General features: G+C 45.6%; 1 protein-coding gene and 1 long non-coding RNA gene across 8 annotated transcripts; one reads left to right on the forward strand and one right to left on the reverse strand.

Moving 5' to 3' along the window:
• Window positions 1-10,444: 10,444 nt before the first annotated feature.
• LOC142830413 (uncharacterized) lies at window positions 10,445-14,645 on the reverse strand. Its single transcript, XR_012905631.1, has 3 exons — window positions 14,488-14,645; window positions 13,515-13,611; window positions 10,445-11,082 (listed from the first exon to the last, which is right to left on the reverse strand). It is a non-coding gene; the product is annotated as an uncharacterized LOC142830413 (long non-coding RNA).
• Window positions 14,646-14,783: 138 nt separating this feature from the next.
• TNKS2 (tankyrase 2) lies at window positions 14,784-99,195 on the forward strand. Of its 7 annotated transcripts, none has more exons than XM_075935131.1 (27): window positions 14,785-15,151; window positions 21,840-22,064; window positions 24,033-24,128; window positions 24,758-24,794; window positions 39,310-39,385; window positions 40,786-40,880; window positions 43,076-43,142; window positions 45,654-45,840; window positions 46,462-46,583; window positions 54,043-54,134; window positions 54,213-54,291; window positions 58,421-58,592; window positions 61,114-61,193; window positions 61,669-61,814; window positions 66,918-67,083; window positions 67,331-67,550; window positions 70,647-70,756; window positions 71,474-71,662; window positions 72,480-72,732; window positions 73,323-73,399; window positions 74,427-74,547; window positions 76,336-76,433; window positions 84,527-84,601; window positions 93,408-93,513; window positions 94,182-94,368; window positions 95,992-96,148; window positions 97,010-99,195. In XM_075935131.1, the coding sequence occupies exons 1-27, from the start codon at window positions 14,953-14,955 to the stop codon at window positions 97,070-97,072; spliced, it is 3,495 nt and encodes a 1,164-aa protein (XP_075791246.1). In that variant the 5' UTR covers window positions 14,785-14,952; the 3' UTR covers window positions 97,073-99,195. The 7 variants fall into 7 exon arrangements, with proteins under 7 accessions (XP_075791249.1, XP_075791246.1, XP_075791248.1 ...); XM_075935130.1 differs by having other exon boundaries at window positions 14,786-15,151; window positions 73,317-73,399; XM_075935133.1 differs by lacking the exon at window positions 95,992-96,148 and having other exon boundaries at window positions 73,317-73,399.
• The last annotated feature ends 5,352 nt before the right edge of the window (window positions 99,196-104,547 follow it).

Genomic DNA, 104,547 nt, shown 5'->3' on the forward strand with positions numbered 1-104,547 from the left:
CCGCAGCAGCTGGTCCACCAGGCGCTGGAAGGTGGCCGGCGCCCCTTTGAGGCCAAAGGGTAGGACCAGGAACTCATAGAGCCCCAGTGGCGTGATGAAAGTCGATTTCAGTCTGGCCTCCTGGTCTAGCGGCACCTGCCAGTAGCCCTTGGTGAGGTCCAGGGTGGTGAGATAGCGAGCTCCCCCCAGCTTGTCCAGGAGCTCGTCGGGCCTTGGCATCGGGTAGGCGTCGGACACCGTGATGGCGTTGAGCTTCCGGTAGTCCACGCAGAACCGGATCGACCCGTCCTTCTTGGGAACCAGCACCACGGGAGAGGCCCAGGGGCTGGAGGACGGCTGGATCACCCCCAGGGCCAACATGTCCTGGACCTCTCTCTCCAGGTCCTGGGCTGTTTTCCCTGTGACTCTGAATGGGGAGCAGCGCACCGGGGGGTGAGTGCCCGTCTGCACCCAGTGGACAGCCAGGTTGGTAAGACCCGGCTTGTTGGAGAACAGCTGCTGGTGGGAGCGCAGCACCTCCCGGATCTCGGCCTGCTGGGCCGGGGTGAGCTGGTCCGAGAGGGAAATTGACTCCAGCGAAGAGTCCTCTCCGGTCCCAGGGAACAGGCCCACCAGGGGATCCTCCCCCTGCTCCTCCCAGGGCTTACACACGGCCAGCACCAAGTTCTCCCTGTCCCAGTACGGCTTCATCATGTTAACATGATATACCCGCTGGCCGCGCGTCCGGCCCGTCAGCTCCACCACGTAGTTCACCTCGTTCAGCTGCTTAACCACCTTGAAGGGGCCGTCCCAGGCGGCTTGCAGCTTGTTCTTCCGCACGGGGATCAGGACCATCACCTGGTCCCTGGTAGCGTAGGCGCGGGCCCGTGCATTGCGGTCGTACCAGACCTTCTGCTTCCTCTGGGCCCTGCTCAGGTTCTCTCTGGCCAGGCCCATGAGCTCGGCAAGTCTTTCCCGGAATGTCAGGACGTATTCCACGACCGGCTCACCCTCCGGGGAGACCTTCCCCTCCCACTCGTCTTTCAATAAGTCCAGGGGGCCCCTCACTCGCCTCCCATATAACAGCTCGAACGGCGAGAACCCCGTGGACTCCTGGGGCACTTCCCTGTACGCAAACAGCAGGTGGGGTAGGTACTTGTCCCAGTCCTGCGGGTGTTTGTGCATAAAGGTCCGTAGCATCTGCTTCAGAGTCCCATTGAACCTCTCCACCAACCCGTTGGTCTGGGGGTGATACGCCGAGGCCCAGGTGTGTTGCACCCCACTCTTCTCCCACAAGCACCGGAGCAGGGCCGACATGAAGTTGGATCCCTGGTCCGTGAGAACCTCCTGGGGAAACCCCACCCTGCTGAAAATGGTCAGCAGTGCGTCTGCCACCGTGTCTGCCTCGATGGAGGGCAGGGCCACGGCCTCGGGGTAGCGGGTGGCGAAGTCCACCACCACCAGGATGTATTTCTTCCCTGTCCGGGTCGCTCTGTTGAAGGGCCCCACAATATCCATCGCCACCTTCTGGAAAGGCTCCTCTATGATGGGCAGGGGTCTCAATGCAGCTTTCTTCCTGTCTTGGGCCTTCCCCACCCGCTGGCAGGAGTCGCAGGACCGGCAGTACCGCTGGACAGCTGCAAACATCCCCGGCCAATAGAAGTTTTGGAGCAGCCTCAGCCGCGTGCGCCGGATCCCCTGGTGTCCCGAGAACGGGATGTCATGGGCCAGGTGTAGCAGCTTGCGGCGATACCTTTGGGGAACCACCAGCTGCCGCTGGAGCCCCCACTTGCCTACCGTCCCGGGGGAAAGCCATTCCCGGTACAGAAATCCCCTCTCCCACCGGAACTTCTCCTGGCAATCTCCTCCTAGGGGTTGAGCGGCACCCAGGTCAGCCCGGTCCCTCAGGGCCTGCAGGGAGGGATCCGCTCGCACCTCCGCCTGGAATTCAGCGGCTGGGGCTGGGACAGGGCCGTGGTTCCCCCCACTGCCTAGGTCCAACTCTAGGTCCGCTGGGACGGGGCCCTGGGCCCCCTGTTGGGGAACCTCCTCGAGTTCCGGGCCGCAAGCCCCTCGCTTGCTCTGGCTACGGGTGGTGACCAGCGTCCTGTGGGGTCCGTCTGGCCACTCCTCTAGGTCACTCCCCATTAGCACGTCGGTGGGCAAGTGCGGGTGCACCCCCACTTCCTTGGGGCCCTCCTTGGCCTCCCATTTCAGATGCACCCTGGCTACAGGTACCTCAAAGGGGGTGCCGCCTATGCCCCTCAGTGTCAGCTGAGTGTCGGGTAGCATACGGTCTGGGGCCACTATGTCGGGCCGGGCCAGCGTCACCTCCGCCCCCGTGTCCCAGAAACCCGTCACCTTCCTGCCATCCACCTCCAGGGGTACGAGGCAGTCCCTCCGTAGGGGCCGCCCCGCCCCCACCCGGTGCACGGATAAATCTGTCTCCCGAGGGTCAGACCTCCCAGGGGAGGTGCACTGAGCATCCTTCCCCTCTCTCTGAGCTGAGGTTTGCCTGCCAGCCCCTGCCTCTGGGGCAGCCTGCCCTTCCTCCCGCCCCAGCCAGTTAACCCTGGAACGTCCCAGGTCATGGGACCTGTTCTTGCGCCTGGTGCATTGAGCCCTCTTGTGGCCTCGTTGCCCACAGCGATGGCAAGTTAGGTTCTGTGGGCCCATTCGGGTCGGCTCTGCCCGGGCCCTGGCTGGTTTTCTGGGGTATCGACGACTGGTCCTGGTCCCTGGGGCTCGCCTCGGAGGTGTCTCTCTCCGTTGCTCCGCCGAGAACCGGTCTCTGCGCGATTCTCTTTCTCTCCGGGACTCCCGTTCACCCCCGGACCGGCTCTCCGTGAACTCATCCGCCAGTCTCCCGGCCTCCTGGGGGTTCTCTGGTCTCCGGTCCTTGAGCCACAGCCTCAGTTTGGGTGGGCACGCTTCATAGAACTGCTCCATCATGACCAGCTTGAGCAGCTTCTCTGCGGTCTGGGCTCCGACTCCCGAGACCCACTTGCGGCAGTATTGCGCCAGGCGGGAGGCCAGGTCCACATAGGTCTCCCGTGGCCCTTTCTGTACCCCCCGGAACTTCTTCCTGTACATCTCGGGGGTCAGCCCGAACTTGTGCAGCAGGGCCTCCTTGACTCGGTTGTAATCCCCTGGCTGTAGGTCCTCCAGCTGACTGAGCACTCCGGCCGCCTCCTGGTTCAGTGCGGGGACGAGCTCCTGCAGCCAGTCAGCTGGGGGGACCTGTTGCAGCCCACAGGCCCTCTCAAAGGAGCTGAGGAACCCGTCTATGTCGCCCACGTCCTTCAATTGGGCCACTGTGAGCCTCTCCAAGCGCCTGGCATCCCCGGGACTCTGGGGCCCATCCACTCTTGGCGCAGCCGGGGCCCCGCAGGTTCTCCGCTCTGCCATGGCCAGCTCATGCTGTCGCTGCCTCTCTCGGTCCTGGCGCTCCCTCTCTCGGTCCTGGCGGTCCTTCTCTCGGTCCTGGCGTTCCTTCTCTCTGTCCTGTACTTCCAATTCCTTCATCCGCAGCTGGATCTCCAGCCGCCGCAGCTCCGCTGGGCTGGCCCCTGCCCTAGATGGGCTACGGCTTGCAGGCCTCCCGGGAGACGCTGTCTCATCTCTCCGGTGGGTTCCAGCGCTCCTCCCCCTCTCTGAGCCTGACACACTCTCAGGGGGGGTCTGGCTGCTTCCCCTGGGGACAAGATCCTGGCCCCGTGGCTGGTCATTCTCTTCCAGCTGGGTAATCAGCTGGGCCTTGGTTGCTTTCCGCACCGGCAAGCCCCTCTCTCTGCACAGCCCCACCAGCTCTGCCTTCAAGAGTCGGGCGTAGGCCATCTGCCCGCTGGGCCCCTCGGTGCAGACTCACCAGTCTAGTGCTGCAGCGCCCCACGATTCCCAGGAACCGCTTCGCTCTGTCTCCAGCACGCCTGGCTCCAGGGCTCTTGCTTCTACAGCGCCTTGTCGCTCACCGCTGGAAGCTTCATCCACGGGGTGCAGTGCATCCCACTTCTGACACCAGTGTGACGGCGTGTTGGGGGTTCCCCGTCTCCTGCACCCCGAGATGGCACAAACAGACTGCACCAGCCAGTGGAATAGAGGAAGTTTATTGCCTCTCCAGGATACAGCATAGCACAGATGTAGTCTGGTCACAGAACTGGGCTAGGATGCCTCAGGCCCCCTTGAGTTGGGGGGAGACTGGGCCCCTAAACTCCAGCTCCTCTCCCTAGGCTGTCTCCTCCCTGCTCTCCCACAGTAACAACTAAATTCCCTTGCAGCCCTGCCCCCCAGTCCAGGGCAGCATTCACCTTCCTTTGTTCCTCTCCATGGGGGGTGTCTGGCCACTGGTTCGACAAGTTTGGCCTTATCTCTGCCTAGCGAGATTTTCCCTGCTGGGTCTTGCTCCAGACAGCAGGGGTCACCACAGCCCAGCAAGTACCCCCACTACGTCACAGCGATATTCCACGCTTAGCCTTATTTGCATACTTCTGACTCAAAAAGCTGCGAGTGTAGACATATCCTTAGTTTCAGGTCAAACAAAACATTTAGTTCAACCCAAACCAATTTTTATATATTTCAGACTGCCAGCAAACTGAAAAATTTATTTGCACAGCTCTACTTATGTGTGCTTAAATATAGCTTGCTACATGTTGAGTTCACGGATTTGAGCAAGTACTTGCTTTTGATTTTTAGGTTTTTTTTTTTAAAGTTAGTATCCTTTATTCTTTTTTCAATCTTTATCAAGCTTCTGCTTTCTAAAGTTTAGAGTCCAGTGCTAATTTTGGATCTGGTCCTTCCCCCAAGGATGTTGAACTTCGTTATATTGTGTTACTATTACTTCGTAGCAACATTATACATAATTATTTCTTTAATAACTCTTGTGTGTTTCTTAGCAGTAAATCAAGAACAATCTCCCTCTTTGCGTGCTGTAGAACTAACTGTTTCAAGAAGCCATCATTTAAATTGTTGAGAAATTGCCTTTCTAAATTTTGTCCCAAATTGACACTTAGCCAGTTTATGTATGGGTTAATAAAGTTACATATTACTATTCTTTTTATTAGATAATAGTTGCCTCTTTGATCTTCCTTGACATTGAGTACCTAGTGCTCCTTTCCTGATCAGGAAGTTTAATAGTAAATTCTTCTACAATATTTGTATTCCTATAATTTGTGATATGAATCCATTCTAAGTCCTTATATAGCCCTTTCCTCTCAAGACTTTTTCTCCCATTGGATTCCATGGAATCCCTTAAGCAGAGCACTACTCTCAGATTTCTGTGATCTAGTCTTTATAGTTTATAATCCAAGTTCCCAACTGCTTTTTTTTCTTCATTCCAATGTGTTTCAGAAAAACCTCTTATGTCAAGATTCTCTTCTATAGTAGACAAAGTATTTTACCTGTTTTTGCTTCCAGTCGTCTTGTACTTGTTTACCAGTATCTACAATTTTGGGAATGAGGTTGTCTTTTTTACATTCTGTTTCCTTTGTGCTGCTGGAAGCACAAAAGTAATGAAATCGGACAGTTTTTCTGATACTCAGTGTAGAGCTTGCACTATTGGCATAAAACAGGCATAGCTCCAATGCCACCTTTCTTCCTTGTTCTGGGTTCAGTTTAGGGGGCCTGCCAGGACACAAAGGGGCAGTGAAAGAGCACTGCTGTGCTTTAGCTATTCTCAGATGTACAAACTGTTCTACACGGCAATGTGGCATGGGATAAGGCCAAGAAGAGAATCCAGGAGCTGTAAATGGCCCCCAGCTCCTCACGCTGTGCCAAGCAGTTCTTGGCCAAGATTCTGGCCCTTTATTTTTGGCTTTGGCCTATTTTTATTTAACTCCTTTTCCTTAACGCTGAACCTTGTTATTCTTCAGGAACGTTGGTCTTTGATCTCAGTCTGTCCCACCTCCCCATCCTGTTCAGTATTGAGTACAAAATTCTGCTATATCATTAACATTTCTAGCAGATATCTTTGTTTCATTTTAGTGATCCTCAGCAATTCTTGGTTTTCTGACAGAAAATAGTTTAGATAATTCTCTAAAATCCTGCCAATTTTCTGTATCAGTAGGCTATGTATTTCCACTGTGGCTAAAGTGAAATTCACTCCTTCAAAAAAAATCTCTCCCTTCTCCAAAAAGTCTTGCAGTGCCTTAAAAAAATTTTTTTTTCCTTATTCCTGTTATTTGAAACCCTAAAGCTTCCCTTTTCTGAACCTCTGTGTATGGACTGGAATAACTTCATAGAAAGCTATTGCAGAGGTCTGGAACCTAAAGGTTTTTTCCTCTGACATTGTATCATGGACACTGCACCAGCTCTTTACACCTCTGATTAGAAGTTTGTCATGATGTATCATGTGATCTCTCATCTGTATGCCTGAGAGGTAAGTCACTTAATGGGTTTCATAGTCACTGCATATTAAGGATTGAAAGGTTAACCAGTAAGCATTGGTCTTAACCAGTTAACAAATTAAATGGTATTTTACAACTCTACAGCATATATTGCTATCAATACTCTCATGACTGAATTACTTCATAATTGAATCCGCATCTTTTGGAATGTCCACCTTCATATACAATTGGCTCAAACTCCCTTGTGCTCCTTCTCAGTGTTTAACTCTGTCTTGTCTGACATTTATCTGAGTTCTAAAGATTCTATCTTCATTACTCTACAGCAGTGATCACCAACCAGTAGACTGGTCTACTGGTAGAGCTCGGAGCCTCTGACAGGTGATCCTGATTAGTTTGGCCAAGAGGCTATCAAGAACAGCACTTATGCAGCAGTGCGGGGAGGGGCAGCTGACCTCCTTTGCTTTGGAGCTGCCCCTCCCCGGAAGCCTACTGCTTGTAGTACAGAGCAGGGCAAGGGAGGGGGTGTTGATGTCAGGGTGCCCCCTTTCCCACCCTCTATTCTATCTTCATAGAAGGGAGGGAGGGAGGGGGCACAACAGGACTAGGGATGGAGGGAGTTTGCCAGCTACTTTTGGGAGTGATGCAGGGCCAAGGCAGGGGTGAGCCTGCCTTAGCCCCACTGTACCACCAATCAGGAGCCCCCTGAAGTAAGCAGTGTCCAGCTGGAGCCAGAGCTGAACCTCTGCCCCAGTTATGAACCCTCCCCACATACCCTCCAAGCTGCTGTCCCAGCCCTGAGCCCCCTGAACCTAAACTCCCTTAAAGAGCCTGTAGCTCCTCCTCCACTCCAAGCCCCTGCCCCAGGCTTAGTTCAGAGCCTCTCTCACACTCCAAATCCCTTAGCCCAAGACCAGAGCCTATGCCTCAATTCTCTGCCCCTGCCTGGTGAAAGGGAGGTAGAATGAAGGAGGGAAGATGGAGTGAACAGGGGCAGGGCCTCAGAGATAGGGCACAAAGGAGACGGGGGAAGAGTATTTGATTTTGAGAGAGATCCTGGATTGCAATTAAACTAAAAAAAGTGATCTTGTGCTTAAAAGGATTTGAGACGACTGCTCTGCAGCCTCTTGTTCTAATGTTCTGCAGCTACATCACCATCTGCTGGTCACACAAACATAGCAAATAAAAAACAAATGCCAACTAGATAAAATAGTGATAGAAATGAAGCCGTGTTAGTCTGGTGTAGCTGAAACAAAAAACAGGACTATGTAGCACTTTAAAGACTAACAAGCTGGTTTATTAGGTGATGAGCTTTTGTGGTCCAGACCCACTTCCTCAGATCAAGTAGTGGAAGAAAAAAGGAAACAATTTGTTTTCTCTCTTATCAATCAGGCTTGCACATGTGGCTTTCATCTTGTATTTTTCTGCCCTCTAGTGACCAACCAAACATATTTTTAGAAAAAAAAATCTAAACATTGATGTCACTGTATTTTCTGAGGCCATCTTAAGCCACTAGCATAATCATATGCTGTACTCTGTATTAGTTGCTTTTTATAGTTTGTGATATAAATAACAAATGACTCCATTTTTTTCTTTATTTGAGCCGTCATACAATATATTGGAGAAAATTACTAACCTTTAAATGTGATATTCATATAAAATATATTAATACCTAAACCGGAAGTAGTTTGATGTGGTGTAATGCCCCCCAAGAGCAAGCTTGAGGGAGATGTTAAGGGACTTATCCACCTCTAACTCTCAGTGATCTCAGAGAGAGCTGAGGATGTTCGGCACCTTGCAGGAATATTTAGCACTTTGAAGAATCACATTCCTAGCATGAAAGAATGTTAACCTTATTTCCCCCACTTCAGTTTGGCCCTGAGGTCCACAGAGCCCTGTGAGCTATAGATCAGTTCCATGTTCTATATGGTACAGAGCCATCCTGAAACCTGGAGCCAAACTAAGTATTTTTTGTTTAGTGTAATGATGTGGGCTTGTTGAAATGGTCTTTCTTTAGATCCTCAAAGACATAATGTATTTTAAATCCATGTCAATTTTCTAATTTATTTCTATTTTTTTCATTATTTCAGAATCCCTTCCAGTAATAAAAGAAACATAGTAGATTATAAATTGTATGGTACTGAGATCTCTCTTTGGTTTTAAGTGCCATCTTATGACTTTGTGGGATAAGATATATATCCTGTTGAAGAAGCAAAATGCAGGACAATGTAGCACTTCAAAGACTAACAAGATGGTTTATTAGATGATGAGCTTTCGTGGGCCAGACCCACTTCCTCAGATCAAATAGTGGAAGAAAATAGTCACAACCATATACAGGCAGTCCCCGAGTTACGCGGATCCGACTTATGTCGGATCCGCAGTTACGAACGGGGATTTCTCGCCCCGGAGAACTGGAGCAGCGGGACGCCTGGTCCCACCGCCCGCCTTCTCCGGGGCAAGAAAAGCTGCTCCCCGTCTCCCTGGTCTGCTGGCAGAGCCAGCAGACCAGGGAGATGGGAGCAAAGCGGGGGAGCACTGGGGGCCGGACCCGCGGCCGCTTCCAGATCAGCTGGAAGCGCCACGGGTCCAGCCGGGTGCTCCGCCGCTTTGCTCAGCGTCTCCCTGGTCTGCAGACCAGGGAGACGCTGACCAAAGCGGCGGAGCACCCGGGGCTGGACCCGCGGCGCTTCCAGCTGATCTGGAAGCGCCGCGGGTCCGGGCCGGGTGCTCCGCCACTCTGCTCAGCGTCTCCCTGGTCTGCAGACCAGGGAGACGCTGAGCAAAGCCGCGGAGGACCCGGGCCGGACCGCGGCACTGATCTGGAAGAGCCACGGTTCGGCCCGGGTCCTCCGCCGCTTTGCTCCACGTCACCCTGGTCTGCTGGGGGGGGGCAGCTAGTGCCCCCCCAGCAGACCAGGGAGACATGGAGCAAAGCTGGGGGCCTGTGGTAGAGCAGGTGGGGCACTGCCGATTGGGTCCGCAGCACCGCTCCTTGGCGCTACTGGACCAAGCCAGCAGCACCCCAGCTGCTCTGCCCCAGGCGTCCCAAAGTCAGCCGCTGCTGAAACTGACCAGCGGCTGACTACAGGAAGCCCGAGGCAGAGTTGCTCTGCCCTGGGCTTCCTGGAATCAGCTGCTGATCAGTTTCAGCAGCAGCTGACTTGGGGACGCCTGGGGTTCTTACCTTGAATCTGTATGTAAGTGGAACTGGTGTCCAGATTCAGCCGCTGTTGAAACTGATCAGTTTCAGCAGCGGCTGATGCCAGTTCCGACTTACATACAGATTCAACTTAAGAACAAACCTACAGTCCCTATCTTGTACGTAACCCGGGGACTGCCTGTATACCAAAGGATACAATTAAAAAAAATGAACACATATGAAAAGGACAAATCACATTTCAGAATTGGAGGGGGATGTGGGGGGAGGGGGGAGGAAGGAAGGTAAGTGTCTGTGAATTGATATTAGAGGTGGGGAGAGTGGGATGTTCGTGAGTTAATGGTATTAGAGGTGATAATTGGGGAAGCTATCTTGGTAATGGGTAAGATAGTTTGAGTGTTTGTTCATTCCTTTTTGGAGGGTGTCGAATTTTAACATGAATGACAGTTCAGAGGATTCCCTTTCAAGTGCAGATGTAAAAGGTCTTTGTAGCAGAATGCAGGTGGTTAAGTCATCGAGAGAGTGTCCTTTCTGGTTAAAATGGCAAGAAACTGTTTTTTCTTTGTGATCTTGTCTGATATCTGTTTTGTGGGCATTAATCCTTTGGCGAAGTGTCTGAGACGTTTCTCCAATGTACATAGCAGACGGACACTTTCGGCACATGATAGCATAGATTATATTTCTGGATGCGCAGGAATGTGTGTTCTTGATCTTATAACTCACTTGGTTAGGTCTAATAATGGTATCAACAGAATGAATATGTGGACAAAGCTGGCAACGGGGTTTGTTACAAGAGAAGGTACCAGGGTTGGTATTAGTGTGGTATGTCCTGTGGTTGTTGGTAAGAATCATCTTGAGGTTAGGTGGTTGTCTATAGGAGACTATGGGTCTGTCTCCCAGAGCTTCTTGGAGTATGGTATCCTGTTCCAGTATAGTATCCTGTTCCAGTATAGGCTGTAGTTTATTGATAATGTGTTGGACAGGTTTAAGTTGGGGGTTGTAGGTGATGACAAGTGGTGTTCTATTGTTGGTTTTCTTGGGTCTGTCTTGAAGTAGATGGTTTCTAGGTATTCGTCTGGTTCTTTCAATTTGCTTTTTTATTTCTCTGGGTGGGTAGTTGAGGTTTATAAATGCTTGGTAGAGATCCTGAAGCTTCTAGTCTCTATCAGTGGGATTAGAGCAGATGCGGTTGTATCGAAGGCCTTGGTTATAGACGATGGATCGTGTGGTGTGTTCTGGATGGGAGCTGGAAGCATGTAGGTAACTGTATGAGTCGGTGGGTTTTCTGTAGAGAGTGGTGTCTAATTTTCCATTGTTGATTTGTACTGTGGTGTCCAGGAAGTGGATCTCTCATGTAGAATGGTCCAGGCTGAGGTTGATGGTGGGGTGTAGGTTGTTGAAATCTCTGTGGAATATCTCCAGTGTTTCTTGGCTATGCGTCCAGATCATAAAGACATCGTCGATGTACCATAGGTAGAGAAGGGGTGAAAGGGGACGGGAGTTGAGGAAACGTTGTTCTAGGTCAGCCATAAAGATGTTAGCATACTGTGGGGCCATGCGTGTACCCATGGCTGTGCCGCTGATCTGGAGGTATAAGTTGTTCTCAAACTGGAAATAATTGTGGGTGAGAACAAAGTTACATAGGTCTGCTATCAGGTTGGCAGTAGTGTCCTCTGGGATAGTGTTTCTAATTGCTTGTAATCGCAATGGCCCCACAGTATGCTAACACTCAGAACACTCAAACAATCTTACCCATTATCAAGATAGCTTCCCCAATTATCACCTCTAATACCATTAACTCACAAACATCCCACTCTCCCCACCTCTAGTATCATCAATTCACAGACACTTACCTTCCTTCCTCTCCCCCCCCTCCTCCCCCAGCATTCCCCTCCTGTTCTGAAATGTGATTTGTCCTTTTCATGTGTCTGTCTGTGTCTGTGTCTACATTGCACCTGAAGCTTGAAATAAGCCACGCAATTTGAGCTTTGCAAATTGCATCGCTTATTTCAAGTCAATTTTGAAATCACTTATTTTGAAATTTGGCAGTTTACACAGTACTTTTCAAAATAAATCACTATTCCAAAATGTCTCTTACTCCTCATGGAATGAGGTTTACAGGGATGTTGGAATAGCGAGCCTGTTAGATTTCAAAATAACGGGTTCACTCAAAAGCCGCAGAATACCTCCGGTATCCTGAAATAGCACTGCAGTGTAGACATAGCGTCTTTCACTTTCTCTAGACTTCAGTGGGAGCTGCTGGAAGCTTGGCACTTTTAAAAATCAAGTGACCTGGATGCCTAAATTACAGGGGGCTCATAAGTGTCCTATAGTTAAAACACCTGCAAACTTTCTATTTAAGAATACAGATGTAAGAATGTAGCTGTGTAAATGTGTAACAATAAGCATGAGCTTATTAGTTACCCAAATGGCTACACCCAGTTCCTGGTCTGGTTCTCAGGATACAGAGGCAGCAGCATGGGACAGCAGGTGGAAGCCAGTACATGTGGGGAGCCAACTTAAAAGCTGGGTCTCGGCACATGCCAGTTCCTAGGGAGCTGGCTGCCCTCCCCTCCATGTAACTGCTGAAATCAGCAGTTACTTGGTTAATCAGTTACACACATTTTAACATCCCTATTTTAAGAGTCACCTTTACAAAACGCTGTGCAATCCACACACCTATGAAGATTGCAATGGAAACTGGTAGACTACTTAAAGGATATGCATAGAATATCTGATGGGAAAATCAGAACAATCTGACAAGTGTCCTAAAGATATAAGTTCTCCAAAACCAGATCTGATTATTAAAATTACTCTGATTCTTTTTACCCTAAAATGTCAAGAGAATGGGAGACTGCAGAGTGTGCATGTAGAAAATCTGGCCTGAATTTCCCGCTTAAATTTCAACAAAGGTGAGAGTTTGGTTTAATAAAACTTATTCTTCAAGAAAGCAAAGTCTCATTCCTGAAAGAGAGAACATGTCGACACTATGAACTTTGGGCTTGAATAAATATACTAGTTAATGCACTACAAAGGCAATTTCCCCCACCTTTTGATATTCTCATTCCCACATCAAATGCTATGAATCGGATAAATAGAGCCTTATTTATTTGGCTTAATTAACACTAGTTCTATAATTGACAAGTAACTGTTTTTGCTGGATTCTGTAATTTCCATTCCAACTCATCTAATGAAGTGCATTTTACCCACAAAATCCTATGACCTAATATAATTGTTAGGCTCTAGGGACAGGTCTACACTAGGAAATTATTTTGAAATAACTATATTTGAAATAAATCCCAAATTAACAAAATCGAAATAGCATGGCCTGAGTTTGGGGAAGCTGCAAAATTAGTCTGAGGCAGGCTCCTTTATTGTGAATGCGCTACCTCAACTTAAGAGTCCCAGGAAGCACTGGGGAGTAATTACTTTGAATTACTTGGGGGAGTGGTCATTTCAAAATAGCAGTGAAGTGTTCACACTAACACTATTTTGAAATAACTATTTCAAAATAAGTGTTATTCCCTGAGGAAAGCAGGAGTTATTTTGAAATAACCAGCCCATTACTTTGAAATAATGGGCTTGGTAGTGTGGATGCTCTGCTTGTTATTTTGAAATAAGGGGAGTTAGGCCAGGACTAAGATGTCACAGGACTGCTTGTTATTTTTAAAAAGTTACAGAATACCATGGCTACCCCCCTGAAACTTTTTAGCTCACAATTGTTTAGGAGGAGCTCAAAGACAGACTGATGAACTGACCTGTCCATAGAGGGCTTGTCACTTGACACTAATGTCCCAGGTAAACAGTGAAGGCACTAGTTTGCCACAGAAATTCTCCAAGGATACTCCCAAGTACAGGCATAAGAATGACCTTAGCAATGAAGGCAAGTCTAGATCAGCTACTGCCTTAGAGCCACAAGCCCTTGAGTTTGGCTCTTCTTCTTACCTGTCTCCTCACCATCCATTTTGCCAACTGACTTAGTCACTTTGCATTGCAAAGTAGTGTGATTACTTTTATCCATATGGCCTCTTTGGACTTACCAGAAAACTATGGGCAGCATTCACATACAAATTATAAACCTGGCATACTTCTGACCATACATGCCTTGGTGCTTTGTGAACAGACTCACAAGGGACTCTGTGGGATTTAAGAGCAAAGATGATGCAGGGATTTAGCCAGGAAAAATGTAACTAGAACCCTGACTTCCACTTCACTCATCACAGCTGATACCCAGCCACATCTGTAGGGCAGGGTACAAATTAGGGAGGTTAAAAATGCAGTTAATTGGGATCAGCGGGGGACTCAGAGCCCCGCTCCCCCTGATCCTGGGCTCCATGCTATGATGCATGCTTCTAGGAGCCCAGGGCCAGCTGGACACTCCCAGCTGGTCCCGGGGCTCTCCTCTGCATTTCTTGGGGCACCCACACCATCCCACCAACTGAGCTAAGTTACACTGAGCTCAATGCAATGGTAGGGTTGCCAGGTTTTGAACCAGACAGTCTGGTATTTGAGCTTTCAGCACAGGAAACAAATTGAGAAAATACTGGACATATAAATGTCTGGTATTTTCTAATTAAGTAAGTTTTATTATTAAAATAAAAATATCAGTATGTAGTTGCATACTGCCTGGACGGTAGACACGCTCAGGCTGTGTAAGCATGTCTACCAGCCAGGCAGTACACAACTACACAGTCGAGAAGAGGAGGGTGGGGGTGGGATAGAATCCCAGACCGGACTTGACAGTGCGCCCTGCCGGACCGTGCACTGGATGGGCAGCACCCCAGGATCTGAGAGCACCTGGGCCAGCCCCACTCCCCACTGGCCAGTCCCCCCACCCCTCACAGCCAGCCCAGCTCCCCACCGGCAGTCCCCCCAGCCTCGCTCCTGGCCAGTCCCACCCCCCATCTGAGATCAACGGTGTCTGGTATTTTTTTGAAATCATCTGGTAACTCTACGTAATGGCGCAGCTGTATCCGCCGCCGCCCCCCCCAACACACAACCGCTGACTCTCGCCTGGGGAAGCTCCAGGCTGCGTGGAGGCAGCGGGCAGATCTCCTGAGCCGCGAGCCCAGCACAGCAGGAGGCGCTGCATCGCCCTGTCTTCAGGAGCGAGATCCCCCCCCCACCACCACTGGGCTCTCTCACGCAAGTTCAACCAGCCCAGCCTATCGCCACTCCCACTACGCACGCGCGGAGGGGGGGGGGGAGAGAAATTATCGCCTCGCGCAGGCGCACAGAGCAACACGCGTTCTCTGTGCATGGTCCAATGGCGGCGCTTGTCCTTACTGCGCATGCTCTGCATGCCGCACAATCAGGCGCTCCCCGGCGGCGGCCGTACGGCGCGCCGTGCCTAGCAGCTGGGGGTGGGGGAGAGTGGCCGCTGCTTCCGTCTCTAGCCGAGCGTGTTGGGAGCCGGGGCCATGGCGGGGGGCCGCCTGTGATCCCCGAAGCGCTGCAGCGGCTGGGGAGGGGAGCGCTATGGCCGGGCGGCGCGGCATGGGCGCGGCCGGCCCCTTGGAGGCGCCGGGCTGCGGGCCCGCGGCGGAGCCGGCCCGGGAGCTGTTCGAGGCCTGCAGGAACGGGGACGTGGAGCGAGTCAAGCGGCTGGTGCGGCCCGAGAACGTGAACAGCAGGGACACGGCGGGCAGGAAGTCCAGCCCCTTGCACTTCGCCGCAGGTACCGAGCTCACGGCTGCTCTGGTGGGCCCGGGCCTGCGTGGGAGCGAGCGCGCTCCGGCTGCCCCGAGGATCCCGCCCTTGGCCCCCTTCGTGTGGCGGGGCTTCGCTAGCTGCCAGTGGCCGGCCGTACGGGCTCCTGGTTCCGCACAGCCTGTCTCCACTGGAGGGGCCGTGTCTGCGCTCTAGTGACGGGCCTTGGGGGTTTCTGCCCTGTCCCCCTTCACTTGTGCCCTCGCCAGCCTGGCGATCCGCCCTGCTTGCCGGGCGCCGAACACCGTTTGGGGGTTGTGAGTTGAAGGGAGGATACGGCCGCTGATTAGGTGGAATAACCTCTGAATAAGGTGCTGGGCCAGGACTGGAGATTTGGGTTCAGGTCTAGGCTGTGTTTCCCAGACGTCCTGTGATCTTTGACAAGTCCTTTGAATCTCGAGTCGTGCTGGTTCCCTTCGTGTAAAACTGAAGTCACTGTTTACAAAAATGTGAGGAGAGACTTTATGTACTATATTGAGTAGGGTATGTAAGTGTCGAGACTGAGAGTTAAGGGAAGAATTACCTTATCTCATGTTGATTTTAAAGTAGTTACTGAAATTTGACAGTTGATCCTCTTGTATCTCTTCAGGAGCAGACCTGGCTATAGGTGAGCTGTCCATATACTTGTGTTGACTCTTTGCTTGCACATGACAACTCATTTTTAGAGATATATGCTCATTCTGGACATGGTACAAAATGTAATAGCCCATTGTTTGCTTAACGTAGGTCATTGTGGATATATAGCCTTGCTGTTCCACTTTTGGTTCAGGTTATCCATTGACAGGGCTTGACAAGTGGCAGCGAGCCCCGCTCGCAAGCTGCATGGTTAATAGATGCCTGCTGAAGGCATTTCTTCTCATATTCATAAGCCTTTGTGGGGTTAGCCATAGTTTTCTGAAATTCTCTTGCAGGATAGCTTGGTTCCAATGGACCTGTGAAACAGTTTATCTGTTAAAGTGAAGCTTATGAACGCATGAGACAACTTTAATAGGCTATGGAACTCCTGATGCTTTCAAAACCTAACGACCAAATTCACTACTTTCAGTGACTTTTTTCCTCAATAAGATCTTGCACCTACAATTGATTGACAAAGTCAAATTCCTTTGTTAGCCTGTCAAGTTGTTTCTACTACAAGCTTGAAAGAGACTTTTCTATTTTAATTATTGAAGGGACACTTGCAGTATAGTCCCTCTAAGTGCCTTCATAAGAATAACCTTTTTCAGTATTGCACAATAGAACTTTCAAGGTCTGAATAACCTTCAAAAAAAATCACACTACTTCTATAGGATTGAATTCCAAATAGAAACAGACATACAGGCAGTCCCCGACTTACGTGGATCCGACTTATGTCGGATCCGCACTTACGAACCGGGCTTTCTCGCCCCGGAGCTCGCCGGCAGCGATCCGCCACCTCGACCTCCGGGGCGAGAAAAGCTGCTCCCGGTGCCCCTGGTCTGCTGGAGACTGTCTCCAGCAGACCAGGGGCACCGGGAGAGAAGCCACAGCAGCGGCCCCAGGGTCCACAACAAAAGCCTGGTCTGCTGGGGGGGGGGGGCACACTAGCTGCGCCCCCCCCCCCAGCAGACCAGGGACATGGGGAGCAAAGCTGCAGCGGCAGCGGGGTGCCGCGCCTCTGAGGCTTTGCCCGAGCAAAGCCTCAGAGGCGCGGGACCCTGACGCTGCTGCGGCTTCGCTCTCGGTGTCTCTGGTCTGCTGGGGACCGTCTCCAGCAGACCAGGGACACCGGGAGCGAAGCCGCAGCCGCGACAGGGTCCCGCGCCTCTGAGGCTTTGCTCGGGCAAAGCCTCAGAGGCGCGGCACCCCGCTGCCGCTGCAGCTTTGCTCCCGGTGTCCCTGGTCTGCTGGGGGGGGGGGGGGGGGCGCAGCTAGTGTGCCCCCCCCCCCCCAGCAGACCAGGATTTTGTTGTGGACCCTGGGGCAGAGCAGCTGGAGCGCTGCCGATTGGTCCTGCAGCGCCGCTCTGGGCACTACTGGACCAACGCAGCAGCACCCCAGCTGCTCTGCCCCAGGCATCCTGATTCAGCCGCTGCTGAAACTGACCAGCACTGACTACAGGAAGCCCGAGGCAGAGTTGCTCTGCCCCAGGCTTCCTGTAGTCAGTGCTGGTCAGTTTCAGCAGCGGCTGACTTGGGGACGCTTGGGGTTCTTAAGTTGAATCTGTATGTAAGTCAGAACTGGCGGTCAGTTTCAGCAGTGGCTGAATCTGGATGCCAGTTCCGACTTACATACAGATTCAACTTAAGAACAAACCTACAGTCCCTATCTTGTACGTAACCCGGGGACTGCCTGTATTTGAGGTGGTGTGTGCGCAGTTACATAGCAAAGATATTGGCAGTAGTGGGTTCCATATTCCTCCCTTTGCTTTCTGAATACAGTTACTAATGTCTCCCTTCCTAAAACTTCAGGATCTTTCTGGCAGACACAAAGACTTGTTAGCCTCTCCTGAAAAGATATATATCTGCCTTCCCTTGGATGGAACTTTTCTATTATGAATGGAAAATGAAAAAAGAGTACAGTTGTAGCAAACTTTTTGTTGTTGTTCCATTATGTGAATAAGTGATACTTTGTCTTCTAACTCTGGAGGATTACCAGATTACTGATAATAGGAGACTACCAGGAAGTGGTAACAAAGAATTTGTGCTATAGTTTGCACAGCAGAACCACTGAGAGAGCCTAGGCATGCACACCTTTGTATTTATGTATGTACTGGGAAATCTTTTTTGTTCAGGTTAATTCAGTTCTGGAGAAATGTGCTTATCCTGTAGATTTTTGTTTTGTAAGAAGTGATGCCACAATAAGAGGGAACTTGTGGTCCTCAAATGTTTATCTCACCCATTACCAAGATAGTTTCCCCAATTATCACCTCTAATACCATTAACTCACAAACATCCCACTCTCCCTACCTCTAATAGCATCAATTCACAGACACTTACCTTCCTTCCTCCCCCCCCCTGCATCCCCCTCCTGTTCTGCAATGTGATTTGTCCTTTTCATATTTGTTCATTTTTTTAATTGTATCCTTTGGTATATATGGTTGTGACTACTTTCTTCCACTATTTGATCTGAGGAAGTGGGTCTGGCCCACGAAAGCTCATCATCTAATAAACCATCTTGTTAGTCTTTAAAGTGCTACATTGTCCTGCATTTTGCTTCAGCTACCCCAGACTAACACGGCTACATCTCTATCACTATTCTACATGATGGTTTTTACTACATTTAAAATGCAGAGTAGCAGACATCTTGGAGCTGGCGTGAGCCAGGACTGAACAGTACGGCTCATGCCGGCTCTGGGAGATAACCTCTCTGCAACTCGGTAGAACGCCTCCCCTTATTGACCAGTCATGGGGTCGATATCAACTACACGATTAGCCAAATACCCACTCCTTAACATCCTTAATTGTTACTCTGTCTTACGCTGCACATTTAATTCCCTCTCTCATTCCTTAAATAAAGAACTTCTGTTCTTCCTCCTGGTCTAACTTAGGACTCATCTAGACTACATGGAACGGTCAAAAGAATATATGCAAATTCTGTGGGAATTTGCATCTCTTCTTTCGATCGCACTTTCGAAAGCAGAGCTTTCAAAAGTGAAAGTAATTAAGATGCAGCTTTTTCGATGAATCCCCCACCCCTTGTCAAAAAGCAGCATAAACCTCCGCTTTCAAAAGTGCGATGAGAAGAAGATATGCACATTCCCACATATCTTCTTTTGACCCGTCCCTGTAGTCTAGATGAGCATTTAGAGTTGACTTTACTAACTGAAATGGGTTGAGCGGGAACTGGTTGTTTTCACACATGCTGCTATCTGGAAACAATCTGGGGATATTGGTGAAGATTAATGTTGAAGTTTATTAATGCTGTTGCACATATGAGATGAACCTGTGACCGTTTGTATTGAAACTTAAGTCAAGAGTCTCTCAGTGCTTGCACAATAAAGTAGGCGTGTGATCAAGTCCAACCCACAAAAGTTAGGGGTATGTGGCTATGTCTGTGTTACAGAAGCACAGCTATGGCCATAATTCATCACCGCTTGTTATGGTGATGGAAGTGTTTTTCTGTCACAGTAGTCTAATTCACTTATCTAATTCACTTATCTGACTTTTTCACTCCCCTAAACAATGTTCCAAGTCAACCAGAATTCTAGGTGTAGACCAGATCTAGGATGGTGTGTAGGCAAGCAACTCTTATTGCCATCAGTGTGGCAGAAAATGCCACAAAAATTCAAGGGGTTTGTAGTAGTCAGGAAGCCCTACTTAGGAGCTAAAATTTCTCTGCAAAACTTAACAAGAAAAATATGAGGAATAGATGTACTTTATTAACTCTTTGGAGAAGGGATTGCCTTTTTCTTCTGTGTTTGTACTAGGGATGTAATAGTGTCCATGGGTTCCCAAACTGGGGGGCATGTGAAGAAATTCCAGGGCGGGCGCAAGGTGAACCAGCCTCTTCCCCCCAGTCAAACCCCCCTCTAAGTTTTGCTGCTATTTTTGTTTTTCGGCCCCGGTCAGTTCCTTTTTTTTTTTTCCCCTCAAGAAGTTTTGCTGCTATGGGAAGGGGCATGAGGGTTTCTCAAAAATCAAAAAGGGGGCGTGATGCTGAAAAGTTTGGTAATCACGGAGGGTCGATTAACCGATAAGCAAAAGCTTATAGGCTAATGCTATGGACTACATGCATTCCCTCCTCCTCCCCCCACTTGCCAGTAAATTTTTTAGCAAGCTGGGCAGTAGCCTGGCTCAGTCCTGGCTCATGCTGGGTCCAGGACCTACCCCTACTGCAGCTCTGCATTTAAAGTGCATTATCAGCTGGCTGGGCAGGCAGCCAGGCTCAGTTCTAGCTGCACTGGTCTGGGAACTCAGACCACCCTGATCCATTGGCTACTGCCATCCCATACTGCTTCCTTTTTATCAGCAGCAACAGCATAGGGCGACAGTCAGCTGGTCTGAGAGGGGAGCTGGTTTTTAAACTGGCTCCTCTTGCATATCAGATCCCGCCTGGCATGCCATACTGCTCTGATACAGAGGCAGTAGTGCGGAGTGGTAGAGGGTTCCTCTGGAGTGAGGCCAGCGCACACTGGCTGCCAGCCCTGCCCCCCAGGGACTATAGAATAGTCAACTAAACTGATAAGAATTCACGAGGTTACTCAACTATTCAATTAACCGATATGTAACATCCCTAGTTTGTACAGCAGCCAGTATAGTGGTAGTCTGTTCATGACTATGCTCCTAGATCAGTGGTTCTCAAACTTTTTTTTTGTAGACCACTTGAAAATTGCTGAGGATCTTGGCAGACCACTTAATGATCTTTACAAATGTTTGTACCATTAGCTAACTATTGAAAAGAGTTTTGGATAAAAGCATTGCATAAAAAAGTTTTTTGTTCAAATAAAAACATACAACTCCTATTTTAACATTAGTATTCTTTTCTAATGCCTATTTTTGTGAGAAGTCAGGGAAGTCAGATGTAATGTTTGTCAGCTTTAGCCTTAGGTCAAGATCAGCATTCGTGCTCTTTTGTATTTGAATATGAGGGCAGTAATTGATGAAAATCCTGTCCCGCGCAGGTATGTCATAGCAAGTAGCAAAAGAGAAAACACTGCTTTGTCTGCAAGTTCTGGGTATTTTCCAGTTCTTTAAACCCAAAAATCAATCAGGGAATGTCTTTTAAATTCTGAGTATGTTTCATCACAAGAAAGCTCCAACAAACACTCTTGTGCCTTATTGGAGAAACCAGAGGACAGTTTGCTAATTGCAATCCTGAAAGGATTACATATCCCAGATGTTGGTTCAGTTTCTGCTGCAAAGTAATCATCAAATTATTGCTGAAGAGCAACAAGATGTTTTTCAATGTGTCTTTTTTATTTTGTCAAGAACCAGTTCATTTTCAGACAGAAAATATTCCAATGTTGGAATCTGAGGAATCTGTCAGCAAAGCACCTGAATGTTGTGGTCCACAGATCAGTCTGAGAACCTATGTCCTAGATGATACAAATAAAAACTAACCCAACTCCTAGAGAGGACACAGGAGTCTTTTTCAGTGACTATACATAATTATTGTTAGAACTGATGAGAGGCAAGGGAATTCTGATAGAAATCAGGTTCATATTTGGAGGAAAGTCCAGGAAGTAAGTCAAAAAGTCTGAATAAGACCTCATAAAAGTGGACCAGGGAAGATCCTCACTCAGCTGTTGTCATTAGCTGTATAATACAGTTGATGCATGCCCTACTGGGAGCAGAAAGATGTACTTAATCTGTCATAAAGGCTCTATTTAGTTGTAAATCAGCATGTTTTAATTGTTATATCAACCAATGAGAACAAATCTTTCTTTAGGCAATAACTGAAGTACAAATGGGAAAGTTAATTTAAATTGAGGTTTTCCACTTGGTGATTTAAATCCTCATTGAAATCAATATACCTTGCTCACTTGGGTTTTTGGTTTATCAAAAAACAACAAAACCCACAACGTACATAACTTCTTTAGAGTTAAAGGTGATTCTAAAATACTTTCAGGGCCTTCATAGACATCATCACTCGGGGAGAGGCTGTATTATGTTTCCCTCTTTAAAAGTCTATTAAATTTTAATTATGGCCTTTTTCTGATAATGCCTAGTGATTTATACAGTCTTTTTGTTTATTTTTAGGTTTTGGTCGGAAGGATGTAGTTGAATATCTGCTTCAGAGTGGTGCCAATGTACATGCACGAGATGATGGGGGTCTCATTCCTCTTCATAATGCTTGTTCTTTTGGTCATGTGGAGGTTGTCAATCTTCTTTTGCATCATGGTGCAGATCCTAATGCTCGGGATAACTGGAACTATACTCCTCTACATGAAGCTGCCATTAAGGGGAAGATTGACGTATGCATAGGTAATTTAATTAGATTTTCCCCCTCATCTGACTTGTTGACACATACTATAAGTTACAGAAATGCAAAAATCCCCGTTACCTTTCATGTTTTTTCCATCTTGTGTAGAGGAGGAGTGGAAAGGTAGTCATATTTTAGTGTAGTATTTTGACCAATTAATTAACATAAATAATTTGTTCTGGTCTGTTGTGTTTCTGCCCCACACTAAATTAGTCAGAGGCATAAGTTTTCACCAAGCACAATAGATTAAATTGAATTTGGTTTTAACTAGGGATGTTAACATGTACATGGTTAGCTGATGAGTCTGGGCCCGCCAGAGGCAGCTGAGAGGTGGAGGTGAGGGGAGGAGGCAGGAGCCAGTACACATGGGGAGCCAGCTTTTAAGCCGGTTCCACGTTTGTAGGGGCTCCCATGGAGTAGCCCCCACTGCTGCCTCTGATACAGACACTGCTGCCCCATGTGTAAATGTGTAACTACTGATTTTTTTTTCCAGTGGTTACACGTTTACCTAAATACACGCTGTGACGGGTGGTGTCACTGTCCTGGTGTCAGATCCCGTCATCAGTACGGACTTCACTGCCCGCCCTATTCCAGTCCCCACGTTCACTATGCGCCTACGCGCTACAAAGTCCCCAGAGTACCCCAGGTTGGGCTCCTCCCTGGAGCTAATTTCCCATCCTGTTTGCCCTTCAGACTGGCGTCTCCCTTGTGTTGTCCTGTTCCTTTACCCCTTGGGGGGAGGGGAAATAGGGGGACCCAGGCCCACCCTCTCCGCCGGATCCCAGCCCAGGGCCCTTAAGTGCAGGGGTCCAATCCCACTGCATGGCTGACAGGGTTGTTCCCTGAAACGCGTCAACCCACAGGCGCCAATACCACCCTGCCCTGGGCTGCATCCTAGCCTCCTCTCTGTCACTCGCCCCCACTTCCCCGGTTCGTGGTCCACCTGGGCACACGGCGGCTCCTTCTTTCTCTGCCTCTGAGGAGCTCTTGCCAGTCAGGCTGTGGTCCATGGTGTCTTTGTGACTCGGTGGCTCCGAGTCCCGATCACCTCTGTCCCTCTCCAGGTCTGCCCTTCTCTGCACTGGGTGGCCCTTTTAAATGGGCCTGCTGCTGCCAAGGACGTCCCAGTGCACGGCATCAGGGCCTTGGGGCATGCCGGCATGCCCTACTCCGTCCCCTACCCCTTCCTAAAGTGGCCGCATATTAGCGGCCTTGTTCCAGCTGTGTGTGTGCCACGTCTTTCTGCAGGTGGGCTCTCACGCTTTCTGGGAAGCCGGTTGGGGTGAGTACGGCCTGAGTGCGGGTCGCCCCAGACCCATCGCGCACACATTTTAACATTTGCAGTTTTAACTAGGCAGTTATTCGAGTCTTAAAGAGTATTAAACAGTTAGTAAAGTGGTCAAGAATTTAAATATGTGTTTGGGTCCTTATCTCCCAGTTGTCTTGTCCAGTTTGACAGAGGAGGTTCTGATAAGTTTACTTTCACATAAGAGCATGTCTGACTCTGACATTCAGGGATATTAGTTTTGACTATTAATAATTTACAGAGCTGAATTAGGTGGCCTTAACATATGCAAGGTTTGGGCAAGAGAATTGAAAGACTCCCTAACTGGGCATTTCTGTTAATGGGTTCTGTAGGTTTCTCAAAGTGGCAGTGGGCCTGCTTTGAGAGAGCCACTCGGGGGCCCACAATGCTTTGTTTACCTGAAGTAGCCACAGAGCCTCGCAGCACCCTTCGGGTCCAGTTCACTGTTTCCAGCTAATGGGAGCCACAGGAAACTCACCTTCTATAGGGTGATCTAGTTTCTATGGGAGTTGTTTCTAGGGTTGCCAGCCCTCCTTGTCCTGGAGTCTCCAGGAATTAAGATTAATCTTTAATGTAAGATTGTCATATGATGAAACATCCAGGATATTTTCAACCAAAGTTGTCAGCCCTAGTTGTTTCAATTAAAATGTTTTCTATTTTATAGTATTGTTGCAGCATGGTGCTGAACCGGCCATCCGTAACACAGATGGAAGGACTGCTTTGGATTTAGCAGACCCATCTGCAAAAGCAGTGCTGACTGGTAAGTGGTGGATTTTTTTTTAATCTGTAAGGGTGTATCTGCACCACAGGGCTTAACTCGAAATAAGCTATACAAATTGATCTATGTCAATTGCGTATCTTATTTCTAAATAGCTTATTTTGCAATAGAGAGCGTCTACACAACATTTATTTCAAAATAGAGCACTCTTCCTCCAGCTTACCTTACTCCTCATGCAATGAAGCTTACAAGAGTGGGAGTAAAAAGTCCCCTGGCTTGACAGTATTTTGACACTATTTCAAAATAACTGCCTGCTGTGTCGACACAGACTAAGTTATTTAGAATAGCGCTAGTTATTTCCAAATAGTGTTGCAGTGTAGATGTACCCTAACTGATAGATTTTTTTTTTAACTACCATTTCTTCTGTTTCAAAAGTAGTATGGTTTTCTTGAGTTTTTAAATATTAATGTAATTTCTGTTTTTGTGGCCAGACCCCAACTATAACTGACAATTTCAAGAGCACAGAGCTAATTGTTTAAAAGGGGAAATAGACAGTCTATTTTTGGTCTCTAAATTCTGGAAGAATGATAGAAGAAGAAAACTTTAGATCATAAACTTTCATCCATGAATTACTGTTTTTGATAAAGAAATAATGTTCTCTTCACTTTCAGGTGAATACAAAAAGGATGAACTCTTAGAAAGTGCCAGGTATGTATTAATGTGGAAAACAATTTGCATTAACTTTGAGATTGTCCAAGACTCACTCAGAAAATAGTCTTTTTTTTTTTTTTGTGAAATTTAAGAAAATAATTGTCAAAATCCTTTAAATGTGTAATATATGGAATAGTTAATGTTGGCAAAAATAGACATAAATCCACTAGCGGATGTACCTGGCGTTTCTCAGGGCCTTAACTGTAGTGGTGGTTGGGGTTTGTTTTTGTAAATAAAAAGGAAAATATGCATGCTTTATTTACATGATTATAATGGGTAGGGGGCTCAGAGAGGGGGGTTCGAAGTGTGGGGGTGCAGGAGTGAAAGCAGGGAGTGGGAGCTGGAGGCAGAAATGATCAGAATTGCCTGGGGTGGTGAGGGTGGCACTGCTTGGTAGCAGCCCATCATGAGGATGCAAGGCTATGTGAGCCAGTCCTGTCCTACAGCCTCTTTTTCCCCCCCCCCCCCATTTCCTGCAGCCTGTCCTGGGGGAGGGAGAGGGTTTGAGGGCCAACCAGCAGGACGTCCATGGGGAGGCAGGCTCCAGGGGCCAATCCAGGCTTCCAGAGGCCCTCCATGGCCTGAAGGCTGTCAGAGGGTGAAAGTCCTGGGACTGGCTCCAGCCTCCAGTGCCTGTGTCCTGCGGCGGGGGAAACGGGGGCAGGGAGCAAGACTCCAAGGGGCTGCCTCTCAGCCTGCAGGCTCTCTGTGAGGGGGATGAATAGGTTCTGGGGACTGCCTGCGGCCTGCAGGCTCTGGAGGCCAATCCAGGGATCCAACAGCCCTCCCCTGGCCTGCAGCTTGTGGAGGGGGCGGACTGCAGCCAAGTGCTGAGAGTGGGTGAAAGGGGGACCTTTACCAGTGTGCTGGCAGGCAAGATGACAGATCCCAGCCCTGCTGGCCACTCCCTTGATGTTGTATGGCTGCCGCTAGTGGACTGTCTTTAGGATATCTCTTCCATTCAGGCACTCTGGCCCAGTGTATTCTCTCATTGCATCTCTCTGAACAGCCCTTCCATTTCCATATTATGGAAAAACAGTCCTTTTCCTGGGGCTTCCGGTTCTCCTGGCACAACCAAACCCTGATATTGCTTTTGTAGGAGAAGAGGAAGCAGTATACCAGATATGGCCCATTCAGGAGGATTTCCTGGGGGGAAAAATGGACTCGTAGACAGACACATAGACATATATGCTCTAAAATCATATATATCTGAGAATGATATAGAGCTTTTCAGGAAAAAATACAAAGTAAGGTTATGGTAAATTCACTATTCGTAGTCATATCTATTGTCAGTTGTAGTATTATGGCCTCCATAATGTCTGTTCTTCTTTGAGTGCTTACTCGTGTCATTTCCATTCTAGGTATACATGTACCTATGTGTGTGGTTGTTGGAAAAGTTTGTCTTTTGCAGCATCTGTAGGGTCAGGTATGGTGCCCTTGTGGATGCTTCACTCATGCATTGGTTTATCAGGTGCCACCAGACCTACAGCCTCTCAGTTGCTTCTTATTACCCATGGTGGTTAATTGGAGCTCCTTTCCTTGCATAGGAAGGGCTAGCAGTTTCGTCACTTCTGACTTCAAGCCATAGGCCCTTGTAAATAACTTGTAATCATGTTAAGTGAAGTTAAAGTTCAATCGTGGACTTTGCCCCAGGTGGGACATACCCGTCTCCGAAATTTAAACCCTGCATGGACTATAACAGTCCTATGCCTGTGAGTGACTACCCTAGCAGCTGCCTCACATGCTTGTGTGAAAGACAAGTATTGTATTTGTAAAAACTTTCGACTCAGGACTCAGAATGTGATATTGTTTGAGGTCTTTCCTCATTGACTGCCCTCCAACTGGCTTCTGAGCCATCCCAAAAGGTCCTCTGGGAGCCAGATCCGGCCCTCCAAGCGGGCTGATCCCTGTCACACCCCCACCCCCAGGCCAATCAGGGCTTGGGGGCGGGAGGGAAAGCACATGATGTTTCCTCCGCCCTGCCAGGAGCACGTGGCTCCTAGCAAGTCAGTAGGAGACTTCGTGTGCTCCCTCACCCCCAAGGCCTGATTGGCCTGGGAGCAGGAGGAGCATGCAAAGTTTCCTCTGCCCTGCCCCTACCCTACGAGGAGCATGTGGCACTTAGAAGCACCACGCGCTTCCTGCAGGGTAGGAGGCGGCTTCACGAGCTCCCCCGCCCCCAGGCCGATCAGGGCTTGGGGGCAGGAGAGCATGCATGCTCCTGGCAGGGCGGAGGAAACTTCATGCACTTCCCTCTGCTCCCGGACCCCAATTGGCCTGACAGGGCTGGAGGAGCCTTCGCTTGCTCCCAACACCTGATTGGCCTGGGGGGGGGGGGAGAAGGGGAAGTGCGTGAAGTCTCCTTCCACTGCCAGGGGCATGGGCACCTAGGGGGAACCTCTGTGGGGGACAAAGGTGCTTCCCCACCCCCAGACAAATCATGGTTTGTGGGTGGGGAAGCAGGGAAGTATCTTGCCCCGCCACATTTTTGAAGTGGCAAAAGATTATTGCCCACCCGTGCACTTGCTGATATTCTTCCTACTGCCCCCTGATCATCATATTGGTGCCCCCAGAACTAAGGATGTTAATGGTTAACCAATTAAATGGGATTTTACATTCTGATGTAGAATCGGTCCTCCCGAACTGATCAGTCACTGGTCCTCACACTTCAAGGCTATGTCTACACTGGCAGCTTCTTGCGCAAGAACATCTTGTGCAAGTGTTCTTGTGCAAGAAGTCTTGCACAAGAAAACGTCCACACTGCCATATGGGAGCTGTGCTTTTGCGCAAGAGCGCCCATGGCAGTGTGGATGCTCTCTTGCGCATGAAAGCTTTGATGGCCATTTTAGCCAAAGGGCTTTCTTGCGCAAGAAGTCCCTGCCAAGCGTCCACACTGCCCTCTTGCGCAAGAGCTCCTGCGCAAGAGGGCTTACACCTGTTAAAAAAGAGTGTAGCTCTTGTGCAAGGAGCCTTCTCTTACCGCGCCGTACTGTAAATTTACTTGCGCAAGAGCGGGCGGGCAGTGTGGATGCTGTGCAGATTCTTACGCAAGAATGGCCGTACTTGCGCAAGAAGCCGCGAGTGTAGACATAGCCCAAGCGTTGGTCTCCTGCAGTATTGGTCAGCAAGCAAACACAGGTGTTGATGGACCTACCATGATCACCATAAGGGGAGTCCTCCAAAAGGCAGTTCAACCCTTTACCCAGACTCTATCAGCATTATTGGGCCCCAGAAGCCACATTAACATCCACAGTGGCAGCATGGCCAGTGGCTAAGTGTAGTGGCCCCACTGGATTGTGTGGAGCATGCCAGTGATGCTGATGCTCCCTTTGCATCATTTATCTGCTGCCAGCTTGGCTTGGTGCATGAAATGTGCTTGGAGGTTGGAGTAGAGGAGACAATGCCCACCCCAAAACTCCCTACCTCCACAGGGGATGATGTCCCAATGAGTCCCTGCAGTGGTAGAATCATCGTCTTCATCCCTGGATAGATGGTTTGTTGGACCTTCAAGGGCCAGCCTTCCAGACAGCTTTAAGGATCGTCTGGCCCTGCTTGAGTGTCTGAGTATTTGGGCATAGAGGTGGAGGAGATGGCTGAGCAAGCAGATACTTTGTTCAGCATACTCTCAGTCTCTACCCAACCAGTGTTACGCTACCAGTGCATAATAGAGTTGTGAAAATTGCCAAAGCCATCTAGCAAACGTGGCTGGCTATCCATCACTCCCACCTCTAGAAGGGCTGAAAAGAAGCACTTCATACCAGCCACAGGGTTTGAGTACCAATATATATACACTCACCTCCTGGTTCAATACTTGTCTCAGCCATCAAGAAGGACAAGCAGAGTCACATCAGTTCAGCTCCCAAAAATAGAGGCCAGCTTTTTGGGGCGGAAAATTTATTCAACAGCCAGCCTGCAATTCCAGGTGACAAACCACCAGGCCCACTTGGGCAGGTGCAATTTTAACTTCTTTGAGAGATGTCCCTGTGGTTGGTGTGCCGCCACCAAGCCTTCAGTTGGAGTCTTCAGAGCATTGTCCCTGTGGCCGCACATGTGCGCACCTCCAGCTGCGTGCTCCTACTGTGCAAGCATTGCACATGCATAAATCCACCTTTCCCCTCTGTTCCTCCTTTACCTTGGAAGCATATAGCCCCTAAAGGAGGCCTTATACTATTAGGAGGGTTGACACCTGGTAAGGAGTAGCAAAGTCTTACACAATCTGAAATCCAGTGGCAGAGTCTCTGAGTTGAAATGGTTTGGCCTTTATTGTGGTTTGTTGGTGAGGTCTAGAAGAGGACCTAAATGGTCTTGTGTGTTGTAAATAGAAAGAAAGTGCTCTGTGTAAGTCAAGTGTGTGCAACTTAGATTCAAAGGAGTTAGCGTGAGATTTGGGGAAGAAAGTCAAGAGATGTATGGTCTGATTGAAGTGAAAGGATGACCATATCTTGGGTAAAAACTTGGGGTGGGTGCATAAGGTCATCTGGCCTTTTAAAAATTGGTGTAAGGGGAGTCCACAATGAGAGCTACAACTTCTCCCACCTGTCTATCCAACAAATTGGCTTTGAGAACGGAAGTTTTCATAGAAAGGTGCAAAAGAGCAAGTGGCCATTGGCTCAAATGGGGGCCGAGTGAGGGCATTTAAAACCAGGTGGAGGTTCCAACGTTGTACTGGTGGAACCACATCTGGATAAAATGCTTGCAGGCCTTTGAGGAACTTCTTAGTGAGAGCATGTGCAAATATTGGAGTATCATCTATTTTAAAGGCGGGATGCAGAGAGAAAATTTCTTCGTAGTTTAAAGGACTGCTTCTTGGAGCAGCTAACTCTGGAACCCACAAGGGGACAGGCAATTCTTGATTCAGTCCTAAGTGGAGTGCAGGATCTGGTCCAAGAGGTAAATATAACTGGATTGCTTGGAAATAGTGACCATAATGTAATAAAACTTAACATCCTTGTGGTGGGAAAAACACCTCAGGGGCCCAACACTGTGGCATTTAATTTCAGAAAGGGAAACTACACAAAAACGAAAAGGCACAGAGACAAAAGTAAAATCCCTGCAAGCTCAATGGAAACTTTTGGTGTGTTGTAAGCAAAACTCGTGAAGTCATTCTGCCGCTCTACTCTGCACTAGTTAGGCCTCAGCTGGAGTTCTGTCCAGTTCTGGGTGCCACATTTCAAGAAAGATGTGGAGAAATTGGAAAGGGTACACAGAAGAGCGACAAGAATGATTAAAGTTCTAGAGAACATGACCTATGAAGCCAGGCTTCGTGAACTGGGCTTGTTTAGTTTGGAAAAAAGAAGATTAAGGGGGGACATGATAGCGGTTTTCAAATATCTAAAAGGGTGTCACAAGGAGGAAGGAGAAAATTTGTTCCTCTTGGTTTCTGAGGACAGGACAAGGAGTAATGGGCTTAAAGTGCAGCAGGGGAGGTTTAGATTGGACATTAGGAAAAAATTCCTAACTGTCAGGGTGGTCAAATATTGGAATAAATTGCCAAGGGAGGTGGTGGAATCTCCCTCTCTGGAGATATTTAAGAACAGGTTAGATAGACATCTGTCAGGGATGGTGTAGATGGAGCTTGGTCCTGCCTTGAGGGTGGGGGGCTGGACTCGATGACCTCTTGAGGTCCCTTCCAGTCCTATGATTCTATGATTATAGAAGCCCAGCTTAAATGTATATCCCAAATTAAAAATATAGTAAGAGAACCAAAAAGTGCATGGCTTAACAACCAACTAAAAGAAGCAGTGAGAGATAGACAGCTTTTAAAAAGTGGAAGTAAAATCCTAGTGAGGAAAATAGGAGCATAAACCCTGTCAAATTAAGTGTAAAAATCATATATATAGTAGCTCAATGTCTGTGACTCTGTAACTCTGAAATGCTGGCTATTCCTTCTGGGGGGCGCTGTTGCCTCCCTGGCTGTTCCCTCTGGGCGGCGCTGTTGCCTGAGTCACGTCCTTCGCCTCCTGCCGTGGCGCTCGGCTGACTTCTGCGACGCTCAGCCGTGCCGCCGCGGGGGAGCAAGCAGCCTTTTGGTGCTGCATGGGGAGCGCGGGGCCCAAACGGCCGCTTGCTCCCCCACGGCGGCCCGGCTGAGCGGCGCAGAAGTCAGCTGAGCGCCATGGCGGGAAGCGAAGGGGGGCAGGGTGGTGATGTACACGGCTAGGGGCTGGGACCTGGCCATGTACGTCACCGCCCTGCCCTCTTCGCCTCCTGCTGTGGCGCTCGGCTGACTTCTGCGACGCTCAGCCGGGCCGCCGCGGGGGAGCAAGCGGCCTTTTGGTGCTGCATGGGGAGCCCGGGGCCCAAATGGCCGCTAGCTCCCCCGCAGCAGTCCAGCTGAGCGGTGCAGAAGTCAGCCGAGTGCCACGGCGGGAGACGAAGGGGGGCGGGGTGGTGATGTGAGGTGTGACAGCGGCTCCAGGCCCTGCCCCCTGGCCATGAATGTCACCACCCCACCCCCCTTCGCCTCCCGCTATGGCACTTGGGTGACTTCTGCGCCGCTCAGCCGGGCTGCTGCGTGGGAGCAAGTGGCGCAAGCGACCGTTTGGCTCCGCGCTCCCCATGCAGCACAGGGAGCGTGGAGCCCAAACGACTGTTTGGGCTCCACGGTCCCCCAAGTGAGAGGCAGGAGGGGGAGGAAAAGAGAAAAAGAGAGGCAGAAGAAAGCTGGGGGGGGGAGAGGAGGCAGGAGGAGGAGGAGAGGAAAGAGAGAGAGAGAGAGAGACACACGGACGGACGGAACAAGAGACTGGAGGCTCAGGAGAGAAGACCGACGTGGAGGAGAGACTTGAAAATCCCGTCTTATGACACACTAATTTGCTAGTGTAATAAGAAAAGCCAGAAAGGAGTTTGAAGAAGAGCTAGCTAAAAACTCAAAGTAATAGCAAAATGTTAAAGTACATCAGAAGCAGAAAGCTGGCTAAACAACCAGTGGAGACCTTGGATGATTGAGATACTGAAGGAGCACCCGAAGAAACTAAATGAATTCTTAGCTTCAGTCTTCACGGCTGAAGATGTTAAGGAGATTCCCAAAACTGAGCCATTCTTCTTAGGCGATAAATCTGAGGAATTGTTCCAAATTGAGGTGGTGTTAGAGGAGGTTTTGGAACAAATTGATAAACTTACCAGTAAGAAGTCATCAGGATCAGATGGCATTCACCCAAGAGTTCTGAAAGAACTCTAATGGGAAATTGTGGAACCATTAATGCTGTTCTGAAGACTCCGATTGAAGGGTCAGCGGCAGCATACTGACCTGATGTGGAACACCCACGAGGACACTCATCTCAAAGAACATCAGTTTCTGCACAGGTGAGTAACCTCCTTTTATGGGACTCCCTCTATAAGCTCAGGGAGCCTTTCCGTCAAGGGTAGGCACATGAATTTGGCACATTGGTAGAGGAGGGTACTGCAGCAGTGAAGTGCTTTCTCCAAATAGCATGGTACGTAAGCAGACTCAGAGGCTTAGGGTAGTTGCTTCAGCAGTGTTCATGAGACACAGAAGCGGGCTTAAGACTGCTGACCTGTCCCAAGAAACGTAAATCTTAATCTAGGAGCTCCCATTTGATGGGAATGGACTCTTTGTGGACCAAATGAATGCAAGGCTGCATGTGATAAAGGACACTCAAGCCACTTTACGCTCACTATGTATGCACATGCTGCTGTGCAAAGAAGCAGTTCCAATCACCCCCTACCTCCAACATCTGGCAGACGCATCAGGGATCTACAAGGAGAAGAGATAGAGGCATGAGCTTTGGTCATAGTTGTCCCCTCCCCTTCACCTTTACAGACCAGACCAGCAAACAGTCCTACAGGCTAGAAACACTCATTTTGTAGATAAACTCAAGTCAATTTCCCTTGCTTGTTTCTCCTCTATTGTTTGGCCTTGTCACAGGTCACCTCGGATTGCTGGGTGTTGGACATAGTATTGCAATTCTCAGCTGCTCTTCTCTCTTCCCTGTCCCTTCTCAGGGACTCTTTTCATGAGCAACTCCTCATTCAGCAGGTCAAGAGGAGGTTCTTCGGGATTTTAAAGGAAAAGCGTTTTATTCCTGCTGCTATTTAACAAAAGGGGGCCTCAGACCTATTCTGGACTAGGCATGGAAAGAGGTAACCTAGTTAGTTTCCTGGTAAACATCACCCTTATCGGGTAACCCTGATTGGTAAGCAGTTAACTGGCAGCCTGTGCACTGTGGATAAGGGGATGGGGAGTGGCCTTCAACCGGCCAGGCCCACAATGCAGCGTTGTGGGCCCAGTACATCCAGAGCAGCCCTGCAGCATGGTGCAGCAGAACAGCCCACGCCACGATGAGCCTGGCCAGGATGGAGCATCTGGAGCTGCCACATCGTGCTGCAGGTGGGAAGCTGCTCCAGCCCAGCAAGGTCCATTGTGCTGCAGGTTGGGGGTGGGGCTGCTTTGGCCCCTCGGGAAGCACTGTTTTGCATCTTTGGGGAGATGGTCTGCTCCACGGTTAACTAGTTAAACATAGTGTTTAAAAAGTTAACCATTAACTGGTTAAACAACAGTTTCCATCCGTAATCTGGACCTGCATCAACTAAAAAATGTTTCAGAAGATTAGTTTTGAATGGTCACCCTGGCTTTTATCACCCTTTCCCTGATCGGGGAGATTGGTACGCTGCCCTCAATTTAAAGGATTTCCATATTCTAAGATCACAGATGTTTCTTTGTGGATGGACCTTACTTTTTATTCGTGGTACTTCTCTTTGCTCTTCATTGGCTACAAGAGCTTTGACATATTGTAAGGCACCAGTGGCGGCTTACCTGAGACACCTTGGAGTCCATGGCTGGCTCATCAAGGGCAGTCCTGAGTACAAGTACAGAGGAGCCTTGGTCTGGTGCATTCCACCTGTTGCGATCTGTGCCTGTTAATAAAAGAGAACCTGCCCCTTAATGCCAGTACAGTAAATCTTTCATTGGGTTGTTCTTGACTCCACATGAGCCACAGCCTTCCTTGCAGTAGTGTTTTCAGGCCATGTCAGACCTGATCTCCCATATGAAGAACCACACACTGTCCACTGCTGTTTGCTGTTGTAGGGTCACATAATCAGTTATGCCAGGATTCATCTCCAGGCACTGCAAATGTGGCTGGTTTCAGTCTACATCCCCAAAAGGCACAACACAATGATTAGGGTGCCGGGTCACATCTAGCTGTCCTTGGCTAGATAGTAGAACCCATGGCTTGATGGTAGGGCCCCTGGCCAGTATTGGAGGGAGTTCCCTTTGCAGCCCCATTCCCATCTCTGACCCTGGTCTCCAGTGCTTTAGACCTAGCCTGGGGCACCCACCTGGGCAAGCTCAGTACCTACAGTCACTGATTGTGGGATGGTCTGCCCCTCTATATCAACACCAGGGAGCTCAGAGCCATTCACCTGGCCTGCAAGCACCTGAAAGGTAAGGTAGTGCAGGTCCTGATAGAAATAATGCTGTGATGTATTATCATAGAATCATAGGACTGGAAGGGACCTCGAGAGGTCATCGAGTCCAGCCCCCCGCCCTCAAGGTAGGACCAAGCTCTGTCTACACCATCCCTGACAGATGTCTATCTAACCTGTTGTTAAATATCTCCAGAGAGGGAGATTCCACCACCTCCCTTGGCAATTTATTCCAATATTTGACCCACCCTGACAATTAGGAATTTTTTCCTAATGTCCAATCTAAACCTCTCTTGCTGCACTTTAAGCCCATTACTCCTTGTCCTGTCCTCAGAAACCAAGAGGAACAAATTTTCTCCTTCCTCCTTGTGACACCCTTTTAGATATTTGAAAACCTCTATCATGTCCCCCCTTAATCTTCTTTTTTCCAAACTAAACAAGCCCAGTTCATGAAGCCTGGCTTCATAGGTCATGTTCTCTAAACCTTTAATCATTCTTGTCGCTCTTCTCTGTACCCTTTCCAATTTCTCCACATCTTTCTTGAAATGTGGCGCCCAGAACTGGACACAGTACTCCAGCTGAGGCCTAACTAGTGCAGAGTAGAGCGGCAGAATGACTTCACGAGTTTTGCTTACAACACACCTGTTGATACAACCTAGAATCATATTTGCTTTTTTTGCAACAGCATCACACTGACTCATATTCAACTTGTGGACCACTATGACCCCTAGATCCCTTTCCGCCATGCTCCTTCCTAGACAGTTGCTTCCCATCTTGTAGGTATGGAACTGATTGTTCCTTCCTAAGTGGAGCACTTTGCATTTCTCTTTATTAAACTTCATCCTGTTTACCTCTGACCATTTCTCTAACTTGCTAAGGTCATTTTGAATTATGTCCCTATCCTCCAAAGAAGTTGCAACCCCACCCAGTTTGGTATCGTCTGCAAACTTAATAAGCGTACTCTCTATCCCAATATCTACATCATTGATGAAGATATTGAACAGTACGGGTCCCAAAACAGACCCTTGCGGAACTCCACTTGTTATCCCTTTCCAGCAGGATTTAGCATCGTTAACAACAACTCTCTGACTACGGTTATCCAGCCAATTATGCACCCACCTTATCGTGGCCCTATCTAAGTTATATTTGCCTAGTTTATCAATAAGAATATCATGCGAGACCGTATCAAATGCCTTACTAAAGTCTAGGTATATGACATCCACCGTTTCTCCCTTATCCACAAGGCTCGTTATCCTATCAAAGAAAGCTATCAGATTTTGGCATGACTTGTTCTTCACAAACCCATGCTGGCTATTCCCTATCACTTTATTACCTTCCAAGTGTTTGCATATGATTTCCTTAATTACCTGCTCCATTATCTTCCCTGGAACAGACGTTAAACTGACCGGTCTGTAGTTTCCTGGGTTGTTCTTATTCCCCTTTTTATAGATGGGCACAATATTTGCCCTTTTCCAGTCTTCTGGAATCTCCCCTGTCTTCCATGATTTTTCAAAGATCAAATAGCTAAAGGCTCAGATACCTCCTCTATCAGCTCCTTGTGTATCCTGGGATGCATTTCATCAGGACCTGGTGACTTGCTGACATCTAACTTTCCTAAGTGATTTTTAACTTGTTCTTTGTGTATCCTATCTTCTAAACTTACCCTCTCTCTGCTTGTATTCACTACGTTAGGCACACCTTCAGACTTCTCGGTGAAGACCGAAACAAAGAAGTCATTGAGCATCTCCGCCATTTCCAAGTTTCCTGTTACTGCTTCTCCCTCCTCACTGAGCAGTGGGCCTACCCTGTCCTTGGTCTTCCTCTTGCTTTTAATGTATTTATAAAAGGTCTTCTTGTTTCCCTTTATGCCTGTAGCTAGTTTGATCTCATTTTGTGCCTTTGCCTTTCTAATCTTGCCCCTGCATTCCCGTGTTGCTTGCCTATATTCATCCTTTGTTGTTTGTCCTAGTTTCCATTTTTTTATATGACTCCTTTTTTATTTTGAGATCATGCAAGATCTCTGTTAAGCCAAGCTGGTCTTTTGCCATATTTTCTATCTTTCCTACACAGCGGAATTGTTTGCTTTTGGGCCCTTAACAACGTCCCTTTGAAATACTTCCAACTCTCCTCAGTTGTTTTTCCCCTTCAGTCTTGCTTCCCATGGGACCTTACCTACAAGTTCTCTGAGCTTATCAAAATCTGCCTTCCTGAAATCCATTACCTCAATTGTGCTGGTCTCCCTTCTACCTTTCCTTAAGATCATGAACTCTATTATTTCATGATCACTGTCTCCCATACTGTTTTCCACTTTCAAGTTCTCAACTAGTTCCTCCCTATTTGTTAAAATCAAATCCAGAACAGCTTCTCCTCTGGTAGCTTTTTCAACCTTCTGAAACAGAAAGTTGTCTCCAATGCAGTTCAGAAACTTATTGGATAGCCTGTGCCCCGCTGAGTTAGTTTCCCAACATATGTCTGGATAGTTGAAGTCCCCCATCACCACCAAATCTTGGGCTTTGGATAGTTTTGTTAATTGTTTAAAAAAGGCCTCATCCACCTCTTCCACCTGGCTAGGTGGCCTGTAGTAGTCTCCTAGCATGACATCACTCTCATTTTTTACCCCTTTTAGCTTAACCCAGAGACTCTCTACACAGCTATCTCCTACGTTCATCTCCACTTCAGTCCAAGTATGTACATTTTTAATATACAAGGCAACCCCTCCTCCCTTTTTTCCCTGTCTGTCCTTCCTGAGCAAGCCGTACCCTTCCATACCAACATTCCAATTGTGCGTCCCATCCCACCAGGTTTCTGTAATACCAATGATATCATAGTTGTATTTATTTGTTAGCAATTCCAGTTCTTCCTGCTTATTACCCATACTTCTCACATTTGTATATAGGCATCTAAGATACTGATCTGATCTTGCCTCCCTGTTGTGCCCTGACCCTCCTTTCTCCTTGCCATTATAGGCCGTTGTCCCCCCCCATTTCCAACCCATTATGTCAAGAGGTAAGGCAGAGGCAAGTCGTCAGCTCTTTGCCATGAAGCTCTCCACCTTTGGGACTTTTGGATGTGGCATGCCATTCATTTGGTGATCACGCATATGCCGTGGACCAGATAGGTATTAGCAGATGGCCTCAGCAAGCCCTTTTCATCTTGTCACAGGTGGTTGCTCTACCCAGAGGCAGTCATTGCAATATTCCAGAACTGGGAAACTTCCCAGGAAATGCTCCATATTCTGTTTGATCTGGGGAATGGACAGGGGTTCCCTGTCAGATGCATTTCTTCTCCTGTGGTGGGAAGGCTCTGATGTACAGTTCCCGCAAGTGCCATTGAGTCACAAAGTCCTAGTAAAATCAGACAGATCAGGGTGAAGGTTATCCTAATAGCCCTCGCATGGCCTCACCCAGCACTGGTTTGGCAGAACACTGGACTTTCAGCAGCCTCCCTGCTGCAGCTACTGCTCTGGCTAGATCTGCTGATCTAGAACCACAGTAACCTTCTGCTCCCAAACCTGGTGGCGCTGCACTTGACAACATTGTGGATAAATGTACACAAACAGCAATGCTCAGCCTGAGTTTAGCAGTCTTGTTGGGGAGCAGAAAACCCTCCACCAGAGTGACTAATCTATTGGAAAAGTTCTAACCAATTGGAAAAGGTTCACGTACTGGACCTCAGAACAGTGTATCCAGGCCTCACAGCAGGAAATTCTTGATTATCTGCTGCACGTTAGATTCCAAGGTTTGTCCTTGTCAGTCAGGGTCCATCTGGCCTCTCTTTCAGCTTTCTACCTGTTCTTCCAAGGCATGTCAATCTTCGCTTACAACATAATGGTTCCTCCCTGGGATCTGAATTTCATGCTGTCAGTGCTTAAGGGGCAGCTCGTCAAGCTTTTGACTTCCTGCTCTTCCCCTGGAAGGTTGTTATAACACCAACCCATATTTCCATATTCCAAGATCAGGTTTTTCATTGTGGGCAGACCCCATTTTCAATCTGAGATCAGAGCACTTACTTCAGAATTTCCCTATGGGGTTTTCTACAAGAATATGGTCTGGCTGTGACCGCATCTGGTGTTTCTCCCTAAGATAGATTCCCGGTTTCATATGGGACAGGACATGCACTTTCCCATCTTCTTTCCAAAGTCTTGTGCATCTGAGGAAGAATGCAGACTGTGCTCCCTGATTATCAGTAGGGTGCTGGCACATTATGTAGGTACAACAGAACTGTTTCATGCGTCAGTGCAGTTGTTTGTTTGTTTCAGTGGCACACAGAATAAAGTGTTGCCCAGTGTCTGGTCAAATGATTTCAACCTGGATCACAGCCTTCATCTGCTTCTGCCGGTCTTGACAGCATGCTCCACTAAGGTGCACAGTCAGCAGTGTTCCTAGCGCAGGTACCAATCCAAGAAATCTCTAGGGCTGCAACCTGGTCATCTGTCCACACATTCATGTCTCATTATGCGCTTTCACAGCAAGCTCAAGACAATGCTGGCTTTGACAAAGCAGTGCTGCAAGCTGCCATGACCTTGAACTCTGAGCCTACCTCCATGGATACTCCTTGTGAATCACCTAAAGTGGAATCGACATGAGCAAGTATTTGAAGAAGAAAAATTGATTGCCTACTTTTTCATAACTGTTATTCTATGACTCTTGGTTCTCAGAGCCAGCAGCACTTGATATACTGATACACAAGTGTGGCAATCAAGGGTGAGCCACAGCTGACCCTATGGATACTGCTAAGGTAAAAATCGGACTGCATGTGGGCATGCCCACACCTAGAATGAAGTGGACATGAGCAACAGTTATGGAGCAGTAGATAATTTATTTTAAAAATAGCACCTTTGACTCTACTCACAGTGAAGAATCATATGGTTCCTTGTTGATGAAAATGTTAGACAAAAGTTGATGCATAATAGTTACTGGCTTGTAATATTTCAATGTTAATACTGTGTAATTTGAAATTCTTGCAGAAGTTTTTAGTAGGCGTCAAACATTCCAAATAGCTGTTTTGTTGGGTTCTGCTATTTGAACATCATTGTAAATATTGAAAGCAACTAAAGTTGTAGTATTATACAATAGTGGTTAGCTACAATGTCCCACGTGTGTTTAAACTATTTTCTTTTTTCTAGGAGCGGTAATGAAGAAAAGATGATGGCTCTTCTTACACCATTAAATGTCAACTGTCATGCAAGTGATGGCAGAAAGGTATTTATTTTCAAAGCCACATTTAGAGACATTTTGTTTTGAAATGTTAACATTTAGATTTAATTCTTCATATTTAAAATCACCATTTGAGACAGATTTTTGGTATGTTATGTTCAATTTGTACTTAAAAATGGTGTTAGAAGACAGAATGCACTTGTGGCAACTGTCAGATATTTTTCTTCATTGCTTAAAAAGAGCCATATGCACTACTTTTTACATGTCATCTGGATCAATGAGGAGTGGTGGGACACCTTTTTTACGCAAACTGATCTTCTCTGCCGCTGTGCTGATGCCAGTTACAACAAATGTCTTCCCTCTTTGATCCTAATAGTTGCCAAGGAGTTTGACTTGTACCTATGTTCTTTTCACCACCTCTGTGCTATGTCCCCAAGACTTGTCAATGTCTTTGTTACCTCTTCTTAGAGTAGAGTTAATGCTGCACTTCCAGGGTCTGGACCTACTGCTGGCAGAGTAAAGGTATCTTGGCTTAAAAAGCGAAATTCTTTCAGTTTGAGCCCATGGCTTTCTTGAATATTCAGGTCACTATTTGTATCCCTGTCATGGTTCCCATTAGATATTTGCATAGTCTCATTCCTTTAACTCTGTAGGTTTTCCTGAAGCCAGTTTCTTGTGTTACACCTTCCTAATGGATATTTAAAGCTCTCTAAAGTTTTTAAGTGTCCAAGTATCATTAATAATACTTCCCCACCTTGAATCTGGTCCAACTGTACAAACACCTCAAGCTGAAAAGATAAAGTCTCTGTGCAAATCCTATTGCTTCAGGCCTATTATAGGGTACTCCTCACTAAACACTCTCATGCATCTTGAACAGATCATAGAGCAGTCGTCTGCCTTGTGAATTTAGGTGCAGGATAAGGTGAAGTTTTTCTGTTTGTTCTATATGTAATCACACTCGTCTCTTCAGCACTGTTAACTGTCACAGTGGCTTATTTCTAAACTTCATGTCACTCGGTAAAGAGAACTGTTCGTAAGCCAACAATAGATGCTGGTAACAGCCAAGTCACAAAGGACGCATCAGGGAAGGCTTTGGTTTATCTGTGGAAAGATGAAATTGAGAAGAAGTAGGAACTGACTGCAAAGCCCAAAAATCTGTCACAATGATTGTTGTTGGTCTTGAATGTGCAGTAGTGTTGAATAAAACCTTGCAATGTGTATTGATGGTAAGCAGATCACATGGAGGAAAAAAAAAAGTGAGCAGGTAAGGAGAATATGCCCTTTGCAGAAATACTATTTAATAATTATTCAAATGTTCACTCTCTACTGATGGTACAAATATTTTGAGGACTCGTAATTTTATTAGTAGTAATTCTTTCATATTTCACAATGCTTGATTGGTTAATAATTGAACTTATTATTCTAAATTCATTCTGTCTTTCCAGTCAACTCCATTACACTTAGCAGCTGGGTATAACCGGGTTAAGATTGTGCAGCTGTTACTACAGCATGGAGCAGATGTACATGCTAAGGATAAAGGGTGAGTTCACTTGTGTTCAGAACATTCCTATACAGGCAGTCCCCGGGTTATGTACAAGATAGGGACTATAGGTTTGTTCTTAAGTTGAGTTTGTATGTAAGTCGGAACTGGCTCCAGATTCAGCCGCTGCTGAAACTGATCAGCGGCTGACTACAGGAAGCCCTAGGCAGAGTTGCTCTGCCCCCGGCTTCCTGGAATCAGCCGCTGATCAGTTTCAACAGCAACTGAATCTGGACTCCTGGGACAGAACAGCTGGGGCACTGCCGGGTAGGTCCCCGCAGGACCAACCCGGCAGCACCCCAGCTGCTCTACCCCAGGCGTCCCGCAACAAAAGCCTGGTCTGCTGGTGGCGGGGGGACGCACTAGCTGCACCCCTTCCCCCCCAGCAGACCAGGGAGACCCGAGAAAAGCCGCAGAGGCGCAGAGGTCCTGCCGCCTCTGCGGCTTTGCTCCTGTCTCCCTGCTGTGCTGGGGGGAAGTCCGCCACCTGTACGGGGTCCGCCGCCTGTGCGGCTTTGCTCGGGTCTCCCTGCTGTGCTGGGGAGTCCCCCCCAGCACACCAGGGAGACCCGGAGCAGCTTTTCTAGCCCCGGAGGACGCGGTGGCGGGACCACTGCGCTCTGGGCGGTCCCGCCGCCCGCAAGCTCCGGGGCGAGAAAAGCCCCGTTCGTAAGTGCGGATCCGACGTAAGTCGGGGACTGCCTCTACATGCAAAAAAGACAGCTAAAATTTCAAAAAAAAAAAAAAAAAAAAAATGACCTGATCAAGTGCCAGAAAATTCAGAGTTGAGGCAGAGGTGCCATCTCTAACTTCATAATTGTGACCTTATTTTTGTCTCAACCTTATAAGTTAACCTGCAAAGCAGTAAAACTATTACTGAATCATTTGTAAAACATGATTCATTCTAAGAAATGAACTGGCACCTTGCTTATGTTTAAAACTCTTAAAACGGCACTTATTTTTTAAAAAAGTGCTTTCATACTATACTTACCTAATTTCAGTATACATCTGTGGTTGGTTCAGTTTTCATTTGCCTTTGAAGATTTCCCTTCACTCAAAAAAAATTCTTATTGGTTTTCCATGATTTCTCATTTTTAAAAGGTGTTTCCCAAACACTAAAGCTGAATAATATATTTCTAAGCAGTCACTTACTACAAAAGGGACTTTTGCTAACTATGGAAATAGGGATAGCTCAGTGGTTTGAGCATTGGCCTGCTAAACCCATGGTTGTGAGTTCAATCCTTGCGGAGGCTATTTAGGAATTTGGAGCAAAAATTTGTCAGGGATGGTACTTGGTCCTGCTGTGAAGGCAGGGGACTAGACTCAATGACCTTTCAAGGTCCCTTCCAGTTCTAGGAGTGGGCAATCTCCATTAATTTAAATTTAATTTAATTGAAAGATGTTACATTTATAGAAAATATTTAAGCTCTTGAAACCTTTTTTTAAAGATCTTTGCTAAATAGGCTGAAATTATAAAAAAATAGAATCATATTAAGTATTTAATAAATGTATTACTTCAGGGTGCATAGAAAAGCTACCTGGCAAAGGGGTTGCTTGGCCCTTGTAATTTGGAAACCTTTGTCAGTCCTCCTTTGCTACCCTTGCAATGAGATTTACAGTAAAGGAGACAGTTACACAAGGTGCCTCTTCAGCCTCCAGAACAACTTATGATCAGGAGGACCAGCACATTAAACCACCTTAGTTTTTCCTCCCGATGGAGGCAAGGTCTTTTCTGTGTTCTTAAATGTGCAGTATAAAATCTTGCACAGAGATATTAACACTAACCAATCAGACTTCTTTACAATTCTAAAGAAAATATGCCACAAAACTTTTTAGATAATTTTGCTTTATCCCTTCCTTCTGTTAATAAAATGTTTTCTTTTTTGTGTAATTACTGTTTAATTTCATAAAATCTCTGGAACTGAGTCACTTATAATCAAAATAATACAATTTCCACATGACTAGGTAATTCATTGCGCAATTTATTATGATTGGTTAAACAGACATTGATTCCAATAATCTTAAAGATTATTTTCCTCATGTCTCTTTTCTCCATTCATTTTCAGTGGTGAGAGCTGGGCTTTTTATTTTTTAGAATTGTAATAATGCTACATACTTTATTTGTAATTTACTGAGTTTACATACTTCTAATATAATCCATAATCACATTTTTTCTCTCCTCCCTGACTGCTTAGAGATTTGGTTCCACTTCACAATGCCTGTTCCTATGGTCATTATGAAGTAACAGACCTTCTAGTAAAGGTTGGTATTTAATTTCATTGTTCCTGGGTTTTGTGTCACTTATCTTCTTGTATTTTAAAATAATTTAAATAGGCAGTCATGGTTAATAGAACAAATTAATAAATGTACACTAACTACATTCTCCTGCTCAGGCTTAGTTAGAATGTGCTCTATAATAGGGTTATAGAAATGCACTGCTACTTTAAAGCTTGAACTGATCATATCAAGATGCCGTTGTAGTAGGAAGTCAGTAGATGAACACATTTCATGTTACAGAAGTATCATGATGGCTTGTAAAATTAAGATAGTGCTAGGATTATTAGGTTTTTAAAATATTGTAGAAATACCAGCCCAATAGTTCTAACACTCTAGATATAAACAAAGTTCTAGTGAATTTGTAGAGGAGATTTGTAAGTCTCGTTCCAGCTCTGTACCTAATAAGACACTAATCCTGCAACTGCTTGATTGCAGGCATAGCAGTGCATATTGGTGGAGTCCTATTTGAAACCAGTAGAGCTCTGATTGACACAGCAGTGTGCGTACACATCAGGCAAGAGCAGAGATCAATCAATAAATAAAAATAAAAAGTAAAATAAAAGCAAGTACAGTACTGTGTTAAATGTAAACTACTAAAAAAGGAAAAGCAGCCTTTTCCTTTGACGTCAGTGTTTAGTTGAAAACTTTTGAAAGAACAGCCATAATGTTTTGTTCAGCGTAATGAATGTTTGAGTCACAAGTAACCTTCATTCTCAAGGTATTTGTAACTCAGGTTTTACTGCACATGCATGTAAAAATCCAGAAAACTTAAAAATTCTTTATATTGCTTGCTTATTAAATCAAAGTGCATTTTTGTACTGTCCTTACAAAAAAGAAATGTGTCTAATGTAGGCACAGATAACACAGTTCTCTGCAATGTAAGGCACTGGCATGACATCTTAATCTGATGGACTAAAAATGTGTTTGCATGTATAAGATATTTAGGTTTAACCTTAACTTGGCACTTATAGGATTTTTAATACAATGTTTTAATACAATGTTTTTCCTCCTTATGTAATTGATAACTATTTAAAATCTTAATTTATTTTGGAATTTTACTGCAAGATTTTTTTGATAATTTAAAATTGCAGGTAAGTATAAAAGTAGATGCAGTATGACTTTTAATTTTTAGGAGAAAAATATGTAACTGTAGTAGATACCCATTATTCTGTCCTGGGTATTTTGTATATTTAATCAATATTATATTTCTTATCCCAATCTATTACATTTTGATGTGTGGATGAAGAATCTACAACTCATTTTGAAATTATGCATATTTTAAAACTAGCTTAAAGTTCTAACTGTTAAATAAGAATGTTCTTGCTGCATTAGCAGATTTATTTTTTCTGACAATTTGTAACAAAGGCAGAGCTTCGTAGCATTTGAGGGCAAATGACAGGGTGAGAATTAGAGTTGCAATACACTATTTTATGTAATATAAAGGTTAATTTTTAGAAATGGTGACCCTTAGCATAACTAGAAGTTGCCTTGAAGCAGCTGAGTTTCTAAACATTGTCTTGTGTTCAGACTAATATATCATTTTGTTACAAGGTGTCAACAAAATGGTCTTCTCCTTGGGAAATTGTAACTTTTACTAAGGTTAGGGAACCACTTAGTTATATAGAGAATGATGGAAGGATGCTAGTAAAGTGGTGGTCATAGTGAGAGGGAGGATGATACAGTGGCTAGAGCTAGCCTAGAGCTTGAGATGTAGGTTTAATTCCTTGCTCCAACACTGGCTTTCCTTGTGACCTTGAGCAAGTCACATAAGGCTTGTCTACACTTAAAATGCCACCGCAGCATGTTATGATGCTGCAGCACTTCAGTGTAGACGTTACTTGTGCTAAAAGGACAGGTTCTGTTAGCGTAGGTAATTCACCTCCACAAGAGCTGGAATTCTTTTGTTGACCTAGCACTGTCTCCCTGGAATTTACTTCATTTTAGCTGTGTCACTCGGGGTGTGGATTTTTCATACCTGTGAGGGATGTCTTTATGCCAATCTAATTTTCTGGTGTAAACTAGACCTTTATTCTCTTTGTGCCTCACTTCCCCGTCATTAAAATGGGGAGAGTAATACTGTCCTACCTTATAGATATGTTGTAAGGATAGTATCAAAAGGGGTAGCCGTGTTAGTCTGAATCTGCAAAAGCGACGAGGAGTCCTGTGGCACCTTATAGACTAACTGAAGTGTAGGAGCATAAGCTTTCGTGGGCAAAGACCCACTTCATCATCTGAAAGCTTATGCTCCTACACTTCAGTTAGTCTACAAGGTGCCACAGGACTCCTCATCGCTGTTGTAAGGATAAATTCACTCTTATATTATGTTAACCGTAGTTGTATACGTACTTATAACAGATATTTCTGGAAAAATCTTGGAAACGGTCTGCCTATATATAATTATTTGATCTTGCTGTCTGCTTTGTCAGAATTAATAATTGCTGTTTTAATAAATGCTGTTTTTCTTTAATAATCTGCTTGTTTTTGTAACTCTCCTAGCATGGAGCATGTGTGAATGCTATGGATCTCTGGCAGTTCACTCCTCTGCATGAAGCCGCTTCCAAGAACAGGGTGGAAGTATGTTCTCTCTTGCTAAGTTATGGTGCTGATCCAACACTGTTGAACTGTCACAATAAAAGCACCATTGATTTGGCTCCAACACCTCAATTAAAAGAACGATTGGCATGTGAGTATAAAGTGAATGTGAAACTCAGTAGGGATAGATAGCATTTCGTTGCTCATCTCCAGTTTATCAGGGTTTTTTGTAATACGGCCCTTAAATTTCATAAACCGTATTGTACTGATATCAAGTTTGGGATAACATGTTTATACTTTACAAACAGTTGTGTAATGCTTTCCTGAAGATTATATTATCTTAAAACATTTTCTTCCTGCTGCTTCCCCACTTCTCACTATGATCTCTCCAAAAACTTATTCATAGCAATATCATGGCAGGATTTCTCTTCAGCAAAGTTAATTTGAACAAAATAAAAGCAGCATAATTACCTAAAACTCTGAATACTTTTGTTCTGAAAATGAAATGCTATTGCTTTCTTTCAGCTTCTAAAGTGGAGAATTGAGACATGAGCTCTGTTTGGCAAAGCTAAGGAATGCTCAGCCTCTGCATGGACAAAGTAGTAATTTTTCTGGAGTACATAGAGTGCTGGCCTGCATCCATATAATGAGCCCATGTACAATAAATTAAAATCCGCTGCCATTTACTGAGAGAAGCATTTCCTCTACCAGAATCAAGCAATTCCCGTAATAATTCCCAGACCTATAAAGAATGTGATCTTTTTATTTCTAGATGAATTCAAAGGTCACTCCTTGCTACAGGCAGCACGAGAATCAGATGTAGCTCGCATCAAAAAACACCTTTCACTGGAAACTGTGAATTTCAAGAATCCTCAAACTCATGAAACAGCATTGGTAATATTTCAAATGTTTTAATGGTTTAAGACATGTGGTGGGCTAATTGAAACACATTGGGCAATGTTTTAAATAGACAAAGTCCAGTTTTTAAGATCTTGACTTAGTGAAGACTGGCAAGTCGACTCTAGTGTACAATAAGTTATCTGGGTAATGCATTTAGAGTATCCTTTGTAATTTAAATTGTCACATTTCCTTTTAAGACTTGCAGGATAGTTCACTAATATATCAATGAAAGGTTATACCCAATTTGTCTATCAGTTTGTCATCTTGTCTAAATCCACTGAATACTTGAATTTCTAAGTTTTCTTCTACATATTAGCTCACTTTTTTAGGTTGTTGCTGTCGTCTGCTGTTTCTAAACTCTTCAGATGGCTTTTGTAATTATATTTGTAGATGTTTGTTTCACTTTTCCGGGGGGCCAAGAGCTGCATGACCTCCCACCATCCTTGCGTCCCTAGACCGCCACCCCCACACACCCTCTTGACCGAGACCCTGCACCTCCAGCCTGCTCCTGCTCCCTCCCCCCTTGCCAGACACCTACCCCCAGAGAGAAGGGGGTTGGCGAGTGTAGCTGGCCTGCAAAGGGGGTCAGGGAGCCTCTAGGGGGGTGCAGTGTAGGGGGAGGCCACAGCAGTGAGCCTGAAATGACCTTCCCTGGAATGGAAAAATGCTCATCTGGGACCAGCCAGGTCTGGAGGGTGTCAAACCAGGGAGGTCTAACCTATAGTATAATTCCCTCGTCTTTTTCTTGACCAGGGATGCATTTACTCCAGAATGTCTATGAAAATATTAAGAGCCCCAAATGACATTTCCTAACATATTTATACAAGTAATAAAATAAATTTTGTTGCTAGCTAATCCTGAATAATTTTATAAGTTCAGTCACCAAACCTAAAACTGCTCTAACTGGACCGATTTGCAAGTCAAAGAAGTAAAATGGGCAAAATCCTGACTTGACTGAGGTCAATGGCAAAACTCTCATTGATATCAGTGGGGTGAGGATTTTATCCAGTCTGTACAAACTATTGATCCAGCTCTGTAATTAACATAGACATCAAGATTCTCAAAGTTCTAGGTACTGTTATACCAAACTTTGTCCACCTCAATTAAATGGGCTATACTGAGAATCTTCACCCATACATTAATAGAGGGTTTTTTTGTCTTGGTATCAACTTTGATAACCTATCAAGATATACCAAACAGACATATAAACATAGCTTTGTGATAGTTATAGACAGTACACCTCCACTGATTTGTGGTTGTAATTTTCTATTCTGGAACTGTTAGATGAAGACAGACCAGCTTGTGGTTAATTGCTGGGGTATAGGAGTATAGGTGCTGTAAAGATAAGATATAGGGTGAAAAGTCTAGAAATCTGTTCTGTAACCTCTGGTCCAGGTGCCCATGTGACATTAAACTCATCTCACAGGGCACGTCTACACAGAGAAAAAGCTGAAATAAACTGCACAACTTGAGCTACATCAATTGCATAGCTTACGTTGAAATAGCTTATTTCAGCTTGTGCCGCTGTCTACATAGCAGGAAGTCCAAGGGAGAGCATTCTTCTTCCGACTTCTCTTACTCCTTGTAAAATGAGGGTTACAGAAGTTGGAGTAAGAAGTCCTCCAGCTCAACGTTATGTTGACATTATGTCAAAATAACTGCTTGTAGTGTAGTCATGGACAGACCATGTTATTTCGGAATAATGTTAGTTATTTCGAAATAACACTGCTGTGCAGATGTACCCCCAAGTGCTTTAAAACAAGCAATTTAGACAGATTTTTAAGGTACTCAAGCGTTGCTGTGCTCAGAGTTGCAACACCTAGTGGATCTACGAGCCTAAGTCTCATCTTCAAAAGAGATTAGAAGCCAAAATCCCACTGATTCCAAAGAGATTCTGGCTCCTAAATGACTAAATCTCTTTTGAAAATGACACTTAGGTGTTGCAATGATCTGGGCAGCAATGTTTAAATATCTGGCCCTTACTTCCTTTACTATAGGTATTGAAACTATCTCCATTTTACAAATGAGGAAATAGGACAATATTGATCCAGTTCTGTAATTAACATAGATGTCAAGATTCTCAAAGTTCTCAATACTGTTATACCAAACTTTGTCCATCTCAATTAAATGGGCTATACTGAGAATCTTCACCCATACATTAATAGAGAGGGGTTTGTTTGTTTTTTTTGCCTTGGTATCAACTTTGAAATCTATCAAGATATACCAAACAGACATATAAACATAGCTTTGTGGTAGTTATAGACAATACACTTCCACCGGGTTCGTGGTTGTAATTTTCTATTCTGGAACAGTTAGATGAAGACAGCTTGTGATTAATTGCTGGGGTATAGGAGTATAGGTGTTCTAAAGGTAAGATGTAGGATGGGAAGTACCACTTATTCCAAAATAACATAGTCCGTTCATGACTATACTACAAGCAGTTATTTTGACATAATGTCAACATAACGTTGAGCTGGAGGACTTTACTCCAACTTCTGTAACCCTCATTTTACAAGGAGTAAGAGAAGTCGGAAGAAGAGTGCTCTCCCTTGGACTTCCTGCTGTGTAGACAGCGGCACAAGATGAAATAAGCAATTTCAATGTAATCTACGCAATTGATGTATCAAGTTGTGCAGCTTATTTTGGCTTAGCTCTGCTGTGCAGATGTGCCCTTTGAAATGAGTTTAATCAAAGTGCTCATATATACCTTTCATGTATTTATGTACCATTTCTAAGACCTTTGCCTCTAGTTATTTATATATTAATTACTAATCCACTAGAAGTAAGCTTAAAAGTATTAGTCTGCTCTGTGGTTGAAGTAATTAACAGGACTGTTCAAGTTCATTTAAGTGTAAAAGTCAGCCTGTGGAACTCCTTGCCAGAGGATATGGTGAAGACTGGGACTTTAACAGGGTTAAAAAAAGAACTAGATAGATTCATGGAGGTTAGGTCCATCAATGGCTGTTAGCCAGGATGAGTAGGAACGGTGTCCCCAGCCTCCATCTGTAAATGGGTGACAGGAGAGGGATCACGTGAGGATTTCCTGTTATGTTCCTTCCCTCTGGGGCACCTGGTATTGGCCACTGTCAGCAGACAAGATACTGGGCTAGATGGACGCTTGGTCTGACCCAGTATGGCCGGTCTTATGTTCTTATCACAGTGGTTTAATAGTTGTTTTATTACTGGAAAAACTCACAAGATACAGTGACATTCTGCACCAGCCATTTAGTAGAACAGAAATCATGATATTGTAATAGGTCATTGTTACAGGATAATGTCTCCCAGTTTAAAAGTATTCCTCACAAGCTCATGTATCAGCAGTAGATTTGCAATATTGCATGTTTTCAACTGGTGAGAGAGGACTTAAGATATTTTCTCTTCTCAAATAGATCTTCTTGTTCTTGTTTGAATGGAGTCCCTGTGGGTGCATCACTTTACGTGGTAGTGCATCCCAGTACTGTCAATCAGAGATTTAAGGTGATAGTGTCTGCGCAAGTCACACATATGCAAACTGCTCTTTTCAACTGCATACAACCCAACCCCTTAGCCATTTTTATAGACATTGCATATGTAATCCATTTTAAGCCAGAAATCCCTTTTCCCATTAAGTTCCTTCTCAACTGTCCTTGGCTGCAGAAAAAGCTCAGGGGCTGTGCTTCATCACATCTAAAACTATTAGAAAAAATCATAGTTTGATAGTTAAGAGTTGAGATATTTGCTTAGGTATTCGTATAGAATTTTTTTTTCCTTGTTAGTCCATTAGACACTCTCCCCTTACAGGATGGTTATTAGTGAAAATGACACAGTTCCCACATTTCAAACACTGCTAATCCTGCTGCAATGCAATGCCCATTTCAGATGGCCAATTCTGACATGTTTGCTGCCTCGGTGAGGGGCATATACCCCAGAAATGCCCTCAATGCAGCTACCTAAGGCTAGAGCCCAATGGGAAAAGGGATTTCTGGCTTAAAATGGATTACATATGCAATGCCTATAAGGATGGCTAAGCACGATGTACATTCCAATAACACACACAGCTTACACAAAAGACTCACTGTCCCAACGAATGTGTTGAATCCTCTCCAATGGTGGTCAAGGCCACAAATTGTGTAATAGAAGTATCTCTTTCCTACAGGAGCACCCAACAACTGCAATCACTGCAGATGCTTTCCTGAGGGTAGGGAGTGCACATGGGTCAAAGGGCAAATGATCTCCAGAAGAGACCCACCAACACATCAATCTGCTAGAACTGCACACCATATGCAACACCTGCAGGTGCTTCCTACCTCTCATACAGAACAAATTGACTCAGGTGACCAACAACATTGTCTTCATGTTTCACATAAATAGATAAGGAGGAGACTGCACTCTCTGTGCACAGAAGTCATGAAATGGTAGAATTGGTGCATACAGCACCAACAACTTCTCAGCATATTATCTGTCAGGCAACTACAATGTGACAGCGGATATACTCAGTGGATAGTTCTCTCAAGACCAAGAATGGCAGATGAATGGAGAGGTTCTCAGCTCAATGTTCTGCAGAAAGGGCACACCCACCATTGACCTGTTCATATTCCCAACAAACTGAAAATGCCCATTGTTCTGCTCAAAAGTGGGATAGGGGCAATAATTGCTGGGGGATGTTTTCCTGCTCAAATGGAAGGCCCCATTTCTGTATGCATTCTAACTAATACCAGTGATAGTGCATATGATTTATAAAATCCAAAGGACAAGACTAAAGAGATTTTTCATAGTCCCAAATTGGCCCGGAGAGGCATGATATCCTTACCTATTATGCACAGCGATACGTGCACTGAGAGATCTCATTTGCCAAACAGCTCTGCTCTCTCAGTACAACAGACAAACTCACTATCCAGACAAGGAGGAACTCCACCTATAAGTATGGCTCCTGGATGGTTCTATTGTAATGAAATAACCTGCTCTGAATAGCAGGAAAATTCATGCGTGAAAAATTTATGCCCAGAAATAGAAGTGATTCTTCACTTGATGCCAAGGAATCCAGTTGGCAAATGAGTCAGTACCAGAGCCAGTGATCTTGCAATACCTGTTCAAGCTCAAAAGTTCTGGCTTATCAGTGAGCTCAGTTTGAGGCCACCTGATGTCCATGTCAGCATTCCATCACAAGACAGATGGAACATCAATGTTTACTCTCCCAGTGATCAGAGTTCCTAAAGGGCCTTGGTACTGTGCATCAGACCACCTTTTAAACTGCTCACCACTGGTTCACTACTCCATTTATCAATTAAAGTGGCATTCCTAGTCGCCATTACTTCAGCCAGAAGGCTGAGCGAGAGAGTAGCACTCGTGATTGACCCCCTTTATACTACATTTTTCAAAGAAAATGTCACTTTTTCTACATAAGGTTCTTACCAAAAATAACCCCTGAATTCTACTTGAATCAATGGATTCACCTCCCAACAATTTACCCTAAGTCTCACAGTAACCCCATGAAGACTGCTTTACACACTCTAGATGTCAGAAGAGTGATAGTGTTTACCGTGATAGAACAAAACCATTCTGGAAATCCCCTAGACTCTTCATTTCAACTACAGAGCATTCCAAAGGGGAAGCTGTCTACTCATCGACTTTCAAAATGGATTTCCACATGCATTCACATAAGCTATCAGATCAGGAATGCTGAACCACCTGAACACATTAAAACACACTCCTTGAGATCCATTTCATCTTCCATAGTGTTCTTTAATAATGTACCTTAATAGAAATTTGCAAGGCAGCCACTTGGACCTCTACCCACACGTTCACAGAATTATATGCAATCACAGAAGACTACAGAAATGATGCAGAGGCCGATATCACAGTACTTACCTTGCTCACATGAATCCAAATCTCCCTCCCTCCCCAAGCATCAAAGGGACACTGCTGTATAGTGGAGCACTCACTGGGACTCCACTTGGAGAAGTTACTTACTGTAGTGGGCAGGGCTGGCCACTCACTGACCCAGAGAGGGAAGATCACTCTCTGAATCTGGGTGGGCCAAGTCTTGTCCTGCCCCTTTAACTCTCTGGAAGCCAAGGGGCAGAGCAAGTAGTATAAAAGCCCAGTCCAGGAGCTTAGTAAGGGCCCAATTTATTGGAGGAAGCAGAGGCCTGCCTTAAGCTCCTCAGCTGGGACGCCACTGAAGACCTTGCTGAGCCTGAGGACTGGACCAGACTGCCAGGCCACTACACCAAAGAGGAGACCTTTCTAACCCTGCCAGAGGGTTCAGACCCCGATGACCCTGAGAACCTGCCATGACAGTAGAGCCAGGTATACTCCGAGGAGGAGTTTGGAAGTGGCCCAGGAAAAGCCAACAATAGTCAAGCTGATCTCCTTATAGTCAAGTGAGTCAACATGTTGCAGCCAGGATCCCCGCTTACTCCAGTTGCAGTCAGTCCTGCCTCTGCCAGGACCCTGGGCTGGGATGCAGTAGAGTAGGGAGGGCCCACGTCCCCCCTGCCACCCCACACCCTGGGTGGAAGTCTCCCCCTCTTCTGCAAGTGAACTTCTGTTTACCTGCACCAGTGTCTAGGCCTACCTAAACTTTTGAACTTCAGCTTGTTTGCCTGCCCTGCCCTGCACCAGGGCCTGGGCTGCCTTAATGAACTACTGAACTGCTGTGAGTTTGACCGTCGCACCGTATACTCAGGGCCTGGGCTTAAAGAGGACTTTTGTGGGGTTGTTTACCAGCTTGAGAACAGGCCCAAGCCCCAGGATTAAGCCAGGTGGCTTACACTCACCTTTTGCAGTAACTGGAGTTCTTTGAGAAGTGAGTCCCTGTGGGTGCTCCACTACCTTCCCTCTTCCCCTCTACTTTAGAATTACCAATACAGATTTTACAGTAGAGAAGGAACTGGAGGCCTCAAGTCACGCACGCACTATTTGCAATGCTGTTGGTGTCTCAAGACTCCTACTGCGCGTGCATGACCCACATGGAGACTGCTACCTTAAATCTGGAATAGATTGCATCAGGTCACCACCACCACCACCTAAAGTGAAGCAACCACTAGGACTTGCATCTCAAAGAACTCCAATTAATGCACAAGGTGAGTAACCTCTTTTTACCCAGTTTGTCTAACTACAGTTCTGTTAAGCTAACAAAGGGAAACACAGAACATTATTTTTCAGTTTACTGGTTCTGTGTTTATTAATTTTCCCCATATTATTATGTTATACAGGTGTTCAGAGTAGACAGTCCTTCTGGCATTAGAATCTACGACTTAGTGTTAAAAATTTAGTTAAATGATGTGTTGGAAAATCGTAATGCAAATTTCTGAACCCATATGTATGGCCCATTGAAATCCATAGTACTCTGCATGGTCTGTTCTAGCAATTCCTGACGCAAGATCTTTCCGTAGTTTGCAGTTGATTAGTAAGTAATAAAATGTTGTATATAACAAGAACATTATTAATGCTGCAATTTTGAAATATTTAGCACTGTGCTGCTGCATCCCCATATCCCAAGAGAAAGCAAGTTTGTGAATTACTTCTGAGAAAAGGAGCCAACATCAATGAAAAGACAAAAGAGTGAGTGCTGTGGATGGGTGTGTTACTCGTTCAGGATGATTTCATGGCATGCAGGTTAATTGTAATTTTTTTTAACAGCTTTTTGACACCTCTCCACATGGCATCAGAAAAAGCTCATAATGATGTCGTTGAAGTGATTGTGAAGCATGAAGCTAAGGTATGAATTACTTCCTATATTTTTTTCTCCTAGAATTATCTGTAAGGTGTAATGTAGCACAAAGTAGATAGACAGCGGTTGTAAATTCAGCATTGTGCATAGAATTAGGTTTTGTAAGTATACATGTTTTATACGCAACACAGATGATATACATATAGGTTGAACCTCTTTAGTCCAGGACTATCTTGTGCAGCAATATTCTTGGTCTGACATGGTCAGGGACTCTGGGTTCTCCAGAGTTGGAGCACTCAGGAAAAACTGGCACAGCAGGACCAGGCCTCAGGGATGTTCCAGGACAAAACAGCCTGCCAGTGGCTGGGAAGAGAGCTGGGGAAGAGCAGGCGGGGGGGGGGAGGGAGGGGAGCTGTGGTAAGAGCTCAACTGTTGGGGCCAATGGTGGAAGCCTGGTGGAGGAAGCAGGTACTAGGAGCTGGGAGCCAGGCTGTGGGGCACCAGCATCCGGGGCTGGAGGCCAGGAGCAGAGCCTAGGGGCAAGGACTGGAGCCTGGTGGCCAGAGCTGAGCGCAGACAGGGCCTTGACCTTCCCTGGTCTGGCAAACTCCCTGGTTTGGAATCAGTTAGGTCTCAAGGGTGCTGGACCAGGGACATCCAACCAGTACAGGCAGTCCCCGAGTTACGCGGATCCGACTTATGTCGGATCCGCAGTTACGAACGGGGCCCTTCCTCTCCCTGGTCTCCAGCAGACCAGGGAGAGGAAGCAAAGCGGCGGAACACGCGGGCAGCGGACAGCCCAGACGCGTCTGGGCTATCAGCTGGCTGCATGCTCCGCGGCTTTGCTCTGCTCTGCTCCCCGTCCCCCTGGTCTGCAGACCAGGGGGACGGGGAGCAGAGCAGAGCAAAGCTGCGGAGCCCAAGGGCAGCAGGATAGCCACGGCGCGTCTGGGCTGTCCCGCTGCCCGCGTGTTCCGCTGCTTTGCTCCCCGTCCCCCTGGTCTGCAGACCAGGGGGACGGGGAGCAAAGCAGAGCAAAGCCACGGAGCCCGAGGGCAGCAGGATAGCCACGGCGCGTCTGGGCTGTCCAGCTGCCCCCATGCTCCGCGGCTTTGCTCCGGACGCCTGTGGTACAGCAGCTGGGGCGCTGCCGGTTGGTCCCGTAGCGCCGCTCTGGGCGCCACTGGACCAACCCAGCAGCACCCCAGCTGCTCTGCCCCAGGTGTCCCCAAGTCAGCAGCTGCTGAAAATGACCAGTGGCTGACTACAGGAAGCCCCTGCCCCGGGCTTCCTGGAATCAGCCGCTGATCAGTTTCAGCAGCGGCTGAATCTGGACGCCAGTTCCGACTTACATACAGATTCAACTTAAGAACAAACCTACAGTCCCTATCTTGTACATAACCCAGGGACTGCCTGTACTTGAATAAAATTATATCTATAGACTTGATGAATTTGTAACATTTTAACACACACAATCCTGAAGTTTTACTAATCACTAATTCAGTAAGCACAGAAAAAAAATGTATTTAGTGCTTAATTGAAAGCAATAAAATTGTGAAATTGTTTTACAAAAAACAAAGACAGAAGGTGGCAAATAAACTAGTTAGAAGAATAGTATGTAAGAGATCTGGGGCTTAAATTGGAAGATAAAAAGGAGACAAAATAAAATGGTGTCACTGGCAATAAAATTAAGGTCGAGGTCAAGATGTTGCATAGCTGTGATGACCCATTGCATTTTGGTCAAGTTTTCACTTAGAGAAAGTATGGAAATAGGATGTGCCACTTAATGTAATCACATGTACAAGACTGCTAAAATAGACTTACAATTCTGATTTTGGAATGTGAAGATAGGGCTGGGCAAAATATAGCCCATGGACCACATCTGGCCCGCCAAGCCACCAAATTTGGCCATCAACACAGTGGGGAGCCTCAGGCAGGCTCCCTGCTTCCTGCACACCACTCAGAAAAGTGGCTGTTGGGATCCTGTTTGTCTTTGAACATCTGCATGCCCAGGGGAGGGGAAGAGGCTTTGTGTGCTGCCCCTGCCCCCTAGCACAATCCCAATGACTGGAAACCGGCCAATGGAAGCTGCCTATTTGAAGAACGGGCAGCACACAAATCACCCCTCTCCTTCTCCTCTCAGGCTCTCAGCTATTCACAGACCCACATGGCCCTTGCCCAAGCTTCCTGCTGGGCTGCTGGCCGGGAGTCGCCCAGGTAAGTCTCCCGGCCAGAGCCTGCCTCTGGCATCACAGCCTGTCCCTCCTCCCTCACATAAACTAAACCCTCTGTCCCAGGTCACAACTCAAACCCTGCACCTCTCCTGCACTCCAGTCCCCTGCACTAAGTCACAACCATCTCCTTCACCCCAAACTCCCAGATCCCACACCTCCTGCTGCACCCCAGTCTCTTACCACGAACTTCCTTCTCCGTCTATCCTCCATATCAGACCCTGCACCTCCTCCATTAATATCATGGAAAACTGCAGCCCTTGACAGCTTTCCAAATTCTTGGAGTGGCCCCATATCAAAAGTTATTGCCCACTCCTGCTGTAGGACTTCTGACATGGCTGTTGAGAGAAGTCTAGAGAAGGATACAAAGCTAGTTTTATGGTTGAGTTTAGGGATGTTAAAATGCAGTTAATTGATTAGTCGAGTAGTCGATAGAATTTCCATCAACTACTCGACTAGTCGATAGGCATTTCTGCGTTCCTAAACTCAACCATAAAATTCAACCACTGGGGCTCTTGTATGTTTCAAAGGAGGAATGTGGAACTCCGTGTACAGCCTGAGGCCAGTGGGAAGTCCCGCTGACTTCGGGCTGTACATAGGTGCCTGCTTTGGAATGTACAAGCGTCCCCAGCAGGAGCACTTGTGCACTTCAAAGCCTTGGAGCGGGGGACTCATCAGCTGACCCCGGTTCCACGCAGCATTTCAGTGAAGCCCGGGATCAGCTGGGGACTCCCATAGATGCTGTGGGTGAGAGCCGAGTAGAGGTACCATTCTCAGTTAAGTGAACTATTTGCCATGTGGAATGGGAATTATTACTCTGAAACGGGTTTTAAAACTCTGGGTTGTGGCTTGTAAGGACAAGTTACTAGCTGACTGCGAGACACTTTGTTTCCCGTTCCTCCGCAGCTACGGGTGATTGCAGCTCCCGCTGGCTGAAGATCTCTGTTCCCGGTCAGTGGGAGCTGCAGGAAGCAGTGTCCTGGTCCATGCTGCTTTTTGGGACTGGCTTCCACTCACTGCCCTCACAGTGTACATTTCTGGCACCCCTGTATATACAGCCCCGAGGAGGGCTGGGGAGCCCAGAGAGTGGAGCGGGGACTGTGCTGACGGGAGGCAAAGCAGCAGATCTGGCTTAGCATTTCCAGGGGACGAATGACCCCCAGCACCCAAGAGCTGCCTCTGCCTGTTACTTTTGCTTCCTGCTCCAGGAAAGTTCCATGCACCAGAAGGGAAGAGCTGTAACAGGGAGGAAGCCAGGCAGTAATGGCTCATCTAGTGTAGACCAGGCCAGGGAGACAGTTGTATGTTCTTCACATGCTCCTGGCAGTACTTGTGAAATGCTGGAATAGTGGTATTCTTGCAACAGCTTCTGCAGCAATGGCAGGCACACTATTAGCACAGCAGCTGCTTGGGTTAGTCCCAACATTGCTGAGAGTTACAATTGTTAGGCATAGTTGCTCTTGAAATGTAATGAAGGATCAGCAAAATAATTTGTGCCAACATCTCTAGCTACCAGTTATTTCTGTGTCATTCTATGACTGTTTGAACTGGCACTACTTAAACATTTTGGAAATGATTAGTCAAATCATTTTCTGGGTAGCACCCCAGCTTTACTGTTTTGTTTTCAATAAATGTATTGGAGGCTAAGGGCTATAGGGTCCTTGGGTGCCCACTACCCTTGCTATAGAATAAAAGCACAGCTACTTGTTGTATTTAAGGGTAGCAACTAGCATACATTTTTCACATGTTCTAGGCTATCCTTTTCATGGAAATGAGTTACAAATGTTTCTTAAATGAAAATCAAGATTCTCCTTCATAGGTCCTGGGGTCCAAACTGTTGACACAAATGCTCATTGTGAACTTCCACCTATCATTTATGAAAATAAGTTCCTTGATGGTCTTCAATCCTATAAAACTATATTCTTAAGATTCAATGTTCTCTTTAGGTTAATGCATTGGACAGTCTTGGTCAGACTTCTCTGCATAGAGCTGCACATTGTGGCCATCTGCAGACATGCAGATTGCTGTTGAGCTCTGGATGCGATCCATCAATTGTCTCACTGCAGGGATTCACAGCTTTACAAATGGGAAATGAAAGCGTTCAACAATTACTACAAGGTACTATGTTTTTTAAGAAAATAAATCAATTTTTGAAATGGTGTCATACTTTTGCAGCATGAGCAGCTAGTAAGGAATACTATTGAGCTCAAGCAAAAGTATATCTTATACTAGAAGACTTACCTAGCATTGTCCAGACTGTTCAGGGCAGGAGGCTGGTGGGGCAAGGGTGTGCAAGAGTCAGGGCAGGGCTTTGGGGATGTGCCCCAGGGAGGAGGCTGGGGGTCTGGGCAAGTGAGAAGGTGAGGGTTGGGTAGTGTGGAGGGGCTCAGGGTAGAGAGTCCCATCTGGCAGACTTTCTCTCCCTCCCTCTCTCCTCTTGTCTGCATAGGCCTTCTGTCAGCCCTAGCACTCCTCCTCCCCCCTCAGCTACCAAGGGTTGGGGCAGGAGAAGGGATTTAGGGCTACCCGGTCTGCTGGCAGGCAAGATAGCAGAGCTCCAGTTCTGCTAGCCATTCTCTTGGTTGTACGGTTGCACCCAGTGGTCTCTCTGCAATATAGCTTTCCCCTGTGGCTTACTGCCCCCGTGGTCACTCTGGGTACATCTAAACTACGCTTTAGTTATGAAAGAGGATATGCAAATTCTGTGGGAATTTGCATATCTTCTGATCTCACTTTCAAAAGCAGTCTGGATGCAGTGTTTTCAGGGGGAAAAATCCCTTTTTCGAAAAACTGCATAAACCCCAGTTTTTGAGGAAGAGCGGTTTTTCGAAAAAGGAGGTTTTTTTTCCAGGGGGAAAAAAACACGCAGCCAGACTACTTTCACTTTTGGAAGACCCGTAGAATTTGCATATCCTCTTTCGAAAATAAAGCATAGTCTAGACATAGCTGCTCAGTATTGCGTCCCTGCTCTCTGTGCCCCTCCCTTTTCATGTTATAGAAAGCATCCCATTCTCGGTACTTCCTATTTTCTTGACACAACCCAAACCATGGCCTTGCTTTAAGTAAGGATAGGAGGAAGCTACACACCAAATTTCATAGTCCCTGCTTTTCTGTTTAGGATGAGTTCTTGAACAAATGTACTCAGACTGACATGCAGACAGATGGTTTCACAGACAAGCATACAAATCTCTTCTATAGATACAGATTTTTATTTATTTATTTATTGGTCTCATCTGTTAATTGCTACTCAGTATGTTTATGGATCTGCCACTTCGAGTCAGTTTAGGAAAAAAACACTTAAGAATAATGCCTAAGGCTGAAAGTGAGGCTCAATACTGGCTTGTTTTGTTTTACCTTTGTGACTAGAGATAAGAAAGTATAAAACCCAGGGTCATAAAAATACATTTAAGTGTCTGTGTACCCCACTGAAAAATTTCAGTGAAAAAACATGAATATAAGCTAAATATAAGCATTGCAGAATAATTGAAATTCTAAGACTGAATAGGAAAGTATGACTGCAATATTCTAAAGTTGATGACCATGCAAGAGGTGAATTAACACAATTTGGAAACTTGTGAATGCAAGGCTATAACTATGAGTTATGCTTTGTGAATTATATGAAAAGACACATGTTGACTAGAATTTCTTGATTTACCTAAGAGCAACCCCTGAAGTACTATATAGTAGTCCGATCTTAAATATTCTTCTATCTACCGTATATACTCGAGTATAAGCCAAGTTTTTCAGCACATTTTTTGTGCTGAAAAATGCCCCCCTTGGCTTATACTCGAGTCAGCGTCTCGAGAACTGAGGAAAGTGAGTACACTGGTCAGGTTCTAAGGCATCCAGGTTGTTGTTATGTTATGGACTGCACGGCGGGGCCTTTCCAGAAACGGCTTCGTGCCTCCTGCTTGCGGGCGGGCTCAGCGCGTCTCTGCCGCCGGCCGGGTCTAGCCGCGTGAGCCCGGAGCTCCGGCCCCGGTAACCGAGGCGCTCGGGGCGGGGGGCGCTGCCGGAAGCGGGCTGGGCTCCGTGTGTCGGAGGCCGTCACTGCGCGGGGCGCTCGGAGCCTCTGCCGGCCGCTTGGGTTGCGGATGCGCCCACAGGTGCTGCTCGGAGCCAGCGGCCTCGCCTCGGGGCCGCCGGCAGGGAGGCTCGGGGAGCAGCCGAGAGGGGCTCTGGCCTGAGAAAGGTCCGGGCGGGGGCTGAGCTGGTTGGGCCGAGTGTCCGAGCGTCTGTTCCCGTGTGTGACTGGTGCTGGCGCTGGGCGCTTTCTTGCAGGCGGCCCTTCAGGGGCTCATTGGATTGGCGGGAGGACTTTGAGTGGGAGTTACGGTATTTTTGATACCATATTGTTTTTGTTGACCCCCTTTTCCACTTACAGAGCTAGGTTATTGTTTTTCTTTGAAATAAATATTCATGTAATTTTATTGGTATCTATCTTCATTTTTTACATTTACCAGTAGCTGCCTCATTTCCTACCCTAGGCTTATACTCGAGTCAATATTTTTTCCCAGTTCTTTGTGGTAAAATTAGGTGCCTCGGCTTATATTCGGGTCGGCTTATACTCGAGTATATACGGTAAGTAAAATAAAAATACAAATAATTACTTGTATTATATCCCTGTTTTCTTTTATAGAAGGCATCCCATTAAGTAATTCAGATGCAGATCTACAGTTATTGGAAGCTGCAAAGGCAGGAGATGTGGATACTGTAAAAGTAAGACTACAAATGCAGTTTTAATATTTATGAAAGTGCGTATTTCACCAAACTCTATTTATGTTGCTTAAAAATGAGAGCCTTTCTCAGTCTGAGTGCTGTAGATGTATGATCTTAGTCCTGATCCCATTTATAATATGCAAAAACTCCCTGGTTAGATTTAATGAGTAATATTCGCCATTTTTCTGAGTCCCATTCAGTTCTTAATTGAAAAGAAAAAATACTGACAATAGTTATGAGTTTAAAGAAGGGGAAACAGGTGATTCTGTTTGCTCTCTCAGGATGCAGGATCCCTGAAAAGTAAGCTTTTATGTAAAAATTAATTGGCAAATTAAATATAATGTATTTAATTATTAAATCTTCTATTTTTGGTAAATAAAAAGTAACTTTTCATGCAGAGCAGTATTTTATAACCACTGTCTACATGTTTGTTTTTTGTCACGTTATTGTAAATTATTTTTGTTTTGCTTCACAGAAGTTATGTACAATTCAGAGTGTGAACTGCAGAGACATTGAAGGGCGTCAGTCCACACCACTTCACTTTGCAGCAGGATATAACAGAGTGTCTGTGGTTGAATATCTTCTTCAGCATGGAGCTGATGTTCATGCAAAAGATAAAGGGTGAGTACTCTTCCTACTAATCAGAAGTCCTTGAAAGATGCTGTCTGTGTGTTGTGGTAGTTCTGAGCCCTTGAATCTTGCTAACTGATTTATGTTCTGTCTTACTATAAAAACTTTATTATATTTCTTTGGAAAATCCTTCCTATATAATGCTATAAGGCATTCTCACTCTCTAATGCAATGGTTCTCAAACTTTTTGGCCTGCGGTCCACCCCACTCAACACAGATATTTCCACGGACCACCAGCCAACCACTCATGATGTCAGCATGGGTGCAGGAGTGGGTAAGGGGGGTCTGGGAGGTAGGGAGTGAGGAGTAGGTTCATGGTGGCAGAGTCTGGGAGTAAGGGAGGGTACAGGAGTGGGGTGGTGTTTCTGCAGGAGTGAGCTGTGAGGAGAGTGGGGGTTTGGCTCTGTGCTTTCCACTGCTCCCCAGCACCACTCCCTGCTACTCCCACTGACCCTGATTCTGGCCAATGGGAGCAGCAGAGAACACCTCCAGGTGAGTGGTTTCCTGGGCTGACGGGGGAAGGGAGAACGGCAGCATACAATCCACTTCCTTCCCCCACAAGCCATATCTGGCCTACAAGGCTTGCCAATGGGAGCAGATACCTGGTGTTGGGACTCCAACCTTGCACAGGGACCATGTGGCTGAAGCGCCAGTGCAGGCTCCCCATTGCAGGGGCTGTGAAGCCTGAGCCTGCGGCCCACCTGCAAGATGGTTGCAGACCACACTTTGAGAACCACTGCCTTACATTACGGCTGTTAAGCAAAGTAAGTTGTCATGGGATAAAAGGGAAAGTCCTCTCATAGATCGCTAACTGATTAACAGATAGCAAACAAAAGAACATAAGAACATAAGAACGGCCGTACTGGGTCAGACCAAAGGTCCATCTAGCCCAGTATCCTGTCTGCCGACAGTGGCCAGCACCAGGTGCCCCGGAGAGGGTGGACCGAAGACAATGATCAAGCGATTTGTCTCCTGCCATCCCTCTCCAGCCTCTGACAAACAGAGGCCAAGGACACCATTTTATCCCCTGGCTAATAGCCTTTTATGGACCTAACCTCCATGAATTTATCCAGCTTCTCTTTAAACTCTATTATAGTCCTAGCCTTCACCGCCTCCTCTGGCAATGAGTTCCACAGGTTGACAACACGCTTTCTGAAGAAGAACTTCCTTTTATTAGTTTTAAACCTGCTACCCATTAATTTCATTTGGTGTCCTCTAGTTCTTCTATTATGGGAACTAATAAATAACTTTTCTTTATCCGCCCTCTCCACACCACTCATGATTTTATAGACCTCTATCATATCCCCCCTCAGTCTCCTCTTTTCTAAACTGAAAAGTCCCAGTCTCTTTAGCCTTTCCTCATATGGGACCTGTTCCAAACCCCTAATCATTTTAGTTGCCCTTTTCTGAACCCTTTCCAAGGCCAAAATATCTTTTTTGAGGTGAGGAGACCACATCTGTACACAGTATTCAAGATGTGGGCGTACCATAGTTTTATACAGGGGCAGTAAGATGTTCTGGGTCTTATTTTCTATCCCTTTCCTAATAATTCCTAGCATCCTATTTGCCTTTTTGACCGCCGCTGCACACTGTGTGGAAGTTTTCAGAGAACTGTCCATGATAACTCCAAGATCTCTTTCCTGATTTGTCGTAGCCAAATTAGCCCCCATCATACTGTACGTATAGTTGGGGTTATTTTTCCCGATGTGCATTACTTTACACTTATCCACATTAAATTTCATTTGCCATTTTGTTGCCCAGTCACTCATTTTGGTGAGATCTTCTTGGAGTCCCTCACAGTCTGCTTCTGTCTTGACTATCCTAAACAGTTTGGTATCATCTGCAAACTTTACTACGTCCCTGCTTACCCCTTTCTCCAGATCATTTATGAATAAGTTGAAAAGGATTGGTCCCAGGACTGACCCTTGGGGTACACCACTAGTTACCCCTCTCCAATCTGAAAATTTACCATTTATTCCTACCTTTTGTTTTCTGTCTTTTAGCCAGTTCTCAATCCAAGAAAGGACCTTCCCTCTTATCCCATGGCCATGTAATTTACACAAGAGCCTTTGGTGAGGGACCTTGTCAAAGGCTTTCTGAAAATCCAAGTATACTATATCTACTGGATCCCCCTTGTCCACATGTTTGTTAACCCCTTCAAAGAACTCTAATAGATTAGTAAGACAGGATTTCCCTTTACAGAAACCATGTTGACTTTTGTCCAACAAATTATGTTCTTCTACATGCTTCACAATTTTATTCTTTACTATTGTTTCGACTAATTTGCCCGGTACTGAAGTTAGACTTACCGGTCTGTAATTGCCAGGATCGCCTCTAGAGCCCTTTTTAAATATTGGTGTCACGTTGGCTACCTTCTAGTCATTAGGTACGGAAGCCGATTTAAAGGATAGGTTACACACCACAGATAATAGCTCAGCAATTTCCCATTTAAGTTCTTTTAGAACCCTTGGATGAATGCCATCCGGTCCCAGAGATTTGTTAACGATATTCCTAAAGATAGGAATAAATGGTCATTTTGAGGAATGGAGAGACACAAATATTAGCCTCCCACCCCCAATGGATCTGTAATGGGACCAGTACTATTCTACTTATTCATAAATGATCTGGGAAAAGGGGGTAAAGTGTGAGGTGGCAAAATTTGCAGATGATACAAAACTATTCAAGAGAGTTAAGTCCAAAGCAGACCATGAAGAGTTACAAAGGGATCTCTCAGTATTGGCTGACCTGGCAAAAAATGGCAGGTGAAATTGTATTTATAAATGTAAAAGTAATGGACATTGGAAAAAATAATCCCCAAAGTACATATAAAATGATGGAATCTAAATTAACTGTTACTACTCAAGAGATTTTGGAGTCATTGTGGTTAATTCTCTGAGAACATCCACTCATGCTATGACAGTCTAAAAAGCTATCCCTTCCCCAATATCCTGTTAACAGAAAATATCATATTGTGTCTTCAAAAATCCATGTTATGACCGCATCTTGAATACTGTATGTAGATGTGGTCGCCTCTTCTCCATAAAAGATAAATTGGGAATTGGAAAAGGTTCAGAAAGGGTCAACAAAATTATTAAGGGTATAGAACAGCTGCCATTAGAGGAGTGATTAATAAGACTGGGACTATTTAGCTTTGAAAAGAGATGACTAAAGAGGGATATGATAAAAGTATTTAAAACCATGACTGGTGTGGAGAGAGTGTAAATAAGAAAGTGGTAGGCCAGGTCTATTCTGCAGGGGGAGGGTCGGCTTGAAGTACGCAACTCTGGCTATGTAAATAACATAGCTGGAGTCAACGTACCTTAAGCCAAGCGTGACACCATCTCCACAGCAGGAGATTGATGGGAGAGATGCAACAGCGAGGAATGCTAGTGCCAATGGGGCACACTCAGCGTTCAATTTAGTGGGTCTTCACTAGATCCGCTAAATTGAACCCTCGAAGACTGATTGCCGGAGTGTCAGTCCTGTAAGTGGAGACATGGCCTTTCTCCTTGTAACACAAGAAATAGGGATCAGCCAATGATAATATTAATATGCAGCACATTTAAAAGAAACAAAAGGAAGTATTTCTTTACAAACATACTGTCAATCTATGGAACTCTTTGCCAGAGGCTATTGTGAAGGTCAACATTCTATCTGGATTAAAAAGAGAACTAGTTAAATTCAGGAGGATACATCTATCAAAGGCTATTAGCTAGATTGGGCCAGGTTGCAGAGCCATGCTCTGAAGTGTCCCTAGCTCTGTTTGCTAGAAGCTGGGATTGGGTGACAGGATGGGTCACTTGATTACCTGTTCTGTTCATTTCTTCGCAAGCACCTGGCATTGATCACTGTTGAAAGACAGAATACTGGGCTAGATGGACCTTTGGTCCGACCCAGTATAGCCTGCCTTATGTGTTCATATGTTCATACAGTTATCCTCACTGATAAAACTAAGGCCACTTTAGTTGATAAAAGAAGTAATGAGCATTTTTAGCATTGGATTTTTAAGGATGTAAAGCCTTTGAAAGAGAAACGTGCATTCACAAGGGAAATCTGTACACAATTATGAAAATAAAGATTAGTCTTGCAGTATTTCTAAGTACAGTAAAACTCCATTAGTCCGGCATCCAATGCTCCGGGACTCCTGATGGTCTGGCACCATCAGGAACCCAGAAGTGCTGGGGGAGCCGGACAGGCTTCCCCGATTCAGCTGCTGCTGAAACTGACCAGCAGCTGAATTGGGGAAGCCGGGAGTAGAGCATCTGGGATGCTGCCGGGTTGGTCTCGTAGCGCTGCCCCTCGGGGCTGCGGGACCAACCCGGCAGCACCCCAACTGCTCTTGGGGACGCCTGGGGCAGAGCAGCTGGAGTGCTGCCGGGTTGGTCCCGCAGCGCCAAAGGACGGCGCTGCGGGACCAACCCGGCAGGACCCCAGCTGCTCTGTCCCAGGGGTCCCCGATTCAGCCGCTGCTGAAACAGATCAGCGGCTGATTCCAGGAAGTCCGGGGCAGAGCTGCTCTGGCCCGGGCTTCCTGGAATCAGCCGCTGATCTGTTTCAGCGGCGGCTGACTTGGGGACCCCTGGGGCAGAGCAGCTGGGGTGCTGCCGGGTCGGTCCCGCAGCGCCGTTCTTTGGCACTGCGGGACCAACCCTGCTGCACCCCAGCTGCTCTATTGCAGGCATCCCCGATTCAGCTGCTGCTGAAACTGACCAGCAGCGGCTGAATCAGGGACTCCTGGGGCAGAGCCGGACTATCGTAAGGGGGGGCTATGAGGGGTCTGGGGTGGCATCCCTTCCCACCCCACTCCAGACCCCTCATAGCCCCCCCTTCTGATAGTCCGGCATATCTGATAATCCGGCACCCCCTGGGTCCTAAAGGTGCCGGATTATCGGAAGCTTACTGTATATGGGTAGCTACCTGTTTTTCATGTTTTATTATCTTGATTTCTCTTCAAAAGCTTAAAAAACCCCGATGATTTCTAAAAAGTTGTAGAATATTCATGGTGCTATAGTTAGAGCTGTTTTTGACATAATTATTTATGTAAACCGAAAAATTAGCCTGTATTAATAGAAGTTTGCTTAATCTTGTTTTTAGAGGGCTTGTTCCTTTGCACAATGCTTGTTCCTATGGTCACTATGAAGTAGCAGAACTGCTTGTTAAACATGGTGCAGTTGTAAATGTTGCTGACTTGTGGAAGTTTACTCCCTTACACGAAGCTGCAGCAAAAGGAAAATATGAGATCTGCAAACTTCTACTACAGGTACTTTATAGGTTGATAGAAAGGAAGTTAACCAATGAAAATAAGTGTGTTATGTTTCATCTGAAGAGTGCGGAAGAGCTTCTATTAAGAAATAGATTTTATTTGTGTTGGGTTTCCAAACAACGGTTATTAAAAATGAATTTTAAAATTAAGCAATATGTTTTAAGGGTAGGCTGTCCTTCCTTTTACAATGTGTGGACAAGTGAGATGAGTACTTAATTTCTTCTGGGCTTTTAATACTCTACAGCATGGTGCTGACCCCACAAAGAAGAACAGAGATGGAAATACTCCTTTGGATCTTGTTAAAGATGGTGATACTGATATTCAAGACCTACTTAGGGGAGATGCAGCTTTGCTAGATGCTTCCAAAAAGGGTTGTTTGGCCCGAGTAAAGAAGCTTTGTTCACCTGACAACGTGAATTGTCGTGACACACAAGGAAGACATTCAACACCACTACATTTAGCGGGTTAGTGCTATTAAATACTAGAGTTAGCTTAATCCATACTACAGAGTTAGGTTGATATACGATAACTTAGGTCATCCTGATTATGTCTGTGTACACGGACAGTCTTGCCTCCACCGATGTACTTGCCTCACTATGGTGATATCATAACTCCACAAGTGATGTAGGGCTTGTATTGGTGTAGTTAGGGTGATACAGTTTCTGTGTAGACATTGCCAGTTACTTACATCGGTTGTTGGTAATTTCATGGCTCTGTGCTGCAGCCATGAAATTAGCAAAGCCGCTCATAACTTGGGCTGAGGTGGGTGGGGGATTCCAGCTACAGCCCTGCTGACCTCAGGGTCCCAGCTTTCTGGTGGGAGCCTGGCTATATCAAGACTCCCTGCTGTGGGAGTACAGTAGCCATGGAGCTCTGTGTAGAGAGCTCTCCCATTGGAAGCCTGAGACAACTGCTTTGCTCCCAGCAGGGATCTGGCAGATGGGGATGGTTAGGCTCACAGCAAGGAACCTGGAGCTGGTTGTGGGGAGCTGAGAGCCCAGACTTGGCCTCCCTTCCACCCCCCTTCCACACACACTGCCCCAGTGAGGTATAGTGTGGACATCTGTCACTATAATTATGGTACATTAACCTAACATAGATAAACAACGAGAAATCATGTGGCACTTTATAGACTAAAAGATTTATTGGAGCATAAGCTTTCATGGGCAAAGACCCACTTCATCAGATGCAGCCTAACATAGGTTGACTTAAGTTTTTAGTGTAGACATGCTGTTAGCTGACTTGGTTAGATTCATTAGAGAAGAAATGTATTTTTGTGACAGGATAATCCTGAAAGCATAGGAGATTCTCAGGTGTGAAGTGGTCTACTCATCTCATTTTGATGGTGTCTCTGATCCCTACCACTTATCCCTGTTTATTTCTCTCCTCAATTTCTTTGTTGCAGCCCTAAGCCACTTTCATCTTCAAACACCCTCCCCTTACAGGAAACATTTGCATATCAATTTTTTTTCTTCCAAAAACACTTAGATTGCATTCCTGCAAATTATATATATAAAAAAAAGATACATTTTAGCAATATGTCTTGCAGCCTTTCCCCTCCAGTCAAGTGGAACTAACACTGTGTGGGTAGGTTCAGAATTAGTCTTTATATATCATCTCTTGCTCTTTTTCTTTCCCCACCACAAAGCCCTAGTAATCTTAATTATGGACGTCCTATCTACTTTCATATACAAGTAATATCTTATGTTGCCATTATGAAGATTGTCACTTAAACAACTATTTATTTTTAAGGGAAGGATGTACCATTAAAGTTTTATACCAACTTAATTTCTATATTATAGAGCACTGGTTGTAATGTATTGTTATCAATTTGCATTACATACATGCATTATTCTCAGTGGAACTGAGCCCAAAGGTTGTCATCAGTTAAGATAGTCACCATTTCTATACTGCCTGTTCACAAGGAAATTTAGACTTTTTGCAAAGATAATGAAATGTAGCTACCCTGTGTTTCCTTTTCCATTCCAAAGGGTAGAGGAGTGAAGAGAAAAGCAGGGCTTATGTGGATTTGCATGGGGATGTTACAGCTAATGCTTAAATGTGTCTGTTGAAAAAAACTATGAAGTTAATGCACACATTTTGTTAGCTGTTTTCCACAAAAGGTGAAAAGAAGTTTGCTGCTTAACTTTTTTGTTGGTTAGTAAAGGAATAGCCGGTATATTCGGTTAAGTTGATTTTTCTTTATCTTCTTTGGTTTGATGTCAGGTATGGTTGTCTGTAGTAACCTTAACCATTAACCGGATCTTGTCAAATCTAGGGAGTTTTCAGTGAGAATAACAAATCAGGATTCTTACCTGTAATGAAGAGTTTCTACGTCGTTATTGAGCAGTACCCTCCCTGCTTGCCTTGCCTTTTCAATTTCTCCTTAAAACCAGGCACCAGCAAGGGGAGAGAGGACATCATGTAACTGATACCTGGCCAATACAGTGACCGTGCTAATGTGGGCCCAGCAAAGCTTGCAGATTGAAGGGGGTTGCCAGCTTAGTGGGATTCAGCAGTAGTGGTGGAGAAAGATGGAAGAAAACTGAGGCTACGTCCAGACTACAGGCTTCTTGAGCAAGAAGCATTTTTCAGAAAAGATCTTCTGAGAGAACTTCTTGCACAAGAGAGCATCAAAAGAGTATCAAAAAAGCAGTGCGCTTTTTCGAAAAATAGCATCCAGGCAGTTTGTGTGCTATCTCATGTAAGTAGTGGTATGGACAGAATGGCCACCATGACATTTGTGCTTTTTCTTCCCTCTTCTTCCAAAAAAGCTACCTCTTCCCTGTCCCCACACACCTTTTTGCGAAAGAGCTCTTTCGCAACAATGCTTCTTCCTTGTAGAATGAGGATTACCAATTGCGCAAAAAGCCCTCTCTTCTTTTGATTTGCTGTCGATAGATGGCACTTGAAGTGTGGACGTAACTCAAGTTTTTTCCGACAAAACTCCGTAGTCTACTCTAGACATAGCCTGACTGGTGAAAAGAGACAAAGAAGGGTGGTGTGAAAGTGGGTTGTTTTTGTCAGGAATGGAAACAGAGAATGTTCTAGTCATCAGAACGAAGATGCTTATTGAAATTTTCTATTTAATTGCTCACGCCATTAGAAATATAACTTTTTGTAAATGAAGAATTTAAATTTTCATCAGTACTGTTGATGCCACAGTAATGTGTGTATTTTAGAGGCCTGGATTGGTTTGAAATCCATTAATTTTTATTTTGGAAAATCTTAATATTCAATGCTAAATGTCTAGATGCAGACAATGCATTTATTTTCAGGTAAAGTTGTTGAGTTTGAGAATGTTTGCCTAAACATTTGAAATATTAAAAAAAAAATGTAGAACTGGAGTTCTCCTTGCAAATAAGTGGCATTGATTGTGGAATTGAATATGTAGGAGTCATTTGTTCCATAGTGGTAGTAAATGATTTCACACAGCATAGCACAATTTGGCTAATTGTAGATTTTTTTTCTCAGATAGGATTTAAAAATAAAAATTGTATTTAATCAGGATAATTATTCTGACTGTTTTTCTTTTCCTTCCTTCCTTAACTGCTGGTTAGCTGGTTACAATAATTTGGAGGTTGCAGAATACCTGTTACAGCATGGAGCTGATGTGAATGCACAGGATAAAGGAGGGTTGATTCCTCTACATAATGCTGCATCTTATGGGGTAATTATCTCTAACTTGGGGGTGGGAGGGGTTGGAACAATTTGAAACTTCTGAAAAAACTCTGATATGAGCCTAACCACCTCTAAAAAGCTTTTGTCATTGTGTTATAATATCAGCTAATTGGAATTACTTAAATTATAATTGTAGATCAAATTCAATTGACTGACTGCAGAAGCAAAGATTTTAAAATTGTAAAATTACTGTTGGGAATCGTTGCACTGAGAGAGTTCATTCAAAAATTATAAAAATAAGCAGACTAAAAGATGTCCTGTAAAATAGCTTTTCACATATCTATGTTAGTAGAACTTCTCTAGTAAAGATTTCACTTCCAGATCTGCGGGTGATCTTGTGAGATTTCAGACATCTGTGAACCCAAAGCAGGAAATAGGGCCCTTCTGTGTTTGGGTGCAACCTGGAATCAAAATAGTTGGGGTGCTTTCAGATTTGGCAATTTGAATTCAAGCCCTCCTCTAGCTTCCCTTTAATTCAAAGGAGTTTGTATTTGGAATTCTGGTTTGGTCTGTTTTACAAAATAAAGTGATTTCAATTATATATTGATACATTTAGTTCAGAATAGTGTCTACTATTTTATTAGTATTTACTCTTCTTACTGTAGAAAATCCAGAGTGAGTTACAAAAAGGGTGAATTAATAATTCTGAGTGTTATAGTATATTAAACTAACATCTCAGAATGTAACAGGATATTTTATTTTCCAGCATGTAGATGTAGCAGCCTTACTTATAAAGTATAATGCGTGTGTGAATGCTACGGACAAATGGGCTTTCACACCTTTGCATGAAGCAGCCCAGAAAGGAAGGACACAGCTTTGTGCCTTGTTGTTGGCACATGGTGCTGATCCTACTCTGAAAAACCAGGAAGGACAAACACCATTAGACCTGGTCACCGTAAGTGATGGGATCTTTGTAGAAATCTGTGCTTCGTTGCAGTTAGTGATTGTGCTCCTGGTTTCTATAAGACTTTTTAAACACTTTCTTTTTTCAAAGTACGAAATTGGAAGTTTGTGCGAAATTTATAAACTTTGGTTTCTTGGCTGTTTTTGGTTTTTGAATGCTTGGTTAGGCAAGCCATTACACCCACATACATCACCTTTCTCTGTTTTCTTGAACAAGGTGGCATGAAATATCTTCTAACAACCTGATAGAGAGAAAACAAACATTGATTTATTCCAGAATAGACAATCATTTTTAAATTTTACTTTGGATACCTGATCTACCTATTTGACTGGCTAATGTAATATTTGACCACAAAAAACTGCTTTAGAGATTAAATTTAGTCTGACATTATAATAACCTTGTTTTATAAACTTAACCTGGTTGTTTAAGGTTTTGTTTTAGATTATTATAATACAATCAAAAGCTTCACATTTTCAAAGTAATACTGAATGGATCATCTTGCTTCAAACTGAGATTTCTTCTTTCTAAAGTAAACTAGTAATGAGTTTTGGTTTGCCTGTTTGGAAAAAAGTTGCAAGTTACAAATATCAAAACATAGATGTATTACAGTTTTCATTTTGAACATTTTTAAAATCTTGTTTAAGTGAAAGCTTGCGTTTAAATTTGTTCAGATGTTTGCATTAGACTTATGAATATGTTCAATATGGCTTTGAGCTTAATTTTCTCGAGTATTAATTACCTTTATTCCAGAAAATATCTTTGCATGGAAGGCTTCCTCCATTTTAATAAACTGTCTTTTGATATTTAGGCAGATGACATTAATACACTGTTGACAGCTGCTATGCCTCCTTCTGCCTTGCCATCTTGTTACAAACCTCAAGTTATAAATGTATCTCAAACCACGGGACCTACAGCTGATTCCCTGTCTCCCATTCCATCCAGCCCATCCACTCTGTCTGCTGCCAGTAGCCTTGACAACTTATCTGGTAGCTTTTCTGAACTCCCTTCAATTGTTGGTACAAGTAGTTCAGAGGGAGCAACTGTTTTAGAGAAAAAGAAAGGTGAGGTTTTCTTTTATTCTAATTGCAGGTGTGAAAATACTGCTTGAGCAGTTTATAGAAAGTTAAATAAAACACAATTGTGTTGAAAAATAATTTTCATATCACCTAATTTTCATATTACATAATATAGTGAGAGTTTTATGGGTACTCATAAGTTCTTACTAGAATTTTCAGTTTACTCATTAACCCCCTTTGCCTTCTGTTATTATTCCTGTTTCCAAGTATGGTTTAATAAGAAACATGTAGACAAAAAACCCAAACATTTATAATTTCTGAGCTTTTGGACATCTTGGTCTTCGGGCATTTTTTCCAGATAGACTCTTACTGCTGTACTAGTAGCTAAACACTTACTCGTTTTGGAGACCAGGGACCATGTATTTTTAGAAAGTGACCAGAGTGTTATAGGTGCCACCGAAACAGTAATATAAAAGTATATTGTATTAGTAACTTAAATATTTTTCTTACTATTACCAAGTTTCTTAAAAATTATTTTGTTTTCCCTTATTGCAGAAATGTAAGTAAGGGATATATTATGTTGTAGATCATACAAATGTGAAAGCAACATGTCTATTCTTTATATTCAGTTACAGGTGTAGATTTTAGCATTAATCAATTTGTGAGGAATCTTGGACTTGAACATCTGATTGAAATATTTGAGAGGGAGCAGGTGAGTAACTGTTTACAAATATTGGGCTAGAAAATTCTACTACCAGTTGCACCTCTGATATCTGGGATTATCTGGTCTGGCAACATCGGTGGTTCCAGCATGACCATGGATGTTCAATGACTAGAAAGTCCTGGCACGCTGCAGGGTAGGCAGGGGCCTGGGAGCCTGCACGTGGCTCAGTTGGGCTAGGAGGGGGGAGCTGGGAGTTGCACATGGGCTGGGAGGGGGAAACGAGGAGCCAGCACATAGCTCAGCTGAGCTGCTAGAGTCGGGGAGGCCGGAAGTGTGTGTGGCTCAGCTGTGCTGTGAGAGAGTGCCAGGAGCCAGTGCATGGCTCAGCTGGGCTTGGGAGGGGCCAAGAGCTGGTTCGCTGCTCAGTTGGGCAGTGGGAAAAGCCAGGAAGTGGGGAGAGCGGTGTCAGTCCAACCTGTAGTGGGCATCTTTAATTGAGAAGAGGGGTAGCAGTGGCAGTTTAAGACCTACAGGTTAAGTTCCTCTTTCTGTTGTTTTAGCACAGATGAAGTCAGTAGAAAGTGAACAATATGAAATTGTGTAGTAATTTTAAATGTGTAGGCTGTTGTCTTAGCTTGGTAATATATCCTGCAAGTGAAATTCCCCAGTTAGAGAAGTGACTCTTGCAAGTACCACAGGACTGCTTTTTTATGTAGGGTCATGCAATGTGATGAACAAAAAAAGGGGAAGATGGCAGCAGTTCTACTACGAGTTGTAGCATGTTTTATGCTATTCAAAAGCAGTAGTTCATGCCAAGAAATACAGTAGACACAAAGCCAAGGATGAAATGTCATATTAAAACATTCAGGATATTACTTTTGTTACCATTAATCTAATTTATAAAATATTTTCACTTGTTTTATGGCTTGCATGTCTCCATGCCATTCTATTTTATAGCCTAATTTAATTTTATTTCTGAGATTATAATTGATCCTTTTAATTAAATATTTATCATGATTTTTTTTATTAAAATGTATATAACAATCTAAACAAATTATATTGCACTTTGCTTTAGATAACACTGGATGTATTGGTTGAAATGGGCCACAAAGAGTTAAAGGAAATTGGTATCAATGCTTATGGACATAGGCATAAAATCATTAAAGGAGTTGAGAGATTGATCTCTGGACAGCAAGGTATATTTTTATTGAATTACTGAAGTGTTTATAGAGTTCACTTTTATAAAGCATACTAATTTTGTTCCAAATCATATGTTAGAGCTGCTAATGCGATTCCTTGTACAGGTTGAACCTCTCTAGTTCCAACACACTCTGGTCTGGCAAAGTCCATGGTCTGGCATGATTTTAGTCAGACAGATGTCCACTTATCATGGATGTGGCCAAGTTTCCTTTGATCACATAACATTTATTTACAGCTAGCAATCCTGTTTGTTGGTGTTCTAGGCTTATTATTTAGCTGTAATTTATCCCTAAATGTCTTCTAAGAGCTCGGTATGCAGCGGAAGTGAGAGTAATGCTGCTAGATAATATTGGATTCCTGTGGTTCAGTAAATTCTCCAGTTTAGAACTGGTCAGGTTCTGAGAGTGTCATACTAGAGAGATTCAACCTGTATGCTTATTGCCAGTATATGCTACACTGTCTTTGAACTTGAAGCTTGAGTGAGAAGCTTTCACTATTGGTATAAATTGTCATGAATACTGGTACTCCAATTTAACTTTTGTATCATAGTCATGATCTATGTTTACTTCATTAATTGGATTGTAGATTTAGAGAACTTTGTGTTTTGGTGCAGGGACCATCTATTTGTTGTTGTACGACACCTAGCACAAAGGGATTCTGATCTGTGACTTGGGTTCCTATGTGCTAAGACAATACAGATAGTAAATAATAATTCACTTTTCAGAGCAACATGAGCTGTGTCCTTTCCCTTAAAAATGATAAATGAAGATTTAAATATTTTTCTTATAAAAAAATCGTTGAACCTCTTTAAAAAAAAAAAAAAACTTTCAAAAAAGCCTCTTTTCGAAAGAGAGCTTCTAGACTGCAACCACTTTTCGAAAAAGTGAGCTGCTTTTTCAAAAAAGAGCACCCAGGCAGTCTGGATGCTCTCTTTCGGAAAAGCCCTTTTTGCATTCAAGAATGGCTTTTTTCAAAAGAGCACTTTCAAAAAAAGGCGTTCTTCCTCATAAAAAGAGGTTTACCGCAGTCAAAAATAAAACCACATTCTTTCGATTTAATTTTGAAAACACGACAGCAGTCTATACACAGGAAGTTTTTTCAAAAGCCACTTTTTTCGAAAAAACCCTGTAGTCCAGACACACTCTGTGTAAAATATCTTACTGGTAAATGGGAAAACAAGTCTTGCAGAAGTCAGGCATGCTTTCCCTTGCCACCGCTGAGCGTTTGGAGGGGTTTCTGTTTAGGTCACAGATACCTATATTGCAAGTCTGTCTTTTGAGGCATGATTTTTCTATAAAGTGTTAGGTGACTGGCCTAATATTTTAGGGATCCTTTACTTAGTACTTAGAAACAGACTGGAATGTTTCAGGTTGGCAATTAGAGTTCTTGGATGGTTCATCATCACTTGTGGGAAGGGGAAGTTGACTTTTGTCCCCGACTACCACTACTGCCATTATGGACTGTAGGTTCTGTCTGTGTTTAGTTTGGAAGCAGAGGCCAAAAAATTAGCATCCTGTATATCTTCAGAGGAGCAGAATTAAAATGGTGACTCAAAATATTTTAAAAAATTAAAACTTAAGATCCCAAAACCTTGCCAGAAATGAGACTTAAATTGAAAGTTAATAAAATTTTAAAACAACAAATGTTCCCCTTTTCTTGATCTTTGTCTGTATATGGTGGTATGACGTCTTCCACATGCTTATTACTGCAAAATTGAGCAAGGCCTGTGTTTTTTTAATTTTTGTTCTCTGTTTCTGAAACACATATGTTCATTGCATTTCTAGGTCTTAACCCATATCTGACTTTGAATACTTCTGGTAGTGGAACAATTCTCATAGATCTCTCCCCTGATGATAAGGAATTTCAGTCAGTGGAAGAGGAGGTATGTTTTGCTCCCTAGTGTTTAAATTTTTTTGGCATTGTCATATATGAGTAGACACATGAGTTCCAGTAGATTATTTATTAATATAAGACTCAAATATTGCTGAATATAGTGGACATATTCTGTTTTCCTTATCAGTGCTGTCCTATTACGACCTGTGCACAACATATCCACAACTTAGCATACAATAGAACCTCAGATTTACAGACATCTCTGCTAGGGATGTTAAATATTGGTTAATTGAATAGACCATTAACCTCATGAATTCTTATCGTTTACTCGACTATTCTATAGTCCCCGGGGGTGGGGCCGGCAGCCGATGCGCTCCAGCCCCACTTCCAAGGAGTCCCTGCCACTGGCAGCAGTAGATGGTGCCAAGTGGGAGCTGATTAGCAAGGGGGGGCAGTTTAAAAACAAGCTCCCTTTGCAGACCAGGTGCCTGTCCTCCCACACTGTTGCCTCTGATAGATGCAGTAGCGCAGGTTGCCAGTAGCCCCTGTCGAGGAGGTGTGTGAGCTCCTGGATCCAGTGCAATCTGGAACTAAACCGGACTGCCTGCTCGCCTGGCTCCTAATATATTTTAAATGCAGAGCTGCAGCGTGGGTAGGCTGCTGGCCAGGCTGCTAAAAATGTGCTGGGAAGGTGGTGGGAAATGCATGTAGTCTAGAGCAGTGGTCTCCAACCTTTTTACACTCGATCACTTTTTAAATGTCAGGACAAGCCAAGATCTACCCCACCCCTTCCTTGAGGCCCTGCCCTCTCTGCTCATCTCCTCTCCATCACTTACTATCCCCAGCCCTTACACACTCACTGGGTTGAGACAGGAGGTGTGGGCTCTGGGGTGGGAGTAAGGGATTTGGGTGTGGGAAGGGGTGAGAAGTACAAGCTCTGGGAGGGAATCTGGATGCAGGATGAGGTGGAGAAGGGGATGCTGGCTCGGGGAGGGGGCTCCAGGCTGGGGAGTGTTGGGCTCAGGTAGAGGGTTGGGGTGCTGAGCAAGCCACAGGCCTGTGGATATGAGGGTGCAGGAGTTTGGGTTGGGGTGTATGTGGGGTTCAGGGCAGGGAAGTTGGGAGTATGATGGCCTCAGGACACAGATTTACAGTGTGTAGATGGTGCAGAAGTGTTGTGGCACAAGACTGACTGGGGGGGTGCAGGAGTTTGGGGATGAGAAGCTCAGGACAGGGAGGTTCGTGTGTGTGTGTGTGTGTGTGTGTGAGAGAGATTGATTAATATTAGATAATTTTGTTAGACTTTATTGTTTTAAGGGTTGGGTATAGGGCCTGATATCTGGCACTGCTTAAGAGATGTTTGGCTTTTCTTTTTAACTAAGTTCTAGCCCATGGTGTAACTCCTCCATGGGGGACTTTAATCACCCTGACATCTGTTGGGAAACCAATACGGCAGTACACAGGCAGGCAGTTTTTGGAGAACGTTGGGGATAACTTCTTGGTACAAGTGCTGAAGGATCCGACCAGGGGACGTGCGCAGCTTGACCTTCTGCTCACAAACAGGGAGGGACTAATAGGGGAAGCTGAGGTGGGTGACAACCTAGGAAGCAGTTATCATGAGATGGTAGATTTCAGGATCCTGACCAAAGGAAGAAAAGAGAATAGTAAAATATACACCTAGGACTTCAGAAAAGCAGTGTCCCTCAGACACCTGATGGGCAGAATCCCCTGGGATGCTAACATGAAGGGGAAAGGAGTCCAGGACAGCTGGCAGTATTTTAAAGAAGCCTTATTGAAGGCACAGAAAGAAACCATCCCAATGCATAGCAAGAGAGGAAACATGGTAGGAGACCGGATTGGCTTACAGGGGAAATCCTTGATGAACTTAAGCACAAAAAGGAAGCTTTCAAAAAGTGGAAACTTGGACAGATGACCAGGGAGAGGTTTAAATGTATAGCTCAGAATGCCGGGGGGGGGGGGGGTTATCAGGAAGGTGAAAGCGCAATTGGAATTGCAACTGGCAAAGGATGTGAAGGATAAAAAGAGAGGTTTCTACAGGCATGTTAACAAGAAGACGGTGTTCAGAGATGGTGTGTAGCCCCTACTGGATGAAGGAGGTAACCTAGTGACAGATGACTGGAAAAGGGCAAATATTGTGCCCATCTATAAAAAGGGGAATAAGAACAACCCAGGAAACTACAGACCGGTCAGTTTAACGTCTGTCCCAGGGAAGATAATGGAGCAGGTAATTAAGGAAATCATATGCAGACACTTGGAAGGTAATAAAGTGATGGGGAGTAGCCAGCATGGGTTTGTGAAGAACAGGTCATGCCAAACTAATCTGATAGCTTTCTTTGATAAGATAACGAGCCTTGTGGATAGGGGAGAAGCGGTGGATGTCATATACCTAGACTTTAGTAAGGCATTTGATACGGTCTCACATGATATTCTTATTGATAAACTAGGCAAAAATAACTTAGATAGGGCCACGATAAGGTGGGTGCATAATTGGCTGGATAACCGTAGTCAGAGAGTTGTTGTTAACGGTTCTAAATCCTGCTGGAAAGGGATAACAAGTGGAGTTCCTCAAGGGTCTGTTTTGGGACCCGTACTGTTCAATATCTTCATCAATGATGTAGATATTGGGATAGAGAATACGCTTATTAAGTTTGCAGATGATACCAAACTGGGTGGGGTTGCGACTTCTTTGGAGGATAGGGACATAATTCAAAATGACCTTAGCAAGTTAGAGAAATGGTCAGAGGTAAACAGGATGAGGTTTAATAAAGAGAAATGCAAAGTGCTCCACTTAGGAAGGAACAATCAGTTCCATACATACAAGATGGGAAGCGACTGTCTAGGAAGGAGCATGGCGGAAAGGGATCTAGGGGTCATAGTGGACCACAAGTTGAATATGAGCCAACAGTGTGATGCTGTTGCAAAAAAAGCAAATATGATTCTAGGTTGTATCAACAGGTGTGTTGTAAGCAAAACTCGTGAAGTCATTCTGCCGCTCTACTCTGCACTAGTTAGGCCTCAGCTGGAGTACTGTGTCCAGTTCTGGGCGCCACATTTCAAGAAAGATGTGGAGAAATTGGAAAGGGTACAGAGAAGAGCGACAAGAATGATTAAAGGTTTAGAGAACATGACCTATGAAGCCAGGCTTCATGAACTGGGCTTGTTTAGTTTGGAAAAAAGAAGATTAAGGGGGGACATGATAGCGGTTTTCAAATACCTAAAAGGGTGTCACAAGGAGGAAGGCAAAAATTTGTTCCTCTTGGTTTCTGAGGACAGGACAAGGAGTAATGGGCTTAAAGTGCAGCAGGGGAGGTTTAGATTGGACATTAGGAAAAAATTCCTAACTGTCAGGGTGGTCAAATATTGGAATAAATTGCCAGGGGAGGTGGTGGAATCTCCCTCTCTGGAGATATTTAAGAACAGGTTAGATAGACATCTGTCAGGGATGGTGTAGACAGAGCTTGATCCTGCCTTGAGGGCGGGGGGCTGGACTCGATGACCTCTCGAGGTCCCTTCCAGTCCTATTATTCTATGATTCTATGATGTGGGGAAAGCTGACGTTCTCAATGCTTTCTTTGCCTCTGTATTCATGGACAAGGTCGGCTCCCAGACTAATGCGCTAAGTGACGCAAGACGGGATGAAGATGGACAGCCCATGGTGGGTAAAGAACAGGTTAGGAACTATTTAGAAAAGCTAAACGTACACAAATCCATGAGACCGGACTTAATGCATCCGAGGGTACTGAGGGAGTTGGCAAATGTCATTGAGGAGCCTTTGGCCATTTATCTTTGAAAAGTCATGGAGATCGGGAGAGATCCCGGATGATTGGAAAAAGGCACATGTAGTGCCCATCTTCAGAAAAGAGAAGGATGATCCAAGGAACTATAAGCCGGTCAGTCTTACCTCGGTTTCTGGAAAAATCATGGAAGGGATCATTAAGGAATCTATTTTGAGGTACTTGGAAGAGAGGAAAGTGATTAGGAATAGTCAGCATGGATTCACAAAGGGCAAGTCGTGCCTGACCAATCTGATTAGCTTCTATGATGAGGTAACTGGCTATGTGGACATGGGATATACCTTGACTTTAGCAAGGCTTTTGATGCGGTCTCCCACAGTATTCTTGCCAGCAATTTAAGGGAATGTGGATTGGATAAATGAAAGGTAAGATGGATAGAAAGCTGGCTAGAAGGCCGGGCCCAGCAGGTAGTTATCAACGGCTCGATGTCAGGATGGCAGTCGGTTTCTAGAAGAGTGCTTCAAGGTTTGGTTCTAGGATCGGTTTTGTTCAATATCTTTGTTAATGACCTGGATGAGGGGATGGATTGCACCCTCAGCAAGTTTGCAGATGACACTAAGCTAGGGGGAGAGGTAGATATGCTTGAGGGCAGAGATAGGGTACAGAGTGACTTAGTCAAATTGGAGGATTGGGCCACAAGAAATCTGATGAGGTTCAACAAGGACAAGTGCAGAGTCCTGCACTTGGGACAAAAGAATCCCAAGCATTGTTACAGGCTGGGAACCAACCAGCTAAATAGTAGTTCTGCAGAAAAGGACCTGGGGGTTACAGTGGATCAGAAGCTGGCTATGAGTCAACAGTGTGCCCTCGTAGTCTAGAATGCTAATGGCACATTAGGTTGCATTAAGAGGAGCATTGCCAGCAGATCCAGAGATGTCATTATTCCCCTTTATTCGGCTCTGGTGAGGCCACATCTGGAGTATTGTGTCCAGTTCTGGGCCCCCCACTACAAAAAGGATGTGGACGCATTGGAGAGGGTCCAGCGGAGGGCAACCAAAATGATTAGGGGGCTGGAGCATATGACCTATGAGGAGAGGCTGAGGGAGTTGGGTCTGTTTAGTCTGCAGAAGCGAAGAGTGAGGGGGGACTTGATAGCAGCCTTCAACTTCCTGAAGGGAGGTTCCAAAGAGGATGGAGAGAGGCTGTTCTTAGTGGTGACAGATGGCAGAACAAGGAGCAATAGTCTCAAGTTGTGGTGGGAGAGGTCCAGGTTGGATATAAGGAAAAACTATTTCACTAGGGGGCTGTGTCTACATTGGCACCCTTTTCCGGAAAAGGGATGCTAATGAGACCAGTCGGAATTGCAAATGCCCCAGGGATTTAAGTTTTCCCCGCGGCATTTGCATGAACATGGCTGCCGCTTTTTTCCGGCTCGGGGCTTTGCCGGAGAAAAGCGCCAGTCTAGACAGGTATCTTTCGGAAAATAAAGCCTTTTCCGGAAGATCCCTTATTCCTGATTTTAAGTAGGAATAAGGGATCTTCCGGAAAAGGCTTTATTTTCCGAAAGATACCTGTCTAGACTGGCGCTTTTCTCCGGCAAAGCCCCGAGCCGGAAAAAAGCGGCAGCCATGTTCATGCAAATGCCGCGGGGAAAACTTAAATCCCCCGCGGCATTTGCAATTCCGACTGGTCTCATTAGCATCCCTTTTCTGGAAATGGGTGCCAATGTAGACACAGTTGGAGAGTGGTAAAGCACTGGAATGGGTTACCTAGGGAAGTAGTGGAGTCTCCATCCCTAGCACTGTTTAAGTCTCGGCTTGACAAAGCCCTGGCCGGGTTGATTTAGTTGGGATTGGTCCTGCCTAGAGCAGGGGGCTGGACTTGATGACCTTCTAAGGTATTTTTCCAGCTCTATGGTTCTATGATTGTCAAAAATTTTCAGGGTTGTCTTTATTTATGAGAGTGGCAGGGATCCTGTTTTGAGTGGGGGTCGCAGACCCACAGAAAAGTTAGTCTGAGCCACGCAAGTGAGATGCAAAAAAACCAACCCCTCTAAAAACCCCCAAGCCTCGCTGATGTGGCCCCAACTGAGACACTCCCCTGGCACTCCAGGCCCAAGCCAGATTAACTTTTATGGGTTTCAGGGTTAGTGGCATTTGTGGATCCCTCTACAATCTGAAGTGGGGCCAAAAATGAGGAATCCAGTGTGTGGGATGGGGCTGCCAGTGAGTGGGATAGGGATGGAGATACAGCATCTTGGCTACAGGAGCAAGCTGGGAGTAGGTGTCTGGCCAGGAGGGAAGGGGCAGGAGCAAGGTGCTCCTGGGAGTCTGGCCAGGGAGCAGGGGCAAGGTGCTCCTGGGAGTCTGGCCAGGGAGCAGGGGCAAGGTGCTGGTGTGGTTTGGGCAGGAGCAGGGAGCTGGTGGGGGTTGAGGTAGTTTGCTAAGGCAGGGGGCTGGTGGAGGCTGGGGGCTGGTGGGGGCTAAGGCAGGATGCAGGGTACGCATGGGATTCTAGGCAGGGGGAGGGGACAGGGACAGCTTGGGCCAGTACCTGGGAATCCTGTAGCTGCGCCCTGGAAGTGCGCAGGCTGCTCCCCTCCCCTCAAAACAGCCAGTGCGATACCTGAAACGCCAGTCCATTGTGCGCCAGGTACTTCCTTCCCCCGCTGCCTTCCTGTGCGGGGAGGGGAGGGTGAGGGAATAGGAGTCCCAGACTGCGCCAGCTCCAACTGCTCAGGCAACATGCACTGTCGTGAGCAGCAGAGCATGCAGTGTCTGAGCAGTTGGAGCTGGCGCAGTCCCAGGACAGCTCCCCCCTCTACTCCCAGAAGGCAGCAGGGGGAAGGAAGTCCCTGGTGCGAGATAAACCTGGCGTTTCAGGTATGGCACCAGCTGTTTGGGGAGAGGGGAAGAGTACCCTGCACACTTCCTGGACCTGGTGCACAGCTGCAGAAGTCCCTCCCACCCTCACCTCCACCCCGCAGGAAGCCCACACTATCTCCATTGTCGCTGGAGGTAGTCAGCGTGGGGTGGTTCTTGGGGATTGTCATGGCTCCTTCCCCACTCTGGCATGATAAATGCAGAAGTGGAGGCCAGCAGGTGTACCCCCAAAGCCTTATCTACCAGGCTTTGGTATAAAACTTCCCCCAAAATCTTAAAACCCTAGATTTTTGGAAATAAAAACTTCCACTGCCACCACCCAAATGTTAATAAAGAAATCAGGGGAAAGATCATTTGGGAAATCTCACCCCTAAAATAAAAATCAGGGCACACAATTAACCAGTGCCATGTTAATACAAAGAAAAGAAAGAACTTTTATTATTACAACAATATTCCTGTTGCAAGCATAATGACTAGATAGAATATTAACAAAATATACTCGTAGAGGAATTATACCATGGGCTAGAGCTTAGTTAAAAAGAAAAGCCAAACCTCTCTTAAGCAGTGCCAGATATCAGATCCTATACCCAACCCTTAAAACAATAAAGCCTAACGAAATTATCTAAACTTTACCTTACTTACAGAAAGTGAAGAATTGTTTCTTGGAGAGAGAGAGAGACGTGGTTGTCCCTCTCTGTAGCTGCAGAGGACTTCCGGAGACAAGAGGGAAAAACCCAAATTCCTTTGTCCCAGTTTGAAAGTCCTACCTACATTCCTATTGACCACTCCACCTGGCTAGGTGTAGTTAACCCCTTAATCCCTAGGCTGCTGACTAACCCTCATCATCATGACAGGAGTGTGGGGGAGTGAGCGGACCCCTGAAAACTTCACGATTGACTGGTCGAACCCCTGGGATCAACCAGCCGATCACGATCGACGGGTTGGTGACCACAGGTCTAGAGCATTAACTGATAAGCTTTTGGTTATCGGCTAATCAACTATACTGTTCCCTAATCTTGGGAATGGAGGTTGTCTGTAACTCTGAACAAAATTCAGTTCTGACTCCAGCTGTTCAGTCTGGTCCAGGCTCCAGAGGCAGCTAGGAAGCTTCCTTTCAGGCAGCTTTTCCTGAAAACGTGTCCCCCTCGTGTTTGGGGTAGGAGATGGGGAAATATGTGAGACACAATATGTCCTCTTCCAGGTGGGGGGTGTGCATGCACATGCACAAGCACGCACACAAAAATGTTGCTCCTCCTCTAGCTGCTTTAGACTGGCAGTTAGAGCTCACAGCTTTCCCTATGAATATCAGTATCTTCAGCTCCTAGCTATAAGTGAATCCAGCTTTGTTATGGATCCAGAACCAATTTTTAGCTAATAGTGGTGTAATAGTCCAGGTCAGCGGGAGGCCATACTGACCCACTACAAGGGATTTTCTGGTTAGATTATTACAAAATATTTAGAAATACTGTCAAAAAATGTACAACCTTAAAATTCTTATTCTTCAGATGCAGAGTACGGTACGAGAACACAGAGATGGTGGGCATGCTGGTGGAGTCTTCAACAGATACAGTATTCTGAAGGTACCATTCACGTTTTTGTAGTTCTTAAATTATAGCTATGCTCTCAACCTTTCAGTTGCAAGTAATTTACAATCAAGTACTTTCTGTAGTTTTAATGATCGAGCACCATAAACTTACATTATACATTACAAAACACAAAAAAGAAAGAGCCCTGATCCATAGAGAAATCTAAGATAAATATACAGAAAAGCAGATTTGGCCTGAGAAATACATAAACAGGTTTTACAGAGAAAGACAAGTTTGAAGCAAAAGGTGAAGTGAATAAGGAGAAATTGAGTGTGCATCTGGAGTGTGACAAGAGGATAAAAACATAAAGCAAAAAAAGAGAAGACGAGCTTGAGGGATCATATAGGAAAACTTGAAATGAGGGGGACTCAGAGTTATGATTTAAATCTGATTTTAATCAGCTAATAGGGATTCTTCTAGTGATTGCTCGTGTCCATTCCATTTTGGTGTGCACATGCAGGGAGCATGTGTCATCGGAAATTTTTCATTTCACTGTTAGGCCAGCAAGGGAGCCCCCTGGAGTGGCACCGCTATACCAGCCAATAAATACCCCTGCTGGCCCTCAACCCCTTCAGTTCTTCTTACCACTTGTGATGGCCATTGGAACATGCTTCTACAAGCGCCCTTTAGCAGTTTACCTAGTGTTATAGAGTTCTTTGTTAGAGTTTCACAGTTTATTAGTCTTACTATCTTCTTAAGTAGCTGTTAAATGTTATATCCTCTGCTAAGGACTGAAGGGTAGGGCTTCAAGCTCTGCTAGAAGTGCCTGAGGCCTATGCCCTGTGGAGACCCTCATTCTGCCTGCCTTAAGTGCCTTGGTGAGGTCCATTTGTCTGTAAGGCCTTCAAGCTGCGCACAAAGCGAGAGAGAATTGTGCTTGAAGATTATACTTTATGGAGGCAGCTTTGCACCTGGATCCAGTGACCCAGAGCCCACCGGCCTCGATGCAAAAGGCACCAGGCCATCCCCACGCCTCCCTGGCACCACGTAGGCCTCAGCATCGGTCTCAGTCCCCAGTGCCCCAGAAGAGGAGGTCTAGCAGGGGCAGGTTACCTCCAAGGTGCATGCCCTCCATACACCCTCAAGTGGGGCACTCGGTACTTTTGAGTGCTGTGCCTGGACCATCGCAGTCGGGCAAAAACCAATCTGGTCCGTGCCAAGACACCAGGCACAGCACAGCCCTTAGCTTCAGCACTGGTGGCAGCCTCAACCCCAGCCTGTGCTCTGGCACTGGTACAAGGTCCTCAAGCAGTACCAAGTGCAGCACTGAGCTCTGCAGCTGCCGGCCCTTCCCCACTGGGCCAACCGGCACCAGCCATGCCTCCCCCTCCTCCCCAGCATCGGGGCAAGCCAGAGTCAATGGCCCGGCATGCCCCAACAGGTAGATCACTGGCTGCGATCGCCTCCACTCCACCCTAGTCAACCTTTGAGTCAGTCAAGTACTCCAAGGCAGAGTTAGCATGGTTATCCACGGGATCCAGGTCCTGGCACTAGTCCTATTCTCACCACCGGTCGCTGCACCGCAACGCTTCCACACATCAACAGCAGCCGGGCTCTAAGAGTAGGGATGCCAAGAAAATGGACCTCTTCGGCAGGAAGGCCTATGCATCCGGGGGTCTTCAACTCCGTATAGCGAACCAGCAGGTTCTGCTATCTCACTATGCTTATAACACCTGGGCATCCATGGATAAGTGCTCCTTAGGGACTCTCGGCCTGTGTTTAGAACCCTCACGGAAGATGGCAGGGTGGTCTCTTGGACCGCCCTCCAGGCTGCCCTTGATGTGGCTGATGCATCTGCCCAGTTTATGGCCATGGGGCTGGTTTTATGGCACAGCTCTTGGCTGCAGGGGTCCAGAATGCCTCCTGAGCTCCAGAACACAATTCAGGACCTTCCTTTTGAGGGCTGTCTCTCTCCTCTGAGCAGACCGACCAATGTCTGCACGGCCTCCAGGATACCCAGGCCACGTTAAAGTCCCGGAGTATATGCAAGCCCCGCTACCCAGCAGTGCTCCCTGTCAGGCAGAAATACCGCTAGGTTGTCCTAGCAGAACATGAGCCCAGACTTCTCCCATTGCAGCAATAGAAACGTCAATTGAAGAAATGGCAGATGTCTTTCCTGGCCAGCCCATGACTAAGGTCAGGGTCCACCCAGTAGGCCCTGAGGGCCCCGTCTAAGGTTTTGAGGGTACACCCAAGCACAGTTTACCAGCCGCATTTCCCCCCCCCCTCCCCTTTTTGGGACTGCCTATTCCCTTTCTGTTGGGCCTGGGAATCCATTACCTTGGCCCATTGGGTCCTAGAAACAATAGGAAGGAGATACGCCATTCCCTTTCCCTCTGCCCTGTCCCTCTTCAGGGACCCCTCTCACAAGCTTCTTCTCTGGGAGGAGGTTCATTAGCTCCTCACCCTATGGGGCTGTGGAAGTGGTTCCCCCAGGGTTCTTGGGCAGGGGCTTGTACTCCTGGTACTTCCTGGTCCCCAAAGCCAAAGGTGAGTTCTGTTCCATGCCGGACCTCAATGCCTTTATCGCCAAGGCCAAGTTCAAGATGGTGACACTGGCATCTGTCATTACTTCCTCAACTCCCAGAGACTGGTATGCTGCCCCCAATCTAAAAGATGCCTACTTCCATATTTCCATTGTACCTCACCACCGGCAGTTCCTCCGCTTTACGGGGGGCCAGGGCCATTACCAGTTTATGGCCCACCCTTTGGTCTTTCCATGGTCCCCCAGGTCTTCACAAAGTGCATGGTGTCACTGCCACTCCGAGAAAATGTTCCCCTACCTGGCTTCTTCAGAGGTGCTCTGCAGACCAAGTACTGGGCTCACATCGCCCTAGAATAAAGAAGCCCTGGTACCCACCCAAGTGATAGAGTTTGTGAGCACCAACCTGGACTCCACATCAGCCAGAGCTTCCCTCCCCAGGTCCCATTTTGTAGTAATCAAGGTGCCTGTCCAGGACATGCAGGCTTTCCTGATGACCACAGCCAGTGCTTGTATGCACCTACTGGATCTAATAGCTATGTGCACCTACGTCACCCAGTACGCCAGGCTCCACATGCATCCATTGCAGATGTGACTTGCACGGACCTACAACCCTTCCTTTCACCCATAGGACAGAGTGGTGACAGTTCCCTCTGATGTCCTTTGCCCCTGAATTGATGGACGGGAGGAGGTGGTCTGCAACAAAGTCCCATTCTCCGGGTCTCTGCTGACCCTCCAGCTCGTGACGCATGCGTCAGATACTGGTGGGGGGCCCATCTCAGAGACATGCAGATACAAGGTATGTGGCCCTGGGACAACCTCTCCCTGCACATCAGTGTCAGGGAGCTGCGGGAATTCCATCTTGCCTGTGCGGCCTTCCTCCTTCAGCTCAGGGGCAGGTCAGTTCTCATTCTTTAGCATGACACGTTGGCGGTCTCATACATTAACAGGCAGGGCGGGGCCCAGTCTCCTCACCTATGTCGAGAGGTCCTTCAGCTTTGGGACCTATTCATTGGGGCGGATATTCACCCGGTTGCCTCTTATTTCCTGGGATCCCAGAACACCCTGGCAGAACAGCTGATCAGGTCCTTCTCTGGCCATGAGTGGTCCATCAGAGGGCATGGGGCCCTCTGGATTTTCCGCAGATGGGGTTTTCCCCTTCTAGACCTGTTCACCACCTGTCGGAACAGGAAGTGCCAGAGATGTGCTGTTCATCCCCTGGCCCAGGGCCTACTCTATGTATTCATGCCTTTCCTGCTGGTCCACAGGGTGCTTCAGCAGGTTTGGGAATTCAGGGTGTCCCTGATTCTCATTGCTCTAGCATGGTCCAGGCAGCACTGGTTCATGACCCTCCTGAGCCTGTCCTGCGAGAGGCCAGTTGCTCTCCCACTGGTCCCAGACCTTATCATGCAGGACTTCGGAAGGCTTTGCCACCCGGACCTACGGTCCCTGCATTTTATGGCTTGGAAGCTCCATGGCTGAAAGCGGCAGAGCTACAATGCTCAGTGCGCATGCTGGCGGTCTGCTGGGGAGTGGGAAACCTTCCATTGGGTCTACATATCTGGCCAAGTAGAAGCACTTCCACGTTTGAACTACCCAGAGGGGTGTATTGCCCATGAATGCCCTGGTCCTGCTGGTTCTAGACTATATTCTGGATCTTAGCTATAAGGGTTATCCTCTTCCTCACTTAAGGTTCGCCTAGCGGCTATCTCTGCTTTTCATCCAGGCTCCAGGGGCAAGATCCTCTTTGCAGACCCAATGGTAAACAGATTTTTGAAAGGCCTGGACAGCCTTTATCCACATGACCAGCTGCCCATCCCCAGTGGGACATCAGTCTGGTTCTGTCTAAACTTATTGGACCTCCCTTTGAACCCCTGGTGAAGTGCTCACTGTGGCACCTTTCCTATAAGGTATTCCTTCTAGTGGCCATCATGTCAGCCAGTTGTGTGCCCGAACTGAGGGTTTTTACTTCAGACTCCCCCCCCCCCCCCCCCCCCCGCCCCACACACAGTTTCCTTCAAGGATAAAGTCAGATTGCACCCCCACCTCACCTTCCTTCCTACATCTAACTTCCTACGCCACGTCTAACTTCTGTGTGTTGAAGGATATTTTCCTGCCAGTCTTTTACCCCAAACCCCATGCATCAGGTAAGGAACAGGCACTGCAAATGTAGATGTCAGGAGAGCTTTAGCCTTTTATTTAGAAAGAACAAAGCCTTTCTATAGGTCTCCTCAGCTCTTTGTAGCCATTGCAGAGCCGCTGAAGGGACAGCTGGTCTCTGTGCAAAGGATCTCTTTCTGGATCACAGTCTGTGTTAGGGAGTGCTATGGGCTGGCGGGAGTTCCAGCTCCTCCCCTCACGGCACTCTCTACTAGTGCTCAGGCCTCCTCTGCAGCTTTTGTGGCTCAGGTCCCAATCCTGGTCATCTGTGGGGCTGCCACATGGTCCTCTGTCCACACCTTTGCCAATCACTATGCACTGACCCATCAGGCTAGGGAGGATGCAGCCCTGAGTAGGGCTGTCCTCTGCTCAGTGGAAGGGTAAAACTCTAACCCTGTCTCCTAGGGTTTCTGCTTTGGAGTCACATACGTGGAATGGACATGAGCAACCACTTGAAGAAAGAACGGTCACTTATCTTTTAACTGTTCTTCAAGATGTGTTGCTCATGTCCATTCCAAATCCTTCCGCCTCTCCTTCTTTGGAGTGGTCCGGAAAGAAGGAACTGAGGGAGTGGAGGTCCAGCAGGGGTATATATTGGCCGGTATAGCGGCACCACTCCATGGAGCTCCCCTGCTGGCCCAACGGGAACTGATAAGGGAAAAATTTCCGACACCATGTGAACACTGTATGCGCACACCTAAATGGAATGGACGTGAGCAACACATCTTGAAGAACAACAATTATGAGGTAAGTAACCATTCTATCTTGATTTAAATAATATGTTTGGGTTTGTAGGTTTTAGTTACTTTCCTAAAGAAGTCCATTTTTTCAGTGGTTGGTATGACTGCTAAAATATGTTGATTTGCTGCTGCTAAATAGAGACTTTGCATTAATTGTGATTTTTTTTGGGGGGGGAGGTCTAACCAGGAGGATATACTATGTTTACGCAATTGTACAGCTCATTGTATATTTGTTCAGATATTTATTTTTTACATTTTACCATTTTGGAAAATAATAATTTCTTCTTTACTACCTGATGGTTTATACTTGAAACATTTACTAAGCTCCATTTGAATGGAAATCTAATTAAATGTACCAAAACAGCATTTAAAATGTTTCTATTAGTTTTTAAAAAAACTACCTTAAATGTGCTCTATACATAAAATAAAAAGTAAGCTTTTAAAAATGTTTTCTCATGAAAATTAAATTATTAATCAAAGGAAGTTCACCTGAACCTCCATACTCTGGGTGTCCCTGACTTGGGAACACCTGTGGTTTGGACCCAGGCAGAGGGAGGAGGAAGTGGCTTTGCAAACTGCTTTGCAGGATGTGTCCCTCCCCCCACCAGCTAGATCAGGAGTCCACAATGTGGTGCCTGCGGGTGCCATGGCGCCCACTGGGGCATTTATGTGCACCCCCTAGCTCTGCCCCCGGGTGCCCGGCGCATGCACAGCGCCCACCACCCAAAAAGGTTGGCGACCCCTGAGCTAGGTGAATGGCAGAGCAGAAAAGTGCTTCTCTGGAGGCTTTTTCCCTGCCTCTCCTATAGCAGCAGGGGCCAATGCCTTGGAGTGAGTGTGCCTCCAGGAGCAGGGCACCAGGTAAGCACCCCACTCCCATCCCCCTCTTCCACCTGCAAGAGGAAAACAAGCTTTCTGCTGCTTAGCTTCTCTTATTGACTACTAGTAGGTGTACCTGGCATTGCTCAGGTCTGCAGCAACTGAACGAGTATTTTCTTTTTTTTTTTTTAAATAAATGAAAAATATACATGTGTTATGTCAATGTATTTTTCAAAAATGAAGGGAAAAGAACACTGGAGTGAGAGTCTGGGGATAAGGAGGAGCAGGGGGCTTACAGTAGAAGTTTGGGAGGAGGGGAAGGGTTTACCGGGGCCGCCTATGATGGTGAGGGTTGCACTACTCTGGCAGTTATTCCTCCCAGGGGGCCAGGCAGCACCCCTCTGCCAGCGGGCCTCCCCATTTGCTCTCACCCTCAGCCTCCAGACTATTAGGGGGAGGAGGGCAGAACCAGGCTCCGGAGGCTATTGCCCCCTCCTGGACCCACAGCCTACAGGCTATCGGGGGGGGGGGATGCTCTGGGGGCTACCCCCTCCTGCAGTACCCCCCGCCCTCTGCAGTCTAAACATTTACTCATGGGGCTCTCACCTGAGAGGACGTAGGGTGCGCAGCAGTCGGAGGACTCTGTCAGCGGGGGAGGCTCCAGGGGCTGCCCCTGTCCTCCAGTGGCAACCCTCCCCTTCCTATGGCCTGCAAGCTGTTTGGGGAGGGGCTCAGCTCCAGGGGCTGCTCCCCCTTGCAGATGCCCCCCCCCCCCCCTTGTGGCCTGCAGGCTGTCTTGGAGGTTAGGCTCTGGAGCTTCCCTTCTACAGCTGTCTCCTCTTCTCCCCACCCCACCCCAGCCTGCAGGCTCTAGGTTTGGGGCGAGCGGGCTCCTTACCAGTGTGCTGGCAGACAAGATGGTGGAGCACCAACCCTTGCTGGCTACTGTCTTGGTGCTGCAGCTTTCCCTATTGGCCATTCTCAGTATTGCATCTCTCCCCTCTCTGCCCCCTCCCTTTACATGTTTTGGGAAATAGTTCCCAGCTACTTCCTGTTTTCCAGGCACTACCAAACCTTGACCTTAGTTCGTGGCCAGTAGGGGAAGCTGCATACCAAATGTGGTGGTCCTGATATATAGATATAATTGAGGGGAGAGAATAGTCATTTCCTGTCAGCAATTTTTAGGGGGCAGTTCAGCCATCCACACAGCCCTTGAAAGACTAAAAATAATATAGTTATGCAATGCAGAACTTAGGCATTGTGATATTCAGAAAATTTGAGTTGATCTCAAAAAGATGTATATTTTTCCCTGCTTCTCTATATAATCTAAAAAGTGTCATCCTTTAAGATATCATATTGTTTTGCTTATTTAAATAGTTGTAATTGGTCAAGGCTTAGGTCTTTAACATAGGTTGTAATAATTCAAAATTTAAATTAAATGAATAATTAAACTTTACATTTATTTTTAAAAGAAAAATGTATTTAATTTATTTTTTTAAAAGTTTTGAAAAAATCATCAGTTTTTTTTATCCACCAGGGCTGGAGGTGAAGGGGCTAGAACAGGGGCGGACAAAAGGCAGCTAGCAGGCCAGATTCGGCCCACTGCCACCTTGCCAGCACCCTTAATACACAGTACATCGTGACACCGGCTGCTAATTACTCTGGATGCTGGGAAGGGATGGGGAAGCTTCGCACACTGTTCCTGCTGACTAGCAAAATCCCGTTGGCCAGTTTCTGGCCAATAGAAGCTTAGAAATTTTTCTGGAGGCAGGGGCAGTGAGTGAAGCTTCCTCCCTCTCTCACTTCCTCCTTCCTATGTTGAAGCAGAGTCGTACGGAGCAGCCCACCAAGCAGACAGGCATGGAGCCTGTCTCAGGTTCCTGCAGGGCTGCTGTCTGGGAGCCACTGCCTTTGGCACCCCACATCTTCTTTCCCCCCAACTACCTGACCCAGGTCACCACCCAAACCCCTCTGTTTCCTCTCCCCACCTCCTCCAAGTCACAACTCCTTCTCAGACCCTGCACTCCTTCCTATACCTTTGTACTAGTCCAGAATCCTCTCTTGCACCCATCTCCCCCCCCGGATCCTGCATCTCATTCCCCTGCCCCAGATCATAACCCCTTCCTTCACCCAAACTCCCTCGGACCCCACACTCCCTCCTGCACCACAGTCCTCTATTCCAAGCTCCTTTGACCCATAGTCCGAGACCCCCCCCCCCCATAGAAATGCAGCCCTTGACCACTTACCAAAATCTTGAAGTGATTTCCCCATTAAAAATTACTGTCCACCCCTGGGTTGCAATGAGACTGAGAGCAGAAATGCAGTGGTGCAGATCCTTGAAAGTGAATGGCTTAGAACAGACGTGATTTTAACTTAGGTTTATGGTGGTGGTGATTTTACTCACTATGTCACGCTAAAAGAATTGGATTCCATAGAATCTGAGGGAGATAATCTCATTTCTTCTTTAGAAATAAATGTTCCCTGTTTTGGAGTGGCTCTATGCTATACCCCTTATTCTTCACAATGACTGTCAAATGATGGAAAAACCTTCCAATTTTTCCTTCAAAATAAAATTTGAACTCTGATTTAATTATTTCAGATTCAAAAAGTGTGTAACAAAAAACTCTGGGAAAGATATGCTCACAGAAGGAAAGAAGTTTCTGAAGAAAATCATAACCATGCTAATGAAAGGATGCTGTTTCATGGTAAAATCTTGGACATTCAAAAGTTAATCCATTATCATACTGTTAATCCTTAGGGAGAATTTTTTTTGTTGATGCCAAAAAAATTGTCTACATTTATGTGAACTAGGAACCTTTTAGGTTGTGTTCACGGCATCTGTATGGTTGACATATACTGTATCACTTTTGGTGCACACTGCTATTCACACATGGGTTGCCAGCCCTTTAGATTTTTCTGGAGTCTCCAGGAATTAAAGCTTAATCTTTAATTAAAGCTTGCCATCTGATGAAGCCTCCAGAAATATGTCCAAACAAAACCCCTATACACCAAACTGTCCAGGGAGACTCCTAGACCTAAACTCTGCAGAAAAGGTGTCCAACATCTGAGCAGGTTTCCCTGCAAAGACAGGTCAAGAATTGTCCCTTTCTAATATTTTGTGAATATAACAGTGTACACTGCTATCATACAGTGACTATTAAGTGTTTAGTGTGGCAGACTGATATTGCATTACATAGTTGCTTTGACTTGCTGAAAAATGATCGGTTTTAACAAAAGGTAACTTAACTGCTAAATCATAGTTTTTTTTGGCAGGGAGATATAACAATCAATAAGCTCTTCAAATTATTTAATGATTACATAAAAACTGTAGGTGATGAATTTTAAATATTTTTCCTTGTTAATTTACTTCTAGGTTCTCCATTTGTAAATGCAATCATTCATAAAGGTTTTGATGAGAGACATGCCTACATAGGTGGTATGTTTGGAGCTGGGATATATTTTGCTGAAAATTCATCCAAAAGCAATCAGTATGTGTATGGAATTGGAGGTGGCACTGGATGCCCAGTTCACAAAGATAGATCTTGTTATGTTTGCCACAGGTACGTTAGAATACTTTGTACGTGAATCGTTCTTAACCAATAAATGATTTTTCAAGTGCAGTCTGTGTTAGAGACAGTCAAGTCCCCTGCAGAGTCTCTGAAAGCTTAGTAAGGATGTCTGCCTTATGCACTAACAGTTAGAACAGATAATACTGCAGTATGAATTTTGGTAGCCATCCTTTAAAACATAGTACAATCTGCATTGCCCATTCCTGGATCTTTTAAGGTTGTAACAGACATTGCAAGACATACCTCCTGTCAGATCCCAAAAAACCAGAATTGTGTGTCCTGTACATGGAGAAAGTGGTAATTTACACTTGCCCCAGTTGCCTTCCTAAGAGTTTTTATTTGAAGCAAGGCAAGACCTCCAAGCTTCTTTGATAGCCCCAACCAAAGAGAAAGGTATGACACTGTTATTGGAGGAGGGCTTAGGATTCTCTTCAACAGGTCAGATGAGAGAGACTTTCTGCTTGCTCTGTGTAAAGCATTTGAAAGGTTCCCCGCTGCGTTTCTTCCTTTTAAATGTACAAGGAGGGTCTCGAATGAGCACAGACCTACAGATTGGCTCCAGTATTTAGTTGATCTACAAATGTGCTGAAACTCCTTGCCTAGACTTACTCCGTTTGGGCAGTTGCTGCTTCCCAGTAGAGAAGTAAGTGCCTACTCGACTACCTAATAAGCTTATTGGCTAGTTGAGTAGTGACTCAACTAATCACTTCTCCTCCCCTTCGTGCCTCTATCAGAGAGGGACAGCAAGGGCGGGAGCAGGAGCTGGTGCTGAAGGGAGCCAGCTTTAAAAGCTGGTTTCCCCCCAGCACTGTCTCCATTCAGGGTAGGAGAGGCAGAGGCATCCTACTGCTGTGCCTCACCCTTTGAAAGGAAGAGGCTCATCAGGGAACATTTCAAAGGGAGGTGCAGCAGTCGGGACTCCACTGCAGAGAGGACTGCTTTGTCCCCGCTCACGTGGGTTCCCTGCTATGTTTCTTCCTTTGAAATGTACAAGAGCCACAGGCAGCTCTTGTACATTTCAAAGACAGAGACGCAGCGGGATAGCAAGCGCCCACCTTATCGACTAATTGAGTAGTCGATGGAAATTCCATTTCTCTATTTATTGATTAATCAAAATTTAACATCCCTACTTCCCAGGCAAAACCAATAGTCTTCCTATTCTTTGGTCCTCTCTGTTGCCTATACCCTCTTCCCAAGTTAGCTGTAGGCTTCTTGGCCTTCCTTTCCAGGTGAATGTGGGACACTGGTTGTTTCTCTCTTATAGTCTGTACTGTTGCTGATTGTGCCACAGACTGCAAATGTTAAAGAAATTAGAAAACAAACATGAATTTGAGTGGGTTGGAAAGAGTAATTACATTTATTATGTAAGTATTTAGATAACTGGGCATGCATAAGGAAAGGGGGACAGAAGAGCAACCTCATCTAATGTACTGACAAATTCTGATATATAATGGGGTTAATCTGAGCAAGAGTTTTTAGTAGACCTCTTTGTGGTTCACTCTGGTGATAGTTTGAATGTCTATCTTCTCTGAATATAGCTTTTGAATGGCCAAGAAATGTTTTTTTCCTACTTTCCAAATGTTTTTTAGTTGTAAAAGTTTTTCTTTACTATAGGCAGTTGCTGTTTTGCCGTGTAACTTTGGGCAAGTCTTTCCTGCAGTTCAGTGCTATGAAAATGGCTCATTCTCCTCCAGGACATCATTCAGTTACTGGCCGACCTAGTGTAAATGGACTAGCTTTAGCAGAGTACGTCATTTACAGAGGAGAACAGGTAGTGGGTTTTGTTTTTGTTTTTCATTGTTAAAACACACTTAGAATAAACATACAGTAAAACCTGTGTTATACAGTAAAACCTGTGTTATCCAGCACGCCTAGGGATTAGGGCGTGACAGTAATCTAAAAATTCTGGTTATCTGGCGGGGGGAAGGGGGCACGGGAGCTGTGTAGGGCCTCTGGGGTGGGCATGGGAGCCATGCAGGGGCTGTGATGTGGCCTGGTCGGGGGTGTGTGGGGAGGGCCAGGTGCAGCCTGGTGGGGGGTGGGGTGGAAGCCAGGAGGCACAGGTGGCAGGGGCGGCCTATTGGCAGCGGGGCGCACACGGAGGCTTGCCTGCTGGGGGTGCCAAGAGCTGCGGTTGGAGCTGAGATGCTTGCTGCTTGCTTTCGGCTGCCATTCGCTGCTCCCTCAGGTACGTGCTGCATGCTCATCTGAGGAGTGGCCCAGAATTTAAAAGGCCAGTTTCCTTCTTTTTTTTTTTTTTTTCTTTTTCTGTCTTTACCTGGGTCAGAAAGTAGCTGGTTTCTGCAGTTTTCCAGATGCTTAAGTTCAGGATAGCTCAGGTTTTACTGTGCTAAGAAGCCAAAATGCCATTTTTCACTGTTATGCCATTGACACTGAGCCTCTTTTCTGGATTTATTGGAGTTGGCCTTTTAGTGCATATAAATAAAACCTAAGCTTTTAAAATTGAGAATCAGAGGTCCTTGTTTACTGAATACTTCCAGCAAATTATATTTTGTTCTCCCTCTACATGATATAAATGTTAGAGAATTTCTTGCCATATGAGGAAAAGGTGTAAGATGTGTGTTATGAATTTGCTGATAAAATTAACTTGACTAAATCATTTGCCTTTCAGGCTTATCCAGAATATTTGATTACTTACCAGATTATGAAACCTGAAGCCGCAATGGAAGCTTGAGGAAAATTGCTTTTGTAAATCAATGGATCTGAACATGAAGATACCAGTACCTAACAACTTCTAAATTAAATTGAGTTTATTATTTTTTTTAATCCACAGGCATTGTGGCAGAAAATGTGACAAAATCTAGCATTCTGACTTGATAAAGCTTTAATACTGTACAGTGTGTTTTTTAAAATTTCAAAAACTTCCTCTTTTTCAGCACTTTAACAGATATCATTCCAGGTAAAACTGGATTTGTCTGTACTAAATTATAAATAAAATTAACTTGAACTGTGCTTTTTTTAATGCAACACTACATTGAAATCTAGCAGAGACTATAATGTTCTACACAGGACTTCATTTTACTTATACTGTGTTCTTTAAAACACTGCATTTACACTGAATACAATTTCATTTGTAAAACTGTAAATACAAGCTTTTGTACTAGCCTGGTATTTATTTACATTGCTTTGTAATATAAGTGTGTTAGAACTGCAACCTTGTACAAAGTATTTTTTCCAAACATTGCATTGTTCATCTGTTTTTCATCTTACACAGCAGAAAATTTTGATTCCAGGGTTTGTGTCTTGGGAGGCGGAAGAATAAATTTGATTTTAATTATTTAGAATTAGTGTTTGAACAGTTATTCAGAAGTTACTTCTGCAGTTTTATTTATGAAATATGCATTCCTGAGAATCATTGCCTATAAAAGTAAGATGCTCCATTTGATTACTGAAGTATTTTCCCACCTGTTCACTAGAATTTCACACTTCATGTTCATTAAATTGTCTTCCAGAATTTCTGTTGGACTATATCTATAATTAATCAGTAGTCTTCTTTCAGAGTTATTAGATCCTGTGAGTTATGGCTAATAAATTATTTTCCTTGAATGTAGATGGAAATTTAACTTCAAGGATGTGTTTCTACATAAGCCCTGACATTTTAACACAAGGAAGTTGAATATATAATCTGTATTGTGAGAGTGAACAGATAAATGATGTATTTATTTTCTGGCACATCTTGGTTAGCCGATATAAATTGTGGGTGCACACAGAATATGAACATTATGGGGTGGAAGTATTTAGGTGACCCTTGTCTCTTTTTGTTTATGCTCAGGCTGGTAGCTTTAGCAGTAATGGAAGCTGGCTGCTGCAGTGCTTTGTGCTGAGTGAAATTAAAAGGATTTTAGGATCCTAATATGTTGCATTCAGCTTGTTGTATAAAACATGTATGCACAAGCAGAGAGCTACTTCTTTATACAGCTATTGACTATTGTTATCCCATGAATACCTCACGGAGGATAAGGGAATAAAGGAGATAAATCATTTGAGAGAGAGATAAATAAATGCACTGTCCTCTTATTCACCTCATCATAGTTTACCTGAATTCAGTGTTTAACTATCTGCAGTTTTTACCTACATATTTTAAAATATGTAAATAAAAGGCAGATAAATTGTACTTGATATACCATGGGCTTAATTTTAAACTGAGTTAGAACATATTTTATTTGGTTATATTTCTAGGATTCTGTCCTATAAGATGATGATTCTGCAGGTTATATGACCTTAAAAGGTTTTAAATATAATAATTAGCTAAGATTATTAAATTGTCCTAATGACAAGATGATGTAATTATTCTGTACACGAGTAAGTGTACTGAAACTTACAAAATTATGGACGAATCTGAGTAATAAGATCATGAAATCTAGCTCTTGCGGAAAACAATATTGACAGTGAATAAAAGGTACGTTAGTTTAAGGTATTTTTCTCAGCATGTTGCCCACTCCTGAATTTAATATAATTCTGGAACTGGTGGTTATGCAAAATCTTTAATATGATTAAAATGTTCATGTTTTAGTTTCATTGCTAAAATATTTCATTCTCTATAAACTACCTAATGTGTTGTTAAATATTGTGATAGCAATTAAGTGGCACCACAATGTTGTTTTTGTCAGTTTGTTTTTGCATGATATACCTTGCATTCTGAAAGTGGAAATTGTAATGGTTTGATAGTCTTGACTTTTGAGGTGAAACTTCTGTCTCTCGTGCAATTAGGTCTGCTTTACTCATCTTATAGTGTCTTACATGTACTGTACCACATTCCATAACCATTTAACGCAAAATAAATTTAAGTTCACTGGTTTTCTGGCAGCGTGGTAGTAATTACAGGCGTAATGAAAGTATATTGATCAATCTTTCAGAGTACAAGAATGCATATTATCACAATCTGATTACAGGGTCAGGATCCTCTCCCCCCCCCATAGAGCCTCCTTTCAAAGGTGAGCCACCCTGGGGCCAAGGACCTGGTACTATCCCCTGTGATAGAGGAAGATACAGGAGCCACAGTGGAGCCAGATGGTACCCCCAGTGACAGCAGCATCACAGAGTGCAGAATTGATGGAGAAACAACTGGGCGCTATAGAGTCATCATCGTCCTCACCGGACAAGGCCTTAGGGGACCTGGTCCTGCCACTTCCATCAATGTACACTAGGGCTCATCAGGCTCTGCTGAGGAGGTTGGCTGCTAATCTGGGTATTCAAGCAGAGATGGTCCAGGAAGACTGACGCCATGGTTGACATCCTTTCAGGAGCCACTCCAGGTAGAGTGGCATTATCACTCAATAAAATGGTGGACAAGCTGTCCAAAGCCCTATGGCAAACCCCAGCCTCAATTCCTCCCATGCAAAAAGGGGTGGAGAGGTGCTATTTTGTCCCTCAGGAGGGTCACAAACACCTCTTCACACACCCTCCCCCTAGCTCAATAGTTGTGTAGGCTGCAGGGCATCAGAAAGAGCATCAGAGACCCCCAGGACCTACTCCTAAATTGAAGGAGCCCAAGAAACTTGACCTCCTAGGAAGGAAGGCCTACCCCATGAGGGTCTTAGTTCTGCATCACCAGCCAGTAGGCGATACTGGGTAGATATGCCTCTACAATACATGGGCAGCCATGGACAGATTTAAAGACCATCTCCCACAAGAGTCGTGGCAAGAATTTGGGGCTCTAACAGGAAGGCAGAACAGTCGCACAGACAGCGCTATGGGTGGCCCTGGATGCTGCCGCAGTTCACACAAAGGCCATTGCTATAGTGATGAGGAGAAGCGCGTGGCTCCAAATATCGGGCCTCCCCCCCGGAGGTACAGAATAAGCAACAGAACCTCCCTTTTGAAGGGGCGGTCCTGTTTTCAGACCAGACAGATTCAAAGCTACACATCCTTAAGGACTCCAGGGCAACTCTGAAGTCCCTGGGGGTCCATACCACAGCCCCTCACCCTCAGGCTAAATGTGAGACCCTTCCAATGGGGTTTCAGCTCGCACCGGGGTAGGAGGAGGGGCCATAATAATGGCCAGTACAACCCGCCTAGATGCAGGGGCTTGAGATCCGACTCGGATAGGAGATCTGCCGCACCTACGAGCCAAGAACCCAAACCTTCATTTTGAGGATAGGCTCGAGGACAGCATAGCAGTCATACCTCAGTCACCCTCTTTTGATTGCCATTTGTCTGTTTTCTACCAGGCCTGGTTCCGGATAACATCTGACCAATGGTCTTAGACCTAGTAGCAAAGAGTTACGTAGTCCCCTTCCTTTCCATTCCCTCTTCCCATTCCCCCTCCCTGTCTCTCTTCAGGGACCCCTCTCATGCGATTCTGCTAAGACAGGAAGTGTCTACACTTCAGCTCAGAGTGGTTGAGCCTGTTCCAGAAGAATTCAGGGTTTCTACTCCTGCTACTTCCTTATTCCCAAGGCAAAAGGGGATCTACGCCATATCTTAGACCTGAGAAACCTGAACTTGTTTTATAAAGAAAACAAAGTTCAGGATGGTCACCGTAGCTTCCATCATCCCTGCCCTGGAGAGAGGAGACTGATATGCTGCCCTTGATCTAAAGGACGCATTTTTATACTGCAGTAATCCCCACCCACAGGAAGTTTCTCAGATTCACAGTTGGTCGGGATCATTTTCAGTTTGCAGTCCTGCCATTTGGCCTCTCCACAACACCAAGAGTGTTTACCAAATGTATGGCCGCGGTAACAACGTTTGAGGCGCCTCAGGGTTCAGGTCTTTCTCTACCTGGACGATTGGTTGATAAGGGGACCATCCTAAGAGCAAGTGATAAGCCATATTGTGGTGACCAGGAAGCTGTTCTCTGAGCAAGGCCTCCTTATAAACAAGGAGAAGTCCACTCTAGACCCCACACAGATAATAGAGTTTGTGGGGGCCCACCTGGACTCCACCATTGAAAGGGCATCCCTGCCCAGAGGCAGGTTCCTTGCTGAGCTCAATGATCACAGAGGTCCCCTATAACCACAGCAAGAACATGTATGAGGCTACTGGGCCATGTGGTGAGTCCATCAGGTTAAGGTTCCGACCCCTACAGAGGTGGCTGAGGAGTGTCCACAACCTAGCGTGGTCACCTCTGGACGCAGTGTTTGCTTTGCTGGAGTCGGTGCTCTGATCACTGGACTGGTGGAGACAGGCAGAGACGGTATGTGCGGGGTCTCCTTTTTCAAGCAGAGCCTATCAGTGCAGCTATATACAGACGCATTGGACATCGGTTGAGGAGCCCACACAGGAACCCTCAGGACTCAAGGAATGTGGTCCCTGGGGGAGAGTTCCCTACACTTAAATGTCAAAGGCTGTGTCTAAACTACACCCCTCTGTTGGCAGAGGGATGTAAATTAGACATATCAAAAGCGCAAAAGAAGCGGGGTTTTAAATATCCCACGCTTCATTTGCATAATTGCATCCTGGCGCTGTTTGGAATAAACACCATTTCAAAACTGAAACCTCAGCTTGTTCTTTGAAACAGTGCCAGGACCTGATTATTCAAATGAAGTGCGGGATATTTAAATCCCCGTTTCATTTGCATTTTCAATGTCTAATTTACATTCCTCTGCCAACAGAGGGGTATAGTTTAGACACACCCAAAGAGCTCAGGGCAGAGTCAGGCTGGCATGCCAGGCCTTCTTTCCTCAACTGAGAACAGAGTGATCGCGGTGCTCACGGACAACACGACCACCATATATTATATCAACAAACTGGGTGGAGCTTGTTCCTCTCCCCTTTGCAAAGAAACCCTGGAACTGTGGGAGTTATGCATTTCCCAGAACATGCACCTGGAGACGTCCTATCTTCCAGGGTCCAGCAATGTTCTGGCAGACAAACTCAGTCGGTCCCTTCGGGCCCACGAGTGGACCATCAGGACAGATATTATAGAGGAAGTCTTCCATTGGTGGGGTTATCCCCATCTGGATTGGTTTGCCTCACACAACAATGCTCAGTGTCGGAGCTACTACTCATTCAAGGGCCACGGTCTCAGGGGAATGCACTACATATACAGTGGCCCTGCAGGCTGCTGTATGCATTTCCCCTTCCTTGCTAATTCACGAGACCCTCATCAGGCTCAGGCAATTCGAGACAGAGGTCAACAGGGTGGTGCCAATATGGCCTTGCCAACACTGGTTCACCACCCTGTTAGTTAGCAATGGAGGACCCAGGGAGGCTGTGTCATCCAAACCTAGCAGCCCTCCACCTAACAGCATGGAACCTTCATGGTTGAGAAGGCGAGAGCAACTTTGCTTGCAGGACATAGAGAAGGTGCTGCTAGAGAGTAGAAAATCCTCTACCAGGAGCACTGTACGACGCCAAGTAGAGACTGTTTGCCCATTGGGCAGAAGAAGGGGGTAAACCCAATGTGTGCTACAATCACCCTAATCTTATATTGTTAACTACATCTTAAACATCAAGGCCTTGCTACATCCTCACTGAAGGTGCATTTAGCAGTGATTGCGGCCTTTCACCCTGGGGAGGATCACAGGTCCATGTTCGCTAATACAATAGTAAAGAGGTTTATGAAAGGGGTAGACCGGTTGTTTCCCTATATGCGTGTCCTCCTCCCCCCCCCCCCCCCCCCCCCGGTGCCATTCTGGGATCGCAATTTGGTCCTGATGGGTCTCATGAGGATACCCTTTGAGCCTTTAACCACCTGCTCTCTGAAGCACTTGTCATGGAAGGTGACATTCTTGATCGCAATCACCACAGCCATGAGAAACTCAGAATTGAGGGCCCTCGCTTTGGAGCCCCCTTACACGACTTTCTTTAAGGAGAAGGTTAGAATGTCCCCACCCGGTCTTCCATTTCATGTCACAAGATGTTTACTTACTGATGTTCTTCCCAAAACCTCATGCCTCAACTAGGGAACAGGCCCTACATTGCTTGGATGTTAGAAGGGTCCTAGCATTATATATAGAAAGGACGAAAGAGTTTCGTAAATCTCCACAATTTTATATTTCGATAGCTGAGAGGATGAAGCACTCACGGATTTCAGCCCAATGTCTATCCTCCTGGATTACTTTCTGCATTAAGGAGTGCTATGACAGCGCGGGTAGACCAGCGCCTCCACTGATGGCGCACTCTACAAGAAAGCAGGCGATGTCAGAGGCATTCCTAGCACAAGCACCTATCCTTGACATATGTAGGGCGGCCACGTGGTCCTGCGTGCATACTCTCTCAGAGAACTATGTAATTACGCTGCAGGCCAGGGCATTGGCAGGGCTGTGCTGCAGTCAGTTAACATGTAGATAGTGTTAGTCTCCGACCCCACCTCCTAGGACACTGCTAGGGAGTCACCTAATTGGAATGGACATGATTAAGCACTCAAAGAAGAAAAAATAGTTACTTACCTCATAATTGTGCTTTGAGATGTGTTGCTCATGTCCATTCCAAATCCCACCCACTGCCCCTTCGTCGGAGGACTCCAGCAAGAAGGAACTGAGTGGGTGAGGGGCCAGCAGTGGTATAAACGCCCCGACATGCCGGCATCACTCCAGTTTGCTCCCTGGCTTGCCCAACAGATACAGCTAAAGGAAAAAACTCCAGAATCCATGCACATGGCACACCCACACCTAACTGGAATGGATATGAGCAACACATCTGGAAGAACAGCTATGAGGTAAGTAACAGGTTTTTTTACTTTGCATTTTGAACTTACAACATTATCAGCTGGTCCAAAAAATGGTTATGGTTGAAAAGAAATAATCTGTTTGTTGGAAGCAGTTTTGTAAAACCTGTAGTCTCCAAATCCAGGAATTTAAAACAACTGCCTATCTTTTTAATTATTATATGGCTATATGAAAGCACATTTTATCTGAAAGAGTAAAGCATTGCTTGGATCAGTTAATGTAACACTGAAAATATATTTGATAGGTGCTTTCCAACACAAAGAAGGCTTATTCTTAGCAGTTTGCATAGAAAAGTTATCTCCACTAGAGGGCAGGAAAGTAAAACTTTATCAAGATACTAATGTGGAATTTTCAAAACTGACTTATAAGAACATAAAACAGGACTATGCAGCACTTTAAAGACTAACAAGATGGTTTATTAGATGATGAGCTTTCGTGGGCCAGACCCACTTCCTCAGATCAAACAGTGGAAGGAAATTGGCACAACCATATATACCGAAGGATACAATCAAAAAAATGAACACACATGAAAAGG

The sequence above is a fragment of the Pelodiscus sinensis genome, chromosome 8, assembly GCF_049634645.1.
Source record: "Pelodiscus sinensis isolate JC-2024 chromosome 8, ASM4963464v1, whole genome shotgun sequence".
Classification (NCBI taxonomy): Eukaryota; Metazoa; Chordata; order Testudines; family Trionychidae; genus Pelodiscus; species Pelodiscus sinensis.

What these genes read in the sequence shown, in the direction of transcription:
- TNKS2 (XM_075935130.1), top strand. Translation starts at nt 14,953, where the DNA reads ATGGCCGGGCGGCGCGGCATGGGCGCGGCCGGCCCCTTGGAGGCGCCG. An exon ending in GAACTCTTAGAAAGTGCCAG is followed by an intron (nt 24,795 to 39,309) that starts GTATGTATTAAT and finishes TCTTTTTTCTAG; the next exon opens with GAGCGGTAATGAAGAAAAGA. An exon ending in ATTGATCTCTGGACAGCAAG is followed by an intron (nt 74,548 to 76,335) that starts GTATATTTTTAT and finishes TTGCATTTCTAG; the next exon opens with GTCTTAACCCATATCTGACT.